This window comes from Nuphar pumila, chromosome 5 (assembly GCF_984573655.1).
Source record: "Nuphar pumila chromosome 5, dmNupPumi1.hap1.1, whole genome shotgun sequence".
Lineage (NCBI taxonomy): Eukaryota > Viridiplantae > Streptophyta > Magnoliopsida > Nymphaeales > Nymphaeaceae > Nuphar > Nuphar pumila.
The window spans coordinates 91,394,544-91,500,917 of NC_143253.1; the positions used below are offsets into that span (position 1 = coordinate 91,394,544).

The 106,374-nt window shown below is 36.5% G+C and overlaps 1 pseudogene across 1 annotated transcript; it reads left to right on the forward strand.

Annotated features, from left to right (window-relative positions):
• The first annotated feature begins 4,020 nt into the window (after positions 1-4,020).
• LOC149837811 (uncharacterized) lies at positions 4,021-97,810 on the forward strand (annotated as a pseudogene). The gene is made up of 13 exons (XR_016432238.1): positions 4,021-4,222; positions 4,295-4,377; positions 4,517-4,597; positions 4,740-4,982; positions 6,164-6,376; positions 21,128-21,161; positions 22,449-22,594; positions 24,958-25,024; positions 25,623-25,722; positions 27,596-27,759; positions 92,169-92,215; positions 92,362-92,400; positions 97,252-97,810. The product of XR_016432238.1 is annotated as an uncharacterized LOC149837811 (transcript).
• Positions 97,811-106,374: the final 8,564 nt, after the last annotated feature.

The window sequence follows — 106,374 nt, forward strand, 5'->3', positions numbered from 1 at the left end:
GAGGATACAAAAACTCCGTGTGCGTTTTGTTGCCCCTGAACCCGATATTGAGGTTCTTCTCCTGGCCACGGTTTTAGGGAGAATCCGCCACTTTACCCGAGAGTGGTGTGTTAGTCACAGCTGTGAGTTTATTTTGATATACCAAGAAAGTGGCGCCAGTGGATGTTGTTTTCCATGGTGTCCCCGACTTTGGATACTGTTTTCTAGGGTTCCGATGGATGGTGCTGTTTCCTGATATCGGTCGAGGGCTAAGTTTGGAACCCGGTAATAAAATACAAATTTTGTGTGAAGTTACCCCGGGAACCCTACTTGACCTCGGGGTTTGTACCCGTTTGGTGTATCCGCGGGCCACTGTAATTAAAAAGAGGAACTTAAGGATGTGTGTATTTAATAGGACATGCATATGGAAAGAGGAAAACTTAAATGGAAGATAATAAATGGTTCATGCATTGCACATAAATCATGCATATTCTTGCTATGCATTAGTTCATGCATGTTTACCTGTTCACTTGGTTGTTTATGTTGATCATTGTATGATGTTGAGCTCTTTTGCATTTAATTGCCTTATTGATTAAGTTGTGATCAATGTTACATATTTCGTGTTCCCTCCTGTTAAATGTTTAATTATGCATGAATGGTTAATTGACTTAGGAATTGAGTATAATCGTATTCCTCAAAATATTACATGGATCTTATTTATGCTCTTTTTCTTATTTGATTCATTAGGGAAACCTGTACGCAGAATTCTTCGGATTTCTGACCCTCTTATTTTATTGGTTTTTCCCAGGCACTGGTGATCAGTGAAGTCGACTCGCTTCTGAGGGATACGAGGGTCACATTTGTTTCAGATGGCTTCACTTACGGACAGAGTGGCTCTACCTGTGTTTTCTTTTAGTTCTTCTGATTTCCTGCAATTTGATATTTCACTTTTGACATGGAACATATTACTCTTATTGATTCATTAATAAAAGAATTCAGTGGATTGGTTATGATTGATAAATGTAAGTTGCTTTGTGGTGTGTGGTTATCCAACTGAAATTGGAACTGTAGGGACCCCAGGTCTCTGGGAAGTTTTCCGCGACTCTTAGAAAAAAAAAATATTCCGCATTTTTCAAAGGTAGGAGTTGGGGTCGTTACACTAACAGTGGTTATTTCAGTGACTAGGGCTAAATTTCTTTATAATCTATGTTATATTATTGAGAATGACCTTTGACAACTAACCTAGCTTTATACCTTTCAAGAGTTTCGTCACTCCTGATTTTCACTTTAAATACCCATGTACAACCCATGGGCTTTTTCTATGTGGGATGTGTTGAATGAATAGTCCAAGTCGTGGCCCTTTCTAAGGTTTCTAGTTTTACTCTCATAGCTTCTCTCCACTAAAGATGTTTTTAGCTTGAGCATAGATAGATGGTTCTATATATGAATAAATTAAAGCAGTGTATGCTTTGTATTTACATGAAAAAGAGTCATAAGAAACAAAATTTTCAAGTGGCTTTAAGATTATAGATGACCTTCTAGTTGGTACTTCAGAATGACTTTCAGTGTTGGAATATTTTTCTAATACACATTGTTGTTTAGAGTCCCTACACCTAGAGTATTGTAGACAGTTTTTATCCTTATGAGATTGCTCTTCACTATTTTCATTCTTATGGGATTGATCTTCATTTGCCAAATCATTCCTAGGCTCATGATAGATCATATTCACAATCATCATCATCATATTTTGGAATTAGATCCAACAAAAAAGAGTACTACGTTATTTTCTTAGAATTTTTAAAGTAAAAAAATCTTTCATTTTCTAAGAAAGACACATTTCTAAAAATATACAGTTTTTCATTTTTAAAATCAAAAGATCTATAGCTTTTTGGTTATTTGTATAACCTAAAAAGACACAAGGAATAACACAAGGAGAAAGTTTATCATGTTTGTCGGTAAAAACAAAACATTTGCATAAAAAAACCCTTAATCTAGAATAATCATGAGCTAATTTGAAAAGTTTTTCAACTGGTGATATATTTTGCAAAATGAAAGATTACATTCTATTGATAAGATACACAATAGTTAAAGTAGCTTCAGCCAAAAAATATTTTCAGTCAAGCCATTTTGCTGTAGTGTGTGAGGACATGATTTTTGGTGTGTAATGCCATAAAAATTTAGGTAATCTTTAAACTTTTTTGATAAAAATTCTCCCCCTAATCAATGCAAAAAATACAAATATCATTTTCAAATTTATTTTTGACTAAGTTATGAAATATTTGAAAATGTAAGAAAACTTCATATTTATGTCTAAAGAAATAAATCCAAATATGCCTAAAAAAATCATCAACAAAAATTACACAGTAAGCATATCCATCCTTTGATATAACAGGTGTCGAGCCCCATACATTTGAATGCATTAACTCAAGAGGTCTAGAAGAAAAAGTTCTTTCTTGAAAAGGTAATTTCTTCATTTTGCCAAGAATAATCTTCACAAGTAAAACATTTAGAATTACAATTTTTTTTTCAAATTTGGCAAGTATTGAATTTTGGATACATTAGGGTGACCAAGTCTTTTATGCCATAAATTAAAATCTATTTTCTGAACATTACAACACAAAATATTCTTGTGTTTTAAAAAAAACCATGTAATTAAGCCTCCTTCTCTATGGCCTTTCCCAATCAGCTTCCCTGACGACGATCCTACACCCAACAACCATCAGAGGAAGAGACATTACATCGATAGTCAGATAATTGCGAAACAAATAAAAGATTTAAGTTCAATTTATTAAGTATCGTGAAATGGACTGGACCAGTTTGGGTCTGATCCAGACCCAAACTGGGATTGCGTGATTGACGTGCCTACTAGGGCACGTTTGTAATATCGTGTTTTGTTGTAGGACAATCATGTCCATATTCAAGTTTACTTGTAACCTAATACATAAATACAAAGTATCAGGTCACGTATGCTTTAAGAAAAACGTGAGCCTGTGTGCAGCAAAACCGACTCAATGTCTCCTCTTTCTTCTATCTTTTTCTTCTCACTTTTTCTCCTTTTTGCAGATCAGATTTGGTGAAAACTGATGTTCTAACATGATATCAGAGCACGGTTGGACCTAGGGCTCGGTATTGATTCCAAAAGGTATGACCATAGAGAATATCTGATTTCGGTAAGGAAAAATACTCTTTCCCCTCCTCCGCAATCTGTGTTATCGTATTTACTCTCAAAGGTACGATCACTTCTTCTCATCCATATTCTTTCTTGAAAGCATTTTCGTGTTTTCATCTGAAACACGCCTTTTCCTCTTAAAAGGCTGTTATCTACTACATACTTACCTTGAAACCCTTTCTTGAAACTCATGATTTCTTCTTTCTCTAGAATCTGTTTTCTCATTCCTTCATCTGAAAATTGATCGTTGATTAATCTTGAAACACGATTAATCAACATCTCTTGAATCGTTGCTATATTTCAAGCAAAAACTCGTGCTTTCTTTTCTTTCTCTTGAATCTGTTTTCTCATTACTTTATCTGAATACTCATCGTTGATTAATTTGAAAACTTGATTAATCAACGTGATCTGACACCTGTTCATGTGATCTGATAACTTGAATATTCATGACGTTGATTAATTGTGCTTTGGCTTGATTCATAAATATTGAATTGATAATTTGAGTACTCTCGTGATCTGATATCTGCAAAAAAAAAGGCAGATCCGAATTCTGTTATAACCAGTTCCCTTTTGGACTGAATTTAAACAGTCACACTATCTTGAAGTTTAAGTAGTCATTCGATTGCTTCCTTCTTAGAGTGTTTTCCATTTTATATTCTCGTATCTCATAATCATGGATTCTTCTTCAACCTAGTCCGGTTTGTCATCAAACTTCCTTAGCCAACTTGTTTCTAAAAAGTTAAATAATTCCGATTTCCTGACTTGGAAGAGACAGATAGTTCCTTTTATCAGGAGCCAAGATCTCTTTGGTCATCTGGATGGATCGATTCCAGTCTCACCAGAGTTCATTGCAAAGGAGGAAACAGACGCTCATGGGGTCTACCCAGCTTGTACACAACCTGAATTATGTCTCTTGGATGAGAAAAGATCAAGCATTAATTGCCTACATCACGTCTACCTTGTCTCAGGAGGTACTGGTTGCTAATCCCGACGACTGCATAGTGATGGAATTGTGGAACAGGTTGACACAAACATACTCTCAGATATCTGAAGCCAGGGTTTTGTTCCTCAAGCGTGAATTTTAACTTCTCAGAAAGGGCAATCTGTTTATCATGAATTATTTGAATAAGATGAATACTATTACAGATCAACTAGCCATTGTTGGATATGAAGTGCCAGACAAGGAAATAGTGCAACAGACATTGAATGGTTTGGGCCCAGATTATCATGTATTTGTAACATCATTGTTGTGCTTGCCCATGCTTCCCACATTTGAGGACCTCCGGACAAAACTTTTACAATACGAAATGTCGTTGAAAGGCATTGCTGAAGATTCTGGTGCTTAATTTGATTCTCAATATGTTTTAGCTACTGGGTTCTCATTCGGTCGTGGTCGTGGAGGAAATAGCTTCAGAGGAAGAAGTGGTCGTGGTAGATTTGCAGGTCCAGGTTTGCTTCCTACACCCAATATGCCGTTCAACTCCAATGCGAAGAACCAAAATCAAAGAGCTGCCCCGACATGTTACTTGTGCAATAAAAAAAGGGGCATACTAAGGCAGACTGCTGGTTTAATCCTCAAAATAAAGGAAAGTTGCAAAACACTAAGAGCAAGAAGGCAGATAATGTTACCAAAACTGATGGGGAGGTGACACAACTTTTGCTGGCAGCATTGTCTGGGTTGCACTTGAAGCAGAATGATCAAGGATTATGGTATGTTGATTCAGAAGCAACAAACCATGTTACGGGGGATGTTGGTAAGCTCTCGAACTTGGTTCCTTTGGCAAAAATAGTATTGTTACTAGAGATGAATCTCACCATCATATTTCTCATATTGGTAATGCAATCATTCCTTTGTCAAGATCATCTCTCAATTTGTCAAACGTCATTCATGCTCCTAACATAAAAAAGAACATTATTTCTGTGTCCAAACTTGTTGATGATACACATTCTTATGTTGAATTCACTCTCTCTTTTGTGTATGTCAAGGATCTTCAAACGAAGGAGACATTCGCTGAAGGGGAGTAAAAAGGAAATATGTACATCTTCAAAGAAGATCCATTTGCGCATACTAGTTTCGTCCTGAAGCCCTTATTGAAGTCTAAGTCTTTTCAGTTTCAGTCATCTATGTCAGGTCTTGAGTCTGTTTTTAGTCTTTCTAAATGTAATAAGCCAAGTCTTTGGTATGATCGTCTTGGTCATTGCGGTTATACTTTTCTTGAGAAACTTGTATAAAGCAAATTAATCCCTAAATCAAGTTTGACTCTTGAGGAAAATAATAAAAAATGCTCCAGTTGTCAAATGCGTAAGAGTCATGTACTTTCTTTTGATTCTATAAATAAAAGAGCTTCAAGACCTTTTGAAATCGTTTATTCAGATGTTTGGGGCCCTGCGCCTGTCTGTTCTTCTTCTGGCAGCAGATATCACCTCATCTTTATTGACAGTTATTCCCGTTGTACTTGGATATTCTTTATGAAGCATAAGTCTGAAACTTTTCACATATTTCGTAACTTTCATGCCTTTGTTCGAAACCATTTCTCTACCAATATTCTGTATTTTCATTATGATGGAGGCGGTGAGTATACATCAAAGGATTTTACTGATTTTCTCCAAAGTAATGGAATAAAGCGTAGAGTGTCTTGTCTACATACGCCACAATAAAATGGGATTGCTGAGAGAAAGCATCGGCATATTGTTGAAACAACCATGAGCATGCTGCACGATAGTAATCTTCCCATTAGTCTGTAGACAAAAGCATTCCATTCAGCAGTCTATATTATAAATCGTCTGCCTATGACAGTTTTACAAAATAGTTCACCATACTTTTATCTTTTCGGCATTCAACCTGATTATAATGCTCTGCTTGTGTTTGGATGCACTTGCTACGTTCATATTGATGATTCTCTCAGGAATAAATTCCAATCAAAGGCTTCCAAGTGCAGATTCGTGGGATATGCTGCTGATTATAAAGGTTATCGATGTTATGACCCTATGACTAAACATATTAAAATTTCCAAGAATGTTGTGTTTGATGAAAATAATCTTGGAGATGTATCATTTAATACTTGTCAAAGGATTCCCAGAGAAGAGGTATATCATCCATGGATGAGTGCAGAATTATTTGCAGATGTTTATGGTGATTGCTCACCTCAGTGTACTCAGGAATCACAGTCGGTTGTCAAAGATGACATTGACTCGGGGCAGGCATGCTTATCTCAATCTGGTGATCAGGTTGGTGGAGCTTCATATGCTGAAGAAGGGGCAGTCCCACAACGGCATCTTATTGATAAATTTAAAGGGTATGCGTATGCGTGAAGAGAAAAATGCGCTCCTCTTGCTCCTCACATTGAACAAGATAATTGTGTCCCTGTTGAAAATCTGAGGAGTTCAAATAGAATCAGACACCCTATTGATAGGTGGGTCAACTACAACAAATTTTCTATGGATTTTCAACTCTTTTTATCTCAGGTTGATAAGTATGATGAACCCGTAGGGTTTCATCAAGCCGTAAAATCAAAGAAGTGGATTGAGGCAATCAATGAAGAAGTGAAAGCGCTTCATGAATGCCAGACGTGGGAAATTGTTTCCAGACCTCCTAACAAAAATGTTGTTGATTCCAAGTGGGTTTATAAAATTAAATACAAACCTGATGGCACCATAGAACGATACAAAGCAAGACTGTTGCAAAGGGATTTACACAGGAATATGACCAAGATTATGATGAGACTTTTAGTCCTGTAGTCAAAATGGGGTCAATAAGAATTATATTGTCTTTAACTGTCAAACATGAATGGATACTAAGTCAGTTAGATGTCAAAAATGCCTTCCTTCATGGGGACTTGAAGGAAGAAGTTTACATGGAACAACCTCCAGGATATGCTGAGGGAGACCCAAACACACATGTATATAGACTAAAAAGAGCCATATATGGTTTGAAGCAGGCCTCACACTCGTGGTTTGAAAGTTTCTCCTTAGAAATACAAAAACATGGGTTTTGTCGATCCCTCTTGGACCACTCATTGTTTATATTCAAGGGTAAATGCATCACCACCATGTTGATATATGTTGATGATATTATTGTTACAGGAAACTCAATGAGCCACATCGAAGAAATAAAGAGACTCTTAAGTCAAAGGTTTAAGATGAAAGACTTAGGAGATTTGCGTTATTTCCTTGGAGTCGAGGTAGACAGAAATGATGGTTGCATGACATTGACACAACATAAATACACACTAGATTTATTGAAGAAATTTGGTACGCAAGATTGCAAGCCTTTGTCTACACCGAGTGTCTTACATCAAAAGCTTAGTTCACAGGATGGAGATTTGTACCTAGATCGTACAAGATATCGAAGTGTAGTCGGTATGCTTCAATATCTTACATTTACTCATCCTGACATTGTTTATTCTGTCAATCAAGTGTCGCAGTTCATGCATGAGCCAAGAATAGGACACATGGATGCTGTCAAGAGAGTGTTGAGATATTTAAAAGGTACCATCGGAGATGGGTTGGTATATAAGAAAAGTTGGAAAGGAGGGGACATGCATGATGTCACAGTCTACAGTGATGCGGACTGGACAGGAGATCCTGATGAAAGGAGATCCTGATCTGGGTATTGCATCTTTTTTGAGAAAAACCTGGTATCTTGGAGCAGTAAAAAACAAAAGGCAATAGCTAGATCAAGTACTGAGGCTGAATACCGATCAATGGCTGCTGCAACTGCTGAAGCTACTTGGACAAGGCACTTGTTGAATGAATTGGAGGAAAAGATCTCGAAATCTATCTTACTGGGTGATAATCAAAGTGCCATTAAAATATCTTTCAATCCCATTTTCCACAGTAAGACAAAACATATTGAGATAGATCAGTACTTCATTCGACAGAAGGTTGAAGATAAAGAGATTGAACCTCATTTCATACCTACGGAAGACCAGGTGACAAATTTATTTACAAAGGGTTTGATGAAAAACAGATTCTGGTTCTTGAAGAACAAGTTGTCCATGGTACAAGACCATGCACAACTTGAGGGAGGGTATTAAGTATCGTGAAATGCACTAGTTGGGTCTGATCTAGACCCAATCTGGGATTGCGTGATTGACGTGCCTACTAGGACACATTTGTAATATCATGTTTTGTTGTAGGACAGTCATGTCCATAATCAAGTTTACTTATAACCTAATATATAAATACAAAGTATCAGGCCATATATGCTTTAAGAAAAACGTGAGCCTGTGTGCAGCAAAATCGACTCAGCGTCTCTTCTTTCTTCTGTCTTCTCACTTTTTCTCCTTTTTGCTAATCAGGTTTGGTGAAAACTGATGTTCTAACACAATTTACGTATATATCTAACTTTTGGAATAATTTTTTTTTTTAAGTTTTGAAAAGGGCTTTCGAAATCCCCTATTCTTTTTATCTGAAGAGATATACCATCAACAATAAATATATTGGACATGCTTGAGTTAGTATGACATTCAGATAAAATATCACCATTAGGTATCATATGAAATGAGACACCAAAATCAAGGAGCCAAGGATTTTTATCAGGATCCGAGAAGGACGAAACGACGACTTCGGTTGATGAAGATGCTTTTTTAAGAAGAGGCTAAAGAACTTCTATTAGTTGAGCCAGAGACATATTTCTGATGGATGAATTTTGTATAGGGGAAATGTCATTTGGCTTGCAGAGAGTTAACTGAGGCAACCTTCTTCTCATAAGTCTGATGGATGAATTGGGGCTTGATGTCCCGGTTCATGACAATAGTTATAAATAACCATTTTCTTATCACTTCCATTTTCTTGTCTTCCATAATGTGGTGGCTTGTAAGTACGTATGTAATTTTCTAGTCTAGATACGGCAAGAACCGAGCCATCCTCATTTTTGGTAAAACACTTCTTTAACTTATTCTTCTTCCTACTTAACTGTTCTATAGTATTTTTAATATAAGAAACTTTTATCTATGAAGGAGAACTGATTTGGTGGATTCAAATTCCGCCCTCAATCCATTGATGAATATGTAGAAGTGCTTTCTATCTATTTGCTTTTGGCAGAGGTTTATATTTTCGGGATAATGCCATTTTGGTTCTAGAAGAACTAATTCTTCCCAAAGCTCGAATAATTCGTTATAATATTCTCTAATACTTTTATCTCCTTGAGTCATATTTTGAATTTGGCCTTGCAAATTGCACACATGTGCAATATCCTTAAGGGAATACATTCTATTGTGGTGCAAGGCTAGAACACTTTTTGATATCTACACTAATAAGTCAAGACATGATTTTGACATGTCCCATCTTCCACTCCTTCCATTTTTTCTCATATGGCCATAGCCTTGGTTTTCTCCTTCTCCGTAAGTGATCCTTCTTTCTTACCCTCCACTTTGGTAAGAACTAACTTAGATCGGGCCCGTCAACTAGTTTCGATAACCCTTTTCCCTAAGTAAGGTGCTTCATAATTGGGGTTTATGTTACATAGTTGAAATCATTGAGTTTTATGGGTTTAATGGTGACATTTTCATTGTCATCCATTTTTTTACAAGGGATAAAGGGGTTAGAAAAAGAGAGAGAACGATAGAGAAATAAAAGAAATGAGCGTAGAGGAAGCGAGGTGAAGGACACAAGCACTTCATCACCATCAAGCAAGCACCACCAATGGATCACACGTGCACTTGTATCTTCAAATGCACGATCATGATCACACGAGCACTTGTACAACCACGATCTCACAAACACTTGAATATGAGTCACAAATGAACTTTAGCACTACCAAGCTCAGATACCATGTAATGAAATGGTGGTCTTCAAATATGACCAACAATGTTCACCAAATAGATACAAAAGTAGACAATCACCAAAAAGGAACTCACTATGGAGTTTACTCACAAAACCCACAAAGGAGTATTCTCACAAATAATAATGTTTTATTGATGAAAATAATGCAGGGAAGCATTCATACAAATGAGGGGAATCATTCTCTTTTATGTACAATAAGCAAGGCTCATAGAGTCGTTGGAGCTAGTCCAACGGCTAAAATTATAGCCGTTGGACTAGATCTAACGGTTAGAAGCCTCCATTCAACTCTGTGTTGACTGTTCAAAACAAAAAATAAAATATACATATAAATATATTTACTTGTGAATATATATATATATATATATATATATATATATGTATACATATATTTTTATATACATATTCACTACACACGCACACACACACACATATTGTAATGAGATATGCGGAAAAACAAAGAGTGCTATAAGCACTTACAATGTCTACCAATGGACAAACAAAAGAGATGACACCCAAATCCACAAAGGGACAACACAACATAAAAATATAAATGTCTCTTATTGAAAAGAGAGAAAGCTCTCAAGAGTGAAGAATACAAGATGGGTTCACCCCTATATATACACAAAGAAGGAGAGTGAGGGGTGACCTTATGGCCTTAAAAGAAGAGCCACATAGGGGGCTCCCCATGGAGTTGTTGGGAGCCCCCAACGGTCACAAATGTGACCGTTGGGGGCCCCATTGACTCAATGGTGGGACCCCTTATGTGGGTAAAAGACAAAATAAAAAAGAAAAAAATAAAGTGCAAAATAAATACAAAAAAGGGGAAAATAACAAGTACCCCTATCGGGTACTTGTGAAATGACTAAAATACCCCTATTGGGTATATTAGACTACAACAACAACAACAACTACGCCTTCATCCCAAAACAATTGGGGTCAGCGATATGAACCAAAAAAGAAATTCATTTTGGGTCTTCCACATGAATCCTTTTCCTCCAATCATTTCTATCCAACGCCATGTCCTCGGTGAGGTTCAAAGCATTCATATCCTTTCCTATCATCTCCATCCAAGTCTTCCTAGGCCTACCCCGACCTCTTTTAACTAATATATTTTCCCATTTCTCCAACCTTCTAACTGGAGCATCATTAGGCCTTCGCCGAATATGTCCAAACCATCGTAAACGATTCTCTCGCATCTTATTTTCAATGGGTGCAACACCTACCTTCTTACGTATCTCTTCGTTCCGAATCTTATCTTTTATTGTATTTCCACACATCCATCTAAGCATACGCATCTCAACTACACTCATTTTTTTAATATGATGTTCTTGGCAGCCCAACATTCTGTATCATATAGTAAAGCGGGCCTAATAGTCGTCCTATAAAACTTTCCCTTCAACCGCAATGGCATGCTACGATCGCACACCACTCCAGTTGCACTTTTCCATTTCATCCACCCAACCTTTATCCTATGATTTACATCTCCATCAATTTCTCCATACTTTTGAATGATAGATCCCAAATATTTGAAACAATCATCCACCGGTATTTCTTGCTCACCAAGCTTCACTACACTCCCATCACTACTTCGTTGCTTACTAAACCGATATTTCATATATTCTGTCTTACTCTTACTCAACTTAAAACCTCTTGCTTCCAATGTCTGTCTTCATAATTCTAACTTAGCATTAACCCCAGCTGTAGACTCATCAATCAAAACAATATCATCAGCAAACAACATACACCACGACACATTTTCTTGAATTGATCTCGTAAGCTCATCCATCACTATAGCAAATAGGAAAGGACTTAAAGCAGATCCTTGATGTAACCCAACCGTTATAGAAAAATTGGTTGTCACCCCTTCACAAGTACGGACATTGGTTATTACTCCTTCATACATATCTTTAATTATACTAATGTACTTGAGAGAAACACCTTTCTCCATCATTGTCCACCAGAGAACGTCCCTAGGTACTCTATCGTATGCCTTCTCTAAATCAATAAAAACCATATGCAAATCTTTGTTCCTCTCTCTATATCTTTCAATAAGTTGTCTAAGAAGATGTATAGCTTCCATAGTTGATCTTCCAGGCATAAAACCAAATTGATTCTCCGATATCATGACAACCTTCCTCAACCTAGACTCAATCACCCTCTCCCAAAGTTTCATAGTATGACTCATGAGTTTTATACCACGATAGTTTGTGCAATCTTGTATATCACCCTTATTCTTATATAAAGGCACCAAAGTACTCTTCCTCCACTCATTAGGCATCTTATTTGTTCGCCAAATCAAGTTAAAAAGATTTGTCAACCATTCTAAACCTTTCTCTCTCAAGCATTTCCAAGCCTCGATAGGTATACCATCTGGGCCAACTGCGCTTCTTGATTTCATTTTCTTCAAAGCCTCTGCAATTTTTTTCTTTTGAATCTTGCGCATGAAGTCACGATTTATCTCATGAAAAGGAATGGAGAAGTCTCCAAGATCTTGAGCATGACTATCATTAAATAGCTTATCAAAATAATCTTTCCATCTCTCCTTAATCTCCTCATCTTTGACTAAAACCCTTTGCGTTTCATCTTTGATACATCTAACCATACCCAAATCCTTCGATTTCCTATCTCTCATCTTTGCAAGCCTATAAATATCCTTCTCGCCTTCTTTGGTATCCAACTTGTCATAAACCTCCTTATATACCTTAGCCCTCGCGTTTCGAACAACTTTTTTAGCTTCCTTCTTTGCTATCATATACTTCTCCAAATTCTCATTATCACGACTCTTACTTAGATTTCTATAACACTCTCTTTTAACCTTAATAGCTAATTTGACATCCTCGTTCCACCATGATGTATCCTTACCTATTGGTGCACCGCCTTTAGACTCACCCAATACCTCCTTAGCTACTTTTCTCATACCACCCGCTATCTTATTCCACATTGATTCTGAATCCTCCTCGAGACACCAATCAACTTCCTTAACTACCTGCTCTACAAACATTCCTTGTTTAGCTCCTTTCAGTGCCCACCACTTAATTCTAGGATCTATCCTATGTCTATCCCTTTTGCGGCATTGTCTAATTCTAAGATATAAAATTAAGACTCTATGTTGTGTAGCTACACTTTCTCCTGGTATAACCTTACAATCGATGCAACAACCCCTATCTCTCTTTCTAAGTAGGAAAAAATCTATCTGACTCGTATTAACCCCACTTTTAAATGTTACTAGGTGAGACTCCCTCTTCCTAAACCAAGTGTTTGCTAAGATCATATCATAGGACAAACAAAAATCTAAAATCCTTTCTCCACTTTCATTTCTTTCTCCTATACCATAGCCTCCATGGATATTCTCAAATCCATCCCTACTAATGCCTACATGTCCATTAAGGTCACCGCCGATGAAAAGCTTTTCTCCATAAGATGTCTCTTGTACTACTCCATCTAAATCTTCCCAAAATTGATGCTTAATGGAATCATCTAAACCTACTTGAGGTGCATAAACACTAATAATATTAATAATATCCGTACCTAATACTAATTTAATAAGTAAAATTCTATCACCCTTCCTACGGACCTCAACTACATTATCTATAAACTGGCGACTCATAACAATCCCTACTCCATTCCTATTCCTATTTATTCCTGTATACCAAATCTTATATCCCCAAGGTTCTATCACTTTAGCTTTCTCACCTACCCATTTGGTCTCTTGAAGACATAAAATACCAATCTTTCTCCTACACATAACATCTACTAACTCTACCAACTTACCAGTTAAAGACCCTATGTTCCAAGTGGCTAACCTAATTTTATGGTCTTGGACTAACTTCTTTACCCCCACCCGTCCAACAAAGTGAGAGAACCCTTGCCTATTTGACACCACACCCGGGCGCCGGTGTGACGCGTCGCTTCTGGGCGACGACCTAGCAACCCTTGCACATTTATCACTGCCTCCGGGCCTAGAGAGTACAGCGCGTCGCTCAGTAGGGAACGCCCCAACGAAATTCTCATATTGGTTCATTTTCATAGGATATGACAAAGTTTTTATGCTGGCTGTCACAGGCCTACCGCAACCCTCCTCCTTTATCCGGGCTTGGGACCGACAGTGTATAACTACACAGGCAGTGTATATTAGACTATATATATAAATATATATATGGATTACATGTATTTTAACACCCTCCCTCAAGCTTTACGGGGATAGAACCGAAAGCTTGTTAAGGAGAAACATAAAACGAGGAGCGACAAGAGCTTTAGTGAAGAAGTCCGCCAACTGGTACTCGGATGTGACGTAAGGTAGTGCTATGGTTCCTCTTAGGTATTCATCACGTACGTAATGGCAGTCCATTTCGATGTGCTTAGTACACTCATGGAAGGTGTGATTGCTTGCAATATAAATTGCGCTTTTGTTGTCACAACACATCTTCGAAGGAGTAGAGATGACAATGCCCATATCACTGAGGAGACTTCTTAGCCATACAAGCTCCATGGTTGTAGTGGCCATAGCACGATATTCCGCTTCTGTTGAGGACAATGATACTTTGTGATGCTTCTTGCATCTCCAAGAAATCATAGAGTCACCTAAGAAAACACAAAAACCCGTAGTTGAGACTCTGTCATTGGGATTTCCTCCCCAATCAGCATCAGTATAAGCAATTAAATCAAGTGATGAAGAGGAGGAAAGAAAAACTCCCTTAGTCATGGTGTTTTTGATGTATCTGAAGACTGCACTCATGTGCACAGTTGTAGGTGCATGTTGAAACTGACTAACAGAGTGGACGGCATGAGCTATGTCTGGCTGAGTGATGGATAGCAATTAAATCAAGTGATGAAGAGGAGGAAAGAAAAACTCCCTTAGTCATGGTGTTTTTGATGTATCTGAAGACTGCACTCATGTGCACGGTTGTAGGTGCATGTTGAAACTGACTAACAGAGTGGACGGCATGAGCTATGTCTGGCCGAGTGATGGATAGGTAGGTTAGAGACCCAACAAGTTGACGGTAGGGAGTAGGATCCTCGAGAAGTGTTCCATCTTCCAACCTTAACTTCGCATTGATGACTTCAGGGGTTTCTGTCTTCTTATCATCGGAGATACCAGACTTTGAACAAATGTCAGCGGCAAGTTTCATTTGAGAGAGAATGTACCCTTGAAGGGAGTACGCTACTTTAATTCCTAAAAAATATCTTAAGAAACCAATGTCAGACATGTCAAAATTTTCTTTTAAAACTTTCTTAATATCATTAATTCCTTGCTCTTCACTTCTAGTGATGATCATATCATCAACATAAAGTAGTAGAATAACTACCGAAGACCCTGCACTTTTCACAAACAAAGCAGTGTCAGTATAGCATGAACGAAAATTCAAACTTGTCATTACATTACTAAATCTATCATGTCAAGCTTTTGGGGCTTGCTTTAAACCATATAATGCCTTTTTAAGTTTGAGAATTTTATTTTTACCAATACATACTCCTGGTGGGGGATCCATGTAAACCTCTTCATTTAATTCACCATTTAGGAATGCATTCTTAATATCTAATTGATAGATAGGTCATTTTTTAACTGACGCAACGACGATAAGAGTCTTAACACTAGTCATCCTAGCTACGGGTGCGAAAGTTTCTTCATAGTCTATACCGTATTCTTGAGCGTATCTTTTTGCTACTAATCGGGCTTTATAGCGTTCTAATGAACCGTCACTTTTAGTTTTAATTTTGAAGACCCATCTACATCCTATCGATCTCTTTCCAATGGGTAATGAAGTTATTTCCCAAGTTTTTGCCTTTTCAAGGGCACTAAGCTCTAAGTTCATGGCTTCAACCCATTGGGGAATGTTTTTGGCTTCATTATAATGTGAAGGTTCATGAAATGAGTGTAACACAATTAGACACGCTCTATACCTTGGAGTTAGAGACTCATAGGAAACAAACCTATTAGAGGGATTGGAGATTCAGCCGGATCTCCTTAAAGAGGTTTCTTCTATGTTGGAACCTTGAGAGTATTTTTCTAAGGCACTCATTTGAGCTTGTTGACCACGCCTAACATAGGTTTGGATTGGTCTATTACTTTCATTTTCAACATTGTTAAGAGGAATATCATCTAGGTCATTCAACAACTCATTAGAGATTTCCTCTTCTTGAGGAGTCTCATCTTCTTGAGAGAGAAGATCAAATAAGAAAGCATATTTGCTTTCGTCAATATCTTTAGTTTTCACAAAACCATTTTTATTTTCCAAAAAAGTTACATCTTTGGATACATAGAGTTTGTTATTTTTAAGGTCAAAACATCTAAAACCCTTTTGATTTTCTCCATATCCTAAGAAAATACATTCATTAGGAGATAATTTGTCTCTTTTATGTGTAAGGACAAAACATTTACACCAAAAAATTCTTAATCTATTGAAACCGGGTGTTCTTTCAAATAGTTTTTCATATGGAGATGTATTTTGTAAGGATGAAAATATCATTCTATTTATCTAGTAAGTTGCGGTTAAGGCGACTTCGGCCCAAAAACTTTTTGGAATTTCTTTGGAAATAAGAAGTGTCCTAGTGGTTTCCAAGATGTATCTATGCTTTCTTTCGGCTAAACCATTTTGTTGAGGAGTCCTAGGACACGATCTTTGATGACAAATTCCATTTATTTCTAAATAATTTTGAAATTCATTTGATAGATACTCTCCACCCGAATCGGATCTAAGAGTAGAGATATTACTTGAAAATTGATTTTTGACTATCATATGGAATTTCTTGAAGAAGTCAAAGACTTCGGATTTTAAATTGAGAAAGTAGATCCACACATACCTATTGTAGTCATCAATGAAAGTAACGTAATAGGAGTATCCTTCTTTAGACATTATCGGAGAAGGGCCCCAAACATCCGAATGGACTAACTCAAAAGGTCTTTTGGACACAAAAGTTCAATTTGGAAAAGAAGTGGATTTCATTTTGCCAAAAATACAATTCTTACAAACAAAATGTTTCTCATTACAAAATTTCTTTCCAAATAGAAATGAGTACATTTTTGAGAAACTTCGATGTCCAAGTCTTTGATGCCAAGTTTCAATATTTTTATCTTGGACATGGTTACAAAAAGAGTTAGTGGGAAGTTTCAAGTTGCTCATGTAATAGAGATATCCCCTCCTATGGCCTTGCCCAATCTGCTTCCTGGACCGAAGATCCTGTATAGAACAATCCTTAGTTGAGAAGGAGATTTCACATCCATGGTCACATATTTGAGCCACAGAGAGGAGATTTAAATTAAGTTGAGGTACCACTCTTACGTTTGGCACAAAGAAATCTTTGGAAAAATTTAAAGTTCCAAAACTTTTTACTTGTAAAGATGTACCATCGGCAGTTGAAACATAGGAGTTTTTAGAGTTATTACACAAATCTGAAAGCCCATTTTCAAGAGGGGTCATATGAAAGGAAGCTCCAGAATCAAGGATCCAAGAAGACATACCTGGAGGAGAGGAAGAAGCTATGGCGGCACCCGAGGTTGATGGTGACTTGAGTAAAATTTGAAGTGCTTCCGATAATTGAGCAAGAGAAAAAGACTCCTTCCCTTTGATAGTTTCCTCCTTTTGGGTAGCTTCTTCAACGGAGGCAACCTTATGCTTAGGTGCTTCATTCAACTTAGGGCAATTAGGTCTTATATGACCCGGTTCTTGGTAATGATGACAAATGGCTTTTCTATAGTTGCCATTATAATTATTTTGCCTCCCAAAGTGTGGAGGCTTATAGGCTTTCACATGGTTGCCTGGTTTAGACACGGCCAAAACATCATCTCCTCCTTTAATCATGCCAAGACGAGTTTCTTCTTGGCATATTTCGGCTATGGCATCTTCCAAGGGAAGAGACTTAGATCTATGAAGAAGGGAAGATCTAACTTGTTCATATTCAGGCCTAAGCCCATGTAGAAATTGAAAAAAATGTTCTTTTTCCATTTGTTCTCTTCTTAGTTCCACATCTACACTAGAAACCCACTTTGGTTCTAGTAAAGATAGCTCATCCCATAAGGGTCCAAGAGTGCTAAAGTAATTCTTTACAATCATTTCTCCTTGCTTGATAGTCTAGATTTTTTTTTGGAGGAAAAATTGACGAGCAAGGTCTTTTTGAGTAAACATACCTTTCATAAAGAACCATGCTTCATTAGCCATCCGAAATTTAACAATGTTGGCGCAAATTTTGAGCTCCACATTGTTCATGAACCAAGTAAGAATCTTGACATGCTTACTTTCCCAATCTTTCACTTTAGATTGGTGATCTTCAATGGCCTTCATGCGGGCATTTTCTTCAAGAGCTTTTTCTTGATGACCATCCATCTTGGTGAGTTGGAGTTGTGGTTCCGGAATGGTGCCCATAACGTATCCCCAAAGCTTTTTACCCTTGAGGTTGTTCTCCATGGCGGCGGCCCACATCATATAGTTGGAGCCATTAAGCTTGAATGAGAGATCAATCTTTTGTTCCCTTTCCATTTAATCTCTCACAAGAAGACAAACAAAGAGAGATACAAAAAACACTATATAACTACTCAACTAGCTATATTAAGAATCAAGAGCATACACAAGGCTCTGATACCATGTAATGAGATATGCGAAAAAACAAAGAGTGCTATAAGCACTTACAATGTCCACCAATGGACAAACAAAAGAGATGACACCCAAATCCGCAAAGGGCCAACACAACATAAAAATATAAATGTCTCTTGTTGAAAAGAGAGAGAGCTCTCAAGAGTGAAGAATACAAGAGGGGTTCACCCCTATATATACACAAAGAAGGAGAGTGAGGGGTGGCCTTATGGCCTTAAAAGAAGAGCCACATAGGGGGCGCCCCATGGAGTCATTGGGAGCCCCCAACGGTCACAAATGTGACCGTTGGGGGCCCCATCGACTCAATGGTGGGACCCCTTATGTGGGTAAATAGACAAAATAAAAAAGAAAAAAATAAAGTGCAAAATAAATACAAAAAAGGGGAAAATAACAAGTACCCCTATCGGGTACTTGTGAAATGACTAAAATACCCCTATTGGGTATATTAGACTATATATATATATATATCATAGTCGCCTATATCGTTAAGGGTAATTTCTCGGCGAGGGTATTTCTAAGAGAGATTTTCAAAAGTTAATAAATCTTGGGAGTTTAAAAAATTGAAAAAAATATAAATAACAGCAAAAAGCTAAGAAAATAATAATTTTTGCATTATTTTTCTTTCAAAAATATAAAGAAACATGTTTCAAAGGTTTTAAAATATAAAAAAACAAATAAATAGGAAATGCAAACTTAAAATAAAAAAGAGTTTTTTTTCAAAAAAATATCGTGATATTTGTTCTGGTGATATTTTGAAAATATTGCGAGATATTACCTTTAATATCGACAGCCTTAAAATATTGGCATTTCTTGTTATATTTTCAAAATATTCCGATATCAGTGACAATGATATATATATATATATATATACATGTCTTTTAAACAATATCAAAGAAAGGCTAGTTGTCACTTTAGGACAAGATATTGATCCGAATCACAAAATGGGTTCCTTATGCCCTTGAAATAACTTGATAGCAGGTGCATCTAAAGGTTTGTGCTTCAAGAAAGCTATAAAAGGATGGGTTGGCACTTTATAGTGCCACACTCAAATTTGGTCATCTTGCCAATGTTGAGGGTGTTATGGTCAGATAGGCTGGGTATGTTTGAGTTCATGTCAAAGAGTGCCCTTCGAAATACTAGGCCAGAAAAGGCATGGAATGGCTTGGAGTTGATCCTCTTTGGAGCAGCCAATTCTGACTGAGATGTGCTAAGCATGCCTTATCTTAATGATCCAAGATGCCTTGTTGAATAAATAAACTGCTAAAAAAATCACTCATCAGTGGATGCTAGAAGCGGATTTTTCAAAAGAAATGTGCTTAACTACTCATATTGGGGTGGGGGGGGGGGATGTTATTTAACCAGATATTGTTTTAAAATTGAAATTTAAGGTGAATGTAAGGTTATTCATGGTAGCCATGAGAGTTTTTGAAGTTATATTAAATACAATTAAAAAATAAGATAAGAAAAAGTTTATTTATTTTAAAACAAAATATAAAAAGTGGAAAAGTATTAATAACGCTGTGAAACTCAGGGCAGAAGTGAAAGGAACTATTTTGGAGTTGATCATGTGACAAGGTAAGCTGGTGGGATTAATGCTGGTCAATGCAGAACACCTTAGTCGTTTAGACTAACTTTAAAAATGGATCCATCCCCCTATGTTTAGTGGTCCTGTTCACATGTGCACTCTTTTGCTAGTTTTGGGTCATGGCAAGGATGAATATTGGTAATGGAATTTGGTCTATTTGGTAACATCAAACACATGATATATGGCTTCTACAAATCCTTATTACTATAAGAGAAACATTTCCCTTTATAATGTTAGCTTGCCTAGCTATTAAATTTACTTTCTAAAAGAATTCCCAAAGACAGTTTGTCAATGTATTCAGGTGATGATCAGGAATAACATGGACTTGGCAACCTGATGCCCATTTTTCTCCAGTGGTGTACAAATGATTACTCTGTAACTTGTGCAGTAGAACTTCTCCAAGTGGTTGATGCTGTCACGTTATAACTAATATCAGTTTCACATTCTAGGATGTTGAGGTTAACTGGTTAATGAGTTTCCAATAATAAATATTCTCCTTTCTTGTTCCTGAGAGCGAAAGGAAAAGACATTCTTGCTTTGATTCTATTGCATCAATGACTATCATATCAATCCATGGAGTGGAAACCTGATTGAAGCTCCCCCATGGAAACCTGATTGAAGCTGCCAATCTCATTGATCGGAGGAATCTGTGGAACAATTCCTAATTGTCTCCTGTGACACATTGAATGTTGGTTGTGAATTTTTGTGTGTTAAATAGAGGATGTGAAATGATCATATCTTTTCAGATCTTGACTTCCAAAATGCTGTTGGCTGTGAATTTTCTCGGGCATTAAATATAGGATGTGAAATGGTCATGTGACTTCCAAAACTGCTTTTTCTCAGTGCATCATATGTTCTTAATTCTAGGCATGTGTTTTGACTATATATTATGATTGGTTCTCCTTCAGCATTAAATGAGAATTAAGTGCACTATGATTTTCAAGGTGTTTCTGCATATATCACATGCAATTTATGCATAAAGTACAAGTTGGCTATGATGGTTCTTTGTTTTTCTTTCAGAGTGAGGGTTCCCTCCCTGATGTGGCAAATGCAGGTTAGATTTTGAATTCTGTGTATGATTCTTGGTTGCAATGCAAAATTTGAAGTTAGTTATCCATGTCTTGCTATGGATAAGTTATCATATTTAATTTTTTTAATCTTCGCTCTTTCTTGGTTGATTTAGTTGAAAATGCTACCATACATGGTAAGTCACTGGATTGTGCATATGGACTGCAGATGGTTGTATGGATGGTAGAGTTCTACTGGTTCAGTTTGCATGGATGTTATTGATTGTATTATTCACTATCTGTGTCAAAAATATCTTGCTACAAAACTTTATGCCTTGTGGTTGGCATGGGCTTCAAAAGTTATCTGACAGAAAAGAAAGAAAACAGAAAAAAAGTGTGTTATGCTTGCGTATCTATTCCTTGCTTTCTGTTACCTTTGGTTCTTTTACTTTTTTTGTAGTATTTTTAGGATATAGTAGGACTAGATTAAGAGAGACCTGAGCCTCAGAAACGAGTCTGTTGGCTTGGTCCAACCAAGAAAGGCATCATCCACTGCTTCGATATTTGATTTAATTTTCTGCATCTCTAGCACTTGCTTTTGTTTAATTTTTTATCTTTTCATTCTTTTTCTGTTTCTCCTTTCACGATCATGCTACAGACATTATATTGCATGAATACTCATTATGCTTCATTTTATTGCTTTTTTTTTGGAAAACAATATTACATACACGAATTCAACATGTGGTCATAGAGCTGATGGAAATTTCTTTGCTTATCATGCATAAATTGCTATGGAACATCTTAATTATATATATTGAGAAGCAACATTTTAACATTTTCAGTACTTGTGCTCCTGAATTTGCTGAGCAACACTATCACAGTATCAATTTACTTTACCAAGTTCTGTGGCATTCAGAGGATGAAAAATAAACCTGGATAAGCTAAAATTAACCTAAATGAACACTGGATAATCTTAGATCGAACAATGTCTGTCACTAACATTTATGTACTGATTTTCAATTTGCGTTGATAATGAAATCACAGAATTCTAAATTGATTTCAACAAAGCGATACAACTTTTATAAAGTATAATATCCTATGTCACATAAGTGCGGGTGCAGGTGGGAAGGGTGCGACATGACAGTTTAAAAAAAGTTGGGTGTGGGGTTGCATATATATATATATATCGTGTGTGCAAATACGTATTTAAGTATATACTATACATAAAACCGGACTCGGTTAGGGTTAACCGAGTCCAGAATGCATTGTTAGTATTCTATCTTTTGCTTTTCAGAAATTTTGACCCAATTTTCTCTATTCTTTGTTCAAAACAGATAGTAATGCAGTTGTTTCAAAAGATGAACTCTTTGATCACTTTCTCAGTGCCCTTAGGAGAATTCACTACCTTGGAGGTACGCCTCATGGGGATGATCATGATCATATTGTTAAGGCAAAGCATGCATTTGATGATGCATTGAAGGTAGGATTTTTTGTCTGATGTTCTGGTTTAAAGCGTTCTTAGAATCATAAACATGATGTGAGACTGTGAGATCTCTTTCAAGCATGTGGATTGGTTGAATCTTTCTGCTAAGAACATATCTCATCACCTATGCATTTCTTATTTCTTATAATTTTCCTAACACTTTGCACCAGATATTATATGTGAATGTTGGATTGCCAGCACAAACTTATGTGATTGATGTGTTTTCTATTAAATAATACGGACTGCACTCAAAATGGATGATGATATTCTATGGTCATGGTATCTTTAAGAATTGTGATTATTAGTAGTAGTACACACTTTTTTTTAGGCATAAATTGTTAGAATAGTGGTTCAACTTCCAATTCTTGGGGCCCAGGTTTGTTTGGATTGAAGACAATTAACATTGTAGTTTTGATTTATTACATATGGAATGAAAGATATTTCAACATTTATCTGCCATCTTGAGAGATCTGGGATGTGTAATAGGTTGATCTTAGTTTCGATCTATCTATGTTTTGATGACAATGGGACATAATACCTTTCTCGGCCTTTTGACAATGAGACATAATGAACACAATCACTCTATGCGATATGTACTCCAATATGCCAGGCAGTTTGTTAATATTTTAATTTAGATTTTAATTCTATTTGTGGACATGCAAGGAATTTATCAAACTAGAGGCAATCGGAATCCTATTAAGATCATGATTGGCCCATGATTTTGTTACATGCTTTAAGCCTTCAAAATAAATGTTATGCAAATATTTAATAACATTTTTTAAAGAAATATCTCAACATATTATGTTAATAGTATTAAATAGGTGTATTTTGAGAAGACCATATCGGGGCTAACAATAGGACTCTTATTTGTTTGGGTTCATCTTGCCGATCAATCTTCATTTTGAGATAAAAAAATAAAAATCTAATTGAAAATATATTTCTGGAGCATGATGTGATATTTATATTCCACTAAGGATTGGTATATAACTCAAAGGTCTAAAAAATGGCATGTTTCATAAGTTCACAAATCCATTTAAGATAAATGATGAATGGTGCTATATTACAGTATACAAATATCTGTAGTTTACACATTATTATCACCATGCTATCTATTTGACATATATAAATACAGTCTTGTCAATGTGGTTTTTGTTATCTTGTTTATATCAACTGGTATCACTTGAATGAGTTCGCAGATACTGGTTCCGTACATCCAGTGGAAGAAGGCTTAATTTGGCATTCATCCTTGGGACATACACTTGCATATTTGGAGTGCTTAAAACATGACTTCCTTTGATATGTTTGTAGCTGCTATATCCATTGAAGACACGTCAAAATCGCTACTGTTTCATGTATGCTACATAACTTTTTATCATAGAATGTAATGCAAATAATGTACAATTCTAGTTGCCAATATAAGTGACAAAGCCAGATATAACAATTCCTGCTGTTTGTTACATATATGATGTTGGTAATAATGATGATGACGAGGATGTGATGAAAATAAACAATGATTTTAGCAGGCAGAAAGTACCAACCAACTAGGAAATGAACTTTGTAGCTCAAATGTAGCATGATTACAACTTCTATTACTAATCTATGTTTATTGTTGCCGTAATTAAATGTAGCTTATTTGCTCATGAAGACAATCTAATTTGAATTCCCTGCTTAAGACACACAAGGCTCTGCACCCTCAGTTTTGTGGATCAATAAAGGTCTATATAGTTGTGATGATAATGTAACATCTCTTGAATTGTTGACTTTCTAATTTGCTAATTTTGTGCATATTTTTGGTTGTGTATATTATGAAGTGCTTCTGTAGCACCTATCATTGATGGGAATAAATGGATGCTGTGTCCAAGGTTGGAGGAAAGGGGTATGTACTACTTAGAATGAGTGACATTAATATGTAAATAAAAGAATAAAATGCATGCTGCTGTGAGTTTTACAATTTGGGAAAGGAAACAAATGTAGGATGGAAGTTTTTCTGGACCATGGGAAAGCAATAGACAGACACATGAAAAAAGAGGAAATGAACCTATTCATGAGGCAGAACCATGCAATGGTTTAATCAAGGATCTAACTTTTCTGGAGGTTACTTGAGAAGTATGGGGGGAAAAAGTGTACTGATTCAGTTTTACCATTAATTAACTGGTAAAAGTGTGCCTAATTTAGTTTACCTTGTGAAGAAAACAGTTGCTTTTGAATAGTAGTTCTGTACATGCAAAGTTCTTTAGAAAACAGTTGATTTTGAATAGTAGTTCTCTACATGCAAAGTTCTTTCTTTGAGCAGGACTGACTTTTTCTCCCATGTTATGCACTAGTGTTGTTATGAGCTGTAATTTATAATGTTTTTCTAGGAAATGGAGAATTCTGGCTGCCAAAGACTTGACTACAAGAATCTAGCAGAAGCGCAAAAATCACTAGGTAAAATTGTCTTCAACTATATTTTTTTTATCTTACATTGACATCTACTCTTGTTTAACTAGAAAATCTCTCTCTCTCTCTCTCTCTCTCCCTCTCTTTCTCTTTGTGGCTCATGGGCATATGCATGTAGGGCTGCCCATGAGCTTATTTAAGTGGAGGCCAAGTTTGTTCACACCCAGTTTGAGCTTAAACTTGGGTAGAATAATATATACATATTTGGCTTCAAGAACTGAATTTGAGGCGGTAACAATCAAACCTGCTACCTCATGCCTGGAAATATGATGCTCTAACCAACAAGCACCACTTCTTTTCTTTTTCATGACATATTCGTTGTCATATGTATAACCTATATAATTTATTATTTTTTGAAAAACAACCCATATGTGAGTTTAAATGAGCCCAAGCACAGTTCTTGGCCTTGGCACATTTAAGTGAGCTAAACAAGTGAGCCCATGCTTCTTGTGAGAAGCTCACTCATTTTACGCCTCTATGTCCATGAAACTAACCGGGATTCTCCTGAATGAACTTGCATGCAGCTCATGATTTTTGATTTTTTCTCGTCTTTTCTGTAATGTCATCTGTCATCTGTTTTTACCAGGGAATCATGCAATGTGATCAAAATTGTATTCAGATGCAATTGAGCTGTATACATTTTCCATTGCACTCTGTGAAAACAATGCAGTATATTATTGTAACAGGTGAATGACACTTTCATCCATCTTTTTGATTAAATTGAAAGGATTAATTTATTTGTTTCTATTATTGTGATTTTGGGTGAATCATGTGTTGATGGTAAATGTAGACAGAGCAATTTAGTCTTTATTTTACCATAAAAAATGAATCTGCATCCTCTTTCCAGAGACTTGTTTAAACGGACCATTTGGCATGTAGAACTTGAAACTCAATCTACAACTATTATGGATCTTTGTAGCATCCAAAAACCAAGTTATCAGCAGTTTCACTTTGGCAATTTTATCTTCAAAATGATCACTGGAAGAATTGACTTCTACTTCGATTTTGGAGTTAAATTGAAATAAATAAATTCTAGTTTCAGATTCAGGAATTAAAAGCTGAAAGATGGACACCTAATCACTAATCATAGTATTGACTACTAACCCTTGCTTGTATATGGTGGACTGGATCTTGCATTTGTCAAAGAGGAGAAAAGTATCTATAGTACATGAACAGAATGTGTTTTTCTTGGTCATGGTGGAGCCTTGATATGTAATTCAGATGTTATCTTCATTAATGCTCAATTTTAAACACTTGGACCCCATGAAATTTGTTGCATGTATGCATTGGGATATAGGGGGAGGCATTGGGCTGGGTTTCCTGTGTTGTGGCCCTTTTGGGCTGTACGTGGTCCACCTTTCTGAGTCCCAGTCTGGCCCATGGTTTTTCAATGGGCTAGTAAAAATTAGATAGGGGCAGGTCCTGCTTGTGTCTTTCCCTTTTAGAAAAGAGGAAGGCCCATTGGTGGGCTGGGCCTGGCTGGGCTTGGGTTAGGGTTTTGACTATTGGCCTAGCTTTGGAGCAGGCTTAGGCCCACCCAGCCTGTCAACAGGCTGATTTGACTAGTCCCCATTTCATCAATGGTCCGATCAAGCTGTCCAGAAAACTGGCTAGGCAATCAAGCTGTCCAGAAAACTGGCTAGGCTAGCTCCTTGTCCAACCCTATTGGATATTATACAACAACAACAACTACACCTTCATCCCAAAACAATTGTGGTCGGCGATATGAACAAAGAAAATCATTCTGGGTCTTCCACATGAATCTTTCTCCTCCAATCATTTCTATCCAATGCCATGTCCTCGGTGAGGTTCAAAGCATTCATATCTATCATCTCCATCCAAGTCTTCCTAGGCCTACCCCGACCTCTTTTAACTAATATATTTTCCCATTTCTCCATCCTTCTAACTGGAGCATCATTAGGCCTTCGCCGAATATGTCCAAACCACCGTAAACGATTCTCTCTCATATTATGCTTTCGAAAATTAATTATATGATATTAGACCGAGTAAGCTCAGCCTAACCCTACACATTCCAACCAGTTGCTCTTCTGTCCCTCCGATGTTATTGACCAGTCAGCTTGGGGCAATTAGCTGGTTATCCAAATGTCTAAATCTCATCACTACGAACTCTATTTTTATTCTAATTTTTAGTGAAAGTTTCTTTCCTTTAAAAAAGAATATAACAAATACAAAAGAATAATGAACTGAATACCTGGTTTTATACACCAAATTAATAGATGTGAAAAGCCTGTTTTCTGTGGTTCCACCGTTGATGATGTGATGTTGTAATCTGAAATCTGTTCCTTATCTGAAGGTAAATTGGTTAATTGTATATTCATCGCTCTCTCTCATTTTTCCAATTTGCCTGCTGAAACTTCATTTTGGTTTTTTATCTGCTTAGATTGTGTTCTGTTTTACATTGAGCTTAAGTATTCCATCATTGAGGTCTATCTGTCATTTTCCTTTTTTCTCTGTAGCTTTTAAAGTTGAAGCATAATGCTTTATTTCTTATGTTTTAATGTTTATGATTTCTTTGAGGTCTATATTTCTGTTATTCAGGGCAGCAGCATACACTCAGATTCAAAAATATCCTGAGGCCATTGATGACTGTAACAAATCGATTTCTATTGATCCAAACTACAGCAAAGCATATAGCCACCTTGGTCTTGCGTACTATGCACAAGGAAATTATAGTGACGCGATTTCCCAAGGATTTATAAAAGGTTAGTGAACAACTAATCAGATAGGATAGCTTGCCCAATTATAATGAGTAATTTGTTTCATAGGTCAAAGTTATGTGGTCTTTTTTTTTTCCATGAATGATGGGGAAACATAAGGTTGTCAACAATGTCTTCTACTATGAGCACATAGTACAAAAAGTTTATGTTGAATTACCTGCTTCACATTTTGTCATTTGACCTGTTTGCTTACATGAATTGATAATTCCAAATGTAATTGCTGATTTGCTTCTACAAAACTTGTTGCCTTTTGGGGTCATAACAATCTGTATCATACAAGAGAGAACCATTCTCTTATTGATTATTATTCACACTATTATTGTTTTATTTTAATAGTGAACAAAGCAGCTAAATTTCCAGAATTTGTAATGTGATATGTTTCCTACTGTGACTCGCACCAGGTAGTATTCCATTAATGAGACATGACATTGGTTTCGGGTCTGGGCTTAGATCCAGATCCAGACTGTTACATGTATTTTACATATTTGTTTTTATTCTTTCCAATTTCACCCATTCATGTGTACTGCTGTATGCAATATGTCCAGGGGTAAATCTGTAATTGCGATATGTTTTGTAACTGCAACATAAATATAAAGGAGAATACAACACACGGTTTCCATAGTGGAAAATCGTGGTTCAGCACATTCTCTAGCATCTTCTCATCTTCTTCTTCTTGCGATTGCTTTGGGCATCATATCAATGATACCTAAAATCTAATATGGTATCGGAGCAGGACGATCGATCGGATTTATCGAGGTAAGTACTAAGAGATGTTGGATTTAAACCTATTTACTTCTCCAAGTTTCTTGCTTCTTTCCCAGATTTCTTTTCTCTCTTCTATCTTTCTCTTCTTTCTTTAATGCAGATTTGTGTTTTTTTTTCAATCAGTTTTAAGTCCTCTTCTCATCTTATTTCTTCTTGTTCTCCATTTGAATCGTTTTTCTCATCCTATTTGGCCGAACCAAATCTGTCGGTTTCCCGACTATTCATCTGATTTCTCATATTTATTCACTGTTATTTCTGTTTATTTTATTGTTTATGCTCTTCCCTGTTCACATATATGTAACACCCCAAAATTTCAAACTTGTAGACCTTTGAAAATACTAGAAAACCTTTCATTTTTCATAGTTTTTATTTTAAAGAATCAACAAAAATGATTTTTTTTTAAGGAAAAGCAAGTTGACAACTTTGGGCGCGTTAGCGCGAAAAACTATCATCAGCAAAAGCAATTTAGCATGACAATTAGTGAACCATGTGTACTAACTATAATCTTTCAGTTTGTATAAAATTAGGATTTTCCCTTAGACAAAAACCCAAAACCAAAACAGGTAACCATGACGCAAATTACAAGCAGAAAGAGTGAGATCTCGAGCCATCTCGCATCGCGCCACCAGCCGTCTGGTAAACCTAATAGTCACCTGCGCCCTTAAAATGAGTCAGTTTCACGAAAAACTGGTAGGTGCACAAGTAAGACAATATGAAACAAAATTAAGCAATGCATGCTATTCTAATATGTTAAGCAATTTTAACAAGTAATAAGCTATAACTAGCATGAGCTGTTGATTACACAAGCAAATAAGTTATCTCATCAATTGATTATGCAACTAATAAGCAGTTAACTATCACAATATAAGCAGTTCATAATCACAAGATATAAGCAGTTAATTAACATAAATAAACAATTAATTAACACAAGAGACTCAATCAACAAGTATTGTGAACATGATAACTTTGTTTCGATATTAACTAGCCTGTGGGTATGCATAGATGCGAAACGTAGAGACAACTGAGACTGATATGGGGGTTTATTATGCCATGTATTTTCGATACTTCGGATAGCTAGCTGAGTCTGCTCCTAAGGGGACGGTCGGTGACCAAGACAAGATTCCGCAAAGACATTCGTGGCAACGGATGCATCCTACTTCTGCAGAAGTCCAAGGGATCTACTGTTAAAAGATGGTGTATCTTGTATATATATACATATATTTATCTTATATATATATATGTACATGTATCTATCTATATATATATGAATATATATCTCAAACCCGATAAGGGTATTTATGTAAATTCATATGTTTTTACGCATATTCTCATTTGAAAATATGTTGTAATTTATTTGCTTTTTTATTTCTTCTTTTTCTTCTTTTTGGTTCTTACTTTTTTATCTTTTCTTTTTTGTCCTTTTTGATAAGATGTAACATGGGGCCCCCCAATACACACATTGGAGCACCCTCCAACGGTTACATTTCTAACCGTTGGAGGGGCTCCAACATGTGTATTGGAGCCCTCCCATGACTCATTGTTCTTATAAATAGGGGTGAACCCCCTTTAGGTTTTTCATTCTTTTGTAAAGCCCCTCTTGGGATCTCATATATTGAAGTTCAGATTTTTTCATGCTTTTGTGCATGTGTATCCGTGCCTTTATGCACTTGTGAGTGTTCTCCTTTGTGCACTCGTTGTTTTTCTTGTATTGTGTTGTTACATAAGGTCTCTTTTTATAGAGATTTTTACATGGTATCAGAGCAATGTTTTTCTTGTATTGATATTTTTAGAAATGAGTAAGGATCTAGTGGTTTCCAAAATATGCCTATGTTTTCTTTCCGCTAGACCGTTTTGTTGAGGAGTTCTTGGGCAAGATTTTTGATGACAAATGCCATGTTGTTTTAGATATGATTGAAAATCATTTGATAAGTACTCTCCACCTGAATCGGATCTAAGAATGGATATTTGACTTTGAAATTGATTTTGAATTTTTGCATGGAATTCTTTAAAGTTAAAAACTTCCGATTTAAAGTTAAGAAAATAAATCCATACATATCTAGTATAATCATCAATAAAAGTAACATAATATGAATAACCACCTTTAGATAGAACCGGAGATGGCCCCCAAACATCGGAATGCACCAATTCAAAAGGTCTTGTTGTCACAAAGGATCTAATAGGAAAAGGAGTAGACTTCATTTTGCCAAAAATGCAATCTTTGCAATTGATATCTTTTTCTTTACAAAACTTGTGTCCAAAAGGAAAAAGATACATTTTAGAGTAACTTGGATGTCCAAGCCTTTTATGCCAAGTTTCAATATTTTTGTCTTGGACATAAGTACAAAATGAGGTATTTGGAAGCATTAAATTATCCATAAAATAAAGGTCTCCCTTCCTATGGCCTTGCCCAATCCGCTTCCCGGACCGGAGATCCTGCACAAAGCACCCTTGGGATGAGAAAGATATTTCACATCCATGGTCGGCTATTTGAGAAACGGAAAAGAGGTTAAGATTTAATTTTGGAACTATTCTAACTTTTGGAACAAGGAAATTTTGAACATTTTTAGAATCAAGAGTTTCAACACCATTTATTTTGAGAAAAGTTCCATCGGCCGTAGAGACACAAGACATTTTTGAATTGGTGTGCACATTGGTTAATGCATTTTCATGAGGGGTCATGTGAAAAGAAGCTCCGGAATCTAAAATCCATGAGTACGTACCGGGAGGTGATGATGAGGCAATGGCGGCACCGGAGGTGGAAGAAGTGACCTTTAAAATTTGTTGAAGAGCCAAGGAGATTTGTCCAAGAGTATCTTTGAGATCCCCGTTCTTGCCGTCATCTTCTTTGATGGTGGATTCTTCAACGGAAGCCACCTTTGGCTTGAATGCTCCATTAAGCTTTGGGCAAACGGGTTTAATATGTCCCGGCTCATAACAATGGTGACATATAATCATTTTTCTTCCACCACTCCCTTGCTTACCAAAATGAGGTGGTTTGTATGTTTTAACATGATTGCCGGGTTTAGATACGGCAAGAACTTCCTCTATGCTTTTACCCATGCTATGCCTAGTCTCTTCTTGAGTAATCTCGGCAATAGCTTCTTCTAAGGGAGGAAACATGGATCTATGGAGAAGTGAGGATCTCACTTGTTCAAATTCGGGACGAAGCCCAAATAAAAATTGAAACAATCTATCTTGTTCCATTTGTTTTTGTCTTAGAACCACATCCTCCATAAATACCCATTTAGGCTCTAAAAGGGCCAATTCATCCCACAAAGGATTTAGAGCACTATAGTAATCTTGTATGCTCATGTTTCCTTGTTTTGTGGTTCTTACTTTTTTTTGCAAGAAATAAGCTCTTGCAAGATCCTTTTGGGTAAACATACCCTTCATAAAAAACCAAGCTTCATTTGCCCGGCGGAATTTTGCAATATTTGCATATACCTTAAGTTCGACATTATTCATAAACCATGCTAGGATTTTTGCATGGTTGCTCTCCCAATCTTCCATTTGATGATTATAATCTTCAATGGCCTTGAGACGAGCATCGCCTTCAAGTGCTTTCTCTTGATCTCCTTCCATCTTTGTGAGCTTAAGTTGGGGTTCCGGAACGGTTCCCATTACATAACCCCAAAGCTTCTTGCCTTTGAGATTATTCTCCATTGCGGATGCCCACATCATGTAATTTTTTCCATTGAGTTTGAATGATAGATCGATCTTGACTTCCATAGCTACACAATGAAGATGTGAGAAAGAAAAGAAGTAGAGAGAGACAAGATTTTACCTTTAGTAGATCTTATGGCTTTGATACCATGTAATGAAATAAGCGGAAGAAACCAAGAATGCTAAAGCATTCACTATGTCCCACACAGACAAGTGCAACAAGCATAAGAGAGAAAATCCACTAAGGGATATACAAAGGGCCTTATAAAAAGGCTACACACATGAAAAATAATATCACTATTATTGAAGAGGAGCTCTCAAGAGCAATACACCATACATGGGGGGGTCCCCCTATTTATAAGAAAAGGAGACCAAAGGGGCTCCCAATAGAGTCGTTGGGAGCCCCCAACGGTCACATATGTGATCGTTGGGGGCCCCAACGACTCCATTGTGGGGCCCCTTTTCGGTATCCAAAAAATAAAAAAATAAAAATAAAAATAAAAATAAAAAATGGTGAAATAAAAGAAACAAAATAAGTACCCCTATGGGGTACTTTGTGAAATGACCATAATACCCCTATTGGGTATTATGGTATTATTACATATGTTTTAACAGTTGCTACACAAGGTCTCTTTTTATAGAGATTTTTATATGGTATCAGAGCAAGGTTGTTTGGAGAAAGAAATTGGTGTAGTTCTTCACAAAATTGAGTGCCTCGAAAAGCGTGCATTCAACATTCTGGTGATTGGAGTGAAGAGTCTTCTTCATCCAATATTTTAGAAGATTACTACAAGTAATATTTAAAATCTTATTATGGTACGTATTCTTTTCTCTCATCTTATCTTTCTAATGGGCGAAAAAGAATCCCATTTCTCTCTTGGTTTCAAACTAAATGGCTCAAATTATCACGTGTGGGCCGGAAACATGAAAGCTCACATCAAAGGGAAAGGGCTTTGGTGTAACGACCCCAATCCAGACCCTTTAAAAATGCGGAATATTTTTTTTTCTAAGAGTTGCGGAAACCTTCCCAGAGATCTGGGGTCCTCACAGTTCCACTTTCCATTGGATAGCCCAACCACCACAAACGAAGTTGCAATTATCATCCATATCAACCAACTAAAACTCTTTTATTAATGAGTAAGAAAATTTCCAAGACAAGGTTCTCTTCAACTGAAAGTAAAGTAACGATTGCAGAAATTAAAAGAACTAAAAGACAAAAGAAAAAGCCATTATGTCCTCTACTGAAGCTGACAAGCCCAAGTATAACTCATCCATCCCCAGATGCATGTCCAACTTCACTGTTCACCATTTCCTGTGAAAAACCAACAAAGTAGGGTGTCAGAACCGAAATTCTGAGCACAGCTACTTCTAAAGAAACCAAGTGAGAGGAAGAACATGGATAAGATTTCATGCAGTGATTTGAGTGAGTGCAGATATAAAATTTACAACATTCAAATATCTATGACTACCAACAATTGCATGTGCTCACCAGTCAAGAATAATAAAACAATACATATATCAGGAACTAAATAATTAAACCTTGCAGCATGATTTCAAGAAGTAAATCATATGCTAATACCAAATCATGTCATGATATCAAGAGTGACTCAAACATGCATGATCTAATGCATATCAGAAAAATGCATGATTATGTGCAATGCATGATTTCTTTTGTTATCTTTCATTTCTTTTGATTATGTGCAATGCATGCCCTATTAAATGCACACACCTTTAAGTTCCTCTTTTTTTATTTACCGTGGCCCGCGGATACACCAAACGGGTACAAACCCCGAGGTCAAGTAGGTTTCCAGGGTAGCTTAACACACAATTTGTATTTTATTACTGGGTTCCAACTTAGCCCTCGACCGATATCAGAAAACAACACCATCCATCAGAACATTAGACCTCCACATCTAATGTCGGGGACACAAGGGACACCCCACGCCCACAAGTGTCACTTCCTTGGTACCATAAACTTACAGCTGTGACTAACACACCACTCCCGGGTAAAGTGGCGGACTCTCCCTAAAACCGTGGCCAGGAGAAGAACCTCAATATCGGGTTCAGGGGCAACAACGCAGACGGAGTTTTTGTATCCTCACAGTCTCCCCAAGACCGGATATCTAAGATTCTCATACTCCAGATGAGATATCCCAGAAAGTATATTACACTGTTCTTATTCATTATATTTTTATTTGAAGTTCATTTCTTTAAAGTTGCAACACATATGCAAAAGTAAAGTGAAAACCCCGCATCCTCTCTTGCAGGGACCCATTCGGGACTCCAGCCGTATCAACCATTAGAACAGTGTAGTAACGTGCCAAACCATCTTATGTGGTTTAAGTGATGTATTTAAAAACATAAATAAAAGAAAACCAACCCCACGGCTCTCCAGGCCGATGATGGTCCAATTAGGCCATCGGTGCATCACATAATAAAATCAAATTAGTGTTTCATTCATAACACTAGGCCAAAGTGCCAAAAGCATGTGCACTTATGCAATCATAAACCCAAACATATGCATGTCATAATTCATTTGTATGCATTTTCAATATGTGTGTGTTACCTACATCACATATGGGCATTAACCGAATCCATGTCTCCTTTTGAGTGTGTGAGTGTACATGTACCATTTCACACAATAATCAAGCGTACTGGTTCATTCATACATTTGAAACAGTAAGACATACCTCATAGCAGGGTTTTGAATACAAGAGAAATGTAGTACAATATGTATTTGATTACCCAATACCATGTGCAGTTAATTTCAGATAGATATTAGGATTTACCACTCAACAACTTCTTTCCAGAACTTAAAGAGCCAGGAATGCTCTAATCCTTCCTGAATTTGCTGAAGCTGAATGCATACTTTCATTATAATTAATAATGACATATTGAAATTACCATGCCCACATCAGGAACGAATCAAGTTGGTTATTGCTCAAACCTGGGTGTGAATACCTACACATCCAAATCTGACCGAAACTAATTCGGAGATCACAGTTGCACTTATACATAAAGAAAATTGCTCCCAATTCCAAATCCCAAGGTCCTAAGATAGTTCTTGCCTATAGCATGCTATCAACTAGATTCAAGCATGTTCTGATGAAAGCTCTTTTGAGGTTTTTTTTTTCAAGAAAACCACTTATTTATAAGTTCTCTAGAGAAAACTCTTGACAATTTAGCGTAAGACTGGTATCAATGACTTGTGAAGACCCATAAAGAGAGTGCAAATGAAATAAAGATCCATGAAGTGAGTTTAAAACACACATTATTTTTTTTTATATTTCTATTGCAATTACGTGCTCATGAAAGCAACACATGCAGAAATATCACATATAAGCATTTTTCATGAATATACAAGACTTTCCCAAAAAAAAAATGAAAAGAACATACAAGGCTAGACACATAAGCAACCACCATTGATAATAAGTGTACAGCTGAAAACATGCTATCATGCACATTTTTTTTTTTAAAACATCAGTCTACATGGATGACCAGCACAAGCACTCTAAAACAAACAAGGAATTCTATGTTGTTAAAATGCTCCAAGTTTGATCCATCGCAAGAAACAAGCTATACCACGTTAGCCTACACAACCTAAACCACTTATCTAGAAATTTAGTATGACCATAAAAAATTTTTTTTTTGAATAACATGAAAAATAACTTTTAAATAGTCAAGAATTTTATGTGCATATCATCACTGCAGGTATAATCATCAGGCATGTGGTGCATCCATATTAAGGCCAATTTCCTCTAATTCCCAAGAGTTACTGAGTTTTCACTGTTTCATTTTTTTTTCTTCTCAAAATAGCTGCCTCTATGCATGGCATATCCTGAATTATCTAATTGCATCAACTGTCCTTTAAGAAATGGTAAAAAAATTTACCACTAAATTGACCATGCAACCACCTATTTATGTTTTCAACAAATTTGGATATTAGACAGGCAGCTGGACTGATTCATTCTCTAGTGAATCACTAGATCATGTGTGACCAGACAGAATTTGATTCACCTCCCAAATCTCATTTGGTGCTTCATAATTCACATTTACTTGTACACAATCGGTTCTCCTACCTTCAAGACTCATGAAGTTCTATATTGATAAAAATCATCATCTTCTGGTAGGAACCTCTTCTTTCTAGGACTTTCTTGACTACCAGCTTTGCAACTCAAATTTCATATATTTATAAATAGCTGATGTTTCTTATGCTTAGAAAATCAAGTGGTTTTGAGTTTTAACCAATATAATGGTACCCTTCAATGTCTGGCTATCAGGTTTTGACCACTACAATGGTACCCTTCAATGTTTGGCTATCTCATTTAACTATCTAAGAAATTTCATGCTCTAGGAAGGTAAAAGTATGCAAGTACATAGGAAATTTGGTAAAACAGATGTCCATTACCCTAGCAACCATAGATTCTCTCGCTATATTTATCACAGCCACAAATATCGGTATCGGCTATGTCTCAACGAGGCTATTTCTCATGATATTATCGGTTTGGTGATAAATCTGGTGAAAATTCTGGAAAGAAGTTCGGCTGGGCCTGTCACCCCTCAATGCACAGTATATATATATATATATTGTACATAGGGAATACCTCCATCGACAGCATTCCCTGGATGCTCCCCTCAAACCCCTCACACGGGATCGAACCCATGTTCGATCCCTCACCCAAATTCGTTAGAAGCACCATACCTTATTTCTCTGATTTTCCGGTGATCGGAGGCTGGAGACGTGCAGGCACGGTCAGCTGGGTTTACTCCTTGCTGCTGCCGTGACAGAGGGTGCTTGCCGTGATTGCTGGTGGCCGAAATTCGCCGGCGACCTCCCTGCCTCCAGCGCACGCACACAGACCGAGAGAGAGAGAGAGAGAGAGAGAGAGAGAGAGAGAGAGAGACTGAGTGAAGAGGGCGAGACCCCCTCTCCACTCCCCCTTTTTATCGGCCCCAGGCCCCCTCATTCTTTGCCGAGATGGGCGCGGGGTCGTTACGCTCTGCGTAACCCCCCCTGCGCCCCCCTTTCTGTTTCTGCTAGGGTTTTATCGGGCAACCCTTATCGGGTTGCCCTTTTCATTTAACAGGGCAGAAAAAAAAATATGGGGTGGGGCTCGGGTCCGAACCCGAGACCCACAACCCGGCCCAAGTCAAAATGGATCCACAAGTTGGATCCGAATGGATCCAACTGTGGATCCTCGGATAGGTTTTAAAAAATTAAAATTTTATAAAATTTTAATTTCATAAAATTTCAACCCCCATCAATATGGATCCGTAAGTTGGACCCAAGTGGATCCAACTGTGGATCCTCGAATTTGCTTAATAGATATATACATATATATATATATATATATGTATATTTCTATTTTATTACAATATTAATATTATTTTAGTATAACACAAATATTTAAGCGTAAATACCCCTTTATGGGTCCTAGATCCGAAATTGTGGATCTAGGCCCAATTTGCATCATTTGAAATATTTTGTAATAAAAATTCGGGTTTTACATTTGGGGTTACGTTCAAGGCTCGATTCCGGAACCGGAGCCTAAAATCACTTTGATTAAAGAAGGGGAAATTAAAATTCTTGTGGGAGACAAAAGAACCAAGGCTCTTGAGGAGTATAGTAGGAAATATGAGGAGTGAGAAATGAAGAACTTCAAGATCTTGTCTTGGATCTTTTCCTTTGTTGAGACAAGAATCAACACCATCATTATAAAGTTTAAAAAGGCTTCTCAAGCGTGGGAGTACCTTGGGAAGATGTATACTTCTAGGGACTTGTCCCATAAATATTATCTCCAAAAGAGGGCGCTAACCCTTCTTCAAGGAGAGATGACTATAAGAGAGTATTTTGCCGAACTCTCTTCCGTTTGGGATGAGCTTGCCATGCTTGAACCCAAGTGGAGGTGAGAAGCCATAGAGCTTCGTCACAAGCAATTAGAAGAAGATCGATTTTTTAGGGACTTGTCTCATAAGTATTATCTCCAAAAGAGGGCGCTAACCCTTCTTCAAGGAGAGATGACTATAAGAGAGTATTTTGCCCAACTCTCTTTCGTTTGGGATGAGCTTGCCATGCTTGAACCCAAGTGGAGAAGTCATAGAGCTTCGTCACAAGCAATTAGAAGAAGATCGTTTTTTTAACTTTTTGAATGGGTTAAGGTCCGAGTTTGAACAAATAAGATCCTCTCCTCTATCCTCTTTCACCTCTCCCTCTCTTGAAGATGTTATAACTAAATTAAGTGGAGAGGAAACTTGTATGTGCATTAGCAAGTAAAATCCTAGTGTGCTTGCAATGCCCACAGATCAAGATGAGTGTAATGGTGCTAATGCCGTTTCTAGGTCCGGTAACAATTTGAGGACATATAAACCTCCTCATTTTAAAAACCAAAATCAAGGCGGTTAAGGCGGAAGAAGAGATTATAGCAAAATTTTGTGTCACTTTTGCAAAGAACCGGGTCATATCAAACCGGTTTGCCCAAAATAGAAGAAACTTCTAGCAATGACAACTACATCTCAACCACCAAAATAAGAATCTTCAAATGAAGCTTATCTCTTAATCAAATTGTGGAGGCTCTTCAACCTCTTCTTAAGGGAGCTATTTCCGATGCCGCCGTATCCACTCATTCTCCTCCAGGTAAAACCTCTTGGCTTTTAGATTCGGGTGCATCATTCCATATGACTCCAAACATTTCTTCTCTTTCTGAATATTTTAAAAGTATGTCACCATCTTTTGTTTCAACTGTCGATGACACTTCTCTTGAAATTAAGGGAATTGGAAATTTTGAAACCCAAAGCTTTTTTATTCCTAAAATTAGACTTATACCAAAGTTGAATTTAAACTTGCTTTCCGTTTCTCAACTCACGGACCTTGGGTGTGACATTCAATTTTCATCTAATAAATGTTTAATACAGGATCACCAGTCCGGGAGGTTGATTGGGGAAGGCTCTAGGAAGGGAGACTTGTACTACGTGGACTTTCTTCAAATTCCTAAAAACACCTTTTGTAATATGGCCCAACATAAAGACATAAATGTTTGGCACAAGAGACTTGGTCATCCCAACATTACCAAGTTGTCTTATTTGCATTTTGTTAAAGATCTTTATAAAAATACTTTCTCTTCTATGATTACATTCTTGGAAAAATGAGAAGTATGCCTTTTGAACAAAGAACTATGTTTAGTACTAAACCTTTTGAAATTATTCATTCGGATGTTTGGGGACCGGCACCCGTCATATCCAAAGAAGGTTTTGCATACTATGAGATTTTTGTGGATGATTTTTCACGATATTGTTGGATATATTTTCTCAAACATAAGCATGAAGTCTTTTCATGTTTTAAATCATATCATATGATGATAAAAAATCAATTTAATAGTAATTTAAAGATATTTATGACCGATTCCAGAGGTGAATATCTCTCTAATGAGTTTAAGAAATATCTTGAAGATTGTGACATTGTTCATCAAAGATCTTGTCCTAAGACCCCACAACAAAATGGTTTGGCCGAAAGGAAGCATAGGCATATCATTGAAACCACTAGAACCTTCTTATTTCACAAAGTATTCTAAAAATTTTTTGGGCCGAGGCGGCTCTTGCTTCCGTTTATCTCATTAACCGTCTTCCATCAAAAAATTTAGATAAAATTTCTCCTTTTGAGATTCTATATGAAAAAGATCCCGATTACAATAGATTGAGAGTTTTTGGTTGTAAGTGCTTTGTTCTTACAGATAAAAATGATAAACTCTCACCAAAAGCCATTCCTTGTGCTTTTCTTGGCTATTTCGAAACCTCAAAAGGATTTCAATGTTATAACACTAGGAATGATAAATTATGTCTCAAGGAATGTAACTTTTTTGGAAAATGATAGTGGTTTTGAAAAGAATGAATCTCATTTAGAAAATGCCGACTATTCCTTTCTTTTTGACCTATTATCTAAGGATGATGATATCTCTAGTGATGATGAATCAACATATAACAGGGACAATGAAGTGGTTGTGATCAACAATAATTCTAACCCTTCTACCTCTCAAGAAGAAAGTGTATCTAGAGACCCTATCACCTATTCTCGTAGAGATAGAAGCACCTTTAAAAGTGCTATTGAGCAATATAGTGAACCTAGTGAATCTATTTCCACTTATGATTCAAATCCTAGGAGAACTGAAAGATCTAGAACGGCTCCCTCTAGATTTGTATCCTTTGATTCTTTCTCTCCTAAATACCGGGCTTGCTTAAGTGCCATTCACTCATATTTTGAACCAAATATTTTTGAAGAAGCTAAACGATGTATTGAATGAAGAGAAGCCATGGAGAGTGAACTCAAAGCTCTTAGGAAAGCCAACATGTGGGAATTTCAAACGCTTCCCAGTGAAAAGAAAACTATAGGATGCCGATGGGTGTTCAAAGTCAAGACCAAGAGTGATGGTTCTCTTGAAAGGTATAAAGCTCGTCTCGTAGCAAAAGGGTATAGTCAAGAATACAAAATTGACTATGAACAGACATTTGCTCCAATAGCTCGTATGGTTACTGTCAGATGTCTTATCACCATTGCTTTAATTAGAAAATGAAATATTTACCAAATGGATGTCAAAAATGCCTTTTTGAATGGAGACCTTAATGAAGAAGTTTACATGGATGCTCCACCTGGTATGGAAATCCCTAAAAATAAAGTTCTTCGTCTTCGTAAAACTCTTTATGGCTTGAAACAAGCTCCCAAAGCTTGGCACGATAGGTTTAACAATGTGATGACTGAAAATGGATTTTCTTCATGTTATACTGATACTGCATTATTTGTTAAGAAATCTGATGCATGAATTGTTATATGTTGATGACATGTTGATAACAGGAGATGATGCTAAAGGAATCAAAAGTATTAAATCTATTTTGACTTCGAAATTTGAGATGTCAGACTTAGGTTTTTTGACATATTTTTTGGGTATTGAGGTTGCTTATTCTCACAGAGGTTATTTTTTGCCTCAAACTAAACTTGCTTGTGAGATTCTTGACAGATCGGGAATCACAAATGATAAGGTCTGTGAAACTCCTGAAATAGTGGGTTCGAAAATGAAGATTGATGATGGCATTCTTCTAAAAGATCTCACATTTTACAGGCAATTGGTTGGATCCCTAACATATCTCAACATTACTAGGCCTGATATTTCTCATGCAGTACATGTTGCCAGTCAATTTCAACATGCACCTACCACTGTTCACCTGAGCGCCATCCTTCGCTTCATCATATACATAAAGGGTACAGTAAACAAGGTAGTATTTCTATCTTCCTTTTCTGAATTAAGTTTAATTGCTTATGCTGACTCTGATTGGGGAGGTGACCTAAATAACCGTCACTCCACCACTGGTTTTTGTATTTTTCTAGGTGAGTCATTAATTTCTTGGAGATGCAAGAAGCAACAGAAAGTATCGCTGTCATCCACCGAAGCTGAGTATAGAGCCATGACGTCTACCACCATGGAAATAGTTTGGATTCGCAGCTTGTTGAAAGATATAAATGTTCAAGTTCAAGGGCCCACCAAACTATGTTGTGATAATATGAGTGCAATCTACATTGCCAAAAATCACACATTTCATGAGCGCACGAAACATATCGAGATGGACTGCCACTATGTTCGTGAAAAATATTCAAGAAGAACCATTGACCTTCCTTATGTTACATCAGAATATCAACTGGCAGACTTCTTCACCAAGGCATTGTGCTCTCCAAGATTTAACTTCCTTCTTGGCAAACTTTCGGTTGTGTCACCCTAAGTTTGAGGGGGGGTGTTAAAAGATGGTGTATCTTATCTCTCTCTCTCTCTCTCTCTCTCTCTCTATATATATATATATATATATATATATATATATATATATATATAGAAAGATGCATATACATATATTTATCTCATATATATGTACATGTATCTATCTATCTCTATATATATATGAATATATATCTCAAACAAGATAAGGGTATTTATGCAAATTCATATGTTTTTACGCATATTCTCATTTGAGAATATGTTGTAATTTATTTGTTTTTTTATTTCTTTTTTTTCTTTTTAGTTCTTACTTTTTTGTCTTTTCTTTTTTGTCCTTTTTGATAAGATGTAACATGGGCCCCCCAGTACACACATTGGAGCACCCTCCAACGGTTACATTTCTAACCGTTGGAGGGGCTCCAACATGTGTATTGGAGCCCCCCCCATGACTCCATGTTCTTATAAATAGGGGTGAACCCCCTTTAGGTTTTTCATTCTTTTGTAAAGCCCCTCTTGGGATCTCATATATTGAAGTTCATATTTTTTCATGCTTTTGTACATGTGTATCCGTGCCTTTGTGCACTTGTGAGTGTTCTCCTTTGTGCCTTTGTGCACTTATTGTTTTTCTTATATTGTGTTGCTACACAAGGTCTCTTTTTATAGAGATTTTTACATCTACCACAGGATAATTTTCGGTAGTCCCGTCCCCTAACTCCAATGACTGTGGACACCGAGTGTAACGCCCCAAAATTTCAAACTTTTGAACCTTTCAGAAAACAGGCAAGAGGCTAGAAAAAATCTCTTTCCTTCAGAGTTTGTTTATGAAATCAGTGAAAGACTATTCTTTTGTTAAATTCAGAAAGGCAAGCTGACAACTTTGGGCACGTTAGCTAAAAGAACAAAAACTCACAATCCATGTTACTTGAAAAACACTTGGAAACACTACTTTCATTAAAAGAAGTTTCCAAATAGTACAAAATTCGGATATCCCAAGAAAAATCCATTATAAAACCCAAAAACATCCGGGACGCGAGCTAAGAGAAGGAAGAGGAAATCTTAAAGCCATCTTGTTATCACGCCATCACTCGTGGTGTACCTAATCATCACCTGTACCCATAGAATGAGTTAGTTTCGCAAAAAACTAGTAGGTGCACAAGAGATACTATAGGAAACTGAATTAAGAACATTTAATTCAGCATGGCAATTTAAAGCCGATATGCAGTTAAACAAGTAAGTCGTTCAAAACAAGCAGTTCAAGCAGGTAAGCAGTTCAAAACAAGTAAGCAGTGCAACTGTCAGACGCAGCATGACGATTCATTTGATCGTAAGCTATGAACTACCACGCAACAAGCAAGTCTCATGACCCATCAACTACTGTGAACAAACTTTATGTTTCGATATTACTGGCATGCGAGTACGCGCAGACAAAACGTAGAAACAACTGAAACTAGTTCGGGCGTCTGTTATTCTATGTATTTTCAATAACCCGAATAGCTAGTTGAGTCCGCTCCTAAGGGCACGACTTTAGCCGAGAGAGGATTCCCCAAAGGCAGGTACTTGGCAACTGATACATCCAACTTCTGCAGAAGTCCATGGGATCTAACACCTAGGATAATGTAAGATCGCGTATTTTTTGGTCCTTAGTCAATTTATGAGATTTTCGAAATTCGGCTAAGTCTGGTAGAAAAATCGTTTGAGGTTCGATTTTTAGACCAATGTCTTAGTGTAAAGTCCAGAAAAAAAACGTGTCGAACACGTGTCAGACACGTGCCCTGCACGTGTCAGACACGTGTCGAGGCTTGGCTCGCCGTGTTGGGCCCGGGTCTGAGTCTGACCCGGACCCGGACCCGAGCCTGACCCGGACCCGGACCCGAGCCTGACCCGGACCCGAGTTCTCGAAGCTTTGAGAACTAAAAGACGCAGGGGCCTCGGGCGAGGGGCAAAATCCCTCGCCCCTTCTCTCTCCTCTTTGCCACTCCCGCCTCTGTCTTGTGGGCTGCAGGAAGCCGGTGACCGACTCCGTTGGCAGCCTCCAAGCTCCGGTGACCCCCCATCTTCGCCGACCCTTTCCGTTCCCGACCTGTTCGGCCGCCACTGTCGCTGCTCTCCTTTCGTCCAGTCGTCGGCTGCGCCAGTGCCCCCTACGACTGCTGGTGACCGTCGCCACCATATCCCTCGCTCTCCAGGAGCCTCCATCGGCCGACGACCTTGGTTCCCTGCGACCATCGACGGCTGCCGTCGGCGACATCCTTGTCGGTCTTCCCCCTTTTCTCTCATGTTGGGCCGACACCACCCAACATCGGAGCAGCCTCGACGCCGGCTACACCTTGCTGGAACCTTGTCCTCGGCTCCCCTTCTTCTGCGGCCACCGACGACCGGAGCTGCCCGCGACCATCCACCTTTGCTGCCTCTTCTCTCTCTGGCTCCTCCCGTTTCACGTGGCCGTTGACTCATTGTTGCCCCTTCCAACCAGCTTACGATAGCAACCGCCGGCGATAACACCGCTGTTGCTCTCCTCTCTGCCTCGACACCCTCCGTCGGTGTGAGGCTCCATCACTCCCTCCTCCCTGGTCCCGCAATGCCGGTGACTCCCTTCTGGTAAACCCTCGATGACCCCAAGTGTTAAAATATATGTAATCATATATACATATATGTATATATATATGTATTTATCTCATCATACCCGATAAAAGGGTATTTTTGTAATTCTGCCCATTAGGGGCATTTTAGTCTTTTTTATATCTTTTACATGTATTTTATTTTATATTTTCTTTTTCCTTTTTATTTTTCATTTATTGTAAAATGCATTTAATGCATTGCATTGGGGGTCCCAACCAAAGGAGTCGTTGGACCCCCAACGGTCACAAATGTTAACATAGAGAGAAGCCCTGATAACAGAGGTTAACGAGTTTTCTATTGTGCAGCCGACTCTCTCTCTCTCTCTCTACACACACAGGTGGCTATGCATCGCATCTTCCTTCTACAACATTCATATGCAAATTCGCGTCCTTTCAAAAAGAGCGAAAACGGTGTACGCCTTTGTTCGCCCTGCGAGGTTGCATTTATGTAATTACATGTATCAAAATGCAAGCCTATGCACTAAAGCGCAACAACAAGGTAAATACAGAAGCGGTAAATGTGAAAGCAAAAGCCTGTGCAGTAAAGCGCGACGACAAAGTAAAGACAAAAGCAATACATGCAAAAGCAAAAGCATGTGCACTAAAGTGAGGCGGAAAAGTAAAGACTGAAAGCAGTAAATGACAGAAAGCAATAAACAATGTTATGAAAAACGCGCCTTGAGGCGCAAAAGGCACACCTCGCCTTGAGGTGCGACCCTCTCTGCCTCAAGGTGCAGGCCTGAGGCGTGATTTTTTCTTTTTTACAATAAGATTTCTGCGACATGATCAACAAGATTTTTGTAGGTTAATCTCATATATTTTTCAATTATTTTAGTTATGTAATCAGTTTCTTAGTATATTACTATCTTTTAACTTTTGTTGGTTAATCTCGTATATTTTTCAGTTATGTAATTAGTTTCTTAATATATTTTAACTTTTGTTGGTTAATCTCATATATTTTCCAGTTATGTAATCAGTTTTTTAGTTACTTTTATATCTTAATCTCGTATTTTTTAGAATAATCTCATATATTTTAACTTTTGTAGGTTAATCTCATATATTTTTCAGTTATTTCAGTTATGTAATCAGTTTCTTATTATATTTTAAATTTTTATGGTTAATCTCATATATTTTCCAGTTTTGTAATCAGTTTTTAGTTACTTTTATATGTTAATCTCATATTTTTTAGAATAATCTCATATATTTTAACTTTTATAGGTCAATCTCATATATTTTTCAGTTATTTCAATTATGTAATCAGTTTCTTAGTATATTTTAACTTTTGTTGGTTAATCTCATATATTTTCCAGTTATGTAATCAGTTTTTTAGTTACTTTTATATGTTAATCTCATATTTTTTAGAATAATCTCTTATATTTTAACTTTTGTTGGTTAATCTCATATATTTTCCAGTTATGTAATCGCTTTCCTAGTATATTTTATCTTTTGTTGGTTAATCTCATATATTTTCCAGTTATGAAATCATTTTTTTAGTTAAAAATATGTTAATCTCATATTTTTTAGAATAATCTCATATATTTTAACTTTTGTAAGTTAATCTCATATATTTTCCAGTTATTTCAGTTATGTAATCAGTTTCTTAGTATATTTTAACTTTTTTTGGTTAATCTCATATATTTTTCAGTTATGTAATCAGTTTTTAGTTACTTTTATATGTTAATCTCATATTTTTTTAGTATTTATTTGAGATTTTTTATTTCTTATTGGTTGTTATTTCATCAATAAAACATTTCTTTATTTATTTTTATTTTTAGATGTTTTTTTATATTTTTTTTTAAGTTTTCAAAAAAAAAATATTTGAGGCTTACGCTATACGCCTCGCCTCAGTTTTTGGTGGAGCGCCTCACTACGCCTCAACGCTTTTCACAACACTGGCAGCAAATGACAGAAAAATAGAAGCCTATGCATTGAAGCGCGGCGGCAAGGTAAAAGCAGAAGGCCGTAAATGATAGAAAGAAAAAGGACAAGGATCGCGAAACTTCATCCTTGAGTTAAAAGCATACATATATACATATACGTATACATATATCTATTTTTGGTCCTTTTTCCATTTTAGTTTTAGTTGCTTAATTTTAGTTCGTTTATTATCCTTTTTGCGTAACTTTCCCCTACCTTGGGGAGTCTTGGGGTTGCAAACACCTTCAATTGTAAGCAGTGTTATTAAAAGCGTGCCTTAAGGTGCAAAAAGCGCGCCTTGCCTCAAGGCAAGGGCCTTTGTGCCTTGAGGCGCAGCATAAAAGCACAAATGCCCTGAGGCATACGCCTCATACGCTTTGAGGTGTACGCCTCGAGACGAAGCGTGCCTCAAGGTGAGGTGTACACGCCTCAAATTTGTCAAATGGGGGTCAAAGCCCCCATTTGACCAAAAATTATGGTTAAATATTAGGACCCCTGACCCTAATTAGGGTTGGGGCCCCTCATTCTATCAGTCTCGTCTCTCACTCACTCTCTCCCACCTCTCGCTCGTCTTGGTCTCTCACTCACTCTCTCCAACTTCTCGCTCATCTCCCACATCTCTGCTTATCTCACTCACTCAGTTGCTCGTCTCTCACTTAGTCGCTCGTCTCTCACTCACTCACTTGTCTCTCACGCACTTGCTCGTCTAGGTCTCTCCCACCTCTCGCCTCTGTCAGCCTAAAAAGAAGAAGAAAGGTAAATTTTTTACTCAGCTTGGTTTGGCTTGTTATGAGCTATGTAATATGGCTACTTCATGAAAATGTTGACCTGTGTCAACTTAGGTATACCTGGTACTGTTACAAAAACTGCGAGCAAGAAACAATCGAAGGAAGCAAAACACAACAAGAACACAGATTTACGTGAAAAAACCTCTCAAATCCGAGAGGGAGTAAAAAACCACGGCCGCCCAGAGGAAAAAATTTATTGCTCTTTCTCGACAGATACAAGAGAGAAAGAAAAGAAAGAATTTATACAAGGCAAGGGTGACAACCCTAAACCTAAACAAATCGGGTTTGATCCATAAGACACCGAGTCTCAAACATAACCCCAAGAAAAAAAAAAATCTCCTGGTACCCGCGCTGGGGGAGAGCCCCTGGACCCCCCTTACTGCAAGGGCAAAAACTCTGAATCAGGCTCCACAACTCATTGGTACTTCAATGGGCATGTGTCAAACCAGTTTTGGATTTGACCAATCAAACCCAATCCATTACCTATTTTGATCCATTTTAAGGTGCATAAAGGGTTGTTTTTATTCATTATTGTATGGTGCTTGATACACACAAATACACGTATACCTATTTTTTCTCAAACAAAAAAAAATACACATGTGCACATACACACACATAGCTGTGTCGTACCTCTATACCCCATACTTTTGTAAATTCTGATGTTGTACCCTATGTGCCCACACCTGCATCCATACCCATAGTTGTACCTACGCGACAGTTTATAGATTCAACCAGATTTCATTAGAAAAAAGTGAACAAGAAGCTCTTTGCAGCTTGAATCAACCTTTATCTATTATTTCATATTAATAGATGAATTCTGACCTTTATGTTGAGAAGCTACTTTTAGTGAATGCTAGTGGCAAAAAGTTAACACACTACATTTGAATAATAACGTTACCTAATTTTTTAATTGTTTGATATTAAGTTTTTTTATTGAATATTCTTATATGTTAGCGTATATCTGTGCTTTACTCTCATTTTGAAGAGTTTTGGACAGATATTAATGTTTGGTTGTTAATGCTAACGTGCATTTTCTAATTATGACATGATGTTGTTAATGCTAATATGCATTTTGTTGTTAATTTTTTATTGAATGAATGCTAATATTTTATTTCTTAGATACTTACGTAGATCAACTTGTTGCTTTAATGTTACTTTTACATGTTAATCTCATATTCTGTCAATATTTATTTGAGATTTTTTATTTCTTGTTGGTTGTTGCTTCGTCAATAAAGCATTATTTATTTATTTATAATTTTAGATATTTTTTATAGTTTTTTTAAGTTTTCAATTTTTTTTTAGGCTTACGCTTTACGCCTCGCCTCAGATTTTGGTGGAGTGCCTCGCTACGCCTCAACACTTTTCACAACACTGATTGTAAGTGACAAAGGACTTGGGCCTCAGAGTGCGAACGTGATCCGTTGCACGAGTTGCGAAAAACCAAAAAGGTAAATACTTATACAAATGCTCAAAAATAAAAAAGGTGGTCGAAACCCCAAATAGGGTAGGGTTGCGTCCTTGCCCGTCGACCAACAGTGAAAGTGCCCGTAGTCTGGTCTGAAAAGAAAACGAGGGCATGCCCCTGCCGCCGACCTGTTGAAGGGCAAGAAGGGGCCGCCGCCCCTGTCCGCCAACCTTCGGCCTGACAAAAAGGTGTGGGGGCATCACCCCCTCCACTGCTAAAAAGAGAAAAGGGAGGGGGTGGCACCCCTCCCTAGTAGGCAAAAAGGTAGGAAAGGGGAGGTAGGGGCTTCAACTTTACCTGCTGGGAAACAGGAGGAGGCAGGGGCTTCGCCCTTGCTTATCGGAAAATAGGAGGCAGGGGGCGATTCACCCCCTACTTGTTGAAGAAGTTAGGAGGAGGCAGCCTGCCGAAAAAATGAGGAGGCAGGGGCTTCGCCCTTGCCTGTCAGAAATAATGGGGAGGAGGCAGGGGCAAAGCCCTTGCCTGCTGGAACCAAAGAGGCAGAGGCAAGGGATTCACCCCTGCTTGCCGAAAAACCAGAACAGATAGGCAGGGGCAAAGCCCCTGCCTGTCGGAGACAAATAGGCGGTAGGGGCATCGCCCCCTGGCTACTGACCAAAAAAACCCTGGGTGGCAGGGGCGTTGCCTCTGCCTGCCGACCGACCGACTGACCGAAAAAACAGAAGAAAAGAAGCAAAAGAAAAAGAAGTAGAAGAAGAAAAAGAAGAAAAAGAAGAAAAAGAAGAAAAAGAAGACGAAGAAGACAACAATGAGGAGGGAGGAGGGGCGACACCCCTCCTTTGCCTTTGTTTACCGAAAACAGAAAGAGGACAGGAGGGTCGCCCCTCCTATCGGAGTCAATCAGAGAGAAGGGAGAACAGGAGACGGGTGAGAGAGAGAGAGAGCGAGTGGCGCATACCTGAGAGAACTCTGGCGGCAACTCTGGCAAGGGGGAGCCTGGCGATCCCGACGAGGGGCGAGCCGGGGTCGGGCGAGAGGTTATCAGGGAGAGAGAAGAGCCGTAAGGGGGGGGGGGGGTCTCCTCTTCTGCGTAAGAAGAAGCCCCTCCCTGCGTGCGTATTAATAGGCACAGGGTGGGGGGAGTTAACCCGGGTCTGGATCCAAATCCAATTCGGGCCTGGATCCGGATCTAACCCGGGTCCCATCTCCTTTCTTTTTTTTTCGTAAAATCATGGGCTTTATATATATCAGACCTGATTCTCTTATTCGGGTCGTGTGGTATTCCCCTGTCTTTGTGGGTCACGACACTTACATATTACCCTATCTTTGTGGGTCACGACAATTACATATTAACGTGAATCTTTCTTCACAGTTTGACTGCATGGAAATCGTTTGATATTCTGGATATCTGCATCACAGAATTTGAAAAGTCAATTTAGTAGTTTTGATCTGCAAAAACAAAAGGCTGATCATTTTGTTTCTGGTTTCTATTGTGGTGGTTGAGTTTCTTGTAAGTGTTGTGATTATCTTTTGTCCTCTTCTTATCTCTTTGAGCCATGGATCCTAACCTCAATTTTCAACCTTCTTTATCCTCTACTTTCTTCCCCCCATTAGTGTTTGAGAAACTAAACCACTCGAACTTTCTAACCTAGAAGAGACAAATAACTTCTTTTATTAGGAATCAAGATCTCTCTGGGCACTTTGATGGGTCCATTGTTCCTCCACCAAAGTTCATCCAAAAGAAAGAGAAAGACGAGATTGGGGCTGGCAACAAGTCTACCGCACATGTGAGAAATCCTGAAGTTGTTTCCTAAATAAAGAGAGACCAGGCGTTGATTGTCTACATCACCTCCACTTTATCTCAGGAGGTTCTTATAGGAGTCCCAGATGATGGCACAACTATACAACTATGACTGTGTGATCGTTAATTTTTTTTTTCCCTTTTTTTTTTCCTTCTCTTTTCCTTTCTAGCCCTCTTTCCCTTTTTGAAGGGGAAAAAGAAAGAAAGAAAGAAAGAGAGAAGAAAAAGAAAAGAAGAGAAGGAAAACTCTTTTGCAAGGTCTCACTTGACCTCTATTTGAAAAAGATTTGAAAATTTACTCGCCTCCATTTTTAAAAATTTGCGGGAAAAATGGAGACACGGGATTCGCTCGTCGGTACGAGGTTCAACCGTTCCTGGCGCCTTTACCAGGGGTAATTGAACCAATGATCGAATCAATGCCTTTTGCTTTGCATAAATTTGACTAAATGATTATTCTAAAAATCTTAGATGCACATAGAGTCATGCTTGCGCAATAAAAATGCAAAGATGTATGCTTTTCAGAAAATGCTTCAGAAATTTTGGATCTTTCCAAGTGACTTTGAAACAAGTTTGAAAATATCTTTGAAGAAGTGGTTCAGAAATTGAACTTGTTTTGAAAAATTGAAATTTGAATTTAAACTTGGATTTTGAAATGAATTTGAGATTTTTGAAAAGAAGACTTGAAATTCTGAAGTTGAAATCATAACTGAGATCAAAGATTTGAAATAGATTAAAATTTAAATTGAAGGAGGATTTGAAATCGAAAATGGAATTTGGAAAAGAATGAAATTGGAATTAGAAGTTGAAATCAGAATGGAATTTCAAAGTTGAATTGAACTTTGAAATTGGAATATTGAATTGATTTTTAAAATGAATTTGAAAATTGAAATTGAATTTAGACTTTGAATTTAAAATTGAAATTGGATTTTGAAATTGAGAATAGAATCTGAATTCAAACTTGAAATTTGAAATCAGAATGGAATTTGAAACGTCTTTTTTAGAAATTCAAAGTAAATCTCAAAACTTGATTTGGAATCTCAAAATGAATTTCAAAACTTCGATTCAGAATTTGAACTGAAAACCCAGAATTTGAATAGAATTCAAAAATTTGAAATAGAGATAAAGAATTTGAATGAAATTTGGAATTTAGAATATGAAATTCAGAAATGAAAAATGAAAATTGGAAATTTAAAATTGAATGGATTTGAGAATAAAAGAATGAATTTGAATTTGTAAATAAGAGTTGAAAAAATTATTCTGAATTCAGAAATGAAAAAAATTGTATTTGAAAATTTATCTCAAAATTCACTTGGAATTTATGAAGATAATTTGAGAAAAGAATGCAATTATATCCTAAATGATGTATGCTTTTAAACTTATTTAAAGATTGGGATTTTAAATTATGTTCTATATTGTCTCACTTGTACACCTACTAGTTTTTCATGAAACTGACCCATTTTATGATCACAGGTCATGATTAGGTTTGTACGGACTGCGATAACACGATGGCGTGATGAAATCAAGATGAGACTCTTTCCCTGACGTTTCGCTCCTGAGGACAGTTTGATAATTTTGCATAAAGGCTTTCTAGAAAACTCCTTTGTACAAGTCTTAAATTATTATAAAGTATATTTCAAAATCTATTTGGTTTATTAAATGTACGAAGTTTCAAATCTGTTGCGAAATAAAGTTTGCTCTGTAATGCGCCCAAGGTCCATTGACTTGCTATTTCAAACACTATTTTGCTGAATTACTATTTAAAAACTTTGATAAATGAATGATTATAAAGCTTTCGAACTTTTCATAAAAAGTTACAAGTCTTGGATTTTGGGGCGTTACACTCAACTAGCTATTCGAGGTATTGAAAATACATGGCATAATAGACCCCCAAATTAGTCTCAGTTGTTTCTACGATTCGTGCCTTGCGCGTACCTGCAAACCAGCTAATTATCAAAACAAAAGTTATACTGCTCACATTACTTGTTGGATGCGCACTGTGTGTTGATTCACTGTTAATGCTAGTTATAGAATTTCTCTTGCATTGATTAACTGTTGATGCTAATAATAGTTTTTCACTTGTTTAAACTACTAAGCATGATAGAATTAAATGCAAGTACTTAATTTTGTTCTCTTCTGTCTTTTGTGCACCTACCATTTTTTCGCGAAACTGACCCATTTTATGGGCACATGTGATGAATAGGTTACGAGACTGGCGATGACGTGATTTCTACCTGGATCTGAAAGCACAAGTTGGCATGTTACTCGATGACTTTTTTTAATAAGTGTAACATACAAGTGCCACTGAACAAATCGTTGTAATGTTCGGCCTTCATAAATAAAAATTGAAGAAGCGTTTAGCGTTATGTACTGTGAAAATTATGGTTTGCTTTTACGATCTTTGTCTTCCTATTGCGATTTACACAATGATTGATAAAAGGCTGAAACGATTTGTACGTATGTATGAAGGCTACGTGCTATCGCAATTTGCTTGTTACCGATTGGCTTGCAACCAGTTATAATTCTTTATTGTAACGTAACATTCTATAATTATATAATTCTTTCTATAACAGACCGCAATTTGTTTTTTATAGAGGAAGTATTCTATCACGATTTATATAGGCACGAAGAGAAATCGAAAACGATTTGTCCTATTGTGATTTGCTTTTACAAGCTTTGTCAAGATCTCACTATTTCTGCTGGCAGATCGTATCTTGGACTTTTTGGTTTTTGGCCAGGGTTTTATCAGAAAATCTTAATTTTGTGCAACTTAAAGTTATTTCTAATACAAATGGCTTGTTAAAATGTTTACAAGTTATATGGGTTTAAAATGTGGATTTTTTCGCTAATGCGCCTCAACTTGCCTCTTATTTAAAAAAAAATTGTTTCCGTTGATTTGTTAATCAAAACTCTGAAAAGAAAAGAATTTTCTAAGTCTTTTGAACTTTTTGGAAAGTTTTATAAGTTTGAAATTTTGGGGCGTTACAATGACATGTTGGTGTAGACTTATTCCCAAATATCGGAATCCAGGGTCATGCATCCGAAACAAGAATTCCAAACATTGATGAAAGGATCCATGTCAATCATGGAATGCTTGAATACGATGAAGACCATCATCGACCAGCTAGCCATGGTCGGTTATAAAGTTCCTGAAAAGGACAAAGTGCATAAAGTCCCAAGTGGTTTGGGAGTAGAATACCATGTTCTTGCTACTACAATTCAGTATCAGGAGCGCCTTCCTTCTTTTGAAGGGTTTAAGGAAAATTTACTACATTATGAGATGTCCCTTTGGCGCTCTTACAGGCGATACTTCAAAATGTGCAAATTCTCAGGAGGTGCTTGTGACAAGTGTTTCTTCCCGTGGTCATGGGCAAGGATTTTACCATGGAGGAAGATGGCATGAGTGTGTTAATAATGAGGGAGGTCGTGAAATATTGCCCACTCTCAACATTCCTCCAAGTACTGACAATTAAAATAGGGCCCTAACTTGTTACATATGCACATGCATGAATAATTTATTAAGTTATTTATCAGAGTTGGTTTTGCATGCATGTCCCTATTTAAATGCACACAAATTTACTTTTTACTTTTCCTTGAACTCGCAGATACTTAAAATGGGCACAATTCCCAAAGTTTAAGTTAGGTTTTCAGTCATAGCTTAACACACAATTTGTATTTTAATTACTGAGTTTCATACTTGTTCTTCTTGTTCCTCGACCGATATCAAAAATCCTTACATTCCATCAAAACATTAGGAGTCCTTACCTAATACCTGGACATCAATAAAAATCCTCAATCATTGACGTCACTTTTTTGGTATACCAATAACTATAGTTGAGTCAACAACACCACTCCAGCAAAATTGACTCAAAGCTCCCTAAAACCGTGGCTGGGTGGTGAACCACACATCGAGTTCTGGGCATAATTGCATACAAAGTTTTAGTATCCTTACGGTTCTCTATGACCGCCATCCAAGATTCTCATACTGTGGAATGTACATCAAAAAAGAGATTAATTACACTGTTTGGTCTTTTTTACTATTTCAAATCAATTTTAAGTTCTTTACGCAAGAACCGTTTTGCAAATCTGCATGCAAAAATAATTTCGGACTTTGGCCCTCACAATTTAACAGTGTAATTAAATTCAAAAAACTAATAATTTCCAGAAATAGATTTTATAATGTATAAATAAAATCAACAATATTGGAGCAACACATGCTCCTAGCCTACATGACCTGCAGTGGTTCACACATAACCACTAATATCTCAAAAGTAATTTATGCCAATTACAAAATTTGAGTGAACATGAAACACACAATTTTTTACTATGTTCACAATGTACATTCAAAACACAAAAAGAATGCACATTAAGCCAAGTACATACGCATGTGAATACAATGCTTGCAGACCACACCATTCATAGATCAATTTCATGCATATAATCAACCCAACATGCATATGATCATAGTCATGCAACCATCTAATCATTCTCAGGTTCATGCGTATGATATGCACAATTGCAAACTGATCGGTTTATGATCAGATTTATGTATCAACTCAGAAAATACATATTCTACTCAGAATCATGTACATGACCATCTTCATGTACGTAAATCGGCTATGCAATTTTTTTTTCAAGTGCCGATCAGATTTGTGTACATGCTCAATTTTATGTACAAAATCGATTATGCAGAAATTTACCACTGCTGGTCAGATTCATGTACATGTATCAACCCACCAAAAAACCATTCACAACTGGTCAGATTCATGCACATGATCAAAATTATGTACGTGAATCAACTAGTCACAAATATCATCAGTTGGGCTGATTCATGTACATGAACAAGTTCATGTACATGGATCAACCAAACATATTTTACATTCAGCTGGTCGGATTCATGTACATGACTGGTTTATGTACATGGATCAGCCATATATTACATTCGGTTGAAACGGAAAACAACTATAAACAGTTGGTCTGATCCATGTACATGGACAAATTCATGTACATGGATCGGCCTGCCATAGGTTCACATATTCTCAGCTGAGTTGATCCATGTACATGATCAGAATCTTGTACATGGGTCGGCCAGCCACTCATAATCATACATAAACATAAAAAAAATCAGCTGGTCGTAAGTTTATATCAGCTGGGTAGAAAAATAAGTAAACAGCTAACCAGGCATGAATCAAATTCAGCTGGGCTGATTCATGTACATGAACAAGTTCATGTACATGGATCGGCCAGACGAGTAATCATGTTAACCATTGGTCTGACCCTTGTACATGATCGGATTTATGTACATGGGTCGACTAGACAAAAAATAAACATGATACAATCGGCTGGGCTGATTCATATACATGAAGAATTAGCCAACATAAATATATTAACAACTGAATTAGAAAATATATTACGTGAATATGAAACCAGCAAATCAGAAACACACATATATGTTTCAAATTCTGGAATACTGAAATCGACAGATCTGGGATGCATATTTCAGAAACATGAGCAAAAAATCGGCAGTTTCAGAAACACGTGTATATCTACTTCAAAAGCATGATCAATTAATCACCAGAACTGAATATATATATATATATATATATATATATATATATATATATATATATATTCAGTATGCATGATCATGGGAATAAGCAAATCTAAAACACATGCATATGTTCAGATGCAAGAACAGAAAAATCGATATGTATATCCTTGCATGATTAATAAAATCAACAAATCTGAACATACATAATCTTTATATATTCAGATGCATGAATACTAAAATCAACAAGTTCTGAAATACATAAAGATATTAATATGCATGAGCATGAAACTCGACAAACCTAGAATATCAGGTTTGCATGAACAGAGAAATTGACATCCATGAAAATTATATATATATATATATATATAGCCTTGAAATTCAAATTTCCTTTTTCCCCTCTAAACCTATACTCAATCAATTTATACGATTCCCTTTCACGTGCAAATTAAGAGAGAAACCCGTACCTTGAATCGAAGTTACAAAAAATTAGAAAAATCGACGGATGTTGGTGTTTTCTTCTTTTCCTTCTCTTTTCCATTTTCTTTATTTTTTCTCTTTTCTTTATTTTCCTTCCTCACATTTTTTTTTCTTGTTTTTTCTCAACTCTCTCTATCTCACTCACTCTCTCTAGAACACGAGTTCTAGAGAGAGAGAGAGAGAGCTCTAGACCCCCTTTTTATATTTTTTTTAAGTCTTCTAGAGAGGGGGTGACGTCCCCTCTGTTAAAATGTAAAACTGTACATATATGTATATATAATAATATTATATTATTATATATATATAAATACATTTTTAATTTCTTTCTTTTCTGTATTTTTTTTCCTTTATTTTTATTTTTTGTCTTTATGTCATCTAGTTCAGTTTGAACTAGAATGACTGTTGCTAGTCAAGTCCTGTCCAGACTTGACTAGCAATAGAGCTGTTGGACTGACACAGTCCAACAGCTCTTAATAGAGCTGTTGGACTGACACATTCCAACAGCTCTAAATAGAGCTGTTGGACTGTGCCCAACAGCTCTATTGAGTCCTCTTTCAACTGTGTATATAAAGGGGTGCAGCCCCTCTTGTATTTTACTCCAATGCTTCTTAAGCAATTGGTTTTTCATATCAATAAAGAATACATTTTTATTTTTATTTTGTTTCCAGTTATACCCTTTTTAAGGGTTATGCTTTAGTGTCATTCTTGACACTTGCTCTTGTTAATCAAAGCTCGTGTTTCGAAGATCCCCATTTCATTTCATGGTATCAAAGCCGCGGAAGTACTAAATCTTGAGGAAAAGCTGCCTCGGTTTCCGTGCCCGTTTGCAAAAGTGTTCGCCACTTGAAGAGAAGTGTTTTATCACTTCATTGGAGAAGATTTCACATCTTGTTGTATTGTTTTTTTTTTCTTTCTTTCTCATTTTCCTTCTTGTTTCTCTTCTATCCCTATTCTTTCTCTCCTTGTAATCGATGGATGACAATGATAAAGTCACCATCATGCCTATGAAACTAAGCGATACGAACTATATAACATGGGCTTCAATCATGAAGCACCATATATGGGGAAAAGGCTTATGGGGGATTGTGGATGGTTCCGATTCGGAACCTAAGCTATCTCTTACTAAAAAGGAGGGAGATAAAGACGTCCCTCTATCGGAAGAAGAGAAAATCACGGCTATTGCCTCATACGAGAAGAAATGGAAAGAATGGAGAATATCTCATGCGAAGATAATGTCATGGCTTATCAATAGCGTTGACATTAAAAAATGCTCAAGTCTTGCCAAATTTGATCATGCCGATAAGGCATGGGAATACCTTAAGAATATGTATTCCCTTAAAGATATTGCACACGTGTGCAACCTCCAAGAAAAAGTTCGAATGATGACACAAGGAGACAAAACTATTCGTGAATATTACAATGGGTTGTCCGAACTTTGGGAAGAACTTTCCCTTTTAGAACCAAAGTGGCATTGTGCCGAAGACATCGAGCTTCGTCAGAAACAACTCGATGTTGAACATTTTTACCAGTTTATCACTGGATTAAGGCCGGAATTTGAAACCACTAAATCGGCCCTACTTCACCGGGGAAAAATTCCTTCTATTGTTGAAACTATTGAAGAGTTAACAATGGAAGAAAATCGTCTCCGGAAAGGTTCTTTAAAAATTGAAGATGATTCCGTTTTAGCCGTGTCTAGACCAGGGAATCATGTTCGATCATATAGGCCTCCTCACTTTAACCGACAAAATGGTGACTATGATAAGAAGAAAGTTATTTGTCATCAATGTCATGAATCGGGACACTACAGGCCACAATGTCCCAAACTTAAAGAGCTGAGAGAAAAAAGAGCTGCAATTGCTGGATCAGAGCCTAAAGATCAGGATGCACCAGTTTCCCTGGCCCAACTAATGGAGATCCTTCAGCCTCTCATCAAAGGTGCCTCTTCCTCATCTGAAGCTTCAACCGGTGCAGCAGCCTCATCTTTTTCTGATTTAGGTAAAATTTCTTGGCTTCTTGACTCTGGTGCATCTTTTCATATGACCCCAAATAATCAAAGTCTATCCAAATGTGTTAAAAATAAAACAAGTGTGTCAAAGGTCTTTACTGCTGATGGGACTTCTCTTTAAATAGAAGGAATAGGAGATTTTGAAAAAATTTATAAAACAAAAAATTTTTTTATTCCAGAAATTAGACATGTTCCCAAATTAAATTTAAATCTTTTATCTGTATCTCAAATTTCTGATTATGGGTGTAATATTTCTTTTTCTTCTCATGGTTGTTGGGTACAGGATCGCCAGTCAGGCAAGCTGATTGGGGAAGGCCATAGAAAAGGAGGACTCTATTACATGGATTTTTTGGAAATGCCGAAGAAAGCTTTTTGTTATAATATTCAAAAAATAGAGTTGGAACTGTGGCATAAGAGACTTGGTCACCCACATATAGCCAAAATCCAACATTTTCCAAATCTAGGGAAATTTTGTAACTCTGAATCATTTGATTGTAAAGATTGTATTCTCGGCAAAATGAAAAGATTACCATTTCAGAACAGAACCTTTTTCTCTTCAAGACCACTTGAATTAATACACTCGGATGTTTGGGGTCCTGCACCAGTAATTTCTAAAAGAGGATTTGTTTACTATGTTATTTTTGTCGATGATTTCTCCCGACATACGTGGATGTACTTTCTCAAACATAAGTCTGAAGTATTTTCATACTTTCAAACTTTTCATAATATGGTTAAAAACAAATTTCAAAATGATATTACTATTTTTCGCACAGATTCAGGGGGAGAGTTTTTATCCACAGATTTTCAAAATTATCTTAAATTGCATGGCATCACACATCAAAGATCTTGTCCTTATACACCTCAACAAAATGGACTGGCAGAACGAAAACATCGCCATATTATAGAAACCACTAGAACTTTATTAATAGCAAATCAAGTCCCTAAAGACTTTTGGGCAGAAGCTGCCTTAACTGCCACCTATCTCATTAATAGGATGCCATCTTCTTCGTTACAAAATATCACTCCCATTGAAAAACTTATGAACATTTCTCCAGACTACTCTAGATTAAGAATATTTGGGTGCAAATGTTTCATATTTACTGACAAAAATGATAAACTTTCCCCTCGTGCGATTCCCTGTGCCTTTTTAGGATATGCTGAAAACCAGAAAGGTTATAGATGTTTTGACTTCAAAAATAATAAACTATATGTGTCTAGAAATGTTTCCTTTCTTGAAAAGGAGAGCTTCTTTGATTTTAGAAAATTAAAAGACGTCACTGAGTACTCCTTTTTGCTAGATCTAACATCAACATCTGATGAATATGACCTTGATTGTAACTTTGATGATGATCCAAGAATTATTGATCTTAATGTTGAAAATGAAGAAGTTCATAGAGATACTAGTATTCAATATTCCAGGCGACAAGAGTCTAATACTCCATGTGCACTTGAGAAATATTCTAACATTCCAACTAGACAATCATCCCGGATCTCGAGGCCTCCAGAAAAGTTTGTATCATACGAGTCTTTCTCACCCACATATAGGGCAGTTATTGCATTAATTCACTCATATGAAGAACCATCCACATATTTTCAAGCAAAAAATGATATCAAATGGATAGAAGCCATGAAAGTTGAATTAGATGCACTTGAAAAGGCTTCTACATGGAATATTCAAGATCTTCCTCCAGGGAAGAAAACTATAGGATGTCGATGGGTTTATAAAATTAAAACCAAGAGTGATGGTACTCTTGAAAGATATAAAGCCCGTTTAGTAGCCAAAGGTTATGCCCAAGAATATGGGATTGATTATGAAGAAACCTTTGCTCCGGTGGCTCGTATGACTACTGTCCGAACCTTAATTGCCTTAGCTTCTATCAAAAAATGGTCTATTTTTCAAATGGATGTCAAAAATGCTTTTTTAAATGGAAAGCTAGTTGAAGAAGTATATATGGAACCCCCTCCTGGTCTAAGTATTCCTAAGGGTAAAGTCCTTCGCTTAGAAAAAGCTCTTTATGGACTTAAACAAGCACCAAAAGCTTGGTATGATAGGTTTAGTCGTGTTATGATTGATATTGGTTTTCAATCCTGTTTAACTGACACTGCTTTGTTTATTAAGAATTCTGATGCAGGGATCATTGTGCTTCTTCTCTATGTGGATGATATGATCATCACCGGAAGCGATAAACAGGGAGTTGAAACAATCAAAACACTTCTTAAATCTCATTTTGAAATGACTGATTTGGGCTTGTTGAGATATTTTTTAGGCATTGAAGTTGCTTATTCTCCTAGAGGATATTTATTATCTCAGACTAAATTTGCTTTTGATATTGTTTTCAGGTCTGGTATTACTGATGATAAGAAAGTTGACACTCTAGAAGTTGTTAATGTTAAAATGAAGATTGATGATGGAGAACTTCTTGCAGACCCTACTCCTTACAGACAGCTTGTCGGGGCACTTTCCTATCTATCCATTACCAGACCAGATATAGCACATGCTGTTCATACAGCAAGTCAATTTCAACATGCTCCTACTTCTATTCATATGGGAGCAGTCATGCGTATTATCAGATACATCAAGTCCTCTCTTTCACGAGGACTTTTCTTATCTTCCTCCTCTTCTCTTGATTTAATTGCATATACTGATGCTGATTGGGGAGGTGATCCCAATAACAGACACTCAACCACTGGCTTTTGTGTCTTTTTAGGGGAATCATTAATCTCGTGGAGGTGTAAAAAGCAGCAGAAGGTATCTCTCTCATCCATCGAAGCTGAATACAGAGCCATGACAACCACGACCATGGAAGTAGTTTGGCTCCGACGACTGCTTGCTGACATGGGAGTTGAAGCAACAAAGGCTTCACAAATGTGTTGTGACAACAAAAGTGCGATCTACATTGCCAGTAACAGAACATTCCACGAACGCACCAAACACATCGAAATGGATTGTCACTACGTCAGAGAGGAATATCTACACGGGATAATTGATCTGCCATATGTCACTTCAGAATATCAGTTAGCAGACCTCTTTACAAAGCCTCTCGCTGCTCCCCGATTTCACTTTCTCTTAGACAAACTTTCGCTCATTGTACCGTAAGTTTGAGGGGGAGTGTTAAAATGTAAAACTGTACATATATGTATATATAATAATATTATATTATTATATATATATATAAATACATTTAATTTCTTTCTTTTCTGTATTTTTTTTCCTTTATTTTTATTTTTTGTCTTTATGTCATCTAGTTCAGTTTGAACTAGAATGACTGTTGCTAGTCAAGTCCTGTCCAGACTTGACTAGCAATAGAGCTGTTGGACTGACACAGTCCAACAGCTCTTAATAGAGCTGTTGGACTGACACATTCCAACAGCTCTAAATAGAGCTGTTGGACTGTGCCCAACAGCTCTATTGAGTCCTCTTTCAACTGTGTATATAAAGGGGTGCAGCCCCTCTTGTATTTTACTCCAATGCTTCTTAAGCAATTGGTTTTTCATATCAATAAAGAATACATTTTTATTTTTATTTTGTTTCCAGTTATACCCTTTTTAAGGGTTATGCTTTAGTGTCATTCTTGACACTTGCTCTTGTTAATCAAAGCTCGTGTTTCGAAGATCCCCATTTCATTTCACCCTCTAGAAGCTTTCTCTAAGTGGGTAGAGTTCTACTAAATGTAGAACTCTACTCCCTTATCTTCTAGTTTTTATTAAATTTTATTTATTTTTTGTTATTTTCTTTAATTAATATCCTAAAAGAATATTCCAGGGGGGTGATGCCTCCTTCTGGAAGATTCTCATGGGGTAGAGTTCTACTATCTCAGGTAGAATTCTACCTCTTCCTTACTCTATTTTAAAGTTGTTTTTCAAACTTTAAATTTACCTTAGTTTTAAAATTGCCATGAATGGATTTTGGATCCAGATTTGGATCTAAGATCTAAATCCATATTCAAATTCAAATGGATCCCAACTTGGACCAAATCCTAGTCAATATGGATCCTAAATTGAGTCTAGATCCATACTAACTTGGATCAAACGGAGCAGATCCAATCCGATCCAACCCAAAAAAGTTAAAAAATAGAGGTCGATCATTTTTGAAAAAACACATTTTTCGGTTCAACTGTAATCTGATTTCAGAAAAATAGATCTCCTACGAGATCTACGTTTCGAGGCGGATCTACCAGTGGTCTTACCTGAATTTCGCTTCTGAATTTTGCCTGAATTTAACCTGAATTTCGTTCAAATTTCTTTCAAATTTAAAGGTTAAAAACAAAAATTTTATCAAATTATAATTAACTCAATTTGTTCTTGTTGATTGGCTCTGGGCCACACTCAGACCTAGCTGACGTCACCTCTTATTTAATTATTTTTCCATGATTTTATCAATTAAATATCAATATATAATATCAAAATTATATTTTAGACTTTAAAAATTATGAGATATTACAACCTATGTCCTTGAGTTCCACGAGGGATGGTCTGGTCCTCTAGTGCTAGAGAATAAGAACAAAGAGAGACATAAGAGAGGGTCTAGGGACCAATAGAGAGGGAAAGAGAGAGATTGAGAGTGAGGGACAAATTTGAGAGAGAGGGCAATTCTTATCATTTCATTATCATGCTTCAAATGTAGAATCAAAAGTCCATTGCACTCAGGCCCAACTGAATCCAAAATTTGAAGACTTTGATCTGAATCTATTGCCCCAAGTACCTAATATTGACCCTAGTTTGGGTGACTTAGATCCAAGTCCATTGCACCTAATACTTGAAGATGATCTATTTGGTGATGCTCCAGATCCAGACTCCAAGCTCCGTCTAACTGTGGGATCCATCATCAGGATGCCACCTTATCATGGCATTGAAGGTACAAGTGTGACCCATAGGTGGAGCGCCTCTCTTGGTCTAAGCAATGAAGCCTGTGGGGCTCATATTGTTAAAATGTATCATTCAACCTTTGTAATCTTATATATATTATATATTATATATTATAAAGGATAATACATATTCATATATGGTATATATGCATATGTATTATCCTAATTATATATATAAAATATATATTTTTCTATTTATAGGCATAGGGGTAGTTTAGTCATTTCACATTTTTACGCATATTCCATCCATTTGGAATATGTTTGTAATTTTACTTTTATTTTTCCTTTTTTTATTTTTTCTTTTTTGTGGTTTGCACCACCTAGGGAGGCTCCCCAAAGAGTCGTTGGGGAGCCCCCAACGGTCACAAATATGACCGTTGGGGGCTCCCAACGACTCCTTTGGGAGCCCCCTATGTGGCTCCTCTCTTGTGTTATAAATAGGGGTCTCCCTCTTGTAATTCTTTCACTCCAAGAAGGAGCTTTTGCTCCATTTAATGGGTGTTACACCCTTATTTTCTTCAATGATATTAACTTATGCCTTATAGGCATTTTTGCCCCTTTGTGGGTTTATGTGTTAGCACATTGCTTGTGTTTTCCCTTTAGTGGGTATATTCGCATTTCATGTGTATGTGTATTGGTTCATTATTGAACCTAATATATTCAAAGCCGCTTCTTTACATGGTATCAAAGCAAGGTTACGATGGGGTTGTCTCTTGGTGCAACGGAAAGCGTGGTGCTCAAGAAATGGTGAAGTATTCATTGTTCCTCTCTTTTTTTAGAAGTTTTCGGTATGTATCTCTTTTCTTAACATATTATGCATTATGAAACTATTTTTCTTGCACATTTAGTGTTTTTGATAGTTGAATCATTTCCTTTCACATTTCGCGTGTTCGTATATTTTAAAATATCTACTTTTAAATTTGGTAAACTTGTTTATTGTTCAAATTTATAATTCTTGGTTATATATTTATCGATTCCTCATCACATATAATAGTAATTTATGTTTTGCAAAATTGTTTTTCAATTATGTGAGATTTATGATTTTTTCATAAGAATTTCGTGATTAACCTATAAATTAACTTTTTATATACGATTTCTTGCTAAATTAATGATCTTTGCTTAAAAACTCTTGTGTATGGTTTTTTGGTGCATTTTTTTTGTGATAACTTATATAATTCTTGTATAAGTTAATGATCTTTGCTATATTTTGATATAATTCTTGTATGAGAATTTCTCACATCTAAATCTTTGTAGTTTACTTTTTTATGAACACTAAGTAGTTCTTGTTAATGATAAATATTTATGAACTCCTAAAAGTCTCTCAATGGTTTTGGTTTATTTAAAGAATTTTGAAAAATATGCCATGGTGTATGTTGTTTGCTGATGATATTGTTTTGATTGATGAGTCTAGAGCCGGGGTTAATGCTATGTTAGAATTATAGAGATAGACATTGGAAGCAAGAGGTTTTAAGTTGAGTAAGAGTAAGACAGAATACATGGAATGTCGATTTAGTAAGCAACGAAATAGAGATGGGAGTGTAGTGAAGCTTGGTGAGCAAGAAATACCGGTGGATGATTCTTTCAAATATTTGGGATCTATCATTCAAAAGTATGGAGAAATTGATGAAAATGTAAATCATAGGATAAAGGTTGGGTGGATGAAATAGAAGAGTGCAACTGGAGTGTTGTGCGATCGTAGAATGCCATTGCGGTTGAAGGGAAAGTTTTATAGGACGACTATTAGGCCCGCTTTACTATATGGTACAGAATGTTGGGCTGCCAAGAGACATCATATTCAAAAAATGAGTGTAGCTGAGATGCGTATGCTGAGATGGATGTGTGGAAATACAATAAAAGATAAGATTCGGAACGAGGAGATACGTAAGAAGGTAGGCGTTGCACCCATTGAAAATAAGATGAGAGAGAATCGTTTACGGTGGTTTGGACATATTCGACGAAGGCCTAATGATGCTCCAGTTAGAAGTTTGGAGAAATGGGAAAATATATTAGTTAAAAGAGGTCGGGGTAGGCCTAGGAAGACATGGATGGAGGTGATAGGAAAGGATATGAATGCTTTGAACCTCACCGAGGACATGGCATTGGATAGAAATGAATGGAGGAGAAGGATTCATGTGGAAGACCCAAAATGATTTTCTTTGTTGGTTCATATCGCTGACCCCAATTGTTTTGGGATGAAGGCGTAGTTGTTGTTGTTGTAAAGAATTTTGAAAAATTATTTGTGATAAATATGTTGTATGAACCATTGTGTTCATTAGGAAAGATCTTTTAAAAATCTTCTCACACTATATAGAATTCATAGTGTATCTATTGCATCCTTTGGTATAAAAGATTCCATTAATTTTTTATTTTTCTTCTAATGATGCAACTTTATAAACATGTTTGTTTGTATTTTTCACATAAGGTTTCAAAACCTCTTGATTGTATCTCTAAGGATGCCTACATTGGCCATAATATGGTCTTCTTTGTCTTAAATTGCATTTATCAAGCATATAATTGCATAATTAAAGCTTGAGACTCAAGCATTTGTTCCTTTTTATGAAATACATGCATTATTGCATGTTTGTCTTTATTACGCTTTTTGCGTATTTTGTTCAAGTGATTGTGATAGTGTCTTCGTACACTTCTTTTATAAACTATTTATGCTTGTATGTGTATTGTCTATTCATAGACATTTTCACATGGTACTCTCTTTTCAATAAAGAGATGTTTTTATTGCCTTCTTTAGGGCTTGTTTTGTTTTTATCCCTTAATGGACTTGTAAGATTGTTTCTTTTATCATTATAAATGCTTCCGCAATATCTTGGTACGTTTTGTCCTAAATTTACACATTTAAGATTATTGCCATTTTACATCTTGGTATACATATAATTGCAAATTATAAAGGCTTGATTTGTTTCTTGGATTATTCAAATTCCTTTCTTACACATGACATAACTTAAATATTTCATGTTGTGTTTATTAAGTCTTTTTATAATGATCATGATTGAACATAATTTCGTATATATGTAACATTATTGTTATATGGCATATTGTTGTGATTAATTATGTTGGACCTTTGAGTCGACCCTCTTTGTAAAATCACATATTTGGAAAATGTTTTCCCTAAGAGTTCTTTGCCCTTTTATGACATTTATCTTCTATCCATCACAAGGTATATGATGCATCAATCCTTTTTTATGGCCTTATTGTTATATTAGAGATAATTGTTAAGGTGAGTTATGGGCACCTTGTGTTATGTCATTTTAGATTGTCCACTTGCCATATTATAGATGGTGGTTGAGGTGAGTTATGGGCACCTTGGGACTCTAGAATGATTTGGTATATGATCTCTAATTATGAGTGTGTCACTCGTTTGATTTTGGCCATTGATCTTATGGATGCTCTTATTTATATATGTGATGGAAATATAGTGTTTGAAACCTTAAATGTTTTAAGGTATATTAAAATCAAGGTTTTAGGGATTATTGCCCAACCTTTTATTGTTTATGAAACTTATGTGTGCATTTGCACATTTGTGATTTCGTGCTTTTGTGCACAAGCGTTTCATGTGTTATTGGTGTGCGTATGTTCACACATTTATTTTCTAAAATATTGTTCTATCGGTTTTAGTATCTTGTTAAAGATACTTTTACATAGTTTATTCTAAAATATGGGTATTCTTTTTTGAAAAATATTGTTCTATTGATTCAAAGTTTTATTTATATGTTTGTCATTACAAGTTTTATTACCTCAAAAGTCTTCTCCTTTTATACCTCTTATCTAAGTGTCATCATATGTAGACAAGAATTTTATTACACCTTTGTGTGTTGGTAGCCCTTTGTTGGCTTTCTTCTCTTGGTCTAGTAGCTGAACACGCTTGTCTTGAGTGTTATTATATGTAGACAAGGCACGTTGATTCACACCATGGTGTGTGATTTTAGTCCATGTTGGCATTTGTGTCCTTGTTCTAGTCGCTGCAATGTATGCCCATGGTTGGCTTCTTTCACTCATTTCAAGTGCCATTTTATGTAGACAAAAGATGTATTGTGTTTTAGCCTATGGTTGGCTTGATACTCTTGTTCTAGTAGCTGAACATACTTGTTTTTTAGTGTCTTTTTACGTAGACAAGCGATGCTTTTGGTCCATGTTGGCGTGTATTATCTTGTTCTTGTTGTTGATACACTCATTTCAAGTATTATTACATGTAGACAAGAGGTATTTTTACACACCTTTGTGTGTGTCATTTGGCCTTTAATGGCATTATATTTATATTCTTGATCTAGTAGCTTATACACTTGATTTATGGGTTTTGGAGGACTAATGAGGTAGTTGCTTGTAGTGGATGAACTATTGTTAAAAGTTATGAAATTTCATTCATATTTTGCTTTCCTTTAGATGCACTTGAAAAGGCTTCTACATGGAATATTCAAGATCTTCCTCCAGGGAAGAAAACTATAGGATGTCGATGGGTTTATAAAATTAAAACCAAGAGTGATGGTACTCTTGAAAGATATAAAGCCCGTTTAGTAGCCAAAGGTTATGCCCAAGAATATGGGATTGATTATGAAGAAACCTTTGCTCCGGTGGCTCGTATGACTACTGTCCGAACCTTAATTGCCTTAGCTTCTATCAAAAAATGGTCTATTTTTCAAATGGATGTCAAAAATGTTTTTTTAAATGGAAAGCTAGTTGAAGAAGTATATATGGAACCCCCTCCTGGTCTAAGTATTCCTAAGGGTAAAGTCCTTCGCTTAGAAAAAGCTCTTTATGGACTTAAACAAGCACCAAAAGCTTGGTATGATAGGTTTAATCGTGTTATGATTGATATTGGTTTTCAATCCTGTTTAACTAACACTGCTTTGTTTATTAAGAATTCTGATGCAGGGATCATTGTGCTTCTTCTCTATGTGGATGATATGATCATCACCGGAAGCGATAAACAGGGAGTTGAAACAATCAAAACACTTCTTAAATCTCATTTTGAAATGACTGATTTGGGCTTGTTGAGATATTTTTTAGGCATTGAAGTTGCTTATTCTCCTAGAGGATATTTATTATCTCAGACTAAATTTGCTTTTGATATTGTTTTCAGGTCTGGTATTACTGATGATAAGAAAGTTGACACTCCAGAAGTTGTTAATGTTAAAATGAAGATTGATGATGGAGAACTTCTTGCAGACCCTACTCCTTACAGACAGCTTGTCGGGGCACTTTCCTATCTATCCATTACCAGACCAGATATAGCACATGCTGTTCATACAGCAAGTCAATTTCAACATGCTCCTACTTCTGTTCATATGGGAGCAGTCATGCGTATTATCAGATACATCAAGTCCTCTCTTTCACGAGGACTTTTCTTATCTTCCTCCTCTTCTCTTGATTTAATTGCATATACTGATGCTGATTGGGGAGGTGATCCCAATAACAGACACTCAACCACTGGCTTTTGTGTCTTTTTAGGGGAATCATTAATCTCGTGGAGGTGTAAAAAGCAGCAGAAGGTATCTCTCTCATCCACCGAAGCTGAATACAGAGCCATGGCAACCACGACCATGGAAGTAGTTTGGCTCCGACGACTGCTTGCTGACATGGGAGTTGAAGCAACAAAGGCTTCACAAATGTGTTGTGACAACAAAAGTACGATCTACATTGCCAGTAACAGAACATTCCACGAACGCACCAAACACATCGAAATGGATTGTCACTACGTCAGAGAGGAATATCTACACGGGATAATTGATCTGCCATATGTCACTTCAGAATATCAGTTAGCAGACCTCTTTACAAAGCCTCTCGCTGCTCCCCGATTTCACTTTCTCTTAGACAAACTTTCGCTCATTGTACCGTAAGTTTGAGGGGGAGTGTTAAAATGTAAAACTGTACATATATGTATATATAATAATATTATATTATTATATATATATATAAATACATTTAATTTCTTTCTTTTCTGTATTTTTTTTCCTTTATTTTTATTTTTTGTCTTTATGTCATCTAGTTCAGTTTGAACTAGAATGACTGTTGCTAGTCAAGTCCTGTCCAGACTTGACTAGCAATAGAGCTGTTGGACTGACACAGTCCAACAGCTCTTAATAGAGCTGTTGGACTGACACATTCCAACAGCTCTAAATAGAGCTGTTGGACTGTGCCCAACAGCTCTATTGAGTCCTCTTTCAACTGTGTATATAAAGGGGTGCAGCCCCTCTTGTATTTTACTCCAATGCTTCTTAAGCAATTGGTTTTTCATATCAATAAAGAATACATTTTTATTTTTATTTTGTTTCCAGTTATACCCTTTTTAAGGGTTATGCTTTAGTGTCATTCTTGACACTTGCTCTTGTTAATCAAAGCTCGTGTTTCGAAGATCCCCATTTCATTTCACCCTCTAGAAGCTTTCTCTAAGTGGGTAGAGTTCTACTAAATGTAGAACTCTACTCCCTTATCTTCTAGTTTTTATTAAATTTTATTTATTTTTTGTTATTTTCTTTAATTAATATCCTAAAAGAATATTCCAGGGGGGTGATGCCTCCTTCTGGAAGATTCTCATGGGGTAGAGTTCTACTATCTCAGGTAGAATTCTACCTCTTCCTTACTCTATTTTAAAGTTGTTTTTCAAACTTTAAATTTACCTTAGTTTTAAAATTGCCATGAATGGATTTTGGATCCAGATTTGGATCTAAGATCTAAATCCATATTCAAATTCAAATGGATCCCAACTTGGACCAAATCCTAGTCAATATGGATCCTAAATTGAGTCTAGATCCATACTAACTTGGATCAAACGGAGCAGATCCAATCCGATCCAACCCAAAAAAGTTAAAAAATAGAGGTCGATCATTTTTGAAAAAACACATTTTTCGGTTCAACTGTAATCTGATTTCAGAAAAATAGATCTCCTACGAGATCTACGTTTCGAGGCGGATCTACCAGTGGTCTTACCTGAATTTCGCTTCTGAATTTTGCCTGAATTTAACCTGAATTTCGTTCAAATTTCTTTCAAATTTAAAGGTTAAAAACAAAAATTTTATCAAATTATAATTAACTCAATTTGTTCTTGTTGATTGGCTCTGGGCCACACTCAGACCTAGCTGACGTCACCTCTTATTTAATTATTTTTCCATGATTTTATCAATTAAATATCAATATATAATATCAAAATTATATTTTAGACTTTAAAAATTATGAGATATTACAACCTATGTCCTTGAGTTCCACGAGGGATGGTCTGGTCCTCTAGTGCTAGAGAATAAGAACAAAGAGAGACATAAGAGAGGGTCTAGGGACCAATAGAGAGGGAAAGAGAGAGATTGAGAGTGAGGGACAAATTTGAGAGAGAGGGCAATTCTTATCATTTCATTATCATGCTTCAAATGTAGAATCAAAAGTCCATTGCACTCAGGCCCAACTGAATCCAAAATTTGAAGACTTTGATCTGAATCTATTGCCCCAAGTACCTAATATTGACCCTAGTTTGGGTGACTTAGATCCAAGTCCATTGCACCTAATACTTGAAGATGATCTATTTGGTGATGCTCCAGATCCAGACTCCAAGCTCCGTCTAACTGTGGGATCCATCATCAGGATGCCACCTTATCATGGCATTGAAGGTACAAGTGTGACCCATAGGTGGAGCGCCTCTCTTGGTCTAAGCAATGAAGCCTGTGGGGCTCATATTGTTAAAATGTATCATTCAACCTTTGTAATCTTATATATATTATATATTATATATTATAAAGGATAATACATATTCATATATGGTATATATGCATATGTATTATCCTAATTATATATATAAAATATATATTTTTCTATTTATAGGCATAGGGGTAGTTTAGTCATTTCACATTTTTACGCATATTCCATCCATTTGGAATATGTTTGTAATTTTACTTTTATTTTTCCTTTTTTTATTTTTTCTTTTTTGTGGTTTGCACCACCTAGGGAGGCTCCCCAAAGAGTCGTTGGGGAGCCCCCAACGGTCACAAATATGACCGTTGGGGGCTCCCAACGACTCCTTTGGGAGCCCCCTATGTGGCTCCTCTCTTGTGTTATAAATAGGGGTCTCCCTCTTGTAATTCTTTCACTCCAAGAAGGAGCTTTTGCTCCATTTAATGGGTGTTACACCCTTATTTTCTTCAATGATATTAACTTATGCCTTATAGGCATTTTTGCCCCTTTGTGGGTTTATGTGTTAGCACATTGCTTGTGTTTTCCCTTTAGTGGGTATATTCGCATTTCATGTGTATGTGTATTGGTTCATTATTGAACCTAATATATTCAAAGCCGCTTCTTTACATGGTATCAAAGCAAGGTTACGATGGGGTTGTCTCTTGGTGCAACGGAAAGCGTGGTGCTCAAGAAATGGTGAAGTATTCATTGTTCCTCTCTTTTTTTAGAAGTTTTCGGTATGTATCTCTTTTCTTAACATATTATGCATTATGAAACTATTTTTCTTGCACATTTAGTGTTTTTGATAGTTGAATCATTTCCTTTCACATTTCGCGTGTTCGTATATTTTAAAATATCTACTTTTAAATTTGGTAAACTTGTTTATTGTTCAAATTTATAATTCTTGGTTATATATTTATCGATTCCTCATCACATATAATAGTAATTTATGTTTTGCAAAATTGTTTTTCAATTATGTGAGATTTATGATTTTTTCATAAGAATTTCGTGATTAACCTATAAATTAACTTTTTATATACGATTTCTTGCTAAATTAATGATCTTTGCTTAAAAACTCTTGTGTATGGTTTTTTGGTGCATTTTTTTTGTGATAACTTATATAATTCTTGTATAAGTTAATGATCTTTGCTATATTTTGATATAATTCTTGTATGAGAATTTCTCACATCTAAATCTTTGTAGTTTACTTTTTTATGAACACTAAGTAGTTCTTGTTAATGATAAATATTTATGAACTCCTAAAAGTCTCTCAATGGTTTTGGTTTATTTAAAGAATTTTGAAAAATATGCCATGGTGTATGTTGTTTGCTGATGATATTGTTTTGATTGATGAGTCTAGAGCCGGGGTTAATGCTATGTTAGAATTATAGAGATAGACATTGGAAGCAAGAGGTTTTAAGTTGAGTAAGAGTAAGACAGAATACATGGAATGTCGATTTAGTAAGCAACGAAATAGAGATGGGAGTGTAGTGAAGCTTGGTGAGCAAGAAATACCGGTGGATGATTCTTTCAAATATTTGGGATCTATCATTCAAAAGTATGGAGAAATTGATGAAAATGTAAATCATAGGATAAAGGTTGGGTGGATGAAATAGAAGAGTGCAACTGGAGTGTTGTGCGATCGTAGAATGCCATTGCGGTTGAAGGGAAAGTTTTATAGGACGACTATTAGGCCCGCTTTACTATATGGTACAGAATGTTGGGCTGCCAAGAGACATCATATTCAAAAAATGAGTGTAGCTGAGATGCGTATGCTGAGATGGATGTGTGGAAATACAATAAAAGATAAGATTCGGAACGAGGAGATACGTAAGAAGGTAGGCGTTGCACCCATTGAAAATAAGATGAGAGAGAATCGTTTACGGTGGTTTGGACATATTCGACGAAGGCCTAATGATGCTCCAGTTAGAAGTTTGGAGAAATGGGAAAATATATTAGTTAAAAGAGGTCGGGGTAGGCCTAGGAAGACATGGATGGAGGTGATAGGAAAGGATATGAATGCTTTGAACCTCACCGAGGACATGGCATTGGATAGAAATGAATGGAGGAGAAGGATTCATGTGGAAGACCCAAAATGATTTTCTTTGTTGGTTCATATCGCTGACCCCAATTGTTTTGGGATGAAGGCGTAGTTGTTGTTGTTGTAAAGAATTTTGAAAAATTATTTGTGATAAATATGTTGTATGAACCATTGTGTTCATTAGGAAAGATCTTTTAAAAATCTTCTCACACTATATAGAATTCATAGTGTATCTATTGCATCCTTTGGTATAAAAGATTCCATTAATTTTTTATTTTTCTTCTAATGATGCAACTTTATAAACATGTTTGTTTGTATTTTTCACATAAGGTTTCAAAACCTCTTGATTGTATCTCTAAGGATGCCTACATTGGCCATAATATGGTCTTCTTTGTCTTAAATTGCATTTATCAAGCATATAATTGCATAATTAAAGCTTGAGACTCAAGCATTTGTTCCTTTTTATGAAATACATGCATTATTGCATGTTTGTCTTTATTACGCTTTTTGCGTATTTTGTTCAAGTGATTGTGATAGTGTCTTCGTACACTTCTTTTATAAACTATTTATGCTTGTATGTGTATTGTCTATTCATAGACATTTTCACATGGTACTCTCTTTTCAATAAAGAGATGTTTTTATTGCCTTCTTTAGGGCTTGTTTTGTTTTTATCCCTTAATGGACTTGTAAGATTGTTTCTTTTATCATTATAAATGCTTCCGCAATATCTTGGTACGTTTTGTCCTAAATTTACACATTTAAGATTATTGCCATTTTACATCTTGGTATACATATAATTGCAAATTATAAAGGCTTGATTTGTTTCTTGGATTATTCAAATTCCTTTCTTACACATGACATAACTTAAATATTTCATGTTGTGTTTATTAAGTCTTTTTATAATGATCATGATTGAACATAATTTCGTATATATGTAACATTATTGTTATATGGCATATTGTTGTGATTAATTATGTTGGACCTTTGAGTCGACCCTCTTTGTAAAATCACATATTTGGAAAATGTTTTCCCTAAGAGTTCTTTGCCCTTTTATGACATTTATCTTCTATCCATCACAAGGTATATGATGCATCAATCCTTTTTTATGGCCTTATTGTTATATTAGAGATAATTGTTAAGGTGAGTTATGGGCACCTTGTGTTATGTCATTTTAGATTGTCCACTTGCCATATTATAGATGGTGGTTGAGGTGAGTTATGGGCACCTTGGGACTCTAGAATGATTTGGTATATGATCTCTAATTATGAGTGTGTCACTCGTTTGATTTTGGCCATTGATCTTATGGATGCTCTTATTTATATATGTGATGGAAATATAGTGTTTGAAACCTTAAATGTTTTAAGGTATATTAAAATCAAGGTTTTAGGGATTATTGCCCAACCTTTTATTGTTTATGAAACTTATGTGTGCATTTGCACATTTGTGATTTCGTGCTTTTGTGCACAAGCGTTTCATGTGTTATTGGTGTGCGTATGTTCACACATTTATTTTCTAAAATATTGTTCTATCGGTTTTAGTATCTTGTTAAAGATACTTTTACATAGTTTATTCTAAAATATGGGTATTCTTTTTTGAAAAATATTGTTCTATTGATTCAAAGTTTTATTTATATGTTTGTCATTACAAGTTTTATTACCTCAAAAGTCTTCTCCTTTTATACCTCTTATCTAAGTGTCATCATATGTAGACAAGAATTTTATTACACCTTTGTGTGTTGGTAGCCCTTTGTTGGCTTTCTTCTCTTGGTCTAGTAGCTGAACACGCTTGTCTTGAGTGTTATTATATGTAGACAAGGCACGTTGATTCACACCATGGTGTGTGATTTTAGTCCATGTTGGCATTTGTGTCCTTGTTCTAGTCGCTGCAATGTATGCCCATGGTTGGCTTCTTTCACTCATTTCAAGTGCCATTTTATGTAGACAAAAGATGTATTGTGTTTTAGCCTATGGTTGGCTTGATACTCTTGTTCTAGTAGCTGAACATACTTGTTTTTTAGTGTCTTTTTACGTAGACAAGCGATGCTTTTGGTCCATGTTGGCGTGTATTATCTTGTTCTTGTTGTTGATACACTCATTTCAAGTATTATTACATGTAGACAAGAGGTATTTTTACACACCTTTGTGTGTGTCATTTGGCCTTTAATGGCATTATATTTATATTCTTGATCTAGTAGCTTATACACTTGATTTATGGGTTTTGGAGGACTAATGAGGTAGTTGCTTGTAGTGGATGAACTATTGTTAAAAGTTATGAAATTTCATTCATATTTTGCTTTCCTTTAGATACAAGTGAATCATATCTTTGATATGCATATTTTTAAAATCAAATTGATATTTTGACATTTAATCTATATATTAAGTGCTTATGGTTTTTTTGGCCACTTTTTTATGCAAAATGAGTTTTTTGTTATTTGAGTAAGATTTTCCTAAAAATGTGAGGTTCTCTACTTAAATAACACTCATTATTTTGCCTCTTAAATGGATTTAAAATCTTTTTGAAATCTTGTGCTTCATACACTCTTTTTATGCTCTTGAAGCATTTCCCTCTTGAAATCGCTTTCAAAGGAATTGCTAAAATCAATAACTCTTGTCTTTCTATATGTTTGAAGCATGTTTCTTTTAAGTGTTGATTCATTTCATGATAGTATATGCATATGCTCATTGTGGCCTTTTAGGCCATCATTCAATAAAGTTTATATAACTTATGCCTCTTCGTAGGCTTCTTGTGGTGTCCCTTAGTGGACCATTGTGTTATTCCCCATTATGGGGCTGTGTTTGTCCAATGATGGATCTTATGAATGCATTATGCATTCTTGTAATTTGTTTTCGCTCCCTCTTTAACATGATATATGATTTTGAAACTTTGGTTCTCTAAAATTTCTTTTCATGCTAAAGTAATTATCCTATCATGTGCTTCAAATTTCTATGCATAAGTTATAATTTTGCACCATTGTTTTGCGGGTGAGTCATCCGATATGGTTTCGATTAATCTTATTAGAAATGTTCCATTTAAGTAAAGTGCAAAGATAGTTTTTACTTGTTCTTTGTTGTTGTTCCACAGGATCTTGAAGATAAGAGGAAAAGAAATACCTTGGATAGATCATGGAAGGTGCTCATCGTTAAAGACGTTGGAGGAAGACATTTGCATTTTCAATGGCATTCGTACTGAAGGCTCTTGAAGCCTTGAGATTCTTTCTCTTGCTTTCTTCAATCTTTTCGTTCCCTCACGCAAAGTTTGAGGGGGGGTGTTAAAATGTATCATTCAACCTTTGTAATCTTATATATATTTTATATATATAAAGGATAATACATATTCATATATGGTATATATGCATATGTATTATCCTAATTATATATATAAAATATATATTTCTCTATTTATAGACATAGGGGTAGTTTAGTCATTTCACATTTTTACGCATATTCCATTTGGAATATGTTTGTAATTTTACTTTTATTTTTCCTTTTTTTTTATTTTTTCTTTTTTGTGGTTTGCACCACCTAGGGAGGCTTCCCAAAGAGTCGTTGGGGAGCCCCCAACGGTCACAAATGTGACCGTTGGGGGCTCCCAATGACTCCTTTGGGAGCCTCCTATGTTGCTCCTCTCTTGTGTTATAAATAGGGGTCTCCCTCTTGTAATTCTTTCACTCCAAGAAGGAGCTTTTGCTCCATGTAATGGGTGTTCCTTATTTTCTTCAATGATATTAACTTATGCCTTATAGGCATTTTTGCCTCTTTGTGGGTTTATGTGTTAGCACATTATGTGCTTGTGTTTTCCCTTTAGTGGGTATATTCGCACTTCATGTGCATGTGTATTGGTTCATTATTGAACCTAATATATTCAAAGCCGCTTCTTTACACATATAGGAGGTGACTTCCCTATTTTTTGGGAGCTTGCGTGGACGTGTAGAAGGGCAAAAAATGGGAGGTTGAAATTATCTTGGCTAAGTTTAGCTAAGTCAAGGAGTTATCCAAAATTAGCCCTAGTCTAAGAGGTGTTATCCAAGGCTAAGAAGGTGTTACCTAATTCTAGAGTAGGTTTATCTCTATTTAGCTTTTTGATTTAAATTGAGGTTTGTAACTTGTGAGGGATGTAAATAGCCTCTCATGCCTATATATAGGTCATTTGATTCTCCATTTAAAGCATGCTAAATATTGCTAATAAAATGATAAGAATTGCTCTCTCTCAAATTCATCCCCCCCCCCCCCCCCCCTCTCTTTCTCTCTCTATTGGCCTCTAGACCCTCTCTCACGTCTCTTTTCTCTTATTCTTTGGCACTAGAAGGCCAGACCTTCTCTAGGTGGTGGAACTCAAGGACTTTGGCTGTTACCCAAGTCCAAGTACCAAAACCGTGTGGGTGAACTACAAGGATCCGGTGGCTAAGCTCTTTCAGACTCAACCTGGTGAACCTGATGTCTTGTAGGCCCTCAACCACTGCCCAAGCCATAGACTAAGCCTAGACACACCAATTAAGTTAGGCCAATACTTCCCTTAATCCCAAACCACTCCTTGACCTCACCCAATCCATTGAACCTAGTCCTAAGCATAGATTCTGTTTGCTGTAAACTACACAATCTAGTCTGACTTGTTATATCATATATCCCTAATTGTAGCAAGTCTAGGTTTGAAATTTGAACCCTAGCTTCCCCAACGTGTCCCTAGCCTTCCCTTTAAAAATCAGAATTTATCTCCATTCCAGTAGGGAAATATGATTTTTCCATTACAACCTGGCAGAGCCAAAACCTAGTCTTGTTTGCAGAAAATCATGAAAAACCCGTGTCTTGTCCTTGCTATATCTCCTAGAATACAAGCCATTTGACCTTGAAATTTTAACCTGAGTTAGTCCAAGGTGTCTAGAACATTCCTCTAAAATTTGGGAACTTTTTGTGTCGTCGTTTGGGCATAGTGAATTTTCTACCAAAGTTTGTCAGTCAGGCTACACCCTCTTACCCAGTTTGACCTATTGACCTAAACCTAGACTTAACCGAGCCTACCCGCTGCCTAAAATACCTAACTCAAGCCCACCCGCAAAACATGAACGTATGAGGTGGTATCCGAGTGAACAATCATTCATTCCTCTACATTTTGGAATCAACTTCGGTGATAGATCCCAAATTTGCCAACCGGTTCGCCAAGATGACCAACACCAAAGTCGGTGGTGTTTGCACGACTAGTTTCAAAGTAGGCGTACGAGCCATCCGACAGGAGTTACAATCCCCTATCGTTGGTGGTGACATTCACAAGGAGCGTGACAATTAGAACGAGGATGCACAAGTAACCGTTCCAGATGAATGTGCGATAATGGATCAAATTCTCGTAGATAGGAGAGAGCATCAACTTGGTGAGGGGTGTTCTGTACTATCTGATCTATTTAGATTGGACAAAATATAATGGTTTATATTATCCACACACAAAATAGGGAGGACAAAGCTGATAGGGAAATTGCTATTTGTGTGTGTTATTAGAATCTTCACGGGAACCTGCATTGAGAAAGAGAAAAGGAATAGAATAAGAAAGGGGCTGTGGCTATCACGATTTCAATCAATGAAATCGTGACCTAACAACAACAACTACGCCTTCATCCCAAAACAATTGGGGTCGGCGATATAAACCAACAAAGAAAATCATTCTGGGTCTTCCACATGAATCCTTCTTCTCCAATCATTTCTATCCAATGCCATGTAAATCGTGACCTAAAGAGTGTATATTAATATGTTTTGAGTGTACAATATGGGTCCGGGTCTGGTATAATATCCAGACCCGGAATAAAATAGAACAATATAAAGTTGTATATAAAAGCTATACAGGTGGACTCGGGTCTGGTATGATATCCAGACCCAAAACACCACTTTATCACCCCCCTCAAGTTGATCATGGTTCTGAACCATGAACAACTTGCCTTTAAGCGTCCAAAAGCGATCTTTTGTCAAGCCCTTGGTAAAAATGTCTGCAACTTGTCTTTCAGTGTTAACAAATTCAAGCTCAATCTCTTTTTCTTCAACCTTTTGTCTCACAAAATGTTGGTCGATCTCAATATGCTTAGCGCGACTGTGGTGTACTGGATTGAATGACATATTGAGAGCACTTTGATTGTCACACAACAAGGTAGATGGAGAGATCGTTTCTCCTACTTCAGTTAGTAAGTGCCTGACCCATGTGACTTCGGCAGTAGCGACAACCATGAATCTATACTTAACTTTAGTGCTTGATCTAGCAACGACCTTTTGTTTTCTACTACTCCAAGAGACTAAGTTTCTCCCAATAAAAACACAATATCCTGATGTAGACCTTCGCTCATCAGGATCTCCTGCCCAGTCTGCATCACAATATACAATAACTTCACGCACATTCTTGCCAGACGACTGTGAAGAGTATATCAACCCATCTCCAATGGTCCCTTTCAGATATCTGAGTATCCTCTTAACCGCCTCTATATGCCCAGTACGTGGTGCATGCATGAATTGAGACACTTGATTGACAGAATAAGCAATATTAGGTTAAGTAAATGTGAGATACTATAACATTCCTATTAGACTGCGATACCTGGTGGGGTCTTCATACAAGTCTCTATCATGAGCACTTAATTTTTGGTGGAGCACACTTGGAGTGGCTAAAGGTTTGCAGTCTTTTATACCTGCATTGCCGAGAACATCTATCGTATACTTGTGCTGAGTGACAGTCAAGCCATGAGCCTGGCTATCGACTTCTACGTCAAGAAAATAGCGTAAGGCTTCGAGATCTTTCATTTTGAACCTCTGACCTAATAAATCTTTTACTTCTTTGATGTGATCTTCAGAGTTTCCTTTGATAACTATATCATCAATATAAATTAACAATAGAGTGATCACATTCTGACTTCTAAAAATGAATAATGAGTGATCCAATAGGGAGCGTGAGAATCCATGTTTCTGAATCTAAAGGGAGATGCTGTCAAACCAAGAGCGAGATGCTTGTTTTAGGCCATAGATAGCTCTTTTTAGCCTGCACACATGTGTTTTACAGTTTTGCTCTTGATATCCAGGGGGTGTTCCATATAGACTTCCTCCAAATCTCCATGCAAAAATGCATTTTTTATATCAAGCAGACTCAACTTCTATCCATGCTCAACGACCAAGGAAAGAATAATACGAATCGTTCTCATTCTCACCACTGGACTGAATGTCTCATCATAGTCTTGTCCTGCTTCATGAGTGAATCCTTTTGCAACCAGTCTCGCCGTGTATCGTTCACTGGTTCCATCTGGTTTATACTTTATTTTGTAGACCCATTTGCATCCAACAACATTTTTGTCAGGTGGTCTGGGAACGATTTCCCAGGTTCCACATTCATGTAAGGCTTGTATTTCATCATTCATGGCTTCTACCCATTTAGTGGAAGTAGTTGCCCGATAGTACATGATAGGTTCATCTTCCTTATTCAGAGCAGTTAGGAAGAGCTGAAAGTCTAAAGAGAAATTGTTATAGTTAACCCACCTATCAATAGGGTGTCGCATGCGATTGGATCTTCGGACCTCAAGAGTATGAGAGGAAGTAGGTGCAGCTGCTGAGGTGTGATTTGAAAGATTTGGCGTTGTCGTTCTCTGTCTAGCATAGCAAATGCCCTTGTATCTGCCCGGTACAGATGGTATTTCTTCCCAATTCTGTGATCCTGATGTGCCAATAGTCTCACACATTTCTTTTTCCTGCTGCCCACAATCTGGAGGGCAGACTTCATTGGAACTAGCAAAAACTTCTGAATTTAGCCAAGGATAATAAACTTCGGTCATGGTAGAGGACATATCCATTGTGCCAGCTTTGTGATCAAAATTGTGTTCATCAAATATGACATTTCTTGAGATTTTGATACGTCCGTTGACGGGATCGTAACACCTATATCCTTTGTAGTCGTCGGCATATCCCACAAGTCTACACTTCTGAGCCTTGTCCTGAAACTTGTTTCTTAGGGACTGATCAATATGCATATAACAAACACATCCAAAAGCACACAAATCATGATAACTAAGATGAGCTCCAAAAAGACGATAATAAGGAGACTTATTTTCTAGAACAACCATAGGCAATCTATTTATCACATGTACGGCGGAATGAAAGGCTTCTGTCCACAGATTAATGGGAAGATTACTATCATGGAGCATACTCATGGCACTTTCAACGATGTGCCTGTGTTTTCGCTCAACAATCCCATTTTGTTGAGGTGTGTGTGGGTAAGATACCCTTCTTTCTATCCTATTATTTTGAAGAAAAGAAATAAAGTCACTAGATGAGAACTCCCCACCTCCATCACATTGGAAGAATTGGATAGACTCAGAGAATTGATTTTTTACTAAGGAAAGAAATTTTGAAACAAAAGGAAAACTTCCGACTTATTTTTTATGAAATATATCGAGGTGTATCGAGAGTAGCTATCAACAAAGATTAGGTAGTATCTGCTCCCAGATCCAAAGACAATTGGTGCAGGTCCCCATACATCAGAACATATCACCTCAAAAGGCTTTGAAACTCTCTTATTAATAGAATGAAAAGGCAATACATGACTTTTGCATAAAGAACAACTGAAACATTTTTGGCTTTTCTCATCCACATTGAGACTTTTTTTTGGAATGAGATTATTAGAAACAAGTTTCTCAATAAAATGACTCCCATAATGTCCTAATCGACTATGCCATAAGGAAAACTTATTACATTCAGAAATACTAAAAACATTTGTTGAAGAGAAGGAACACGACTCTAATAAAGACTTCGAATCCAGATGAATAGGGGGGACAAGATGACATAGAGCTTCTTCAAAGACATACATATTGCCTCGCCTTTTTCCTTCAACGAATGTTTCCCTCGTGCGAAGGTCCTTGACTTGCATAGAGAAGGGAGTGAATTCGACTGAAGCATGATTATCATCAACAAGCTTGGAAACAGAGACAATATTTTTCTTGATATTTGGAGCATGAAGTACATTAGTAAGTTCAAGAGTAGAATGTGACATGGGAATGACAGATTTTCGAACATGGGAAACAGGATGATAGGATCCATCTCCAGTGACAATGTTACTTTTGCCAAAATAAGGGATAGGTTTAAAAAGTTTACCAGTCACGTGAGTTGCTGCCCCTGAGTCGACGAACCATGTGCCTTGATTGTTCTGTTTTAATTTCAATTCTGTCAGGGCAGATATTAACAGATCTCTAATCTCTCTGTTGTCTCCGATATTAGTGGGCTTTGTAGAGTCTTTCCTTTATTTCCAGGGTTGTGCCAACAATTCGCCTTGATATGCCCCCTTTTGTTGCAGAGGAAGCAAGTGGGGATTGGCCTTTGTCCCTGAGTATGAGTCAAGATATTTGGAGTGGGAAGCAATCCACGTCCTCCGTGTCCATTTTGCCCTTGTCCCCCTCGCCCTCGTCCTCGACCATAAGTCACTCCTGTGGCAAAAACTTCTTGGGAATTTGTATGAGCATGTGTTTTTTGAGAAAATCCCTTCAGAGTCATTTCATACTGAATCAATTTAGCTCTCAACTCATCAAAAGTAGTAAGGGCAGACAAACATAATAGTGAAGTGACGATCATATTATAGTCGGGTCCCAATCCACTCAGAGTTTGCTGCACCATATCACTATCACTCACGACACATCTTATAACTGCAAGTTGGTCTGTGATAGTCTTCATCTTATTGAGATATTCCATGATGATCATGAAATCTTTTCTCAGTAGCTGAAATTCCCTCTTAAAAAAAACCATCCTCGCCTATGAAACTTGTGAATACGTCTGAACCAGTCTCTCTCAAAGTTGCAGGGGCTGTACAATTGTCAGGGATTGCAACAAGAACCTCTTGAGACACGGTAGAAGTGATGTATGCAACTATTGATTGATCTTTCCTTTCCCAGTTGAGATATTTTGCATTTTTGACATACACAATTGAACTTGCCCCTTTATCATCTTTCTCTTCTCTCGTAACAAATTCTAGGGGAACTGGAGTGGTTCCATCCAGTTGACCTAAGAGACCTTGGCTCCTTATGAAAGATATGGTTTGTCTCTTCCAAATCAAGAAGTTTGAGGTATTTAACTTTTCGGAAACAAGTTGATTAAGAAAGCTTGAAGAGAGACTCGATTGAGAAGAATAAGAATCCATGGAGAAAAGAAAGGTAACAAGAGTGTTCACAAAGTGCTCAGTCTTCTGCTAGTAAGATTTGTTGATCGCCTTTTTTTTTGTTGCGGCTGAGTGAACCTTAAAACTGGCGATCAGAGGCTGTCAGGTTTAAAAGGAATCAAAACTAAGTTTTCCCTTGCACTTTTATAAGATTGGAGATTAACGTAATAAAAATTGAAAATTTTCACACATGGAACAAAATATTAATCTAAATGTACTAAATGTGTTTTCAGATAAAAACAATGTGGGTACCAACTGTGACAGTGAGAGGAGACTTATTTTAAAAGATGAGACACTTGAAAAAAAAGTGAGAATCGGATTAAAAACAAACTATTGTCACTCAACAAATACGAACAACAAAGAGGGCTTAATTTCTCATATCTGAATACGTGGAGTAGATGCGTACAGGGGAATGTGCAAGAAGTGAAACAGATCTGGTGCACCAGGTCTGAAAATACAAGTGAAAAGGGGAAAGGATGAATCGTGGGTGAAAAAGGTGGGTCGATTCACGTGAACGAGTGAATCAACTTCAGCGATTCACGTCTTCACATGAATCAACTTTAGTAGAATTTCCCCTTTGCGACACTCAAGGTCTGCGTGAACAAGAGTTCACGTGAATATCAGACCCTCGTGGGACGTGAATTCACCAGCAAGAGAATAGAAAAGAGATAATGGAACGAGAAAAAAAACTGAAGAAGAATAGAAGATAGGAGACGGTGGAGACCTCAAACCTCTGGTCGGTCGGTTGCACCCTTCGGAAGCTTCTTCAACCCTAGATGGATATTTGCTCTGATACCATGTTAGAATCTTCACAGGAACCTGCGTTGAGAAAGAGAAAAGGAATAGAAGAAGAAAGGGGTTGCGACTTGTTAAAATATGGTATGCGTATGGATCTGGATCCAGATCCATACGCACGTTATGTTTTAACTTTTAACACATGCTCAATGCCATTTCATTAATGGCATGTCTATAATTTTTCCAGCTATTGTATTTTTACCTATTTATAATGTTTAGGGCTAGGAGGTTGGGTTAATGTGCGCCGCCCCCCGCCATTGTGAATCTCCCTCTTCTCTCTCTCTCTTTTCTTAGTTTCTGCAGTGAAGGCTGAGCCCCACACATAATCTTTTATGGTATCAGAGCTCAGTTGCGGAACCCTACCAGACGTGTGTTCAGCGAGTCCTGGTAACTTCTGAAAGAACAATTTTTAATACACCTCTTCGTCCATTCCTCCTTCACGGTAACTTCTGCACTCATTTTTTTTTTTATTCTTGTTCATCGGTAATTTCTTGGTAACTTCTGATTCCTGGTAACTTCTGCAATCAATTAGTTTTTTTTTTCTTTTGATTTCATTCCTCTTCTTCACAGTACTGCAATCATCACCATCTGTCTCTCTTCTTCAGCATCAACGTCTGCAGCATCATTAACGTCTGCAGTTTTCACATCAACGATTGTAGTTTTCCCTTTTTAACTGCAGTTTCCTCTCTTTGATTGCAGTCTCTTTGATTGCAATCCCTTTGATTCATGTTTTCCCTCTTTGATTGCAGTCTCCTTTTGATTGCAATCAAATCTACTGCAGTTATTGAGTATTTTTTGATTTATTTCCTCTTTGATTACAGAAGTTTCCTTTTCTATTTCTGTTTAATGATTTCTGTGTAACGCCTATAGGCAGGTTATAACAGTCTATAATCTCGACTCTCAAAAAAAAAAAAGAAAAAAAAAAGGTTTACGTCTATTAATATCACGGGTGCATCCCTTATTAAAGTTCTATTGATTGATTAAGTGATCTTCAATTTTCTTCTCTTTCTCTTTATTCGTCTTGTTCGTTTATTCGTTGTCCCATTGATATGGATTACTCTTCGTCATCTACCTTGTCCTCCGGTCTCTGCAAATTTCTTGAGTCAGCTTGTTACAGAAAAACTTACTCACTCTAATTTTTTGACCTGGAAGAGACAAATACTTCCTTTTATACGGAGTCAGGATCTCGATGAACATCTGGATGGTTTGGTTCCTATACCACCACGGTTTATTTTGCAGGAAACCACCAATGAGAAGGGTGACACAATTACTATTTCCTTTAAGAATCCAGAGTATACAACCTGGAGGAAGCGGGATCAGTCTTTGGTTGCTTATATTACGTCAACACTATCTCAAGAAGTGTTGGTTACTCTTTCAGATGATTGCACTGCGGCGGATCTGTGGAGTAAGTTGTCTCAGACATACTCTCAGATATCAGAAGCTCGAGTTATGTACTTAAAAAATGAGTTTCAAAGTTTGAAGAAAGGCTCCATGCCAGTCATGGAATACATAGGCTGCTTGAAGAGTATTACTGACCAATTGGTGGTTATTGGAAGTGCTATTTCAGATAAAGATAAAGTTCAACAACTCCTCAATGGATTGAGCTCTGATTTTGACATGTTTACCACAACTTTGTCATGCCTTCCTCACTTGCCTACTTTTGACGATCTTCAAGAGAAACTTCTCCAGCATGAGATGATTATGAAACAAAGAGCAGAAGGAAATGAATCAGTTCGTTCTCATTCAGTTTTGGCCATGGACACTTCTGTCGGTTTGGACGAGGAAATGGAGGGCATCAAGGAGGCAGAGGCCGCAAACGTTTTGGGCAGGGAGGTCGTGGTATCTTGCCTACACCTAATATTTCTGGTGTTTTTAATACAGGTAATCAGAGGAGAGTGCCCACTTGTTTCTTATGTAACAAAAGAGGACATGTGAAAGCTGATTGTTGGTTTAATCTACAAAATAGAGGAAAGATAAACAAAATTGAAAATTAGTCAGCTACTACTGTGGACACGAAAGCGCCATCTACAGATATGCAGCAACTTTTGTTATCAGCACTGTCACAGATGACGATCAAGCAAAATGAACAAGGCGAGTGGTATGTTGATTCCGGCGCTGCCACTCATGTTACAGGTAATGTCGGTAAGTTATCTCACTTATTGCCTTATTCTGAAAAAGGTAGTATAGTTACAGGAGATGAAACTTGTCACTCCATTAGTCATACTAGCAGTGCACATATCCCTATGTCAGAGTCCTCACTTCACTTGTCTAATGTTCTCCTTGCTCCTAATATTAAAAAGAACATTGTTTCTGTAGCTAAACTTGTTGACGATATGAATTCTTTCGTCGAATTTACTCCCTCTTTTGTTTATGTTAAGGATCTACGAACGAAGGAGACGTTCGCTAAGTGGGAGCGACAAGGAAACATGTACGTTTTCAAGGAGATTCCCTCAATGTCTTCACCTTCAGCCCCAGTCCTCCAGTTGAAGTCGTCCAAGCATTCTTCAGTGTCTTCGCCTTCAGAGTCTTTGTTTTTCCCTTCGTTGGAAGTTTTTAATTAATCTCATTGTAATAAGCCAGATATTTGGCACAATCGTTTGGGCCATTGTAGTCGGGGCTTCGTTGAAAGTCTTGTATCTGATGGTCTTCTTCCAGAGTCTAGTTTATGTTCATTTTTAGATAATAATAAATGTTCCTCATGCGAACTCTGCAAAAGCCATGTTCTTCCGTTTCATATTATTAATAAAAGGGCTTCAAAGCCATTTGAGATTATTTGTTCCGATGTTTGGGGACCCGCACCTATTCCTTCTCTTTGCGGTAGTCGTTACTATGTTATCTTTATTGATTCTTATTCCCGCTATACTTTGATATATTTCTTGAAACATAAGCATGAAGTTTTTCAAGTATTTCGGGAATTCCATTCGATGGTCAAAACAAAGTTTTCCTGTGATATTGTGCATTTACAATGTGATGGTGGGGGCGAGTATTCATCAAACAAGTTTATTGCCTTTCTTCGGGATAAAGGAATAAGTCGACAGGTTTCTTGCCCTCATACACCTCAACAAAATGGGGTTGCGGAAAGGAAACCCAAGCATATTGTCGAGAGTGCGATGAGCATGTTACATGATAGCAATGTGCCCGTTAGTCTCTGGACAGAAGTTTTTCATACATCTGTTCATGTCATAAATCGTCTTCCTATGGCACTTCTGGATCAGCACTCTCCATATTATACTTTATTTGGGCAACATCCTTCTTATGATGAGTTGCGTGTTTTTGGTTGTGTATGTTATGTACATATTGATTCATCTATGCGAAATAAATTTCAGGACAAGGTCGTTAAGTGCAGATTCGTTGGGTATGCGGATGAATACAAAGGCTATCGATGCTATGATCCTACTACAAAACGTATTAGGACCTCTAGGAATGTTGTTTTTGATGAACAAAATTTTCAGGTAAATGACTCTGAAGCGTTGCCATCTCGAGAAGTAGAGGTATATGATCCATGGATGAGCGCAGATCTTTTTGCTAATACAGAAGAAACATGTCAGGCGAATTGTACTTCCTCTGGCTTGAGCCGGGGGTTGAATGACTCACAGATGCGTGTTGAACCAACCCCAATAGAACGCTTCTCTGGATAAATATATACTAGACGGGACAAAAATATAAAGCAGAGGAATGTGGAAAGCATCGCTAATGATCCGGCTCAAAGGCCGTCACGCATTAGGCATCCTATTCAACGATGGGTGAGTTATGAGACCTTTTTTCTTGATTTCCAGTTGTTTATGTCTCAGCTCACAAAACAGGATGAACTCACTTGCTTTAATCAAGCTCTTCAATCTCGTCATTGGACTGAAGCTATGAATGAAGAAATGAAAGCACTTCATGAGTGCCAGACTTGGGAAATAGTACCTCGGCCAGAAGGAAAGAATGTAGTTGGCTAAAAATGGGTTTATAAAACAAAGTATAAGCCTGAAGGAAGTATTGACAGATATAAAGCGCGACTTGTTGCTCGGAGATTCACACAACAATATGGTGAAGATTACGATGAAACTTTTAGTCCAGTAGTCAAAATGGGTACAATTCGTGTCATCATATCCCTAGCAGTCGACCGAGGATGGAGGCTTAGCCAGATGGATGTTAAAAATGCATTTTTGCATGGAACTTTAAAGGAAGAAGTGTATATGAAGCAACCTTCTGGTTATGCCGAAAATGATCCTACTGCCTGGGTGTGTAAACTAAGGAAATCTCTGTATGGATTGAAACAGGCGTCCCGTTCTTGGTTTGAAAGTTTCTCTATGCGAATTCAAAGCTATGGTTTTAGAAGATGCTCTCTGGACCACTCGCTCTTTATTTACCAAAAGACAGGCATCGTTATACTTCTTCTTATATATGTTGATGACATTGTGATCACTGGGAGCTCAGATAATCATGTGCAAGACGTGAAGCAGTTTTTAATGAAAACTTTCAAGATGAAAGATTTAGGGGAGTTGAGATACTTCCTTGGTGTGGAAGTTGACAGACAACAAGACACATTGACACTCATGCAACAAGTGTATATGAAGCAACCTCCTGGTTATGCCGAAAATGATCCTATTGCCTGGGTGTGTAAACTAAGGAAATCTCTGTATGGGTTGAAACAGGCGTCTCGTTCTTGGTTTGAAAGTTTCTCTATGCGAATTCAAAGCTATGGTTTTAGAAGATGCTCTTTGGACCACTCGCTCTTTATTTACCAAAAGACAGGCATCGTTATACTTCTTATATATGTTGATGACATTGTGATCACTGGGAGCTCAGATAATCATGTGCAAGACGTGAAACAGTTTTTAATGAAAACTTTCAAGATGAAAGATTTAGGGGAGTTGAGATACTTCCTTGGTGTGGAAGTTGACAGACAACAAGACACATTGACACTCATGCAACAAAAATACACTTTTGATCTTCTAGAAAGAGCCGGGATGACGAATTGCAAACGAGTCAGCACTCCGAGTGTATTACATCAAAGGCTGAGCTCTGAAGATGGCCATCTTTGTGTCAACCCAACAACGTATAGAAGCCTTGTGGGGATGCTGCAGTACTTGACTTTTACCAGACCTGATATAGTATATTGCTGTCAATCAGGTATCCCAGTTTATGCATGCTCCAACAGAAGGTCATATGGAAGCTGTGAAGCGCATTTTACGATATTTAAAAGGAACTATAGGAGATGGACTTGTTTATCGCAAGAACGATAACCTGCATAGAGGGCATGAACTCATCACTTATACAAACGCAGATTGGGCAGGGGATCCAGATGAGAGACGATCTGTCTCTGGATATTGTGTATATATTGGACACAATTTAGTGTCCTGGAGCAGCAAAAAACAAAAGGCAGTGGCACGGTCAAGTACAGAGGCTGAATACAGGTCGATGGCTGCAGGCACGGCAGACGCTACATGGATTAGACAATTATTGAGTGATCTTGGAGAGACAATTATTCGATCATTTCTTCTATGTGACAATCAAAGCGCAATAAACATTGCATGTAATCCTATTCAACATAGCAGAACGAAGCACATTGAGATTGATCAACATTTTATACTACAGAAAGTCGAGATGAAGGAGATAGAACTACGTCATGTTCGAATAGAAGATCAAGTGGCAGACTTGTTTACCAAGGGGTTAACAGGACATCAATTTTGGTATTTGAAGAGCAAGTTGTACATGCTCCAAGACCACGTACAACTTGAGGGAGGGTGTTAAAATATGGTATGCATATGGATCTGGATCCAGATCCATACGCACGTTATGTTTTAACTTTTAACACATGCTCAATGCCATTTCATTAATGGCATGTCTGTAATTTTTCCAGCTATTGTATTTTTACCTATTTATAATGTTTAGGGCTGGGAGGTTGGGTTAATGTGCGCCGCCCCCAGCCATTGTGAATCTCCCTCTTCTCTCTCTCTCTTTTCTTAGTTTCTGCAGTGAAATCGTGACCTAAAGAGTATATTAATATATTTTGAGTGTACAATATGGGTCCGGGTCTGGTATAATATCTAGAACCGGAATGAAATGGAACAATATAAAGTTGTACATAAAAGCTATACAGGTGGACTCGGGTCTGGTATGATATCCAGACCCAAAACACCACTTTATCATCTCTCTCTCTCTCTCTCTCTCTCTATATATATATATATATATATATATATATATATATATATATATGCCTGACCCATTTTGTGCCTATCGAGCTTGGATAAGGGTTTTCATATTGTTTTTTAAAAATCTGACCCTATAAATGTGTTCTGCATGATCGATTTACTAGGAAATCACACTTGGATCATGTTTTTGAGAATTTTTTTTTAAGCATTGATTATTTTTTGAAATTGTAGATCATTGATTTTTTAATTTGATAAAAACCTAACTTGGTGTTGGAATCAGACCATCCAAAAGTCAATTCCCACAAAATCAAGCTTGTAGATCACATCTGTATGGTCAGATTTTAGAAAAAATAGAAACAATCTTTCCAAAACTCGGTAGGCACAAAAAAGCGTTAGGCACCTGCCCTTTACTCTATATATGTGTGTGTGTATGTGTGGAGAGGGAGAGAGGACAAATACGGCCACAAAATGGCATGGAACCCGAGACACAAGAAACTAGACATAACATAGATAAAATCCAAATACATTATAAAGATGCATTTGGCTAGATACAATAAGTCATGCAAATACAAGCGAAGAAACAAGATATAAAAAGTTAAATATTTTATTGATGTGAAATAAACACAAAAAATATACAAGAAAAACCTCACTACGACACTCATGCACACACTCAATATACATCCATCTTCTCTCACTTAAACACACACTTACATGCCCTTTATATAAAGTAGTGAAAGAGAGAAAAGGAGAGGACTAGCCTAACGGCTAGCTTGGTCAAAACAGTTTGATCAAAAATAAAAATTACAAAAATATTAGTCATTAAATAATGACTAACAATTAAACATACAAATACAAATTAAAAAATACCTATTCTAACCTTACAATTATACATTTAAGTATACCTATTCTAAATACTAAATACCTTTTGGTATACCTAGAAAACAAAAAGGATACAAAAAATAACAAATACAAAGTAATCTCTGATAAATTTACCTAAGCATACCTCGGTAACTAAACGACAATATTACATTTATCTTAACATATACTTGCTAGAGTCATTTGTGTATATAATCCAGCATAAATGGCTATCTTTTTCACTTTTTTTTTGTAGATCTAGCCTTGCAGATGTGATCTGCATGGTATGTGTAGTAGAAAACAGGTATTGGATCATGTTTTTGCAACTTGTAAGCATGTTTTTCCAAGAACTTCAAAAATCAATGGCCCCACAATGTTCAAGGATTCATGACGCAGAAATGTTGGACATGATCAACATTATTTCCCTAACTTCAATTTTTTCGTTATGATTTACACACATTTTTATTCTGAACTTGGATTTGTTATTTAATGTTTACTAATCATTGGTGGCCTAAAATTGTTGCTCAAAAATTTGTTTCATATATATATATATATATATATATATATATATATATATATATATATATATATATATATATATATATATATATATATATATATATATATATATATATATATACACAAACATGCACCTCCACCAATATCCGCGCTAGTTTCACAAAGCACCCATGCCATACCAAACATGTCAATGTCATGTTTTGTATTCATATCCATGTCCATGTGACAGCTTACAACTTGTGAGTTTTGGTTTCCCTTAGGTTGAGGAAGCAGTATCTTTCATTTGTCTTAAACCACAGAGGTACCTGAGGGTAGAACTGACAATGATTACATAAACGATAATAGAAAAAAGTAGATTCAGTTTGTGCCAGTGATATCTGAAAAATCTGTCTAGAGTCAGCCAATTTTTTCTCTGTTAAATACTTTCAGAGCAGTTCTGGTTCGTGATTGATGATATTTTTCTATAAAAAATGCTATTTTTGTTAAGCAAGCAAGTTGTGGAAATGTAATATTGCTTTACTTGGAACATCACATATGTTGAAATGGTAGGCACTGATGGGATTATATTTTTTTTTCTTTTTTTTTAATCTATGCAGCTCTGCAACTGGATCCTACTAGCAGTTCCATTCGTGAGAATATTAGGGTCTGTATACATCCTTTTGTAGAGTACTACCTTATAAGTGTTTATTGATTTATATCACTATTTTTATTTGGAGATTGATATCTGTGTGTGTGTGTGTGTGTGTGTGTGTGTGTGTGTGTGTGTGTGTGTGTGTGTGTGTTATCTAGGTGGCAGAACAAAAATTGAAGGAAGAGCTTGAAAGAAATGTAAGCAATCGGGTAGCTTCAAAGTCCCCTATTGATGTTGATGTTGCTTTGATTTTTTTTTGAGCTTTGGATGTGTTTTACAGTGTGAAATGGTGCTAATTATTTTTTTTTCTTTATGCTTTTCCGGATAGTATTTTCTCAGCAGTAATGTTATGAGTTTCATCCATCCATGTAGTTTTTCAGCAGTTAGATCGTAACACTCAGTACTTTTCATACAGAGTTTTTTCATTTTTCTTCAGTGGGTGACTGTGCCATATACTTGTGAGAAGAGTAAAGTCATTATTCCTGACAAATTGTATAACACCTATGAATCAAATCAAAGATGCATACCAAGTCATATTACACTGTATAAAACGATAAATAAGTAGATTCTGTAGATTAAAAAGTAAAAGATATAAAATGGAAAACATAGAAAGATCATATAACATTAAGATAATGAATGGAAATTATTGATCCAGAAAAATAGCTAAATGTACCCTGAAATACTCGTTTTGTTAGGCGGATGTTTTACAATCATTCTTATAATATGGACGTACATTTAGATCCAAGATAGACAGATCATCTTCTAAGCTGAAACATACATGAAACAAAAGAAAAGGAAACAATGGGAAAGATATTGCCTTGGAGGGTTGTATTTCTTCATTTTGGTGGCAATATTCAGGATCTTGATCTCCGGTTTAAGAATGTTTTACACTTCCATTTATAAAGAATCTCATTAAACACGCTTGTTGGCCACAACAGATCATGCACAAGTATGCACATGTGCACAATGCAGTATTTGCAATCTTAAGCGATCTAAAAGAAACCAAGACCTTTTCTGTATGGAACTGGCAAAATCTAGACTGTGACATCACGATTAACCTTGGGAATAAAAGGGTTAGAAAAACCTCAGAAGATCTCAACATATACGGATTATGGACTTGAGTGGAAGAAACTCCACCTCTAGCAAAATGAAAAAATTCTTGTTGGAAAATCTTGGTTTTACTGAGATATGGACTATGTAAATGTGTATTGTACCATATAATGTATGATAGACTACTGCATCTTATGATGTGGGTAAATATGACATGGCACACTTGACTTTCTGGTATTAATGACTGTCCTGTTGCTTATACCATATGATATTTGTAATATTGCTTCTATGGTTGAGTATTGCTGGAGACTAGAGATAATCGATGAAATGAGAATCTTATGGAGAAAGCTGCAATAGGGCATAAAAAAGGGGAATTGACTGCTAATTTCTTTGTTTTGATTAAATCAATTATTAATGTTTATACAAGGTTGCCAGACTAGGAAGCGAAAGCGGGAAACGATACGGGAAGCGGAAGCGAGAAGCGATGTATTTTAAAATATATAGGAAACGGGAAATAAGGAATATTAAAAAAAATATAAGAATTGAATGAGAATCAAAATGAAACACAAATAAAAACTAAAATAAAGTGACTAATATTAAATTTCATGATTTTTTTAGTGTAAGAATTAAAATTTTAACAAAATCTAAAAATGATGACTACCAATTTAGAGAAAACCCATGAAAGTGAGTGAGAAGAGTGAGAGAAAACACATAAAAAAACATGAAAAGTTGAGTAGGAGAACATATAAGAATAGATGAAGCATGTGGAAAGCATAGGAGAAGCGTGGGGGAATCGAGGTTCTCATCAAGTTTCGGAAGTATGGAGTATCGTGCTTCCAAAGCGATTTTTCGGGAAGCGAGCTTCCCACCTATCTAAGAAGCTTCCAGTAACTCTGTGTTTATATCATGTTCCTAAGTAACATGCAACTCTAGTACCATGTCAAGAAAAATGAAATTGTTTAGAGACATTATTGTGGTTTTCATTAATTTCAATAAATAATGATGCAACTTATTGCCAGGTTTGTATGGATTCAGTGGTGAAAGAGGGATTTTTGTGTCAAGGAAAAAAAATTCATTTATCTGAATTGGACATTTTGTTTCCAAGTCGTGGTCCTACAGCTAAAACCTTTAATTATATTACATTCCGTCTAATTTAGTGCCACTGTTGATAGGGATTGAAGCGAATCATAACATTTAAGTGTAAATGTCATTGGATCTAGGGTATGGAACTTCATTTTTATTAGGTTTCCATATGGGATGACACTCTTGTGGAGGATGACCTTGAGGAAATGAACCACGGGGAGGATCATTTGTGCTTGAGTAGTCGTCATAGTTACGTTGTTTCAAGGGAAAGAATTTCATTTTCTTTTTCCTATTTTGAGTTGAAAGATGGCAACAACAACAATAATAACAATATCAACAACTCCTACTGTAAAAAAAAAGAAGGCTAGTGAAAAACATGTGAACACATACCCATTTTGGAATATCTAAGCTGATGCAAAGAGGGCAATACTTTTACCCAAGTCCATTAACTGATTGTAATTTAACAGATAAAATGATGCAAGAACCCTTGCATGTTTGCATACATGGACACATGCGCACAACCCCCTGGCCCCCAACCCCCCCCCCCCCCCCTTTTGCATGGCTCAATAAGGAATATAAACTGCCAAAACTACTGCCCGTATACTACTCTCACGTAGGAACACAATGAATCAAAAGTAGCTGACATATAGAAAGGCAGCTTATGTATATATACACGAATTGGACACAAAAGTTTATGGACGGAAGCTTTTCAAAACATGTCTGCATTTTTCGTTTTTGTATCTGATGCAAATATAGTCCGATTTTGTGGTTGTATAATAGAGAACAAAATATCTACGATGCCTCCTTTTTTTAATCCAATGCACAAACCAATCAGTTCAATGAGGATAGCTATATGCTATGTAACATCAACTATTTCTGCAGGTGGTGTGAGGATGTCTTTAGTTACATGTCTAGGTCCTCTGATAAGATAGATGTGTCAAGAGTTCCATGCAGAACACTTCTAAACATATAATTTACATTTCCAAATGTGAGAATTTACTTACTAGTCTTGGTTGTATTGGTAGTATCTTATTATACAACAATATTGATCCTTTTACTTCCAAACTTTAAAATCTTCCCACACCAGTTCTTTAAGGCTTCTTAGTCACATCTTACTCCCTCCTTTATGAGAACACAAAAGATCCTTGCTTCTTCTCACATCATGCCTTTCAGTTCCTTTTCCTTTTCCAGTGACCTTGGTTTTTGCTTTCAAACCTAGAACTGAGTGCTCTGCTATTTTCTGCTCTTTATAGTCAATTCCACCCAAAGAAGTTGATATACTCTACATTGGTGGATAACTTATCAATCCTCTTGCACATGATCAAAGCTTCACGCAGAATATGGATGAGCATGATGGTAAGACTTCAGTTTTGGTACCTCAAATCGTAGTTGGAAAACTTGGTGAGTCAACTCGTGACTCAGCCAAGTTGACTCGTATCGGCAACAAATCGAGTCAAGAAATTAGGTGAACTCGGTTTAAACCAAATTCAGCCGAGTCCTTACATTGACTCGGCCGAGTCGATCAAAACTTGGACGAGTCAACGAGTTTTAGCATTGACTCGGCCGAGTCATAGCCAATAGTTAAAAAAACTCAAAAATATAAAGTAAAGCACCATTTACTTTTGAATGGGAAAAATGGTAAATTGAAGGCATAGCCTTCAATGCTATATTTAAGGCCCTTACCAAAAGTAGGATGTGTAGAGTTGGGTTGATGGAAGGCCTATTTATAATACATGTTGGATGGGCCTTCCATCCTTTTCCATCGATATGGGACTATTTTTTTTCACATACTAATGTACTATCTCCAAGGCACGGTGCACTAGGCACATTATAACTAGGAAAAAATATTGAAAAAATGATATAAAATATAATGTAGCCATAAAAAGTTCTATTAACTAGGAAAAAATATAGAACTCATCTATCAAAATATATTATGATATTGGATGATCAAATGTTTTGTTTATATTTAAGAAAAAAAATCTAAAAATCATATAAATACTAAAATATTTTTAAAGATTTTTCTTTAATATATTTACATATATATTATAGGTGTTATATATATATATTTAAATATATATATGAGAAATTCATATTTCAATTGAATATACTCTTTAAAAAATATTTTTGTATTTATGAAACATATGTTTGTTATTAATTTTTGATAAAATTAAATAAAAACTGTGACTCGCCCGAGTCACCGAGTCAAGTTTGGCCGATCCGATACCGAGTTCCAAGAATTTCAACCATGTCTCAAAGGCTCAAACTTATGGTTTGCTACTGCTAATATAAAGCAAACTGCCTCACCCAACTCTACATGGGTTAACTCTTAAAACTCCCACGGCAAGTATTGCAGTTTGAGAAATTGTTAGCATGATTTTGGGGTTTTCCTCCAGCTAGCATTTTTGGCCTAGTGGTTAGCATATATACGGCATTTCATGGATGAGCTCATCTTGCACAAACAACCGGTTAACATGAGAAATTTTAACTATGCTATTTCAATGTTTTTAACTTGAAAAGGGAAGCAAAAGCGCATTCAACATGTTCTTCCATGGGAACATTTTATATGGGTTAGAGGCCTCAGAAGCAACTACGATTGTACTTCAAATTCTTGGAATTAGCAAGAACCTGTGATGAATGGCTGTTTTTTTTTTCCTTATCCTGGTAAGCAGTTTTTTATGCATTTACTGGGATTGTCATTAGTGTGTGGCAATCATCATTCCATGGTTTAATTTGTGCTTAATATAATATGCTGTAGATGGAGTGCAAAGCAATCTGTTTTTTGTTTGTCGTCCAAATTCTTGTTTACTGAAAATATCAACTATTGTGTAATAATTCATTTTAGTTTAATGAGTAGCTATAAATGACATCTATTTGGCATTTCTAAATTCATCTTGAAGACTCGGTTTTGCTTACAGAATAGTGTGCCCAATGGGTACCAAGACCCCAATGGCCAATCATCAAATTCAAGGGGACACACTGCATCCTTCACTTCAGTCCCATTCAGTGCTTCTCTTCCTTCTGATTTTGCTAACATCTTTATGAACATGGCTACAAATGCATTTCATGGCCATGGTGGCCAGACAGAGGAAGACAGCAACATTGATGGCATGACCAACCCTGAGACAAGGTGGGAACATAAACTTGAATTTTGAGGGACCAGAGCAGGTGGCAGGTTCTTTGAGATCTTTGATGGAGATGCTTTCTGCTGCTAATCAAATTCAAGAAGACAATACACACCAAACTTCAAATCAGAATTAATTATATCACTGTATACTTCATGTTACATATTCTTACTCATTTTCTTCTTACTGGTGGAATGCTGTTATAGAATTGGTTGATGCACTGAAGATCACCCTTTTTGGCTCATCTTATCGAGATGTTAATGTCTGTAATTGTATTAATGCAATTGCCTCTGCTGGCAGTGGCTAAGATGTTATGGAATAACTGGCACGTATTTTCACTGTTGCATCTAAATTGTTCTTCTCAATTAAGTGAAAAGTTCCGACTTCTTTTCTGATAGGTAGGGAGAGGATTAGTTATTGCTGATACATCCTAGTTCATTAGTTTAACATAGTTCTATGCCACCTTTTGAACGTATGTATCTCATGCAGACGCTATTGTATATGTAAACTGTAACTCCCAGTTAAAGTTGGGAAGTAGTTTTTACAGATGGATTTAACTGTGATTCTTCAAGCAATGTATTACATGATATGTTCACGGTGGGAATTTAGCTGTGCTCCTTGGTGTTTCTAATTTGCATGATGTACTGGTGGTTATGAATAAGTTGGCATGCGGTAAAGGATGATACCTGAGGCCTCTTTGCACCTTCCAATTGAGAGTGAAAATATTTGCTAGAGTCAACTGTACGTACAATCTAGTAGTAATCTCCATATTTTCTACATTTTGATTTTTTTTACCTAAACTTTGGATCTGAACTACATGGTTTATTTAGTGTAATGCGTATTTTGTGTTGTGATTTTTATATTGTAAGCAGGTTTTAAAAGGTTTAAAAAATCAATGACTCATGGTGCACTAAAATTTCATGACTCGAAAAGCGTGTTTATATGTCAAAATCACATGATCCAAGGTGAAATCTGTAACAAACAAAACATACTGAATGTGACTATAAGGTTAGATTGACTAGACAAAGCTTGCATCTATGATTAGCATTTTTTCAAGAGTTATGCACCGAAAATTTCACAACTCCAAAAAACATGTTTTATGGTGAAATGACATGACCCAAGGTGGAATCGGTAGCAATCAAACCGTGCTGAATGTCATGTACTTATAGTGTTGTAATAATAGAGTCTATTCTGTATATATTTTCATGGTAAAATTAGTCCAGTTTTCATGTACAGGCTTATGTTGTAACTATGTAAGTTAGTAAGGGCATTTTAATCCAGAAAAAAATTGTATTAAGGGGGCAACCTCTTTATGAGTTGTATCTCTTTTGTTTTTTGAACTAAAGAGAAATGGTTTTCTTCTCTCCTTGTGCTTGGTATCAGAACCATATTTGCTTTAATGCCCCAAAATTTTAAACTTGTAAGCTCTTGAAAATACTTAGAAAAACTTTCATTTTTCTTATCACTGGAAATGATTTTTTTGAAAAAAAAAAGTTGACAATCTTGGGTACGTTACCGTAAAATCCATCATCAAAACAATTATTATTAAAAACATTTTTAACAAGATAATTAGTGAGCCAAATATTCATTATGAAAACTATCAGTTGTACAAAAAGTTCGGATTTCCCCTTATACAAAATTAAAACTATAATAGGTATCCCAGACACAAAACTGTGGGCAGAGAAGTGAAGTCTTAGGCTATCTCGCATCCCACCATCGGTTGTATGATAAACGTATTCGTCATTTGCACTCATAAAATGGGTTAGCTTTACGAAAAAATGGCAAGTACGTAAGAGAGACTATGAAATCAAAAAATAGAGCAGAACTTATTATGCTATCATGATAAACAATTTAAAACAATAATTAAGCTATACTAACATGAACAATTATCTATGCAGGAAATAATCTATTTTTAGCATGAATAATTAATTCCACAAGCGGAGAACAATTAACTAAAACATAGGATATAAGCATGTGTAACGAGCAGTTCATCCATCTCAAAATGCACATTCAAACATATATTGTAAATAGGATATTCTTTGTTTCGATATTAGCTGGCTTGTGGGTACGTACAGACGCGAAACGTAGAAACAATCGAGACGGATTCAGGAGTTTATTATGCTATATATTTTATGATACCCCAGATTGCTAGCTGAGTCTGCTCTTAAGGGGACAGACAGTGACCAAGAGAGGATTTTCCAAAGGCATTTGTAGTCACTGATGCATCATACTTCTGCAGAAGTTCATGGGATCTACCACTTAGGATAATTTATGTTAGTCTCATCCCCTAACTCTGATGACTGGGGACACTGAGTCATTTGCCCAAGGGGTGGTTGTTAATAACCTGTCTATCAGAGTTTTTGTACCATCCATCCTTTCTCTTAATGAAAACAAGAGGCGAATGGGCACGTCAGGGGTTACTTAACTGATGCCCCATCCTATATGCTTTGACCTGTTAGACTCACTCGAGCAACTTGTCTGTGAAGGCGAAACATCATCATTCTTATGTGTTTCAACAGGTGCACGTTGCACGCTTCGAGGTTACCAACGACCTCTCATCCTACTCATCGTAAAATCATACATGTCTAAAGGTATGGTTACAATAATAGGGGTATGAGTTTCTCGAGGACAACCCATCACAGAGTTTCACAATAACATGGTGTACAATAAGTAGGTCCGTCATGCTAAATCTTTGCGAAATAGATAACATCATACATGTTCTAGGATCACCACTGGTCCGAAATATCCCTCCTAAGTGCATCGACTTGGGCTGGAGCCAGATGCTAGAATGATTTAGCTTGGCTTTGCACAACTGAGCGCTCAAGAAGCCGAAGCCCCATAAAGGGAAATCTTTATTCGAGGCTAAAGCACTTGTACACAACTTTGCATCTTCCTGGCAAAGTTGGTAGGTGTTCCTGCAAGGCTTGCATGGGAGGAGTCACAAGAGGCAAGACTACGCCCAAAGTAGGGTGGCAAGGAAAGGGGCAGAAAACAAAAGTGCGAAAGCAAAGCCTATGCACATAAAGGGTGGCGGCAACAGAGAACGATAATGATAGGAAAGTAAAAAGTAAAAGATAAAAATGTAAAGACATGCATTAAATGCGAAAAAGAGTCTGTGCACATCAAGCTATACGGAAAAGTAAAGACAAGAACAATAAAGGCAGAAGGCAGTAAAGATGGGAAAGTAAATTTGAAAAGGTAATCCTGAGCATATCAAGCGTGGCGACAACAGAAAGCAGTAAAGTCAAAAAAGTATATGCGCAAAGAAAAGCCTGTGCACATCAAGCGTTGTGGCAAAAGAAAGCAGTAAAGACGAGAAAGTAAATGCGAAAAGATAAGTCTGGGCACATTAAGCACGACGACAACAAAAAACAGTAAAGTCAAAAAAGTAAATGTAAAAAGAAAAGCCTGTGCACATCAAGCATGACGGCAACATAAAGCAGTAAAGATGGGAAAGTAAATGCGAAAAGATAAGCCTGGGCACATCATGTAATGTTGCGTATTTTCACACTTAGTCATTTTTAGTTTTTTCAAAAATTTTGCTAAGTCAGAGAGAAAAATCGTTTGGACCTCGTTATTAGACTGATGTTTTTTAGTCTGAGTTTGGCCAAGTCTCATCGACAAGGTCAAGACGAGCCAATCGAAGCGTAAGAAAGAGTTTTATTTTTGACATTTAAATTCAAGCAAAATTCGGGTTATTTTTGAGCAAAATTTGGAATTTGATATTCGTGTAATATGTCATTGGATGCGTCTCAACATGCCAAGCATAATGGTATGTTACTTTTTTGAATTCGAGTTTCGGTTGATCCAGAAATTATATTTTTTAAAAATGAGCAGTTTATTTGTTTGGATCCAGATTTGGATCAGGTTGAATCTAATGGGTTTGATCCGAATTATTGTGGATCTGGACTCTATCCAAGACCCATAATAATCTGGATTTGGTCCAGCCCAAAATCTATTTGGAATTTTGGAAATAGATCTGGATCTAGATCCAAATCCATGCCTAAAGATTTTCTAGCTTTAAATTCATTAAAAAACTTTAAATTGGAGTTAATTAAGGTTAACAAATCTCCCAAGTTGATTTGGCAACTTTTGGAAGCTTTTGGCTAATTATTAAAATTTAAATACTAATTAATTAATTAATTTTTATTAATTCTAAAATTTAATTGTTAGGATTGTTTAGGACTTCCTAATGAAGTCCTTGTACATGCTTAAAGAGACTTGAGTAGTTTTGAAAAAGACTTGAAAAAATTAGAAACTTTAAAATAGTCAAAATATAGAGTTTTAAAAATTTTAAAGAGAGAGAGAGAGAGAGAGAGAGAGAGAGAGAGAGAGAGAGAGAGAATCCTCTAAGGAGGAAACTCTCCTTCTCCCGCCCATTTAGAGAGGTTTGGAGAAGGGGGAGGGCATAACCCCTCTTGGCCTATTTAAGCATAAAAAAAGGAATGTAAGAGAAAGAGAAAGGAAGAAAGAGAGAAGGAAAGAAAAAAAAAAGAGGAAAAGAGAGGAAGAAAGAGGAAGGAGAGGAGAAGGAGAGCTGCACCAGCCCTCTACCCACGTTTTTCAACCTTCACCCATATTTTTCTTCACTTTTTTATTTAAGATATGGGTTTTCTCTCTTGAATCAAGTGAGAAATTGATATAGATTGAATTTTCATGCAATAATTTGATGAAAAACTATGGAAAAGGGTTTAAATCTATGTTTTCGTAAAAATATATGAAGAATGATGCATGAATCTTCCTCCATGGTTGTACCCTTAATTATTTTCATTCTTTCATGCAATAAAAATTATATATATGCTAAAACAAAATTTTTATTGGTGGTAAATGCATTTATTTAGAGGTTTCTGTTGATAGATATTGATCTCCATGGATGCCCTTTATTTAGGCTGTAGTGGTACCTTATCACTATTTCAAGAATTTCTCAGGAGCTGGGAATGTATATGTTAGCTAACTATGCCATATTATTTGTTAGTAGTCTAAAACCAATGCTTTTTTTTATGTATTATTAGTGTCATTTCTCTACACGTTGCTGTTGTGGGGTACTCTCACAACCCTATGTATGCCTATGCATACCCATCAATGGTGTCACAAAACTGTACATACACATGCACATACTATCATATGCATTTGTACATGAGTATTAAATCTTTTTGTTCATTTTGAACAATTCCATATTTCCATTGTTAGAGCTTGTGCATTGTGGTCTACATCACACAAATATGGTTGCCTATGTGGGGATACAACCATTTTTTTAAAGCTTCTAAAATGAGTAATATATATGGGGACGCAGAATGGAGTATGACATAGCCTGTCAGCACATTAATCCAGTAAAAGTGCATTTAGGTAAACATTTCTAATCAGTTTTACTTTGTAGGTTTTTGCCAGTTCTTGCGATTAGTCAACTATTGTGAATTTAGGATTTCTTGTCTGGGTTAGAGCAGGGGGCTAACAAGCACATTGCCTTGAAATGGAAGGTGATTCACATATCAAACAAAGAAAGAAGTTGCAGTTTAGGAACTATTATAAATGTAGCAAAAGGAGGTTACAAACAACAACTGTTGTAAATATAGCAAAAGGAGGTTATAAGTTGGTACTTTTCTAGAATGTGTTGCAACGAATTCTGATTATGTGATATAATGATGAGAGCATCTAGCATGCCTTTTGAAAGCACTGTTGAGGAAGCAAAAGTGTAGAACCTGAAACTTGTTGTAATGATGTATTATATTATATTATTTCTTCTTTTGGTAGAAGACTTTCTTGTAATAAGTGCAGAGATTGAGTGGTAATGGCTTGGACTGGTATCCTCATTGGTGGGGATAAAGTAGTCACGGAGGTGTGTGCTCTAGCACTCAAGTGAGAGCACATATTGATAATCATCCATAAGTAGTAGATGGTTGAAAAACCAGAACTCTGTCAGTTGATTGTATTTTTCATTTAACTTTTCCTTGTTTATGTTTGCTATCTTAGTAAACATTTACCGACATGAAGTGTTTACACATGATATGCTTGTAAGCATTCATCTAACATTCATAGTAGCAAACATTATTGGTATTCTCAAAATGTCACTAAAATGTCATGAAATGACAGACCTGCACATGTGCAGCCTGTGTAGGGTAGCTGGTGGGTTTTGTTTAAAAAAAACCTAAAAATAAAAGTTTTAAAAATAGAGCTTGTGTGGCAGGTGGGTGGCTTGCTACCCCCAGTTGGTTGGGTTCAGCTGGGTGGGGTTTGAACCCCTAGCGGACGGGGTCGGCAAGGCTATAGGCCTACTTTAAAAAAAATGTGATGAATGAACTATTTTTTTGAAAACAAAGTTTTATAAATAAAAAGCGACTTTGTTTTGGACAGGCGGGTGGCTTGTTTGGGATCAGCCGGGTCGGGGCTGAACCCTAGTTGATGGTGTCGGCTAGGCTTGATAAGCCAACTTAATATATATATATATATATATATATATATATATATATATATATATATTTAACACTTATGTTATTTAAGTCTGGAATTAGATATTTAATATGCTTGTCAAAATTCTAGAATTTCATTATATAAATGTGGGTTGATTTGAATACATGTGAATGAAAACTTTCACATGCTTTGAATTGATGTGGCATACTTAAGTATTATGCTATACAAAGTTTGTTTCAAGTGCATGTGCATACATGAATTAATGTGTGTTTCATATGTACATAAATGCATTCATTGTTCACTTGTCTAATATGAGATGATTAATGAATGAAAGCATGTTTGTGGAATGGTTACATAAAGGTACATGCACATGAATATTGAACACATGCATATGAAGGTGATATATCATGCACATGTTAAATTGACATATATTAATGTGCATTTTAAAAACATGTTAACATTATTTCATTTATAGCATGATTGTTTCAATTTTTACATATGATGCATCGATGATCAATGGATCATCGTTGGACTAGTGAGCCTTGAGCTTGGTTTACTCATTTACTTGTTTTTATGCATCGTAAAAATCACATTTGACATTTTTCTCTATAATGCATTGTTCTGCATTTCTACACGGGCTGGATTCCCGTGATGAGCCTCACATTTGAAAATGCGAATTTATAATACTAATTTGGCATGCTGAATTGTAAATTAATAAAATAATTATTCATAATAACATAAAGAAAAGAATAGAATAGTGTAATGTACTTTCTAAGATGTCTCGTCGAGAGTACGAGACTCTTGGAGTTGCGGTTTTGGGGAAACCAAAAGGATACAAAACTTTGTGTGCATTGTTGTTTCCCTTGAACCCGATATTGAGGTTCTTTCTCCTGGTCATGATTTTAGGGAGTTTCCGCCACTTTGCCTGTGGGTGGTATGTTGACACAACTATTGTTTTGGGTATACCAAGAACTGATACTTGTGAATGTTGTTTTCTCTGGTGTCTCGACATTAAATGTTGTTTTCTAATGTTTCGATGGATGATGTTGTTTTCTGATATCGATCGAGGGCTAAGTTTAGAACCTAGTAATAAATTACCACTTGTGTGCTAAGTTACCCTGGGAACCCTATTTGACATCAGAAATTCTTACCTGTTTTGAGTATCCGTGAGCAATGGTAATAAAAAGTAGAACTTAAATGTATGTACATCCTAATAGGGACATGCATATGAAAGAGGACTTTATTAAAGATAATAAATTGTTCATATATTGAATTCATGCATTTTCCTGTTATGCATTAGATCATGCATTTTGTTTGTATCTCTACTTGTCTTGCATGATTTATTAAATATATTGCATATTGTTGCATGATGAGTTATTCTTACTGCTCACTTGATATTCTGCAATTATTTTAGTTGTATCACTTCAAATTATTGTGTGCATCTTTTCTGTACTCTTTATGCTTATTTGTTCATTAGAGAAACTTATACTCAGAATTTTGGTTCTGACACCCATATTTTTATATCTTGCAACCTCAAGTACCCAGTGAGAGGACATTGTTCTGGTAGAACTATGAGTACATCACGACTGTTAGACATATTACTTAGGGACAGCGTGGCTGTAGGCCTTTCACTTACTTTGAATTTCTTTTATTTTGTACTTGTCAGACTATTTGATTTTAAATTAATAAAGTTGTTTCAGTTTGGGTTTGGTTGAAAGGATGGTGTATAATATCCCTTGTAGTTTTATAGATATGAAATAAAACTGTAATGGCCTTGAGTTTCTGGGAAACTTTTCGTAATTGATTTAAAAAAAAATTTGTACTTTTTCTTGGGTATGAGTTGGGGTCTTTATAGGTTTGGTATCAGAGCAACCACAAAATTTTACATTTTTATCATCTTCTTAACATTTAAATTTTTAATTTTGGTATTTGAGCCCTTTCCTGAAGTGTCAGAAAGTCGTGCCTCGTTCTCAAGAGTAGTCTCATTCAATGGTAAGGCTATTTAATACTTTTATTTAATCATTGAATTCTTTATGCTTGATTGCATTCATAGTTTAATTCTCTGTTGGTATGGATTAATGATCTTTGATGTGATTCTATGAATGAAATGGTCCGAGATCAATCCTAAGGGAGGTAGGATCGATCAAGTTTAATTTTTTAAAAATTTCATGTTTGGATGAATCAACACAAGAACACTTTGACTTCTGCCAGTGCTCTCGTGGATTGGCAAGAGCAGAAAGATTTCATGATGAATGCCTTATTATTTAATCCCTAATTTCAGGATTTGTAAGGACTAATTTCTTTTGATCCTTAATCTAAGACGCCTAAACCTGTCCCACACCTTGGTTATCAACTAAAAAAAAGGTGTCCATTTTATTCTATTGAAGGTAACCTGTAAATTATTCATGAAAGAGAGTGATACACATGGAAAGATTATGTCAAACACGAGGTTGATGTCATTAAGTGGTTATTCTATCATTGTTTATATCTTGAGAAGGTTTGAGTTGA